The sequence below is a fragment of the Salmo salar genome, chromosome ssa17, assembly GCF_905237065.1.
Source record: "Salmo salar chromosome ssa17, Ssal_v3.1, whole genome shotgun sequence".
Lineage (NCBI taxonomy): Eukaryota > Metazoa > Chordata > Actinopteri > Salmoniformes > Salmonidae > Salmo > Salmo salar.
In genome coordinates this window covers 20,838,332-20,982,510 of record NC_059458.1, presented here as the reverse complement: position 1 = coordinate 20,982,510, position 144,179 = coordinate 20,838,332, and the positions used below count along the sequence as shown (strand labels likewise).

Here is a 144,179-nt window from a genome sequence, read left to right as displayed (position 1 = left end):
GTGTGTTCTAATTGCTGTCAGTATTCTGAGATCTAGATGATTTGTGATACTGCGGACTGCACCAAGGCCTGTTACTATAGCAACAGGTTGGGTGAGGCAAGCAAGTGTTTTTGTGAACGTGTGTGTATATGTGTGTGTGTGTGTGTGTATGTGTGCATGTATGTGTGTGTGTGCGTGCGTGCGTGCGTGCGTGTGTGTGTGTGTGTGTGTGTGTGCCAGTACACAAGTGCAGCATGGAGTGATTTTGGAGATGGTGGAGCATTTAAGGAGGTTATCAACGTTAATGAACATTTTAAGAAGTAATGATGGTGATCACTGAACTCAACTCGTTATAAAAAAGATTGGACTTCAATGAAAAGTTACATTAACACTTAAACATGCAATATGCAGAAATTGCTCCGCCATTTCCTGGTTGCAAAAATTCTAATAGTCACATAGATTTCAGTTTATGTGACCAAACAAGCAGTCATTGTGTAGAGAATCATTGTGCCATCTAAACCACTATGAAATATATTTTGTATAATCCAAAATATGTTGTGTATTGTATTTTCAGCTCTTTGAAGTGAGTGTACAAAACCGAAAGTAAAAGATGCAAAAATGCAACTTCAGAAGGGGATGCATAGAAATAGGGCACATAGAACAGATCTACTACTTTTTAGACTTGATTTCAATGAGAATGACAGGTCTATAAATCACATTTCTATGGGAATTTGGTCGGGTCGCCAAGAAAAGTGACATATTGTAGCTTTAAATAGCTTATTGATGTAATAGCATGCTTTAAAGAGGGAGAGAGAGAGATAAAGGGCAGGGAAAGGGAAAGGGATTGAGAGTGAACGATATACAGAAACAAGATAAAGAGAGAGAGAGAGAGATCACCATGGAGATGAGGAGAGATGCTTCCTGCTTTAGAGGAATATATCATCACCTCTCCACCCCCCCCCTCCTCCTCTCATCCCCCATCTCTCTCTTATCTTTCTACCATCTCTACTGTATGTCTCTATTTACCCATCTCTCCTTCATCACATCGCTTTACCACTATTTCTACATCTATCCCCCCATTCTGTAACATGGGTCGTCCAAAGGAGACCAAGGCGTAGCATGTATAGTGCTCATATTTGACTTTTAATGAAGACACTTGAACAAAACAACAAAACGACCGACAACAGTTCCGTAAGGTACACGTTGACAAAACGGAAAACAACTACCCACACCCACACATGAAAAACAGGCTACCTAAGTATGGCTTCCAATCAGAGACAACGATAAACAGCTGCCTCTGATTGGAAACCATACCTGGCCAAACATAGAAAACAAAAACATAGAAATAGAAATCTAGAAAACCCCACATAGAAACAAAAAACCAAAACCACCCAAAACACCCACCTGTCACACCCTGACCACTCTACTATGGAAAATGTCCTCTTACAAGGGTCAGGACGTGACACATTCACCCTTATCTTTATATACTGTGGGTTATTTTCCTATCTTTATGTACTGTCAGGCTGTTCTGTGGGCTGGGTAGGGTAGGGGGCTCACGCCCTCCGCTTCCCGCCTTCCCTCTGCGTGGGGTTCTGGGGCGGGAGGGTGGCTTCGGCTCTCGCCCGACCTCGGTTCCCCGCATCTCCATGTTCTGTCTGTCTGTCCTCCCCCTCCCCACTCCTCATACACAGTCTAGTCAGGCTGTTCTGTCTGTCTGTCCTCCCCCCACCTCACTCCTCATACACAGTCTAGTCAGGCTGTTCTGTCTGTCTGTCTGTCTGTCCTCCCCCCACCTCGCTCCTCATACACTGTCTAGTCAGGCTGTTCTATCTGTCTGTCCTCCCCCCTCCCCCAGCACTCATACTTACTCTATCTCTCTCCCTCTCTCTCTCTCTCCCTCTCTCTCTCTCTCAATTCAATTCATTTCAAGGTGATTTATTGGCATGGGAAACATATGTTTACATTTCCAAAGCAAGTGAAATGGATAAACAAAAATGAAATAAACAATAAAAAGTGAACAGTAAATATTACTCACACAAGTTCCAAAATAATAAAGACATTTCAAATGTCATGTTATGTCTATATACAGTGCTGTAACAATGTGCAAATAGTTAAAGTACAAAAGGGCAAATAAATAAACATAAATATGGGTTGTATTTACAATGGTGTTTGTTCTTCTTGAATAACTCAGCACAGGTTAATGAGAATGGTGGGCCTGAAAGAATGCACACAACTCTGCAATGTTGGGTTGTATTGGAGAGAGTCTCAGTCATAAATCATTTTCCACACACAGTCTGTGCCTGTATTTAGTTTTCATGCTAGTAAGGGCCGAGAATCCACTCTCACATAGGTACGTGGTTGCAAAGGGCATCAGTGTCTTAACAGCGCGATATGCCAAGGCAGGATACTCTGAGCGCAGCCCAATCCAGAAATATGGCAGTGGCTTCTGATTAAATACAATTTTCACAGCAATTTCGGTGAGGCTCTCTTGTTCAGATATCGTTAAGTGGATTGGAGGCAGGGCATGAAAGGGATAACGAATCCAGTTGTTTGTGTCATCCATTTCGGGAAAGTACCTGCGTAATTGCGTACCCAACTCACTCAGGTGCTTCGCTGTATCACATTTGACATTGTCCGTAAGCTTGAGTTCATTTTCACACAAAAAAATCATACAATGATGGAAAGACCTGTGTGTTGTCCTTGTTAATGCAGACAGAGAAGAGCTCCAACCTCTTAATCGTAGCCTCAATTTTGCGCTGCACATTGAACATAATTGCGCAGAGTCCCTGTAATCCTAGATTCAGATCATTCAGGCAAGAAAAAACATCACCCAGATAGGCCAGTCGTGCGAGAAACTCGTCATCATGCAAGCGGTCAGACAAGTGAAAATTATGGTCAGTAAAGAAAACTTTAAGCTCGTCTCTCAATAAAAAAAAAAACGTGTCAATACTTTGCCCCTTGATAACCAGCGCACTTCTGTATGTTGTAAAAGCGTTACATGGTCGCTGCCCATATCATTGCACAGTGCAGAAAATACATGAGTTCAGGGGCCTTGCTTTAACAAAGTTAACCATTTTCACTGTAGTGTCCAAAATGTCTTTCAAGCTGTCAGGCATTCCCTTGGCAGCAAGAGCTACAGTGTACCCAAGTGGCGTCGGGAGCAACTCCACTACCACTCCACTATGTCTCCCTGTCATGGCTTTTGCACCATCAGTACAGATACCAACACGAGCAGCAGCTACGTTTGGCTACAAACAGACCGTTAGTGGAATTCCCGCAAGAGAGTAACGGTTAATGTGACTGGATGTCATTATTTGACTAGGCTACCTGTGTTTGACATTGTGTTGTTATTTCACTGAACACTAGATGGTTTAAATATATTTTTGGCAGTGAAAAGAGGCTACTCAGGCGAGAAAAAAAACCTCACCCAACTCCAACTCACCCCGTTGGTAAATCTAAATGGACTGTTTAAAAATGGGAAGATTTTTATAAAAATTTTTGAATTAAAAAAAAAAGATTAAAAAAAATAATATATATATATATATATTATTTGGCGTACCCCCGAAGGCATTGCGTACCCCAGTTTGGGAATACCTGCTCTAGGGTAAAGGTGTCTAGATGGAATTTGAATTTGTGGTCCTGACAACTGGACTTTTTTTGGAACACCATTATTTCTGTCTTACTGAGATTTACTCTCATGGCCCAGGTCTGACAGAATCTGTGCAGAAGATCTGGGTGCTGCTGTAGGCCCTCCTTGGTTGGGGAAAGTAGAACCAGATCATCAGCAAACAGTAGACATTTGACCCTCTCTGTCTCTCTCTCCTGGTGTATGGTCTGTCTGTAATGGTCTGTAAACAGTCAATTGTTAGTCTGCTGCACCTGGCTAGAGGGTTAGATGGCTAACAGACAGATGAGGGAGTGATCTCGCTCTCTCTCTTCTCTATACTCGCTCTCTCACCCTTCCTTCCTTCCTTCCTCCCTGCCTCCCTCCCTCCCTCTCATCCTCTCATCCTGCCACCCTTCCACCCTCTCTCCTTTCTCTCTTTCTCTCCCTCTTTCACATCCTCAGTGTCTCCATCTGTCTATTTTTACTGCATATTTAGTCCCGAATGCCGAGCCTTGCTGCCAGAAAACAGCTGGTGGGAGTGTGTGTGTGTGTATGTGTGTTCACGCGTGTGGGCAGCAGGCATATAACTCACGTGTGTGTGTGTCCCACTCCTACTGCTATATAAACTAAATGGTTCTTGAAACTGATATGTAGACTGCTGTAAAAACAGAACGGGACTGTTATATGAACAAAATTGGACAGTGACTTAAAGGTCCAATGCAGACGTTTTTATTTCAATATCAAATCAATTCTGGGTAACAATTAATTACCTTACTGTGATTGTTTTCAAAGCCACTGCTGGCTTGCTTCTGAAGCTAATCAGGGTTGGTCTTGGTCAGTCCCTGGATGGGAGAACAGATGTTGCTGAAAGTGGTGTTGGAGGGCCTGTAGGAGGCACCCTTTCCTCTGGTCTAAAATAAAATATCCCAATGCCCCAGGGCAGTGATTGGGGACATTGCCCTGTGCAGGGTGCCGTCTTTCAGAAGGGATTTTATTAAACGGGTGTCCTGACTCTCTGTGGTCACTAAAGATGCCATGGCACTTATTCTAAGAGTAGTGGTGTTAACCCCTGGTGTCCAGGCTAAATTCCCACTCTGGCCTTCATACCATCATGGCCACCTAATCTTCTACAGTTTAGAATTGGCTCATTCATCCCCCTCCTCTCCCATGTAACTATTTCCCAGGCCGTTGCTGTAAATGAGAATGTGTTCTCAGTCAACTTACCTGGTCCAATAAAAAAACAGGTAAAAAATTGCTTCTTAGCAAATAGCAATTTATCAAGCAAAAATGTAGCTAGGACTGTCTTGGAGTGGGCTGAGTGGGGAGGGGGAAACTAGCTGTTATTGGCAGAGAGGTTTGGAACTCTATTGTTGGTCTATCAGCTAATGTACTGACCTGGCAGATCACCCGACTGGTCAAACTCCATACCATCAAAACAGACTGAGATTTCAGGTGGTATTTTCAAACAGCTCTTACACTAAAAGGGCATTATCATCATTTTCACAATTTCACAGCATTTTTCCAACTTCAAAGTGTGGAAATATGTATAAAACACAGGAAAATCACATTTCTGACTGCACTGAATTTGACTGCTGTCGACTCTAAGGTCTGTGAAATTTGATCTCTTTTGACACAGGAGCTTTGGAGTAAGCCAATCACAATGCAGATAGTATCTACTTTCGTCAGTGCACACACATACTTACGCACGGCACGCACACACACACACACACACACACACACACACACACACACACACACACACACACACACACACACACACACACACACACACACACACACACACACACACCATCTACATTCTTCTCCTAATAAGTGTAACTGAGCTGCCAAATCTCTCACTGTTCTTTCTGTTCTTTATCAGTGTTCTTTCTGTTCTTTCAACAAAAACCCTCTGCAGTACATCCATGAGTGTCTGTCTGCCTGTGTGTGTGTGTGTGTGTGTGTGTGTGTGTGTGTGTGTGTGTGTGTGTGTGTGTGTGTGTGTGTGTGTGTGTGTGTGTGTGTGTGTGTGTGTGTGTGTGTGTGTGTGTGTGTGTGTGTGTGTGTGTGTGTGTGTGTGTGTGTGTGTGTGTGTGTGTGTGTGTGTGTGTGTGTGTGTGCATGTGTGTGTGTGTGCGTGTGTGTGTGTGTAAACCCCATGCAATAACAGTATAGAAGGAATACAATGTTTCTCTCAATTAATTGCTTCTTGGTCTTTAAAAACGGAATGTTCACTGAGCCAGATTTTTCACGACGTTAGGTGTGTTGTTTGGCTGTTCCGCCTAGGACAAGTGTGTGTGTGTGTGTGTGTGTGTGTGTGTGTGTGTGTGTGTGTGTGTGTGTGTGTGTGTGTGTGTGTGTGTGTGTGTGTGTGTGTGTGTGTGTGTGTGTGTAAACCCCATGCAATAACAGTATAGAAGGAATACAATGTTTCTCTCAATTAATTGCTTCTTGGTCTTTAAAGAACGGAATGTTCAACTGAGCCAGGAATATTTGATATTTTCACAGGAATCAAGGGACGTGTAGGTGTGTTGATTTGTGACTGTTCCGCCTAGGACAAGTGTGTGTGTGTGTGTGTGTGTGTGTGTGTGTGTGTGTGTGTGTGTGTGTGTGTGTGTGTGTGTGTGTGTGTGTGAAACCCCATGCAATAACAGTATAGAAGGAATACAATTTTCTCTCAATTAATTGCTTCTTGGTCTTTAAAGAACGGATGTTCAACTGAGCCAGGAATATTTGATATTTTCACAGGAATCAAGGGACGTGTAGGTGTGTTGATTTGTGACTGTTCTGCCTAGGACAAGTGTGTGTGTGTGTGTGTGTGTGTGTGTGTGTGTTGAACTAATAACCCCTAACAATGATAATATCTCTGTAATAACTAGCTAATAGTGTAACTCTCCATTATGATTGACAGAAAATAAATACAATCTCAATGTGTAGTGTGTGTGTGTAGTGTAGTGTGTGTGTGTGTGTGTGTGTGTGTGTGTGTGTGTGTGTGTGTGTGTGTGTGCATGTGTGTGTGTGTGCGTGTGTGTGTGTAAACCCCATGCAATAACAGTATAGAAGGAATACAATGTTTCTCTCAATTAATTGCTTCTTGGTCTTTAAAGAACGGAATGTTCAACTGAGCCAGGAATATTTGATATTTTCACAGGAATCAAGGGACGTGTAGGTGTGTTGATTTGTGACTGTTCTGCCTAGGACAAGTGTGTGTGTGTGTGTGTGTGTGTGTGTGTGTGTGTGTGTGTGTGTGTGTGTGTGTGTGTGTGTGTGTTGAACTAATAACCCCTAACAATGATAATATCTCTGTAATAACTAGCTAATAGTGTAACTCTCCATTATGATTGACAGAAAACAAATACAATCTCAATGTGTAGTGTGTGTGTGTAGTGTAGTGTGTGTGTGTGTGTGTGTGTGTGTGTGTGTGTGTGTGTGTGTGTGTGTGTGTGTGTGTGTGTGTGTGTGTGTGTGTGTGTGTGTGTGTGTGTGTGTGTGTGTGTGTGTGTGTGTGTGTGTGTGTGTGTGTGTTGGACAATACATCACATTGTACTCTGTTCTCTGTAGGAGTGATGGAGTCCATCTGAGACAGACAAGCATTCTTGATAAGATCACTTCCTCATAACACTTTTCTTGGAGGGGGTATAGGCCTTCATAGACATTCATAGAGTAGAATAAATAAAATATTAAATAGTACCATGGTTTGATATGAAATAGCATCTTGGCTAGTGAAGGAGAGGTTTCGGCATGTATCTGTTGTCCTCTGTGCTTCAAGACTTCAGTCTGTCTGTATACAACTAATACTTACTTAAGCAGGATTAATTTCCTCTGTGTGCGTGTGTGTGTTTATGATGGGTAGGGAAGGACAGACAGAACAGCCTGACTAGACTGTGTATGAGGAGTGGGGGAGGGGGAGGACAGACAGACAGAACAGCCTGACTAGACTGTGTATGAGGAGTGGGGGAGGGGGAGGACAGACAGACAGAACAGCCTGACTAGACTGTGTATGAGGAGTGGGGGAGGGGGGAGGACAGACAGACAGAACAGCCTGACTAGACTGTGTATGAGGAGTGGGGGAGGGGGGAGGACAAACAGACAGAACAGCCTGACTAAACTGTGTATGAGGAGTGGGGGGAGGGGAGGACAGACAGACAGAACAGCCTGACTAGACAGAGAGAGAGATAGGGAGGGTGAGTATAGGGAGGGTGAGTGAGTCAGAGAGAACGGGACTTATACAGGATACTAACCTTAACATCAAAACCTTAAATGCAATTCAAAATTCCATACCTAAAACCTTGACTTTGGCCAAAATTACCTGAATGGACTATTACTACATTTACCAAGAACTATCAAGAAAAAACCTCTAACAAACCCAAACCAGCAGAAGAAACACAGCGGAACCTGGAAATACCATCCAACACAAAACTGAGTGAGTAATGAACCTACTTCTGAAGCCAAAAAGTAAAAGACAATAATCTCTAGGTCATTTTGTTATATAAAGCTTAATAAATAAGGCTACTAAGCTTCCCAGGTGGTAGGACAGAACTGACCTGGCTGCCACTTCAATTAGCATTGGACTTCCATGGATATTAATAATGACACTGCACAGAATAAGTACAACAAAAAAGCTCCTCAAGGACAATCCAGAGACACTATTTGCTGACTGCTACAAAGAGGGGAATGTAAGCAACTTAATTTCCCACACAGACCATCCCCTGGCATGGCACAGTGCTATAAGAGCACACTACCCCTATGTCAAGAGAGAGTGTATTGGCCCAGGGTGGAAACTCAGAACACTAGACATTAAGGAAATTGAAACAACCTCTATCGATGTGTACAAGTCTGGGACAGTAATGGTGCAGGGCATTCTCAAGCAGGAACAGCGGGAAAAGCTCTCTCTCTGTGACGACTCCCCCATCCTGAGTGAGTCTGATCACACCTCTTCAAACTGTCCTGTAGACGAGGGTAGTCACCCACCCCCAGCACTGAACACACCCAGGTCCCACAACTGCACTGCTCCTCCATCATTGAGAGGGATAAATTCACAGAGCTGGAGAGCGACATGGTGGAGCTCAGAGAACTAGTCCACACAATCCAGACAGAACAAACTTCGATGGGACTCCTTTGGTAGGTACACCTATAACTCATATCTTGGCAGTAGTACTGTAGACTACTTTATCACTGACCTCAATCCAGAGTCTCTTTGAGCGTTCACAGTCAGTGCACTGACACCCCTATCAGATCACAGCAAAATCACAATCTACTTGAACCCGGCTTTGATCAATCATGAGGCATCAAAGCCAAAGGAACTGCACAATATTAAGAAATGCTATAGATGGAAGGAAAGTAGTGTGGAAATCTACCAAAAAACAATTAGGCTACAACAAATGAAATCCCTTCTAGACAATTGCAAAGGTGTAAACTTGGCAGCAGAAAACCTAAACAGTATATTTGACCTCTCAGCTTCCCTATCAAATACATTTTGTTTAAGTAGACAACCTGAGAAAATGAACAACAATGAAAAATTCTTTGATGAAGAATGCAAAAACCTAAGAAAGAAATTGAGAAACCTATCCACACAAAAACATTGAGACCCAGAAAACCTGAGCCTACACCTTCAGTATGGTGAATTACTAAAACAATACAGAAATACACCACGGAAAAAGAAGGAACAGCATGTCAGAAATCAGCTAAATGTTATGGAAAAATCCATAGAATCTAACCACTTCTGGGAAAATCTAAACAAACAACAACACAGAGTTATCTATCCAAAAACGTATGGATAGATGTATGGATAAACCACTTGTCCAATATTTTTGCTCTATAACAAAGAACAAACAGCAAAAACATATACATGATAAAATACAAATCTTACAATCAACTATTAAAGACTACCAGAACCCACTGGATTCTTCAATTACATTGAAATAACTACAGGACAAAATATAAACCATCCAACCCAAAAAGGCCTGTGGGGTTGATGGTATCCTAAATTAAATGATAAAATATATAGACCACAAATTCCAATTGGCTATACTTAAACTCTTTAACATCATCCTCAGCTCTGGCATATTCCCCAATATTTGGAACCAGATACTGATCACCCCAATCCACAAAAGTGGAGACAAATTTGACCCCAATAACTACAGTGGGATATCAAATCAAATCAAATTGTATTTGTCACATACACATGGTTAGCAGATGTTAATGCGAGTGTAGCGTAAACAGCAACCGTAGGAAAATCTTTTGCATTATCATTATCAGCAGACTTGTGCATTTCCTCAGAGAAAACAATGTACTGAGCAAATGTCAAATTGGATTTTACAGAATTACCGTACGACAGAGCACGTATTCAAACAAAACAAAACAAAGTTTTCTCATGCTTTGTTGATTTAAAAAAAGCTTTCCACCTCAATTTGGCATGAGGGCCTGCAATACAAATTGATGGAAAGTGGTGTTGGGGGAAAAATATAATACGAAATATAATACGATGATATCAAATAAAATACGATGTTATACAATCCATGTACACAAACAAGTGTGTAGTGAAAATTGGCAAAAAACACACACATTTCTTTCCAAAGTGCCGGGGGTGAGACAGGGATGCAGCTTAAGCCCCACCCTCCTCAACATATATATCATCGAATTGGCGAGGGCACTAGAACAGTCTGCGGCACCCAGCCTCACCCTACTAGAAGTAAAATGTCTACTGTTTGCTGATGATCTGGTGCTTCTGTCCCTAACCAAGGAGTGCTTACAGCAGCACCTAGATCTTCTGCACAGATTCTGTCAGACCTGGGCCCTGACAGTACATTTCAGTAAAACAAAAATAATGGTGTTCCAAAAAAAGTCCAGTTGTCAGGACCAATAATACAAATTCCATCTAGACACCGTTGCTTTAAAGCACACAGAAAACTATACATACCTTGGCCTAAACATCAGCGCCGCAGGTAACTTCCACAAAGCTATGAACGATCTGAGACAAGGCAAGAAGGGCATTCTATGCCATCAAAAGGAACATACAATTCAACATACCAATTAGGATCTAGCTAAAAAGAATCAGTTATAGAACCCATTGCCCTTTATGGTTGTGAGGTCTGGGGTCCGCTCACCAACCAAGAATTCACAAAATATGTCAAACACCAAATTGAGACTGCATGCAGTATTCTGCAAAAATATCCTCTGTGTACAACGTAAAACACCAAATAATGCATGCAGAGCAGAATTAGGCCGATACCCACTAATTATCAAAATCCAGAAAAAATTATACAACCACCTAAAAGGAAGCGATTCCCAAACCTTCCATTAACAGATAAATTAACCTGGAGAAGAGCCCCTAAGCAAGCTGGTCATGGGGCTCTGTTCACAAACACAAACAGAACCCACGGAGTCGCAGGAAAGCAACACAATTAGACCCAACCAAATCATGAGAAAACAAAAATATAATTAATTGACACATTGGAAAGATTTTACAAAAAACTGAGCAAACTAGAATGCTATTTGGTCCTTACACTTCTACTGACCCTAAATGTAAAAAATTGTACAGACTCAGTGAGCATAGTCTTGCTATTGAGAAAGGCCACCGTAGGCAGACCTGGCTCTCAAGAGAAGACAGGCTATCTGCACACTTCCCACAAAATGAGGTGGAAGCTGAGCTGCACTTCCTAACCTCCTGCCAAATGTATGACCATATTAGAGACACATACTTCCCTCAGATTACACAGATCCACAAAGAATTCGAAAAAAAATCAAATTTTGATAGACTCCCATATCTATTGGGTGAAATACCACAGTGTGCCATCACAGCAGCAAGATTTGTAACATGTTGCCACAAGAAAAGGGCAACCAGTGAAGAACAAACACCATTGTAAATACAACCCATATTTATGTTTATTTATTTTCCCTTTTGTACTTTAAATTAACTGTTTGCACATCGTAACAACACTGTATATAGACATAACATGACATTTGAAATGTCTTTATTATTATGGAACTTGTGTGAGTAATATTTACTGTTCACTTTTTATTGTTTATTTAATTTTTGTTTATTATCTACTTCACTTGCTTTGGCAATGTAAACATGTGTTTCCCATGCCAATAAATCACATTGAATTGAGAGAGAGAGAGAGAGAGAGAGAGAGAGAGAGAACGGGGGGGCAGGAGGGAGGACCCAGTTTTTCAATAAAAACATACGAACACAAACCCCGTCAACTCCAGCACACACAGCAAATAAAAATGTGTTGAGTAATGGTTATGGAGCCCTTAAGGTGCACACATACACTCAGAGGCATACACACACAAAACACACACACACATACTCATGGATGATAAATGGTTGTGGGGACCTAAAGGACTGAATGAACTGGACTCCATCACCCACGGTGACCTAACAAACCATTCACAGCCTTCATGTACAAACAATGCTGTCTAATAGAGCTAGTGGAGGAGAGAAGAAGCACTCTATAACACTCTATACACTATAACACTCTATAACACTCTATACACTATAACACTCTATACACTATAACACTCTATAACACTCTATACACTATAACACTCTATAACACTCTATACACTATAACACTCTATACACTATAACACTCTATACACTATAACACTCTATAACACTCTATACACTATAACACTCTATACTCTATAACACTCTATACACTATAACACTCTATAACACTCTATACACTATAACACTCTATACACTATAACACTCTATACACTATAACACTCTATAACACTGTATACACTATAACACTCTATACTCTATAACACTCTATACACTATAACACTCTATACACTATAACACCCTATACTCTATAACACTCTATACACTATAACACTCTATACACTATAACACTCTATAAGACTCTATACACTATAACACTCTATAACACTCTATACTCTATAACACTCTATACTCTATAACACTCTATACACTATAACACTCTATACACTATAACACTCTATAACACTCTATACACTATAACACTCTATACTCTATAACACTCTATACACTATAACACTCTATACACTATAACACTCTATACTCTATAACACTCTATACACTATAACACTCTATAACACTCTATACACTATAACACTCTATACACTATAACACTCTATACACTATAACACTCTATAACACTGTATACACTATAACACTCTATACTCTATAACACTCTATACACTATAACACTCTATACACTATAACACCCTATACTCTATAACACTCTATACACTATAACACTCTATAACACTCTATACACTATAACACTCTATACTCTATAACAGTCTATACACTATAACACTCTATACACTATAACACTCTATACACTATAACACTCTATACACTATAACACTCTATACACTATAACACTCTATAACACTGTATACACTATAACACTCTATACTCTATAACACTCTATACACTATAACACTCTATACACTATAACACTCTATAACACTCTATACACTATAACACTCTATACACTATAACACTCTATAACACTCTATACACTATAACACTCTATACAGTATAACACTATAACATTCTATACACTATAACACTCTATACAGTATAACACTATAACACTCTATACACTATAACACTCTATACTCTATAACACTCTATACACTATAACACTCTATACACTATAACATTCTATAACACTCTATACACTATAACACTCTATACACTATAACACTCTATATACTATAACATTCTATACACTATAACACTCTATAACACTCTATACAGTATAACACGCTATACTTTATAACACTCTATAACATTCTATACATTATAACACTCTATAACATTCTATACACTATAACACTCTATACTCTATAACACTCTATAACATTCTATACTCTATAACACTCTATACTCTATAACACTCTATACACTATAACACTCTATAACACTCTATACACTATAACACACTATAACATTCTATACACTATAACACTCTATACACTATAACACTCTATACACTATAACACTCTATAACATTCTATACACTATAACACTCTATACACTCTAACACTCTATAACACTCTATACCCAATAACACTCTATAACATTCTATACACTATAACACACTATACACTATAATACTCTATGACACTCAATACACTGTAATACTCTATAACATTCTATACACTATAACACTCTATAACACTCTATACACTATAACACTCTATAACACTCTATACACTATAACACTCTATACTCTATAACACTCTATACTCTATAACACTCTATACACTATAACACTCTATACACTATAAAACTCTATACACTATAACACTCTATACACTATAACACTCTATAACACTCTATACACTATAACACTCTATACACTATAACATTCTATAACACTCTATACACTATAACACTCTATACACTATAACACTCTATATACTATAACATTCTATACACTATAACACTCTATAACACTCTATACAGTATAACACGCTATACTTTATAACACTCTATAACATTCTATACATTATAACACTCTATAACATTCTATACACTATAACACTCTATACTCTATAACACTCTATAACATTCTATACTCTATAACACTCTATACTCTATAACACTCTATACACTATAACACTCTATAACACTCTATACACTATAACACACTATAACATTCTATACACTATAACACTCTATACACTATAACACTCTATACACTATAACACTCTATAACATTCTATACACTATAACACTCTATACACTCTAACACTCTATAACACTCTATACCCAATAACACTCTATAACATTCTATACACTATAACACACTATACACTATAATACTCTATGACACTCAATACACTGTAATACTCTATAACATTCTATACACTATAACACTCTATAACACTCTATACACTATAACACTCTATAACACTCTATACACTATAACACTCTATACTCTATAACACTCTATACTCTATAACACTCTATACACTATAACACTCTATACACTATAAAACTCTATACACTATAACACTCTATACACTATAACACTCTATAACACTCTATACACTATAACACTCTATACTCTATAACACTCTATACACTATAACACTCTATACACTATAACACTCTATAACACTCTATACACTATAACACTCTATACACTATAACACTCTATAACACTCTATACACTATAACACTCTATACACTATAACACTCTATAACACTCTATACACTATAACACTCTATACACTATAACACTATAACATTCTATACTCTATAACACTCTATAACACTCTATACACTATAACATGCTATACTTTATAACACTCTATAACATTCTATACACTATAACACTCTATAACATTCTATACACTATAACACTCTATACTCTATAACACTCTATAACATTCTATACTCTATAACACTCTATACTCTATAACACTCTATACACTATAACACTCTATAACACTCTATACACTATAACACACTATAACATTCTATACACTATAACACTCTATAACACTCTATACACTATAACATTCTATACACTATAACACTCTATACACTATAACACTCTATAACATTCTATACACTATAACACTCTATAACATTCTATACACTATAACACTCTATACTCTATAACACTCTATAACATTCTATACGCTATAACACTCTATACTCTATAACACTCTATACACTATAACACTATATAACACTCTATACACTATAACACTCTATAACACTCTATACACTATAACACTCTATACTCTATAACACTCTATACACTATAACACTCTATACACTATAACACTCTATACACTATAACACTCTATAACACTCTATACACTATAACACTCTATACTCTATAACACTCTATACACTATAACACTCTATACACTATAACACTCTATACTCTATAACACTCTATACACTATAACACTCTATAACACTCTATACACTATAACACTCTATACTCTATAACACTCTATACACTATAACACTCTATACACTATAACACTCTATAACACTCTATACACTATAACACTCTATACACTATAACACTCTATAACACTCTATACACTATAACACTCTATAACACTCTATACACTATAACACTCTATACACTATAACACTATAACATTCTATACACTATAACACTCTATAACATTCTATACACTATAACACACTATACTCTATAACACTCTATACACTATAACACTCTATACACTATAACACTCTATATACTATAACATTCTATACACTATAACACTCTATAACACTCTATACACTATAACACGCTATACTTTATAACACTCTATAACATTCTATACACTATAACACTCTATTACATTCTATACACTATAACACTCTATACTCTATAACACTCTATAACATTCTATACTCTATAACACTCTATACTCTATAACACTCTATACACTATAACACTCTATAACACTCTATACACTATAACACACTATAACATTCTATACACTATAACACTCTATACACTATAACACTATATAACACTCTATACACTATAACACTCTATAACATTCTATACACTATAACACTCTATAACACTCTATACACTATAACATTCTATACACTATAACACTCTATATACTATAACACTCTATAACATTCTATACACTATAACACTCTATACACTCTAACACTCTATAACACTCTATACCCTATAACACTCTATAACATTCTATACACTATAACACACTATACACTATAATACTCTATAACACTCAATACACTGTAATACTCTATAACATTCTATACACTATAACACTCTATAACACTCTATACACTATAACACTCTATACACTATAACACTATAACATTCTATACACTATAACACTCTATAACACTCTATACACTATAACACTCTATAACACTCTATACACTATAACACTCAATACACTGTAACACTCTATACACTATAAGACTCCATAACACTCTATAACACTCTATACTCTATAACACTCTCTACACTATAACACTCTATAACACCCTATACTCTATAACACTATACACACTATAACACTAGATACACTATAGCACTCTATACACTATAACACTCTATACTCTATAACACTCTATACACTATAACATGCTATACTTTATAACACTCTATAACATTCTATACACTATAACACTCTATAACATTCTATACACTATAACACTCTATACTCTATAACACTCTATAACATTCTATACTCTATAACACTCTATACTCTATAACACTCTATACACTATAACACTCTATAACACTCTATACACTATAACACACTATAACATTCTATACACTATAACACTCTATAACACTCTATACACTATAACATTCTATACACTATAACACTCTATACACTATAACACTCTATAACATTCTATACACTATAACACTCTATAACATTCTATACACTATAACACTCTATACTCTATAACACTCTATAACATTCTATACGCTATAACACTCTATACTCTATAACACTCTATACACTATAACACTATATAACACTCTATACACTATAACACTCTATACACTATAACACTCTATACTCTATAACACTCTATACACTATATCACTCTATACACTATAACACTCTATACACTATAACACTCTATAACACTCTATACACTATAACACTCTATACTCTATAACACTCTATACACTATAACACTCTATACACTATAACACTCTATACTCTATAACACTCTATACACTTTAAGACTCTATACACTATAACACTCTATACACTATAACACTCTATAACACTCTATACACTATAACACTCTATACTCTATAACACTCTATACACTATAACACTCTATACACTATAACACTCTATAACACTCTATACACTATAACACTCTATAACCTATAACACTCTATAACACTCTATACACTATAACACTCTATAACACTCTATACACTATAACACTCTATACACTATAACACTATAACATTCTATACACTATAACACTCTATAACATTCTATACACTATAACACACTATACTCTATAACACTCTATACACTATAACACTCTATACACTATAACACTCTATATACTATAACATTCTATACACTATAACACTCTATAACACTCTATACACTATAACACGCTATACTTTATAACACTCTATAACATTCTATACACTATAACACTCTATTACATTCTATACACTATAACACTCTATACTCTATAACACTCTATAACATTCTATACTCTATAACACTCTATACTCTATAACACTCTATACACTATAACACTCTATAACACTCTATACACTATAACACACTATAACATTCTATACACTATAACACTCTATACACTTTAACACTATATAACACTCTATACACTATAACACTCTATAACATTCTATACACTATAACACTCTATAACACTCTATACACTATAACATTCTATACACTATAACACTCTATATACTATAACACTCTATAACATTCTATACACTATAACACTCTATACACTCTAACACTCTATAACACTCTATACCCTATAACACTCTATAACATTCTATACACTATAACACACTATACACTATAATACTCTATAACACTCAATACACTGTAACACTCTATAACATTCTATACACTATAACACTCTATAACACTCTATACACTATAACACTCTATACACTATAACACTATAACATTCTATACACTATAACACTCTATAACACTCTATACACTATAACACTCTATAACACTCTATACACTATAACACTCAATACACTGTAACACTCTATACACTATAAGACTCCATAACACTCTATAACACTCTATACTCTATAACACTCTCTACACTATAACACTCTATAACACCCTATACTCTATAACACTATACACACTATAACACTAGATACACTATAGCACTCTATACACTATAACACTCTATACTCTATAACACTCTATACTCTATAACACTCTATACACTATAGCACTCTATAACACCCTATACTCTATAACACTATAACACTATATACACTATAACACTCTATACACTATAGCACTCTGTAACACCCTATACTCTATATCACTATAACAGTATATACACTATTACACTCTATATCGCTCTATACTCTATAACACTATATACACTATAACACTCTATACACTATAACACTCTATATACTATAACACTCTATACACTATAACACTCTATAACATTCTATACACTATAACACTCTATACACTATAACACTCTATAACATTCTATACACTATAACACTCTATACACTATAACACTCTATGACACTCTATACACTATAACACTCTATGACATTCTATACACTATAACACTCTTTACACTATAACACTCTATTCACTATAACACTCTATTCACTATAACACTCTATACACTATAACACTCTACACTCTATAACACTCTATACACTATAACACTCTATACACTATAACACTCTATAACACTCTATACACTATAACACTCTATACACTATAACACTCTATGACATTCTATACACTATAACACTCTTTACACTATAACACTCTATTCACTATAACACTCTTACACTATAACACTCTATACACTATAACACTCTATACTCTATAACACTCTATACACTATAACACTCTATACACTATAACACTCTATAACACTCTATACACTATAACACTCTATAACACTCTATACACTATAACACTCTATACACTATAACACTATAACATTCTATACACTGTAACACTCTATAACACTCTATACACTATAACACTCTATACACTATAACACACTATAACATTCTATACACTATAACAATCTATACACTATAACACTATATAACACTCTATACACTATAACACTCTATAACATTCTATACACTATAACACTCTATACACTCTAACACTCTATAACACTCTATACCCTATAACACTCTATAACATTCTATACACTATAACACACTATACACTATAATACTCTATAACACTCAATACACTGTAACACTCTATAACATTCTATACACTATAACACTCTATAACACTCTATACACTATAACACTATAACATTCTATACACTATAACAGTCTATAACACTCTATACACTATAACACTATAACACTCTATAACACTCTATACACTATAACACTCAATACACTGTAACACTCTATACACTATAACACTCCATAACACTCAATAACACTCTATACTCTATAACACTCTCTACACTATAACACTCTCTACACTATAACACTCTATAACACCCTATACTCTATAACACTATACACACTATAACACTAGATACACTATAGCACTCTATACACTATAACACTGTATACTCTATAACACCCTATACTCTATAACACTATAACACTATATACACTATAACACTCTATACACTATAGCACTCTGTAACACCCTATACTCTATATCACTATAACAGTCTATACACTATTACACTCTATATCACCCTATACTCTATAACACTATATACACTATAACACTCTATACACTATAACACTCTATATACTATAACACTCTATACACTATAACACTCTATAACATTCTATACACTATAACACTCTATACACTATAACACTCTATAACATTCTATACACTATAACACTCTATACACTATAACACTCTATGACACTCTATACACTATAACACTCTATGACATTCTATACACTATAACACTCTTTACACTATAACACTCTATTCACTATAACACTCTATTCACTATAACACTCTATACACTATAACACTCTACACTCTATAACACTCTATACACTATAACACTCTATACACTATAACACTCTATAACACTCTATACACTATAACACTCTATACACTATAACACTCTATGACATTCTATACACTATAACACTCTTTACACTATAACACTCTATTCACTATAACACTCTTACACTATAACACTCTATACACTATAACACTCTATACTCTATAACACTCTATACACTATAACACTCTATACACTATAACACTCTATAACACTCTATACACTATAACACTCTATAACACTCTATACACTATAACACTCTATACACTATAACACTATAACATTCTATACACTGTAACACTCTATAACACTCTATACACTATAACACTCTATACACTATAACACTATAACATTCTATACACTGTAACACTCTATACTCTAACACTCTATACACTATAACACTCTATACACTATAACACACTATAACATTCTATACACTATAACAATCTATACACTATAACACTATATAACACTCTATACACTATAACACTCTATAACATTCTATACACTATAACACTCTATACACTCTAACACTCTATAACACTCTATACCCTATAACACTCTATAACATTCTATACACTATAACACACTATACACTATAATACTCTATAACACTCAATACACTGTAACACTCTATAACATTCTATACACTATAACACTCTATAACACTCTATACACTATAACACTATAACATTCTATACACTATAACAGTCTATAACACTCTATACACTATAACACTCTATAACACTCTATACACTATAACACTCAATACACTGTAACACTCTATACACTATAACACTCCATAACACTCAATAACACTCTATACTCTATAACACTCTCTACACTATAACACTCTATAACACCCTATACTCTATAACACTATACACACTATAACACTAGATACACTATAGCACTCTATACACTATAACACTGTATACTCTATAACACCCTATACTCTATAACACTATAACACTATATACACTATAACACTCTATACACTATAGCACTCTGTAACACCCTATACTCTATATCACTATAACAGTCTATACACTATTACACTCTATATCGCCCTATACTCTATAACACTATATACACTATAACACTCTATACACTATAACACTCTATATACTATAACACTCTATACACTATAACACTCTATAACATTCTATACACTATAACACTCTATACACTATAACACTCTATAACATTCTATACACTATAACACTCTATACACTATAACACTCTATGACACTCTATACACTATAACACTCTATGACATTCTATACACTATAACTCTCTTTACACTATAACACTCTATTCACTATAACACTCTTACACTATAACACTCTTACACTATAACACTCTATGCACTATAACACTCTATGCACTATAACACTCTAGACTCTATAACACTCTATTCACTATAGCACTCTCTACACTATAACACTCTTACACTATAAAACTCTATAACACTATAACACTCTATATACTATAACACTCTATTCACTATAACACTCTTACACTATACCACTCTATACACTATAACACTCTATTCACAATAACACTCTTACACTATAACACTCTATAACACTATAACACTCTTACACTATAACACTCTATAACACTATAACACTCTATACACTATGACGCTCTTACACTATAACACTCTATAACACTATAACACTATACACTATAACACTATATACACTATAACACTGTATACGCTATAACACTATATACACTATATCACTCTATACACTATAACACTCTATACACTATAACACCCTATACTCTATATCACTATAACAGTCTATACACTATTACACTCTATATCGCCCTATACTCTATAACACTATATACACTATAACACTCTATACACTATAACACTCTATATACTATAACACTCTATAACACTATAACATTCTATACTCTATAACACTCTATACACTATATAGACTTTAGCACTCTATACACTAAAACACTCTATACTCTTTAACACTCCATACACTATAACACTATATACTCTATAACACTCTGTACACTAAAACACTCTATAATACTCTAGACTCTATAACACTCAATACACTATAACACTCTATACACTATAACACTCTATTCACTATAACACTCTTACACTATAACACTCTATACACTATAACACTCCATAACACTCTACAACACTCTATACTCTATAGCACTCTCTACACTATAACACTCTATAACACCCTATACTCTATAACACTATATACACTATAACACTATAGCACTCTATACTTTATAACACTCTATACTTTATAACACTCTATACACTCTAACACTCTATAACACTCTATACCCTATAACACTCTATAACATTCTATACACTATAACACACTATACACTATAATACTCTATAACACTCAATACACTGTAACACTCTATAACATTCTATACACTATAACACTCTATAACACTCTATACACTATAACACTATAACATTCTATACACTATAACAGTCTATAACACTCTATACACTATAACACTATAACACTCTATAACACTCTATACACTATAACACTCAATACACTGTAACACTCTATACACTATAACACTCCATAACACTCAATAACACTCTATACTCTATAACACTCTCTACACTATAACACTCTATAACACCCTATACTCTATAACACTATACACACTATAACACTAGATACACTATAGCACTCTATACACTATAACACTGTATACTCTATAACACCCTATACTCTATAACACTATAACACTATATACACTATAACACTCTATACACTATAGCACTCTGTAACACCCTATACTCTATATCACTATAACAGTCTATACACTATTACACTCTATATCGCCCTATACTCTATAACACTATATACACTATAACACTCTATACACTATAACACTCTATATACTATAACACTCTATACACTATAACACTCTATAACATTCTATACACTATAACACTCTATACACTATAACACTCTATAACATTCTATACACTATAACACTCTATACACTATAACACTCTATGACACTCTATACACTATAACACTCTATGACATTCTATACACTATAACACTCTTTACACTATAACACTCTATTCACTATAACACTCTATACACTATAACACTCTTACACTATAACACTCTATCACTCTATAACACTCTATACACTATAACACTCTAGACACTATAACACTCTATTCACTATAACACTCTATACACTATAACACTCTATACACTATAACACTCTATAACACTATAACACTCTATACACTATAACACTCTATTCACTATAACACTCTTACACTATACCACTCTATACACTATAACACTCTATACTCTATAACACTCTATACACTATAACACTCTATACACTATAACACTCTATATAACACTCTATACACTATAACACTCTATAACACTCTATACACTATAACACTCTATACACTATAACACTATAACATTCTATACACTGTAACACTCTATAACACTCTATACACTATAACACTCTATACACTATAACACTATAACATTCTATACACTGTAACACTCTATACTCTAACACTCTATACACTATAACACTCTATACACTATAACACACTATAACATTCTATACACTATAACAATCTATACACTATAACACTATATAACACTCTATACACTATAACACTCTATAACATTCTATACACTATAACACTCTATACACTCTAACACTCTATAACACTCTATACCCTATAACACTCTATAACATTCTATACACTATAACACACTATACACTATAATACTCTATAACACTCAATACACTGTAACACTCTATAACATTCTATACACTATAACACTCTATAACACTCTATACACTATAACACTATAACATTCTATACACTATAACAGTCTATAACACTCTATACACTATAACACTATAACACTCTATAACACTCTATACACTATAACACTCAATACACTGTAACACTCTATACACTATAACACTCCATAACACTCAATAACACTCTATACTCTATAACACTCTCTACACTATAACACTCTATAACACCCTATACTCTATAACACTATACACACTATAACACTAGATACACTATAGCACTCTATACACTATAACACTGTATACTCTATAACACCCTATACTCTATAACACTATAACACTATATACACTATAACACTCTATACACTATAGCACTCTGTAACACCCTATACTCTATATCACTATAACAGTCTATACACTATTACACTCTATATCGCCCTATACTCTATAACACTATATACACTATAACACTCTATACACTATAACACTCTATATACTATAACACTCTATACACTATAACACTCTATACACTATAACACTCTATAACATTCTATACACTATAACACTCTATACACTATAACACTCTATAACATTCTATACACTATAACACTCTATACACTATAACACTCTATGACACTCTATACACTATAACACTCTATGACATTCTATACACTATAACACTCTTTACACTATAACACTCTATTCACTATAACACTCTTACACTATAACACTCTTACACTATAACACTCTATGCACTATAACACTCTATGCACTATAACACTCTAGACTCTATAACACTCTATTCACTATAGCACTCTCTACACTATAACACTCTTACACTATAAAACTCTATAACACTATAACACTCTATATACTATAACACTCTATTCACTATAACACTCTTACACTATACCACTCTATAACACTATAACACTCTTACACTATAACACTCTATAACACTATAACACTCTATACACTATGACGCTCTTACACTATAACACTCTATAACACTATAACACTATACGCTATAACACTATATACACTATAACACTGTATACGCTATAACACTATATACACTATATCACTCTATACACTATAACACTCTATACACTATAACACCCTATACTCTATATCACTATAACAGTCTATACACTATTACACTCTATATCGCCCTATACTCTATAACACTATATACACTATAACACTCTATACACTATAACACTCTATATACTATAACACTCTATAACACTATAACATTCTATACTCTATAACACTCTATACACTATATAGACTTTAGCACTCTATACACTAAAACACTCTATACTCTTTAACACTCCATACACTATAACACTATATACTCTATAACACTCTGTACACTAAAACACTCTATAATACTCTAGACTCTATAACACTCAATACACTATAACACTCTATACACTATAACACTCTATTCACTATAACACTCTTACACTATAACACTCTATACACTATAACACTCCATAACACTCTACAACACTCTATACTCTATAGCACTCTCTACACTATAACACTCTATAACACCCTATACTCTATAACACTATATACACTATAACACTATAGCACTCTATACTTTATAACACTCTATACTTTATAACACTCTATACACTATAGCACTCTGTAACACCCTATACTCTATAACACTATAACACTCTATACACTATAACACTCTATACACTATAGCACTCTGTAACACCCTATACTCTATATCACTATAACAATCTATACACTATTAGACTCTATATCACCCTATACTCTATAACACTATATAAACTATAACACTCTATACACTATAACACTCTATATACTATAACACTCTATAACACTATAACACTCTATAACATTCTATACACTATAACACTCTATACACTATAACACTATAACATTCTATAACACTATAACACTCTATACCCTTTAACACGCTATACACTATATAAACTACAACACTCTACACACTATAATACTCCATAACACCATTTACTATATTACACTCTATATACTATAACACTCTATACACTATACCACTCTATACACTATAACACTCTATACACTATTCCACTCTATACTTTATAACACTCTATACTCTATAACACTCTATACACTATATACACTTTAGCACTCTATACACTAAAACACTCTATACTCTTTAACACTCTATACTCTATAACACTCTATACACTATATACACTTTAGCACTCTATACACTAAAACACTCTATACTCTTTAACACTCTATACACTATAACACTCTATACACTTGTCATGACGTTGGCCTCTTTTGGTACAGGGAGAACAGTTTACCCCCTCCCTTTTGCACCACCACCCAACCTACCTTCCCCCCAATCCACCCGGTGTGTAAAGGGTTGTAAAAACTCTAAAATTCCAGGAGAGTCTCTGGCCACATGGCCCATAGAGAGACAAAGGAAATTCTTCCAACTCTTAGAATTGGAGAACCGAGCGACATGTGTGTGCTGGAGAAGGTATGGAAGATTGGTGAAGAATCCAGCTACGAACTGATCCGCTTGGTACAATTTTGTGATACTCAGAAGAGACAATATAGCCATATTACCATAAAACTGTTTATATAATAGCATCAGCTTGAGACTTGCAACATAATGGTTGTATAGAATGTATTAATAAGGATAAAGCTTTTATAATACACATGAGATGCTATTGTACTGATGTTAATGTGATAGAATTGTATTTCTGTAACCAAGTCTAGCTCAGTCATAGGCACGCCCCAGGGACACATACAGGACCAGGCGTCATTTGACAAGCCTGTTCGATGGGCACTATAAAACACCCCCTGATTTATATTTCACCAGACCAGGCCTACACTCTATGGCCAATAGGTTTTACCATCCAATTCCTCTACTGAAAGTGAACCATACCACGTAGTTAACTTTTAGACTATTGATACCGACAGAATAAGAACAAGTCTTTGATATTAATTATTAGTCTGCAGCTAAGTAAATTATATCATTGAACGCGAAGACCAACGAAACAACCATTCGATGACGACATTAATGAATGTCGCTTTGAAAGATCCATTCTAACCGAGAGAGAGACTCTCCATCAGAACTACTCTCCAACAAGAATCAGAACGACACACTGAGCGTAAATATATATTGATTGCAATTGTTCCCGAATGAGTGAGCCTTCAATTGTCAATTGTTAATATTAATGAACTCTGTGTGCCACAGCTGACCTTTTATGATCCATTGTTCAACAGGCCGACCTGCCTGTTTAGCCCACGAGGGCACATTCCTCTACCAAACCTTTGTGACGATAATTACTGTTTGTATGTTTTCTGTTAATTACTTAGTGTAGTAAATAAATGATTTTAAGACAATTGATGTATGGATGATTTTAGTAAAGACTGGGTTCGTGCAGATACAACAATTTACGACGTTTGGAATGAGACTGGACTAAAGGTAAAATACACCATTTAAACCAGAAGATAATCGGCCTATACTATAATAGAATATAATATTATAGTACAGGAAAGTTATATTAGGAAAATTATAGCTTTGTAATCTGAATATTCTCCTTGGTGCCCCGATCTCCTAGTTAATTACAATTAAACTATTAATCAGTTTAATCGCGTGATAATAATTACAGGGAGCTAATTGATAAACATATCTTCAGTTTAATGGTACCCCCCAAAGACACGACACACTATAACACTATATTCCCTATAACACTCTTACACTATAACACTCTATTCACTATAACACTCTTACACTAAACACTCTATGCACTATAACACTCTATACACTATAACACTCTATACACTATACCACTATACACTATAACACTCTATACACTATACCACTCTAGACTATATAACACTCTAGACTCTATAACACTCTATTCACTATAGCACTCTCTACACTATAACACTCTCACACTATAACACTCTATACACTATAACACTCTATTCACTATAACACTCTATTCACTATAACACTCTTACACTATAACACTCTATGCACTATAACACTCTATACACTATAACACTCTATACACTATAACACTCTATACTCTATACCACTATACACTATAACACTCTATACACTATACCACTCTATACACTATAACACTCTAGACTCTATAACACTCTATTCACTATAGCACTCTCTACACTATAACACTCTTACACCATAACACTCTATACACTATAACACTCTATACACTATAACACTCTATTCACTATAACACTCTTACACTATAACACTCTATACACTATAGCACTCTATACACTATAATACTCTATACACTATAACACTCTATAACACTCTATTCACAATAACACTCTATTCACTATGACACTCTATAACACTATAACACTGTATACACTATAACACTCTATACACTATAACACTCTATACACTATAGCACTCTAACACTATAACACTCTATAACACTATAACACTCTATACGCTATAACACTCTTACACTATAACACTCTATACACTATAACACTCTATTCACAATAACACTCTTACACTATAACACTCTATAACACTATAACACTCTATACACTATAACACTCTTACACTATAACACTCTATTCACTATAACACTCTTACTCTATAACACTCTATTCACTATAACACTCTATACACTATAGCACTCTATACACTATAACACTCTATACACTATAACACTCTATACACTATAACACTATATTCACTATAACACTCTATTCACTATAACACTCTATAACACTATAACACTCTATACACTATAACACTCTATACACTATGACACTCTATACACTATAGCACTCTTACACTATAACACTCTATAACACTATAACACTCTATACGCTATAACACTCTTACACTATAACACTCTATACACTATAACACTCTATTCACAATAACACTCCTACACTATAACACTCTATTCACTATAGCACTCTCTACACTCTAACACTCTATTCACTATAACACTCTTACTCTATAACACTCTATGCACTATAACACTCTATACACTATAACACTCTATACACTATAACACTCTATACTCTATACCACTATACACTATAACACTCTATACACTATACCACTCTAGACTCTATAACACTCTAGACTCTATAACACTCTATTCACTATAGCACTCTCTACACTATAACACTCTTACACCATAACACTCTATACACTATAACACTCTATACACTATAACACTCTATTCACTATAACACTCTTACACTATAACACTCTATACACTATAGCACTCTATACACTATAATACTCTATACACTATAACACTCTATAACACTCTATTCACAATAACACTCTATTCACTATGACACTCTATAACACTATAACACTGTATACACTATAACACTCTATACACTATAACACTCTATACACTATAGCACTCTAACACTATAACACTCTATAACACTATAACACTCTATACGCTATAACACTCTTACACTATAACACTCTATACACTATAACACTCTATTCACAATAACACTCTTACACTATAACACTCTATAACACTATAACACTCTATACACTATAACACTCTTACACTATAACACTCTATTCACTATAACACTCTTACTCTATAACACTCTATTCACTATAACACTCTATACACTATAGCACTCTATACACTATAACACTCTATACACTATAACACTCTATACACTATAACACTATATTCACTATAACACTCTATTCACTATAACATTCTATAACACTATAACACTCTATACACTATAACACTCTATACACTATGACACTCTATACACTATAGCACTCTTACACTATAACACTCTATAACACTATAACACTCTATACGCTATAACACTCTTACACTATAACACTCTATACACTATAACACTCTATTCACAATAACACTCCTACACTATAACACTCTATTCACTATAGCACTCTCTACACTCTAACACTCTATTCACTATAACACTCTTACTCTATAACACTCTATGCACTATAACACTCTATACACTATAACACTCTATACACTATAACACTCTATACTCTATACCACTATACACTATAACACTCTATACACTATACCACTCTATACACTATAACACTCTAGACTCTATAACACTCTATTCACTATAGCACTCTCTACACTATAACACTCTTACACCATAACACTCTATACACTATAACACTCTATACACTATAACACTCTATTCACTATAACACTCTTACACTATAACACTCTATACACTATAGCACTCTATACACTATAATACTCTATACACTATAACACTCTATAACACTCTATTCACAATAACACTCTATTCACAATAACACTCTTACACTATAACACTCTATAACACTATAACACTCTATACACTATAACACTCTTACACTATAACACTCTATTCACTATAACACTCTTACTCTATAACACTCTATTCACTATAACACTCTATACACTATAGCACTCTATACACTATAACACTCTATACACTATAACACTCTATACACTATAACACTATATTCACTATAACACTCTATTCACTATAACATTCTATAACACTATAACACTCTATACACTATAACACTCTATACACTATGACACTCTATACACTATAGCACTCTTACACTATAACACTCTATAACACTATAACACTCTATACGCTATAACACTCTTACACTATAACACTCTATACACTATAACACTCTCTACACTATAACACTCTATACACTATAACACTCTCAGACTCTATAACACTCTATACACTATAACACTCTATACACTATAACACTCTTCCCTATACACTATAACACTCTATACACTATACCACTCTATACACTATAACACTCTAGACTCTATAACACTCTCTATAGCACTCTACACTATAACACTCTATACACTATAACACTCTATACACTATAACACTCTATTCACTATAACACTCTTACACTATAACACTCTATACACTATAGCACTCTATACACTATAATACTCTATACACTATAACACTCTATAACACTCTATTCACAATAACACTCTATTCACTATGACACTCTATAACACTATAACACTGTATACACTATAACACTCTATACACTATAACACTCTATACACTATAGCACTCTAACACTATAACACTCTATAACACTATAACACTCTATACGCTATAACACTCTTACACTATAACACCCTATACACTATAACACTCTATTCACTATACCACTCTATACACTATAACACTCTAGACTCTATAACACTCTATTCACTATAGCACTCTCTACACTATAACACTCTTACACCATAACACTCTATACACTATAACACTCTATACACTATAACACTCTATTCACTATAACACTCTTACACTATAACACTCTATACACTATAGCACTCTATACACTATAATACTCTATACACTATAACACTCTATAACACTCTATTCACAATAACACTCTATTCACTATGACACTCTATAACACTATAACACTGTATACACTATAACACTCTATACACTATAACACTCTATACACTATAGCACTCTAACACTATAACACTCTATACGCTATAACACTCTTACACTATAACACTCTATACACTATAACACTCTATTCACAATAACACTCTTACACTATAACACTCTATAACACTATAACACTCTATACACTATAACACTCTTACACTATAACACTCTATTCACTATAACACTCTTACTTCATATACACTCTTACACTATAACACTCTATTCACTATAACACTCTATACACTATAACACTCTATACACTATAACACTCTATACACTATACACTCTATACACTATAACACTCTATACACTATAACACTCTATACACTATACACTCTCATACACAATAACACTCCTACACTATAACACTCTATTCACTATAGCACTCTCTACACTCTAACACTCTATTCACTATAACACTCTTACTCTATAACACTCTATTCACTATAACACTCTATACACTATAGCACTCTATACACTATAACACTCTATACACTATAACACTCTATACACTATAACACTCTATTCACAATAACACTCTATTCACTATAACACTCTATAACACTATAACACTCTATACACTATAACACTCTATACACTATGACACTCTATACACTATAGCACTCTTACACTATAACACTCTATAACACTATAACACTCTATACGCTATAACACTCTTACACTATAACACTCTATACACTATAACACTCTATTCACTATAGCACTCTACACTCTAACACTCTATTCACTATAACACTCTTACACTATAACACTCTATACACTATAGCACTCTATACACTATAACACTCTATACACTATAACACTCTATAACACTATAACACTCTATACACTATAACACTCTTACAGTATAACACCCTATTCACTATAGCACTCTCTACACTCTAACACTCTATTCACTATAACACTCTTACACTATAACACTCTATACACTTTAGCACTCTATTCACTATAACACTCTATACACTATAACACTCTATACACTATAACACTCTTACACTATAACACTCTATTCACTATAGCACTCTCTACACTATAACACTCTATACATTTTGATATCCAACTAATGGCGATTATAGACCGAATAACCGATCACTGTTTGTATTATTCTTTCATGATTTATGATAAATAGTTACGAGCCTAAATTGCTCACCGATGATTCCTATTGACTTAATGAACTGGATTGTTGAATTCCCTAAATGATGTTAATAATGAATGATTGTTATGATTAGATCTTTGTGATGATGGATTTGATTGGATACACATTATTCTGTTTCCTTTGTTATGCAGCACAGACTACTCAGTAAATATACCACTTTATGGTTAAAGGAATTCCTGCCTCAGTCTCATCCATTCATCTGTCACCTGACCCGTGACCACCTGTTCACCCTCACTGTCAGTCATCCTACCTGTCCAGCTACCCACACAGATTCCACTAATCTTTCAATAACACTCTATACACTATAACACTCTATACACTAAAACACTCTATAACACTCTAGACTCTATAACAATCTATTCACTATAGCACTCTCTACACTATAACACTCTATACACTATAACACCCTATACACTATAACACTCTAGACTCTATAACTCAACTAGTGAAAGAAGGGGATTAAAGAGGGAAAGAGAGAATAGTAGTAATTTGATTTCCCCAAGGTGTGGTATTGATGTAACCTAGAATTGATCTATAATCTCTCTCTCTCTCTCTCTCTCTCTCTCTCTCTCTCTCTCTCTCTTGTCTGGAGAGGAGGTGACCTGTGATGTAGTGACATTTCTAGAGGTCAGACGGGCAGGAGGGAGGGGTCACAGCTGAAAAATGAAATGACTGACTGGGAATCTATCAAAGATGTACTGTCAAACAGAAGTACAATTCACATCAAATTCACTAGCGAAAGTGACCCAGGTTCAATAGGTAGGACACACGCACACACAGGCACACGCACGCACGCACGCACACACACACACACACACACACACACACACACACACACACACACACACACACACACACACACACACACACACACACACACACACACACACACACAACGTGTCTCTGAAGCCTAGTAAGCTGCACACACACACACACACACACACACACACACACACACACACACACACACACACACACACACACACACACACACACACACACACACACACACACACACAACGTGTCTCTGAAGCCTAGTAAGCTGCGTAGTATCGCTGGTGGTCTTACTGAGTTACTTTCTCTCACACACACAGCGGCTGTTTCAACAGAGGTTCTAGGTCTGTAATCAAATTATGAGGGATTGGATTATACACCAGGAAATGATTAACATATTAGGCCACAGGGGTCAATTGCAGGAGCTCTGAGAATGTGTTTTTGTGTGTGTGTGTGTGTGTGTGTGTGTGAGAGCACTGAAAGTCTGTGAGTCATAGAAGTCAGAAGGCCAGGAGCAGTAGGGGGTTAACACACACACACACACACACACACACACACACACACACACACACACACACACACACACACACACACACACACACACACACACACACACACACACACACACACACACACACACACACACACAGAGATTATATCAGATCAGACAGTGGTCCGTCTGAAGCAAAACCAGATGACGGGAATCTAGTTACACTGATTGATACATGAGGTAGTCCGGTCCCAGTGTGTGTGTGTGTGTGTGTGTGTGTGTGTGTGTGTGTGTGTGTATTAACATTATGCCACAATAACAGTTCTTTCTCTTGTTGTTGGACAGAGGACACCAATCATAAAACTACTGGGTTAGGTCTAGTGTAACACACACACTGCCAACACACACACACACACACACACACACACACACACACACACATACGGACTTGACTACCACAACATCCAGCTTGCCAAGGTCTGATTGTATCAATGCTGCTGAGCACCACATTCCACACACCATATTATTAATGTTATATTACTGACAGACACCATATTATTCATGTTATATTACTGACAGACACCATATTATTCATGTTATATTACCGACAAACACCATATTATTAATGTTATATTAGTGACAGACACCATATTATTAATGTTATATTACTGACAGACACCATATTATTAATGTTATATTACTGACAAACACCATATTATTAATGTTATATTACCGACAAACACCATATTATTAATGTTATATTACTGACAGACACCATATTATTAATGTTATATTACTTACAGACACCATATTATTCATGTTATATTACCGACAGACACCATATTATTAATGTTATATTACTGACAAACACCATATTATTCATGTTATATTACTGACAGACACCATACTATTCATGTTATATTACTGACAGACACCATACTATTAATGTTATATTACTGACAGACACCATACTATTAATGTTATATTACCGACAAACACCATATTATTAATGTTATATTACTGACAGACACCATATTATTAATGTTATGTTACTGACAGACACCATATTATTAATGTTATATTACTGACAGACACCATACTATTAATGTTATATTACTTACAGACACCATATTATTCATGTTATATTACTGACAGACACCATACTATTAATGTTATATTACTGACAGACACCATATTATTAATGTTATGTTACTGACAGACACCATATTATTAATGTTATATTACTGACAGACACCATATTATTCATGTTATATTACTGACAGACACCATACTATTAATGTTATATTACTGACAGACACCATATTATTAATGTTATATTACTGACAGACACCATATTATTAATGTTATATTACTTACAGACACCATACTATTAATGTTATATTACCGACAAACACCAAATTATTAATGTTATATTACTGACAGACACCATATTATTAATGTTATATTACTGACAGACACCATACTATTAATGTTATATTACTGACAGACACCATACTATTAATGTTATATTACTGACAGACACCATATTATTAATGTTATATTAGTGACAGACACCATATTATTAATGTTATATTACCGACAAACACCATATTATTAATGTTATATTAGTGACAGACACCATATTATTAATGTTATATTACTGACAGACACCATATTATTCATGTTATATTACTGACAGACACCATATTATTCATGTTATATTACCGACAAACACCATATTATTAATGTTATATTACTGACAGACACCATATTATTAATGTTATATTACTGACAGACACCATATTATTCATGTTATATTACTGACAGACACCATACTATTCATGTTATATTACTGACAGACAGACAGCATACTATTAATGTTATATTACAGACAGACAGGCTGTTTAAACCTCAACATAATGTCAATGTGTTTTGGACTCAAATACCCCCTGGGCCAGCATACCCCCTTAAATAAAGGCAGGTGGCTTTGAGGCTAGAGAGTCTGGCCAGGAACCATAAGGTAGGGAAAATAGGGAAACAGCCCTATTGGATAAAGTCTGAATATGGGCAAGATAATGGTGTGTGGGTGGGCACCCCTGTGTAGGTGTGTGTGTAGTGCTGACCGACTGAATACCTCTCTCTCTGTTCTGATAGACTTGTCAGATTAGGAGGCTGCTGTTGATTTAGACTACCAAAGGATATATTTATCACAGGATAACGCACACACACAGGAGTGTTACTCTTTGACCTGGATAAATAGACAGAGAGAGAGAGAGAAAGAGAGAGAGAGAACAAGAGAAAGAGATAGAGAGCGAGATAGAGAGAGAGAGGGAGAGAGAGAGAAAGAGAAAGAGGGAGAGAGAGGGAGACAGCGAGATAGAGAGAGAGAGGGAGAGAGAGAGAAAGAGAAAGAGGGAGAGAGGGAGAGAAAGAGAAAGAGAGAGAGAGGGAGAGAGAGAGAAAGAGAAAGAGGGAGAGAGAGGGAGAGAAAGAGAGAGAGAGAGGGAGCGAGAGAGAGACGGAGAGAGAGAGAGAGAGAAAGAGAGAGAGAGGGAGCGAGAGAGAGAGAGAGAAAGAGAGAGAGAGGGAGCGAGAGAGAGAGAGAGAGAGAGAGAGAGAGAGAGAGAGAGAGAGAGAGAGAGAGAGAGAGAGAGAGAGAGAAAGTGAGAGACACACACACACCTAGGTGTTCCTCCTATAGTTCTGTATCCCAGCATTATACAACCAGCCTACATACCTTCCATTCTTCACTAAGCCCAGTGTGTATTTACTACAGTATATGAGAACAGATCAGGCAGCCTGAGGAAAATACAATGGAAGCATTTATTAATATTATCATTAGAAACATTATTATCATTTTATACAGGCAGTGTATATTTAACCGGCAGAAAATGAATTGCGGCGGACGGCGGTACGCTAACCCAATACTACCTTTTATGCCTCTCCCTGACTAACCCTTGCCTTAACCTCACTGAAATAATACCAGGAATCTATTATGAAACTATACCTAACCTTAACTTAACCTTTATTCATGTCCTATGCCTAATTACATTTGTTTGCTTCCTATGATATAAACTTTTCTATTGGGGTGGGTATTATGGCAATGTCTCTCAGTAAAGTCCTTCTGAATGAGTAGATTGGGATTTCCAAAGGAAACCAAATATGTGTGTGGACCTACATTCTTCAGACAGAGAGAGTAGAGAAAGGCCAATACCCGTTAATTATCAAAATCCAGAAAAGAGCCATTAAATTCTATAATCACCTAAAAGGAATCAATTCCCAAACCTTCCATAACAAAGCCATAACCTACACGCCAAGGAATGGCGCCGCAGGAGATGGCTGCCGTTTTATGGTCCCCTAACCAATTGTGCTATTGCGTGTGTTTTTTTGCGTTATTTGTAACTTATTTTGCACATAATGTTTCTGCCACCGTGTCTTATGAGCGAATATAGCTTCTAGATATCAGGACAGCGATTACTCACCCCGTACTGGAAGAACATTCTTTCTTTAAAAAGTTGGATGCAAAGGATTTACTTCAGACACCCGACAAGAACCTCATCCCTGTCATTTTCTGGAGAAAGAGACGGAGATATCGGGGACGTAGGTCTGGGTACCTTGTAAGGATCCGATGGCGAGTGGATCATCTGCCTTCCCCATCTGTCCTATTAGCCAACGTATAATCATTGGATAATGAAATAAATGAACTACAAGCACGTATATCCAACCAACGGGACATTAAAAACAATAATATCTTATGTTTCACCGAGTCGTGGCTGAACAATGACATGAATAACATACAGCTGGCGGGTTTTACGCTTTTTTTGGCAGGATAGAACAGCAGCCTCTGGTAAGACAAGGGGTGTCGATCTATGTATATTTGTAAACAACAGCTGGTGCACGAAATCTAAGTAAGTCTCGAGGTTTTGCTCGCCTGAGGTAGAGTATCTCATGATAAGCTGTAGACCACACTATTTACCAAGAGTTTTCATCTATATTCTTCGTAGCTGTCTATTTACCACCACAAACCGATGCTGGCACTAAGACCGGACTCAATGAGCTGTATATGACCATAAGCAAACAGGAAGATGCTCATCCAGAGGTGGCGCTCCTAGTGGCCAGGAGACTTTAATGCAGGGAAACTTAAATTCATTTTACCTAATTTCTACCAGCAACTAGATGAAAAAAACTCTAGACCACCTTTACTCCACACACAGAGATGTGTACAAAGCTCTCCTTTACACTCCATTTGGCAAATCTGACCATAATTCTATCCTCCTGATTTCTGCTTACAAGCAAAAGTCTAAAGTAGGAAGCACCAGTAACTTGGTAAATAAAAAAGTGGTCAGATGAAGCAGCTGCTAAGTTACAGGACTGTGTTGTTAGCACAGACTGGAATATGTTCCGGGATTCTTCCGATGGCATTGAGGAGTACATCACATCAGTCACTGGCTTCATCAATAAGTGTATCGATGATGTCGTACCCACTGTGACCGTACGTACATACTTCAACCATAAGCCATGGATTAAAGGCAACATCCGCACAGAGCTAAAGGGTAGAGCTGCTGTTTTCAAAGAGCCAGACTCTAACCCGGAAGCTTATAAGAAATCTCACTATGTCCTCCGACGAACCATCAAACAGGCTTGCTCTTTGAATGTGGCAAGGCTTGCAATCTATTACAGACTATAAAGGGAAGCACAACCGCGAGCTGCCCAGTGACCCGAGCATAGCAGACAAGCTAAATTACTTCTATGGTTGCTTCGAAGCAAGTAACACTGAAGCATGCATGAGAGCATCAGCTGTTCCGGATGACTGTGTGATCACACTCTCCGTAGCCGATGTGAGTAAGACCTTTAAACAGGTCAACATTCACAAGGCCTCAGGGCCAGACGGATTACCAGGACGTGTACTCCGAGCATGCACTGACCAACTAGCAAGTGTTTTCACTGACATTTTCAACCTGTCCCTGACTGAGTTTGTAATACCAACATGTTTCAAGCAGACCACCATGGTCCCTGTGCCCAAGAACACTAAGGTAACCTGCCTAAATGACTACCAACCCATAGCACTCACGTCTGTAGCCATGAAGTTCTTTAAAAGGCTGGTCATGGCTCACATCAACACCACTATCCCAGAGACCCTAGACCCACTCCAATTTGCAAACTGCCCCAACAGATCCACAGATGATGCAATCTCTATTGCACTCCACACTGCCCTTTCCCACCTGGACAAAAGGAACACCTATGAGAGAATGCTATTCATTGACTACAGCTCAGCGTTCAACCCCACAGTGCCATCAAAGCTCATCACTAAGCTAAGGGCCCTGAGACTAAATACCTCTCTCTGCAACTGGATCCGGGACTTCCTGACGGGGCGCCTCCAGGTGGTAAGGGTAGGTAACAACACATCCGCCACGCTGATCCTCAACACTGGGGCCCCTCAGGGGTGCGTGCTAAGTCCCCTCCTGTACTCCCTGTTCACTCATGACTGCATGGCCAGGTACGACTCCCACACCATCATTGAGTTTGCCAATGACACAGCAGTGATAGGCCTGATCACCGACAACAATGAGACAGCCTATAGGGAGGAGGTCAGAGACCTGGCAGTGTGGTGCCAGGACAACAACCTCTCTCTCAATGTGATCAAGACAAAGGAGATGATTGTGGACTACAGGAAAGGGAGGACCGAGCACGCCCCCATTCTCATCGACAGGGCTGTAGTGGAGCAGGTTGAGAGCTTCATGTTCCTTGGTGTCCACATCGCCAACAAACTATCATGGTCCAAACACACCAAGACAGTTGTGAAGAGGGTACAACAAAACCTATTACCCCTCAGGAGACTGAAAAGATTTGGCATGGCTCCTCAGATCCTCAAAAAGTTCTACAGCTGCACCATCGAGAGCATACTGACTGATTGGATCACTGCCAAGTATGGCAACTGCTCGGCCTCCAACCGCAAGGCACTACAGGGGGTAGTGTGTACGGCCCAGTACATCACTGGGGCCAAGCTTCTGCCATCCAGGACCTCTATACCTGGCGGTGTCAGGTATAGACACCGCCAATTGTCAAAGACGCCACTTGTCAAAGACTCCAGCCACTCTAATCATAGACTGTTCTCTCTGATACCGCACAGCAAGCGGTACCAGAGCTCCATGTGTAGGTCCAAAATACTTATTTTCAGCTTCTACCCCCAAGCCATAAGACTCCTGAACAGCTAATCAAATGGCTACCCAGATTTGCATTGTCCCCCCCATTTACACTGCTGCTACTCTCTGTTAATTATCTATGAATAGTCACTTTAACCTGTTAGGGCTAGGGGGCAGTATTGACACAGCTGGATAAAAAACGTACCCGATTTAATATGGTTACTACTCCTGCCCAGTAACTAGAATATGCATATAATTATTGGCTTTGGATAGAAAACACCCTAAAGTTTCTAAAACTGTTTGAATGGTGTCTGTGAGTATAACAGAACTCATATGGCAGGCAAAAACCTGAGAAGATTTCATGCAGGAAGTGGCCTGTCTGACAAGGTGTCGTTCTTCTTGTCTCTGTTTATTGAAGAGTGAGGATCTTAGCTGTACCGTGACACTTCCTACGGCTGCCATAGGCTCTCAGAAGGCGGCAAAATGCTGAATCGTGGCTTTGCAGGCTCTGGCTGAAACAAAGTAGCGCGTTTGGGTAGTGGCTGGTTACAGTACTGTGAGACTCAGGCGCATGCCCGCGTCGACCGAAAGCTTTGTTTTCTTTCCTCTGTTTAGCTAAATGGAGATTCCCGGTCGGAATATTATCGCTTTTTTACGAGAAAGATGGCATAAAAATGGATTTTAAACAGCGGTTGACATGCTTCGAAGTACGGTAATGGAATATTTAGATTTTTTTTGTCACGAATTACGCCATGCGCACGACCCTGATTTACCATTTCGGATAGTTTCTGGAACGCACGAACAAAACGCCGCTATTCGGATATAACGATGGATTATTTTGGACCAAACCAACATTTGTTATTGAAGTAGCAGTCCTGGGAGTGCATTCTGACGAAGACAACAAAAGGTAATCAAACTTTTGTAATAGTAAATCTGATATTGGTGAGTGCTAAACTTGCCGGGTGTCTAAATAGCTAGCCCGTGATGGCTGGGCTATGTACTTAGAATATTGCAAAATGTGCTTTCACCAAAAAGCTATTTTAAAATCGGACATATCGAGTGCATAGAGGGGTTCTGTATCTATAATTCTTAAAATAATTGTTATGCTTTTTGTGAATGTTTATCGTGAGTAATTTAGTAAATTGTTAGTAAATTCCTCGGAAGTTTGCGGGGGGTATGCTAGTTCTGAACGTCACATGCCAACGTAAAAAGCTAGTTTTTGATATAAATATGAACTTGATTGAACAAAACATGCATGTATTGTATAACATAATGTCCTAGGGTTGTCATCTGATGAAGATCATCAAAGGTTAGTGCTGCATTTAGCTGTGGTTTGGGTTTATGTGACATTATATGCTAGCTTGAAAAATGGGTGTCTGATTATTTCTGGCTGGGTACTCTGCTGACATAATCTAATGTTTTGCTTTCGTTGTAAAGCCTTTTTGAAATCGGACAGTGTGGTTAGATTAACGAGAGTCTTGTCTTTAAAATGGTGTAAAATAGTCATGTGTTTGAAAAATTGAAGTTTTTGCATTTTTGAGGTTTTTGCATTACGCGCCACGGGATTATACTGGCTGTTCGAATTCGTCCCGCCTGCCCTAGAGAGGTTAACTCTACCTACATGTACATATTACCACAATTACCTCGACTAACGGGTGACTCTGTACCGGTACCGCATGTATATAGCCTCGCTATTGTTATTTTACTGTTGCTCTTTAATTATTGTTACTTTTCTTTATTATTTTTTGCTTATACATTTATACTTTACAATTATTTTCTTAAAACTACATTGTTGGTTAATTAAAACTTCTTCGGGATTGGTGTCCCTTCCACGGGACAGTTGAGCTAACGTAGGCTAATGTGATTAGTATGAGGTTGTAAGTAAGAAGAACATTTCCCAGGACATTGTAACGCCCTGGCCATAGAGAGGGGTTTTGTTCTTTATTTTGGTTAGGCCAACATAGAACGCCCACATTGGGTGGGCGTTCTATGTTCATTTTTCTATGTTTTTGTATTTCTTTGTTTTGGGCCGTGTGTGGCTCCCAATCAGGCACAGCTGTAGTTCGTTGTTGCTGATTGGGAGTCACACATAAGGAGCCTGTTTTTCCTTTGGGTTTTGTGGGGGATTGTTTCTGTTTAGTGTCTTGCACCTGACAGTACTGTTTGGCTGTCGGTTTTCTTGTTTTGGTGTATCGTGTTCGTTCGTAAATTAAAACTCAAGATGAACACTTACTCCGCTGCACCTTGGTCTACTTCCACAGACAGCCGTTACAGACATAAACATATCTGATATTGGCAGAAAGCTTAAATTCTTGTTAATCTAACTGCACTGTCCAATTTACAGTAGTTATTACAGTGAAAGAATACCATGCTATTGTTTGAGGAGAGTGCACAATTTTGAACATATTAGGCACATTTGGGCAGTCTTGATACATAATTTTGAACAGAAATACAATGGTTCATTGGATCAGTCTAAAACTTTGCACATACACTGATGCCATCTAGTGGCCAAAGTCTAAATTCCTGGGCTGGAATAATACATTATGGCCTTTCTCTTGCATTTCAAAGATGATGGTTCAAAAAAATACAAAAGAAAGGTTTTTTTTTTCTTTGTATTATCTTTTACCAGATCTATTGTGTTATATTCTACTACATTCCTTTCACATTTCCATAAACTTCAAAGTGTTTCCTTTCAAATGGTACCAAGAATATGCATATCCTTGCTTCAGGGCCTGAGCTACATACAGTTAGATTAAGGTATGTCATTTTAAGCAAAAATTTAAAACGGGGCTAATCCTTAATGATGAGCTTGGAAGTTACTATGTTGTTGAAGGCTGAGCTATAGTCAATGAACAGCATTCTTACATAGGTATTCCTCTTGTCCAGATGGGATTGGGATGTGAACAGTGCAATGGCGATTGCATCGTCAGTTGACCTATTGGGGCGGTAAGCAAATTGGAGTGGGTCTAGGGTATCAGGTAGGGTGGAGGTGATATGATCCTTAATAACTAGCCTCTCAAAGCACTTCATGATGACAGATGTGAGTGCTATGGGGCGACAGTAATTTAGTTCAGTTACCTTAGCTTTCATGGGTACAGGAACTATGATAGACAGCTTGAAGCAAGTGGTGACAGCAGACTGGGTTTGGGAGAGATTGAATATGTTCTTAAACACTCCAGCCAGCTGGTCTGCGCAGGGATACTGTCTGGGCAGGCAGCCTTGCGAGGGTTAACACGTTTAAATGTCTTACTCACGTCGGCCATGGAGAACGAGAGCCCACAGTCCTTGGGAGAGAACTGCATCCGTGGCACTGTGTTATCCTCACAGCGGGCGAAGAAAGTATTTAGCTTGTCCGGAAGCAAGACGTCGGTGTCCGCGACGTGGCTGGTTTTCCCTTTGTAATCCGTGATTGTCTGTAGACCCTGCCACATACAGTTGAAGTCGGAAGTTTACATATACCTTAGCCAAATACATTTAACTCAGTTTTTCACAATTCCTGACATTTAATCAGAGTAAAATTTCCCTGTCTTAGGTCAGTTAGGATCACCACTTTATTTAAAAAATGTGAAATGTCAGAATAATAGTAGAGAGAATGATTTATTTCAGATTTTATTTATTTCATCACATCACAGAACGCATCTCCTTCCTGAGCGGTATGACGGCTGCATGGTCTACTTGTGTACTATTGTTTGTACAGATGAACGTGGTACCTTCAGGAGTTTGGCGTTTGGAAATTGCTCCCAAGGATGAACCAGACTTGTGGAGGTCTTGGCTGATTTCTTTTGACTTTCCCATGATGTCAAGCAAAGAGGCACTAAGTTTGAAGGTAGGTCTTGAAATATATCCACAGGTACACCCCCAATTGACTCAAATAATGTCAATTAGCCTACCAGAAGCTGGAATTTTCTGGAATTTTCCAAGCTGTTTAAAGGCACAGTCAACTTAGTGTATGTAAACTTCTGACCCACTGGAATTGTGATACAGTGAATTATAAGTGAAATAATCAGTCTGTAAACAATTGATGGAAAAATTACTTGTGTCAAGAACAAAGTAGATGTCCTAAACAACTTGCCAAAACTATAGTTTGTTAACAAGAAATTTGTGGAGTGGTTGAAAAATGAGTTTTAATGACTCCAACCTAAGTGTATGTAAACTTCCGACTTCAACTTTATGTCTTGTGTTGTTCAACACAGTAACAACCATCAGAGGAGTGTGTGTGTGTTTGTGCTTTTGTGTGTGTGTGTGTGTGTTTGTGCTTTTGTGTGTGTGTTGAACTCTATTCCAGTTAGTAACAAGTTTCCACAGAGTTACACAACAGCTGTTGGAAAGCCCCAAACAGGACTACACACACCCTAACCTGTTGTGGGAACGAAGACACCAGCTCTTGAGAGAGAGAGCGAGAGAGAGCGAGAGAGAGAGGAGTGGGAATGCAACAGTTAATTGAGTTAGGGGATGCCAGGCTCCTTTTACTGAGTTACATCTGACTATGTGGAGAGGAATGTCCACACGCAAGTATTGCCAGAGTAACGAGAGTTGAAGAGGAAATCCACTAGTCCAAATAACACTTCACTGTTGACTATATAATCACCGGAGCTTGCTTCTGCGGTGGCTCATGCTAATATCCATTGTTGCGAAATGTTCAAACTACTTTTGATGTCCTTCAGCAAAACCTCTATCAGTTTAGTCTTTTAAATGCTGATAAGACAAAGGTCAAGACTTTTACTAATTCTATACTTCAAGTGTCCAACAGGTAAAACTTTACTTCTGACAGCGATCCCACTGAACATTGTACAAGTACCTTGGTTTCTTGATTCATAAAGATATTCTTTGAAGAGGTAGGGTTTCTGATATTTTCGGAAGGCGGGCAGGGACTCTGCTGTCCTAGCTTCAGGGGGTAGATGGTTCCACCATTGGGCTGCCAGAACAGAGAAGAGCTTGGAGGGCCAAGAGACCAGAGATGGCAGAACGGAGTGCTCAGGTTAGGGTGTAGGGTTTGTGCATAGCCTGAAGGTAGGGAGGGACAGTTCCTCTGTTCCGTAGGCAAGAACCATGGTCTTGTAGTGGATGCGAGCTTTGACTGGAAGCCAGTGGAGTGTGCGGAGGAGCGGGGTGACATAAGACAACTTGGGAAGGTCAAACACCAGGCAGGCTGCAGCGTTCTGGATAAGTTGCAGGGGTTTAAGGTTCACATTAACAAATTGGCACTTTCCGCTAAGAAAAGACTAGTGTCTTCCACCTTCCACCCCGTCCCTGATTTTGGTGATTAAGCATCAGAGTCAACTGCACCTGTTGAACACCTTGTGTTATGGAGCGATGAGATTTGTTGTAGGTTGCAAACCCTTCCCACATCACTGCTTATTGGATCATAAGTTCGGGTGGCCCTTCCTAGGTTCCTACTGGCTGAACATTCTCTCTTTCTAAGGCTATGGTAAACATCCGCTGTACCTCTGTTCCTTGACCACGTCCAAGGTTCTAAAAACCAGTCAGCGACTGACTTTCAGTTGCGTTTCTGTCAAGTTGTTTAAGCTGTTCTCCTCCTTAGAACAGGGGTGGAAACCAGTGAAATACTGATTTAATACTGCTGGGGTATTGACCAGGGTTTTTGGAGTGGTATGTGTGTGTGGAATGGGGGTGTGTTCCTTAACTCCCCGCTCTCATGGAGAACAGAATTTCCCATTTAAAAACATGCCTTCCCCACCACACTCACTCGCATCGGATCAGAGAAAGCCTGCTAGTGGTCTTGCATTTTCTGGCCACATCCCTCCCTTCTCTGTTATCCCTCTCTCCATACCTCTTTTTATTCCTACTTCAGTCTCTCTCTCTCTTTCTCTCTCAACCCCTTCATCCACCCCTCTCCTCTGTGTCATCCCTCTCTCTATCCCTCCTCCGCTAGACCTCTACCCCTCTGCTGGAAGAATTGACTCTAATTCTCCCCCCTCTCTCTCTCTACTCGCTCTCTCTCTCTACTCTCTCTCTCTCTACTCTCTCTACTCTCTTTCTCACTCTCTACTCAATTACAATTCAATTTAAATTTAAGGGCTTTATAGGCATTGGATACATATGTTAACATTGCCAAAGCAAATGAAGTAGACAATAAACCAAGTGAAATAAACAATACAAATTTGCAGTGAACATTACACTCACAAAAGTTCCAAAAGAATAAAGACATTTCAAATGTCATATTATGTCTATATACATTGTTGTAACGATGTGCAAATAGTTAAAGCACAACAAGGAAAATAAATAAACATAAATATGGGTTGTATTTACAATGGTGTTTGTTCTTCACTGGTTGCCCTTTTCTTGTGGCAACAGGTCACAAATCTGAAATGGCAGCGCAACAATGGTGGGGGCAGAGAGGGGCCTTCAAATCAGTGTGCAACAGCATCCACACACACACACACACACACACACACACACACACACACACACACACACACACACACACACACACACACACACACACACACACACACACACACACACACACAGCGTTATCAGACTAGTATAATTAGATTGGATCCTCATCAGTGACACACACACACATATGTGTTTTGGTGTTGTGTCTGGGAACTCTGAAGAGACAGAGACAGAGATACCTTAGAAACACGTATTATGGAAGAAAGCAGGGAGACGGACTAGGACGAGAAATCTCTGGCCCATTATTTTTCTTGAAATAAATAACGATCATGGTTAATTGATCAGCCTATCTGACATTTGGCCAAACTGCCCTCTGGCTAGCCCGTTTCTGGATGAAAGGTTCTCATGCTCCTTTTTTCCCCAGACAAGGCCCCTTCAAGTCCCCTAATCCAACCAGACCCAGTTAACATGGTCTGGGTCTATGAGGAAATGAACACAATGTACACATTGACCTAACTAACTCAGTTCCAGCCTCAGTCACAGTTAGACTAGCCTACTCCTGTTCTATTTCCGTCTCGTTGATTTTAAGGGTGTAATTATTCTATATCTTTATTAAATCTATTGTACTGGCTGTGTGGGAGAGTGAGGATGGAGGATGGAGGCTGGAGGTCAGCACATCTTTGTCTCTCTCTTTTTCTTCCCTATCTCTCGCTCTGTCTTTCTCACATGTGGTATTAGCGCAGAGGCAAACAAGAATGGGAAGATCGTGCACACACACGGTCGTCCTTTGAAGGGCAGATTTATGCGAAAGTGTTTTGGTCAGCCTCCCTTGTCCTACTGCTACCACGGCAACAGCCTTTGGAAACAATGATGCAGAGGGCTCTCAGATCTCTCTCCGTCTCTCCGTCTCTCTCTCTCACACACACACACACACACACACACACACACACACACACACACACACACACACACACACACACACACACACACACACACACACACACACACACACACACACACACACACACACACACACACACACACACACACACACACACACGCAGGTGCTTACTGCTTTGGGAATGTACTGGCACCACACCCGAACAGGTGGATCCCAGATGTGAAGCTCATATAAAACTTTTATGTAACTTCCCAAAGTGTTTGATGTGTGTGATACATAGAGGAGGAAGGAGAGGGAGGATGACAGAGGAAGAGGAGGGAAGGGTGTGACAGTATACAGAAGCAGTAATATAGCAGCGTTATGACACATCGTAGCCCTGAAGTAACCTGCTCCCCCTCATCATCAGGAGAGATGGTAGAAGGTGCAGTAGTGTTTTTGTTGTACTGTCAGTAACTCAGTGAGTATGTGTTCTCATGTCTCCTCAGAGAGATAGAGAACAGCGCCATCTGCTGCCTGGTGGCAGTACAGCATCGGCCACCACTGGGGACCGTAGAACAGCACATAACATCTCAGACAGACAGACAGACAGACAGACAGACAGACAGACAGACAGACAGACAGACAGACAGACAGACAGACAGACAGACAGACAGACAGACAGACAGACAGACAGACAGACAGACAGACAGACAGACAGACAGACCTGGATGTAACATGTATGTCTGATAGGTTCAGGAATGGCTGAAGAATTGCAACATTTACCTAGAGCTAACTCTAACAAAGTCATAGTCAGTTGATCAATAATATAATAATACTGTTAGCAGAAATGTTTATCTTTAATTTGCAATCTGTAGAAACTATGAAAGTAGAAAGATTCTGAACTTTTGTGAAACATCACATCACAGCACAGTTTAAAAATATATGGCAGCTAGAAATCAAAACTGGATGGTCTTTAGCGATAGATGGGAGGGATTGAGGGGAAAAAATATACAGTACCAGTCAAAAGTTTGGACACACCTACTCAGAAAGAAAGAAAGTCCACAAATGAACTTTTAACAAGGCAGACCTGTAAATTGAAATGCATTCCAGGTGACTACCTCATGAAGCTGGTTGAGAGAATACCAAGAGTGTGCAAAGCATCAAGGCAAAGAGTGGCTACTTTGAAGAATCTCAAATGTAAAATCTATTTTGATTTGTTTAACACTTTTTTGGTTACTACATGATTCCTTATGTGTTATTTCATAGTTTTGATATCTTCACAATTATTCACAACAAAATCACACAAAAATAATCAATGGAAATCCAATTTATCAACCCATGGTCTGGATTTGGAGTCACACTCAAAATTAAAGTGGAAAACCACACTACAGGCTCATCCTACTTTGATGTAATGTCCTTAAAACAAGTCAAAATGAGGCTCAGTAGTGTGTGTGGCCTCCACGTGCCTGTATGACCTACCTACAATGCCTGGGCATGCTCCTGATGAGGTGGCGGATGGTCTCCTGAGGGATCTCCTCCCAGACCTGGACTAAAGCATCCGCCAACTCCTGGACAGTCTGTGGTGCAATGTGGCGTTGGTGGATGGAGCGAGACATGATGTCCCAGATGTGCTCAATTGGATTCAGGTCAGGGGAACGGGCGGGCCAGTCCATAGCATCAATGCCTTCCTCTTGCAGGAACTGCTGACACACTCCAGCCACATGAGGTCTAGCATTGTCTTGCATTAGGAGGAACCCAGGGCCAACCGCACCAGCATATGGTCTCACAAGAGGTCTGAGGATCTCATCTCGGTACCTAATGGCAGTCAGGCTACCTCTGGCGAGCACATGGAGGGCTGTGCGGCCCCCCAAAGAAATGCCAGCCCACACCATGACTGACCCACCGTCAAACCGGTCATACTGGAAGATGTTGCAGGCAGCAGAATGTTCTCCACGGCGTCTTTAGATTCTATCACGTCTGTCACGTGCTCAGTGTGAACCTGCTTTCATCTGTGAAGAGTACAGGGCGCCAGTGGCAAATTTGCCAATCTTGGTGTTCTCTGGCAAATGCCAAACGTCCTGCACGGTGTTGGGCTGTAAGCACAACCCCCACCTGTGGACGTCGGGCCCTCATACCACCCTCATGGAGTCTGTTTCTGACCGTTTGAGCAGACACATGCACATTTGTGGCTTGCTGGAGGTGATTTTGCAGGGCTCTGGCAGTGCTCCTCCTGCTCCTCCTTGCACAAAGGCGGAGGTAGCGGTCCTGCTGCTGGATTGTTGCCCTCCTACGACCTCCTCCATGTCTCCTGATGTACTGGCCTGTCTCCTGGTAGCGCCTACATGCTCTGGACACTACGCTGACAGACACAGCAAACCTTCTTGCCACAGCTCGCATTGATGTGCCATCCTGGATGAGCTGCACTACCTGAGCCACTTGTGTGGGTTGTAGACTCCGTCTCATGCTACCACTAGAGTGAAAGCACCGCCAGCATTCAAAAGTGACCAAAACATCAGCCAGGAAGCATAGGAACTGAGAAGTGGTCTGTGGTCCCCACCTGCAGAACCACTCCTTTATTGGGGGTGTCTTGCTAATTGCCTATAATTTCCACCTGTTGTCTATTCCATTTGCACAACAGCATGTGAAATTTATTGTCAATCAGTGTTGCTTCCTAAGTGGACAGTTTGATTTCACAGAAGTGTGATTGACTTGGAGTTACATTGTGTTGTTTAAGTGTTCCCTTTATTTTTTTGAGCAGTGTATATATATATATAAATACAGTTGAAGTCAGAAGTTTACATACACCTTAGCCAAATACATTTAAACTCAGTGTTTCACAATTCCTGACATTTAATCAGAGTTAAACTTCCCTGTCTTAGGTCAGTTAGGATCAGCACTTTATTTTAAGAATGTGAAATGCTAGAATAATAGTAAAAAGAGCTTTTATTTCTTTCATCACAATCCCAGTGGGTCAGAAGTTTACATACACTCAATTAGTATTTGGTAGCATTGCCTTCAAATTGTTTAACTAGAGTCAAATGTTTCAGGTAGCCTTCCACAAGCTTCCCACAATAAGTTGGGTGAATGTTGGCCCATTCCTCCCGACAGAGCTGGTGTAACTGAGTCAGGTTTGTAGGCCTCCTTGCTCGCACATGCTTTTTCAGTTCTGCTCACAAATATTCTATAGGATTGAGGTCAGGGCTTTGTGGCCACTCCAATACCTTGACTTTCTTGTCCTTAAGCCATTTTGCCACAACTTTGGACGTATGCTTGGGGTCATTGTCCATTTGTAAGACCCATTTGCAGCCAAGCTTTAACTTCCTGACTGATGTCTTGAGATGTTGCTTCAATATATCCACATCATTTTCCTGCCTCATGATGCCATCTATTTTGTGAAGTGCACCAGTCCCTCCTGCAGCAAAGCACCCCCACAACATGATGCTGCCACTCCCATGCTTCACGGTTGGGATGGTGTTCTTCGGCTTGCAAGCCTCCCCCTTTTCCCCCCAAACATAACGATGGTCATTATGACCAAACAGTTCTATTTTTGTTTCATCAGAGCAGAGGACATTTCTCCAAAAAGTATGATCTTTGGCCCCATGTGCAGTTGCAAACCGTAGTCTGGCTTTTTTATAGCGGTTTTGGAGCAGTGGCCTCTTCCTTGCTGAGTGGCCTTTAGGTTATGTCGATATAGGACTCATTTTACTGTGGATATAGAGAGAGAAAGAGAGAGAGGGAAGGAGCAAGGGAGGGTGGTAACTCCAGAGCTTAGAGGTCAGTGTTAAGGGTTGAAAGGTCATCTCTGACACAGCTCCTTTGACTGCAGGTGGCTCAGCTCCCCCACTAGCTCTCTCTCTCTCTATCGCTCTTTCTCACACACACACAGAATGATCTGACTGCTACTGAGCTTAGCTGTAGAGAGAGACATATCATCATCAGTGGCGCATTCCATTATTCATATCAGTTAGATGTGATGTTAGACCTGTAGTGACCAAACATACACACTGCAGCACCTTCCATCACTTCAGTTAACAGTAAAGATGCATTACTTTACACCGTCCATCACTTCAGTTAACAGTAATGACGCATTACTTTACACCTTCTATCATTTCAGTTAATAGTAATGATGCATTACTTTACACCGTCCATCACTTCAGTTAACAGTAATGATGCATTAATTTACATCGTCCATCATTTCAGCTAACAGTAATGACGCATTCCATCACTTCAATGACTTCAGTTTTGTTGTACACACGCGTGTGTTATTATAAACTTTTCTCATGTACAGTATAGACATTTTAAGTGATACCAAGACAATTTCCTAGAACCTTGTACGTGGCTAATAAAATGATTCTAATTACCTTCAAATGTTGCAGTCCTGTCTGTTGGCTATCAGCGGAGGCTGGTGGGAGGAGCTATAGGAGGACGGGCTCATTATAATGGATGGAATGGAATTAAAGGAACAGAGTCAAACGTGGTTTCCATATGCTTGATACCGTTCAATTTATTCCATTCCAGCCATTACAATGAGCCCGTCCTCCTATCATCATGGCTATATAGTGGCAGACATGTTGCCACGGTTCTGATGTGCCATCTCTGAACACGGTGAAGTATCAACAAAATAGAAGTTGTCAGTTGGAAATTAATACTATAGATGAAAACAGAACAAAAACGTTCTTCCATTACAGAGAGTGATGTAACAGAGGACATGGTACACTCACGTAAGGCCGTCATTCACCAATAAGGATTGACAGATGTGGCACTCCACAAGCACATTTTGACACTTCTGTCCAGACTGTACCATATTTGGCCCCCTCGTTGAGGCTGATCTCCAAGTTGAGTTATCTGTCACTCAGATGCTGATACTTCCCAACCCTGTGGGAAATCCCCATTATCATCAACGCCTGGTCGCCAAACTTCAACTTTGGGAGTCTTTCCATAACGATTTGCCACGTGGGTCTTGTGGCCCCTGAAAAATTGTACATAAGGGAAACATCTACTACAAATACGAATTGACAAATGTAGGAATTGTGAACAACACATTCCAGGGACCTCCAAGTCTAGCTTGGCCAGATGTGCATGTATGTGCATTTGTTTTTGAGTAAAGGTTTCTGATAAAAACATAGCCCAACCATGGGCTTTATCACTGCCCTCTATAGGCTGGACACAACAGAACCTTTTGTTGATTCAGGTTCACAGTTCTGGTCATGTTGGTCATCTTCAACATACTGGGTCCTGAGGCCATAGTATACCAGCAATAGTGAAAATGGCAACAACTCCTAGCTGTGAAAAGGTCAACCATACAGAATATAAACACAGCCTTGCTGGTATTATCCCATCAGTGTGAATGAGAAGGTAGTAAATGGGTCTGGAAGTGGAGGTCAACTTGACTCAGACACCTAACAAACATCTTAACTCATCCTTTATTTATTTACACCGAGGCAACGACAACGGCTAGCGTTGTCGCCAGGCCAGATGTTCTTCTTTAGCAAATGTTGGTTGGTCTCACTGGTTGTGTGTTCTATCAATAATGAAGTTGAGGTGAGTGACGGCCTTAGCCTAATTAATAACTTACAGTTCCAATCTGATAATGTAGGCATGCAAAGTCCTCCTTCCTAGTATGGACACAGTAATATTATTTCACTAGGTCACATGATCAGGAAAAACTCTAGCTTTCGTAGAGAGCAGCCATCTGAGATGACAATTGACACAACCAGCCATGAGAGTTAATTCTGCTCTAGTGGGGTTTGCTTTGTGTGTGTGTGTGTGTGTGTGTGTGTGTGTGTGTGTGTGTGTGTGTGTATTTGTCTGAGTCTGTTGATAAAAGTGCTTGCATTTAATTTCCTCTGAGTTTAACATTAACAGCCATCTGTCAGGAGCGAGAGAGAGAGAGAGAAAGACAGAGACAGAGAGAAATAGATTGAGAGAGAGATCATGTAAACATGTGTGTGCGTGCTAGTGTGTGTGTGTGTGTGTCATTTCAGCTGTCATTTCACATGCATTGTCTTTGTAGTAATTTATTAATAGTAATCCTAAAGTCCCATTTGTTGACATTCAACTTGTGTGAATACATTCAGTCAGTTACACATTGAACATGGTAGAACAGAATAATGTAACCTCTAGAAACAAAACCACCTGCTGTCTTTCTCGCTATTGTACTGTGCATGAATGATACAGTAGAGACAGGAGTTTTTCTGGCGGTTTTATCCTGAGCAGGAAACAGTCTGGGCTCTGTGTATGAGTTATGTAAAGTTAGTCATGTCAGGAGTTTTTCTGGCTGTTTTATCCTGAGCAGGAAACAGTCTGGGCTCTGTGTATGAGTTATGTAAAGTTAGTCATGTCAGGAGTTTTTCTGGCTGTTTTATCCTGAGCAGGAAACAGTCTGGGCTCTGTGTATGAGTTATGTAAAGTTAGTCATGTCAGGAGTTTTTCAGGCTGTTTTATACTGAGCAGGAAACAGTCTGGGCCCTGTGTATGAGTTATGTAAAGTTAGTCATGTCAGGAGTTGTTCCTGGAAGTAAACGAATATCTAGATGGCGATCAGGATTCAGGACTATCATCACTTACATTCTGTCACAATGCTAATTATCCCAGCCCTGCAGTAACACACCAGATTAAGCTAATCAGACATGTTAGTGCAGGGCTGGAACTAAAGCTTGCACACCCTGTAACTCTCCAGGGTTGGATCCCCCTGGACTAGTGAGCATGTCAGGCATGGGAGTCTGATTTGAGCTGCTCCAGCTCGGTGGAGGTACCAGTACCAGTACCAGTTCCAATTCCAGTCTTTCTGGTTCCTGGTGTCTGGTTTCTTCCCTTTTTAAACACAGCTGCTATCTCCTCAAATGTCTTCCCTTTGGTCTCCGGCACACGCAGGTAAGTGAACACAGTGAAGCCAAACAACAGCACCGCAAACAGGATGAACACATAGCTACCACACAGAGCCTGGAAGGAGGGGTGGAGGGTGGAGGGAGAGAGAAAGAAAGAAAGAAAGAAAGAGAGAAAGAGAGAGTTAATGGGAATGTCGATCTGTCTGTCCGTCTGTCCATGTATCTTACCTCTATGTAAGGGAAGGTCATGCCTATGATGAAGTTGCTGGTCCAGTTGGTGCAGCCAGCCAGAGCTATAGCAGCAGGCCTGGGGCCCTGACTGAATAACTCAGCCACGATGAACCAGGGGATGGGACCAGGGCCGATCTCAAAGAAACACACAAACAGGAAGATGGCCGACATGCTGACATAGGACATCCAGGAGTAGACACTCTGGGAAGGAGAAGAGAGGAGAGAAGAGAAGAGAAGAGGAGAAGAGAAGAGAAGAGGAGAAGAGAGGAGAGGAGAACCTCTGTTTTACTCTGGAGGGACAAGAGATGGTTAAAAAACACAGGAAACAGTCATATACAGACAGGAAACCCTATTGGTAGAGAGATAGAGACAATGATTTTCGATTGGTCATACCAGGTACACAAGGCCGACTGTCATGGCGACGGCACAGATACACATCCCACCTAAACCAATCAGAGTCAATGTTCGTCTGCCGGCCCTGTCCACTAGAGCCACCTGCAATACACACACATTTCAGTGTGACTGTTTGCATCACTGACCTACGAATGGTTAGTCTACGTGTGCACGTGTTAGTTTGTCAGTGTGTGTGTGTGTCTTTCCGTACCGACACCATAGTAAAGACGGTATTGATAACTCCTACTCCAATGGTTGCATAGACAGGCTGAGTGACTCCTGCTCTCTCAAAGATGGCTGTTGAGTAATAAAAGATCTGAAGAGATTAAAACAAACATTATGTTTCCATTCAGTAAAGCAGAGTGATAAAAACCGCAATCTGGCACATCCAGGCTGTTAAAACGATGTAAAACAATATAAAACAATATAAAAAATATACAATAAACTCACTGGTGACTCAACACACACACAAACACACACACACACTCACAATTCTCTCTCACTCATTAACACTCCCTCCCATTTCTTCCTGTATTCCCTCTCCAAGACAGTTGTTACTTCTCTCCTCTCTCTCTCTCTCATAAACTCACAGCGTTGATTCCAGACAGTTGTTCCCTCTCTCTCTCATAAACTCACAGCGTTGATTCCAGACAGTTGTTCCCTCTCTCCCAGTAACTCACAGCGTTGATTCCACACAGTTGTTCCCTCTCTCTCAGTAACTCACAGTATTGATTCCACACAGTTGTTCCCTCTCTCTCAGTAACTCACAGTATTGATTCCAGACAGTTGTTCTCTCTCTCTCAGTAACTCACAGCGTTGATTCCAGACAGTTGTTCCCTCTCTCTAAGTAACTCACAGCGTTGATTCCAGACAGTTGTTCCCTCTCTCTCAGTAACTCACAGCGTTGATTCCAGACAGCTGTTCCCTCTCTCTCAGTAACTCACAGTGTTGATTCCAGACAGCTGTTCCCTCTCTCTCATAAACTCACAGTATTGATTCCACACAGTTGTTCCCTCTCTCTCATAAACTCACAGCGTTGATTCCAGACAGTTTTTCCCTCTCTCTCATAAACTCACAGCGTTGATTCCAGACAGTTGTTCCCTCTCTCTCTCAGTAACTCACAGTGTTGATTCCAGACAGTTGTTCCCTTTCTCCCCCTCTCTCTCATAAACTCACAGCGTTGATTCCAGACAGTTGTTCCCTCTCTCTCAGTAACTCACAGCGTTGGATCCAGACAGTTGTTCCCTCTCTCTCTCATAAACTCACAGTGTTGATTCCAGACAGCTGTTCCCTCTCTCTCAGTAACTTACAGCGTTGATTCCAGACAGCTGTTCCCTCTCTCTCAGTAACTCACAGTGTTGATTCCAGACAGTTGTTCCCTCTCTCTCAGTAACTCACAGCGTTGATTCCAGACAGTTGTTCCCTCTCTCTCTCATAAACTCACAGTGTTGATTCCAGACAGCTGTTCCCTCTCTCTCAGTAACTTACAGCGTTGGATCCAGACAGTTGTTTCCTCTCTCTCAGTAACTCACAGTGTTGATTCCAGACAGTTGTTCCCTCTCTCTCAGTAACTCACAGTGTTGATTCCAGACAGTTGTTCCCTCTCTCTCTCATAAACTCACAGTGTTGATTCCAGACAGCTGTTCCCTCTCTCTCAGTAACTTACAGCGTTGATTCCAGACAGCTGTTCCCTCTCTCTCAGTAACTCAGTGTTGATTCCAGACAGTTGTTCCCTCTCTCTCAGTAACTCACAGCGTTGATTCCAGACAGTTGTTCCCTCTCTCTCTCATAAACTCACAGTGTTGATTCCAGACAGCTGTTCCCTCTCTCTCAGTAACTTACAGCGTTGATTCCAGACAGCTGTTCCCTCTCTCTCAGTAACTCACAGTGTTGATTCCAGACAGTTGTTCCCTCTCTCTCAGTAACTCACAGCGTTGATTCCAGACAGTTGTTCCGTCTCTCCCCCTCTCTCTCATAAACTCACAGCGTTGATTCCAGACAGTTGTTCCTTCTCTCCCCCTCTCTCTCAGTAACTCACAGCATTGATTCCTGACAGTTGTTCCCTCTCTCTCAGTAACTCACAGCGTTGATTCCACACAGTTGTTCCCTCTCTCTCAATTAATCACAGCGTTGGATCCAGAAAGTTGTTCCCTCTCTCTCAGTAACTCACAGCGTTTATTCCAGACAGTTGATCCCTCTTTCTCAGTAACTCACAGCATTGATTCCAGACAGTTGTTCCCTCTCTCCCCCTCTCTCAGTAACTCACAGCATTGATTCCACACAGTTGATCCCTCTTTCTCAGTAACTCACAGCATTGATTCCAGACAGTTGTTCCCTCTCCCCCCCTCTCTCTCAGTTACTAACAGTGTTGATTCCAGACAGTTGTTCCCTCTCTCCCCCTCTCTCTCATAAACTCACAGTGTTGATTCCAGAGTTTTTCCCTCTTTCTCAGCAACTCACAGTGTTGATTCCACACAGTTGTTCCCTCTTTCTCAGTAACTCACAGCGTCAATTCCAGACAGTTGTTCCCTCTCTACCCCGCTTTCTCAGTAACTCACAGCGTTGATTCCACACAGTTGTTTCCTCTTTCTCAGTAACTCACAGCGTTAATTCCAGACAGTTGTTGTGAGAGATGCATCATCAAGGCTACAAACAGCTGCTGCCTGTAGAGAGATGACCGCACCTAAAAAAAACACAGATATATTATAGCATTAATACAGGACTACAGACGAATATCACTTTTTTACTACAGGACTACAGAAACAAATCACATTATTAATACAGGACTATAGAAACAGATCACATTATTAATACAGGACTACAGAAACAGATCACATTATGAACACAGGACTACAGAAACAGATCACATTATGAACACAGGACGACAGAAACATATCACATTATTAATACAGGTCTACAGACACATATCACATGTTAATACAGGACTACAGACACATATCACATTATTCACAGGACTACAGAAACATATCACATTATTAATACAGGACTACAGAAACATATCACATTATTAATACAGGACTACAGACACATATCACATGTTAATACAGGACTACAGAAACATATCACATTATTAATACAGGACTACAGACACATATCACATTATTAATACAGGACTACAGAAACATATCACATTATTAATACAGGACTACAGACACATATCACAGTATTAATACAGGACTACAGAAACATATAACATTATTAATACAGGACTACAGACACATATCACATTATTAATACAGGACTACAGAAACATATCACATTATTAATACAGGACTACAGACACATATCACATGTTAATACAGGACTACAGAAACATATCACATTATTAATACAGGACTACAGACACATATCACATTATTAATACAGGACTACAGACACATATCACATTATTAATACAGGACTACAGACACATATCACATTATTAATACAGGACTACAGAAACATATCACATTATTAATACAGGACTACAGACACATATCACATTATTAATACAGGACTACAGACACATATCACATTATTAATACAGGACTACAGAAACATATCACATTATTAATACAGGACTACAGACACATATCACATGTTAATACAGGACTACAGAAACATATCACATTATTAATACAGGACTACAGACACATATCACATTATTAATACAGGACTACAGACACATATCACATTATTAATACAGGACTACAGACACATATCACATTATTAATACAGGACTACAGAAACATATCACATTATTAATACAGGACTACAGACACATATCACATTATTAATACAGGACTACAGAAACATACCACATCATTAATACAGGACTACAGACACATATCACATGTTAATACAGGACTACAGACACATATCACATTATTAATACTGGACTACAGAAACATATCACATTATTAATACAGGACTACAGAAACATACAACATTATTAATACAGGACTACAGACACATATCACATGTTATTACAGGACTACAGACACATATCACATTATTCATACAGGACTACAGAAACATATCACATTATTAATACAGGACTACAGAAACATATCACATTATTAATACAGGACTACAGACACATATCACATTATTCACAGGACTACAGACACATATCACATTATTAATACAGGACTACAGACACATATCACATTATTAATACAGGACTACTGACACATATCACATGTTAATACAGGACTACAGACACATATCACATGTTTTATACAGGACTACAGACACATATCACATTATTAATACAGGTCTACAGACACATGTCACATGTTTAATACAGGACTACAGACACATATCACATTATTAATACAGGACTACTGACACATATCACATGTTAATACAGGACTACAGACACATATCACATGTTTTATACAGGACTACAGACACATATCACATTATTAATACAGGTCTACAGACACATGTCACATGTTTAATACAGGACTACAGACACAAATATTATGAATACAGGACTACAGGCACATATCACATTATTAATACAGGACTACAGACACATATCACATTATTAATACAGGACTACAGAAACATATCACATTATGAACACAGGACTACAGGCACATATCACATTATTAATACAGGACTACAGGCACATATCACATTATTAATACAGGACTACAGACACATATCACATTATTAATACAGGTCTACAGACACATGTCACATGTTTAATACAGGACTACAGACACATATCACATTATTAATACAGGACTACAGACATATATCACATTATTAATACAGGACTACAGACACATATCATATTATTAATACAGGACTACAGACACATATCATATTATTAATACAGGACTACAGACACATATCACATTATTAATACAGGACTACAGACACATATCACATTATTAATACAGGTCTACAGACACATGTCACATGTTTAATACAGGACTACAGACACATCACATTATTAATACAGGACTACAGACATATATCACATTATTAATACAGGACTACAGACACATATCATATTATTAATACAGGACTACAGAAACATATCATATTATTAATACAGGACTACAGACACATATCACATTATTAATACAGGACTACAGACACATATCACATTATTAATACAGGACTACAGACACATATCATATTATTAATACCAGACTACAGACACACATCATATTATTAATACAGGACCACAGACACAAATCACATTATTAATACTGGACCAGACCGACATGGATTAGACAGCTATAGACCAGATGTTCAGTAGATTAGATATTGAACGTACCAGTACAGCGATAGAGACTTGCGCCTCCTTCTCTACCTCCTCCTTCTCCCTCCTCATCTCCTCCAGGTCAGCTGATGGGTCATACTCTCCCTTCAGACGACGCAGACCTACAAACGTACGCACACACATCAAGTGTGTATTTTGGATACAGCTACTCATTCAAGGCTTTTTATTTATTGATACTATTTTCTACATTGTAGAATAATAGTGAAGACATCAAAACTATGAAATAACATGTAGTAACCACAAAAGTTTTAAACAAATCTAAATATATTTTTGATTCTTCAAAGTAGCCACCTTTTGCCTTGATGACAGCTTTGCACACTCTTGGCATTTTCTCAACCAGCTTCACCTGGAATGCTTTTCCAACAGTCTTTTCCAACAGGAGTTCCCACATATGCTGTGCACTGCATTTTCTTCACTCTGCGGTCCAACTCATCCCAAACCATCTCAATTGGGTTGAGGTCGGGTGATTGTGGAGGCCAGGTCATCTGATGCAGCACTCCCTCACTCTGGTTCTTGGTCAAATATCCCTTACACAGCCTGGAGGTGTGTTCGGTCATTGTCCTGTTGAAAAACAAATGATAGTCCCACTAAGCACAAACCAGATGGGATGCCGTATCACTGCAGAATAATGTGGTAGCCATGCTGGTTAAGTGTGCCTTGAATGAATTCTAAATAAATCACAGACAGTGTCACCAGCAAAGCACCTCCACCTCCATGCTTCACGGTGGGAACTACACATGCGGAGATCGTCCGTTCATCTACTCTGCGTCTCACAAAGACACGGCAGTTGGAAACTAAAATCGCAAATTTGGACTCATCAGACCAAAGGACAGATTTCCACCGGTCTAATGTCCATTGCTCGTGTTTCTTGGCCCAAGCAAGTCTCTCCTTCTTATTGGTGTCCTTTAGTAGTAGTTTCTTTGCAGCAATTTGACCACGAAGACCTAATTCACGCAGTCTCCTCGGAACATTTGATGTTGAGATGTGTGTGAACTCCGTAAGGCATTTATTTGGGCTGCAATTTCTGAGGCTGGTAACACTAATGAACTTATCCTCTGCAGCAGAGGTAACTCTGGGTCTTCCTTTCCAGTGGTGGTGCTCATGAGAGCCAGTTTCATCATAGCACTTGATGGTTTTTGCGACTGCACTTGAAGAAATGTTCCGTACTGACTGACCTCCATGTCTTAAAGTAATGATGGACTGTTGTTTCTCTTTGCTTGTTTGAGCTGTTCTTGCCATAATATGGACTTATTATTTTACCAAATATGGCTATCTTCTGTATACCACCCCTACCTTGTCACAACACAACTGATTGGCTCAAATGCATTAAGAAGGAAAGAAATTCCACAAATGAACTTTTAACAAGGCACACTTGTTAATTGAAATGCCTTCCAGGTGACTACCTCATGAAGCTGGTTGAGGGAATGCCAAGTGTGGAAAGCTGTCATGAAGGCAAAGGGTGGCTACTTTGAAGAATCTCAAATATACAATATATTTTGATTTGTTTAACCCTTTTTTGATTACTACATGATTCAATATGTGTTATTTCATAGTTTTGATGTCTTCACTATTATTCTACAATGTAGCAAATAGAACAAATAAAGAAAAACCCTTGAATGAGTATGTGTGTCCAAACTTTTGACTGGTAATGTATTTTCTAAGAGAGAGCTGAGATTTCTACAGTACATACTCTTCTTGGCCTCCTCCACCATGTCTCTCTTGATGTAGAGGTATCTGGGACTTTCAGGACACAGTGGCAGCAGTAGAGACTGTAACACAGCAGGAGCTCCAGACAGACCCAGCAGCAGTGGCCAGTAGTAGTCATTACCCAGGAGGAACTCTAGACCTAGCACCTGGGGGACAGGGGGACAGAGATTAGGGACAGACACAGAGAGACAGGGGGACAGAGATTAGGGGACGGAGACAGGGGGACAGAGATTAGGAACGAACACAGAGAGAGACAGGGGGACAGAGATTAGGGACGAACACAGAGAGAGACAGAGATTAGGGATGAACACAGACAGTGACAGGGGGATAGAGATTAGAGGACAGACAGAGAGATAGAGATTAGAGGACAGACAGTGACAGGGGGATAGAGATTAAAGGCTGTGTGTGTGTGTGTGTGTGTGTGTGTGTGTGTGTGTGTGTGTGTGTGTGTGTGTGTGTGTGTGTGTGTGTGTGTGTGTGTGTGTGTGTGTGTGTGTGTGTGTGTGGTGTGTGTGGTGTGTGTGTGTGTGTGTGTGTGTGTGTGTGTGTGTGTGTTTTTTTTTTACCTGACTCAGTAGTATACCAGTAACAGTAGCCAGTTGATGTAAGGTTCCCAGAGCTCCTCTGTAGGCCATGGGAGCTATCTCCCCTATATACATAGGAACTAACCCTGAGGACAGACCTGAGAGAGAGAAGGGAGAGAGATACAAACGTAAAAGACCAAAATGCAGTGCAGAATTAGGCCGATAGGCCGATACCAGTTGATTATCAAAATCCAGGAAAGAGCCATTCAATTCTACAACCACCTAAAAGGAAGTGATTACCAAACCTTACAAAACAAAGCCATCACCTACAGAGAGATGAACCTGGAGTCCCCTAAGCAAGCTGGGCCTGGGGATCAGGGCTCCGGGCAGCCGAGCGGAAATGGAGGAAAACTCGCCTCCCTGCGGACCTGGCATCCTTTCACTCCCTCCTCTCTACATTTTCCTCTTCTGTCTCTGCTGCTAAAGCCACTTTCTACCACTCTAAACTCCAAGCATCTGCCTCTAACCCTAGGAAGCTCTTTGCTACCTTCTCCTCCCTCCTGAATCCTCCTCCCCCTCCCCCCCCCTCCTCCCTCTCTGCGGATGACTTCGGCAACCATTTTGAAAAGAAGGTTGACGACATCCGATCCTCGTTTGCTAAGTCAAACGACACTGCCCTACCCTGTGCTTTGACCTCTTTCTCCCCTCTCTCTCCAGATGAAATCTCGCGTCTTGTGACGGCCGGCCGCCCAACAACCTGCCCACTTGACCCTATCCCCTCCTCTCTTCTCCAGACCATTTCCGGAGACCTTCTCCCCTACCTCACCTCGCTCATCAACTCATCCTTGACCGCTGGCTACGTCCCTTCCGTCTTCAAGACAGCGAGAGTTGCACCCCTTCTGAAAAAACCTACACTCGATCCCTCCGATGTCAACAACTACAGACCAGTATCCCTTCTTTCTTTTCTCTCCAAAACTCTTGAACGTGCCGTCCTTGGCCAGCTCTCTTGCTATCTCTCTCAGAATGACCTTCTTGATCCTAATCAGTCAGGTTTCAAGACTGGGCATTCAACTGAGACTGCTCTTCTCTGTGTCACGGAGGCTCTCCGCACTGCTAAAGCTAACTCTCTCTCCTCTGCTCTCATCCTTCTAGACCTATCTGCTGCCTTTGATACCGTGAACCATCAGATCCTCCTCTCCACCCTCTCCGAGCTGGGCATCTCCGGCGCCGCCCACGCTTGGATTGCGTCCTACCTGACAGGTCGCTCCTACCAGGTGGCGTGGCGAGAATCTGTCTCCGCACCACGTGCTCTCACCACTGGTGTCCCCCAGGGCTCTGTTCTTGGCCCACTCCTATTCTCGCTATACACCAAGTCACTTGGCTCTGTCATATCCTCACATGGTCTCTCATATCATTGCTATGCAGATGACACACAATTAATCTTCTCCTTTCCCCCTTCTGACAACCAGGTGGCGAATCGCATCTCTGCATGTCTGGCAGACATATCAGTGTGGATGACGGATCACCACCTCAAGCTGAACCTCGGCAAGACGGAGCTGCTCTTCCTCCCGGGGAAGGACTGCCCGTTCCATGATCTCGCCATCACGGTTGACAACTCCCTTGTGTCCTCCTCCCAGAGTGCTAAGAGCCTTGGCGTGACCCTGGACAACACCCTGTCGTTCTCCACCAACATCAAGGCGGTGACCCGATCCTGTAGGTTCATGCTCTACAACATTCGCAGAGTACGACCCTGCCTCACACAGGAAGCGGCGCAGGTCCTAATCCAGGCACTTGTCATCTCCCGTCTGGATTACTGCAACTCGCTGTTGGCTGGGCTCCCTGCCTGTGCCATTAAACCCCTACAACTCATCCAGAACGCCGCAGCCCGTCTGGTGTTCAACCTTCCCAAGTTCTCTCACGTCACCCCGCTCCTCCGCTCTCTCCACTGGCTTCCAGTCGAAGCTCGCATCCGCTACAAGACCATGGTGCTTGCCTACGGAGCTGTGAGGGGAACGGCACCTCCGTACCTTCAGGCTCTGATCAGGCCCTACACCCAAACAAGGGCACTCCGTTCATCCACCTCTGGCCTGCTCGCCTCCCTACCTCTGAGGAAGCACAGTTCCCGCTCAGCCCAGTCAAAACTGTTCGCTGCTCTGGCACCCCAATGGTGGAACAAGCTCCCTCACGACGCCAGGACAGCGGAGTCAATCACCACCTTCCGGAGACACCTGAAACCCCACCTCTTCAAGGAATACCTGGGATAGGATAAAGTAATCCTTCTAACCCCCCCCTTAAAAGATTTAGATGCACTATTGTAAAGTGGTTGTTCCACTGGATATTATAAGGTGAATGCACCAATTTGTAAGTCGCTCTGGATAAGAGCGTCTGCTAAATGACTTAAATCTTTTCACAAACACAAACAGACCCCAACGAGTCCCAGGACAGCTACACAGTTAGACTCAACCAAATCATGAGAAAACAAAAAGATAATTACTTGACACATTGGAAAGAATTAACAAAAAAACTGAGCAAACTAGAATGCTATTTGGCCCTAAACAGAGAGTACACAGTGACAGAATACCTGACCACTGTGACTGACACAAATGTAAGGAAAGCCATGACTATATACAGTACAGACTCAGTGAACATAGCCTTGCTATTGAGAAAGGTCGCTGTAGGCAGACCTGGCTCTCAAGAGAAGACAGGCTATGTGCACACTGCCCATAAAATGAGGTGGAAGCTGAGCTGCACTTCCTAACCTCCTACCAAATGTGTGCCATCACAGCAGCAACATTTGTGACCTGTTGCCACAAGAAAAGGGCAACCAGTGAAGAACAACCCATATTTATGTTTATTTATAAAAAATTTTGTACTTTAACTATTTACACATAGTATGACATTTGAAATGTCTTTATTATTTTGGAACTTTTGTGAGTGTAATGTTGCCTGTTCATTTTAATTGTTTATTTCGCTTTTGTTTATTATCTACTTCACTTGCTTTGGCAATGTTATCGTATGTTTCCCATGCCAATAAAGCCCCTTGAATTGAAATTGAATTGAGAAAGAGAGAGACAGAGGATAAGGGGGTGAGAAGAGAGAGTCAGTACCAGCCTTGTTCACACTTGTAGTGATAAGGATGTACATAGTGGACAGAGCCTGGCCGAATACTTCCTTCCTGATGTACTGTAGTATGTGACTCAATGTATTGATAACTCACCACAGTAGAATCCCATGACACATCGTCCAGCGATGACCATGACGTGAGGTTTCCACATCTTAGCCATCACCATCAGTAGTCCTGCTATTACTGCTAACACATTCACCATCAACATGCCCTTCACCCTGCACAGACAGCGTAGGCATTAGCTCAGTGGGCTAACACAGTCTTGTGGCATACAGACAACCCGAGTTCAAACCCAGTCAGTCACACAAGCGCGTTCAGTTTCATCTTGAGACAGATAGAGGAAGAGGGAGGTTCGGATGCTCACACACACCTTCCTCTCAGGTCTCCAATGAAGCCCACCAGGAAGGACGACACCACGCCCCCGATGGAGAAGATCGACACAGACAGAGACCAATACATGACCACAGAGGGATGCACTTCCCGCTTCTCTGTCTCAGTACCGTTCTCTGATAGGAGGAGAGGCTCCTCAGGGAGCACCCCCAGGGACTGCCCATAATGCTGCTCTATCACCTAGGAAACAAAGTAAAGGTTTATAATAGTACTTGCTGTTTACTCATTACTAAAATAAACAGTGTGTGTGTGTACCTTCTGTGGCGCATTGATGACTCCCAAGCTGTATCCGAACTGTAGAGAACCCAAGACTGCTGAAAACACTGCTAGGGCTAGAGTGCCTGTCAGCTGCTGTAAGACACACAGATATTAAAAGGTGCCTGTAATGCGCAGACCTAGAGTGCAGGGAACCAGTTCAACGCACCATGCAGTCCCACCTGCTGTAAAATACTGCTTATAACAGAGCAACAAAACATCTTCACATTACTGTGTTACTGTTTCCTGATTCAACTAATCAAGGGCTTGATATTTAGTTGACTAGTTTAATTAGGTGTGTGACACATGCTGTTAATAAAAATATATGGACATTTCTGCTCTGCCCAAAATGACAACCGACTGATTGCAGCATTACCGCAAAAATGGAGGAGGCAAGTGGAAAGGTAGGGAGAAGGTAGGGAAGTTGTTTATTGGCCCTGCATTCAAAACCAAAATTGGCAACAAAAAAACCCTGTAATAAATACAAAAATATAATAATACTCTTAGCAAAGGTGTTGATCTTTCATTTACAATCTGTAGAAACTACGAGAATAGAAAGGTTCAGAACTTTTGTGAAACCTCACACAGTGGAAAATCTACGGCAGCTAGAAATCAAAACTGGTTGGTCTTCAGAGATAGATGGGATGGATTGAGGGTAGCTGAAGGATGGGACTAAAAACAAACAAAAGATAACTTAGGTAAAATATACTGTCCATGAAATGTATGTAGAACGTATAAACTGGAAGTAGAAGCCTAAGCGTTGTCCACTTGTTTACTCCAATTAAGGGGTAGGGTTAGGAGAAAATAACAAAGAAGGAAAATGTATAAAAAAATATATATATTTACAATAATATATATTTACTAAAAAAATATATATGCGGGGTTGGAGATGATGCAGACAATTACAATGATAGAAGCTACAATCTGTCTGTAATATTAAAGCTGATCTGCCCCCTAACAAAGTAATAAAGGTGGGTCAATGATGGAATAAAGCACATACTGCTTGCTGCTGTTCCTGTTTACAGATGTGTTTCACTCAGAACTAAAAAACAGACGTCTAATATGATGAATCACTGATACAGTGGGGGAAAAAAGTATTTCATCCCCTGCTGATTTTGTACGTTTGCCCACTGACAAAGAAATGATCAGTCTATAATTTTAATGGTAGGTTTATTTGAAAAATGAGAGACAGAATAACAACAAAAAAATCCAGAGAAACGCATGTCAAAAATGTTATTAAATGATTTGCATTTTAATGAGGGAAATAAGTATTTGACCCCTCTGCAAAACATGACTTAGTACTTGGTGGCAAAACCCTTGTTGGCAATCACAGAGTTCAGACGTTTCTTGTAGTTGGCCACCAGGTTTGCACACATCTCAGGAGGGATTTTGTCCCACTCCTCTTTGCAGATCTTCTCCAAGTCATTAAGGTTTCGAGGCTGACGTTTAGCAACTCGAATGTTCAGCTCCCTCCACAGATTTTCTATGGGATTAAGGTCTGGAGACTGGCTAGGCCACTCCAGGACCTTAATGTGCTTCTTCTTGAGCCACTCCTTTGTTGCCTTGGCCATGTGTTTTGGGTCATTGTCATGCTGGAATACCCATCCACGACCCATTTTCAATGCCCTGGCTGAGGGAAGGAGGTTCTCACCAAAGATTTGATGGTACATGGCCCCGTCCATTGTTCCTTTGATGCGGTGAAGTTGTCCTGTCCCCTTAGCAGAAAAACACCCCCAAAGCATGTTTCCACCTCCATGTTTGATGGTGGGGATGGTGTTCTTGGGGTCATAGGCGACATTCCTCCTCCTCCAAACACGGCGAGTTGAGTTGATGCCAAAGAGCTCCATTTTGGTCTCATTTGACCACAACACTTTCACCCAGTTGTCCTCTGAATCATTCAGATGATCATTGGCAAACTTCCGACGGGCATACATATGTGCTTTCTTGAGCAGGGGGACCTTGCGGGCGCTGCAGGATTTCAGTCCTTCACGGCGTAGTGTGTTACCAATTATTTTCTTGGTGACTATGTTCCCAGCTGCCTTGAGATCATTGACAAGATCCTCCCGTGTAGTTCTGGGCTGATTCCTCACCATTCTCATGATCATTGCAACTCCACGAGGTGAAATCTTGCATGGAGCCCCAGGCCAAGGGATATTGAAAGTTATTTTGTGTTTCTTCCATTTGCAAATAATCGCACCAACTGTTGTCACCTTCTCACAAAGCTGCTTGGCGATGGTCTTGTAGCCCATTCCAGCCTTTTGTAGGTCTACAATCTTGTCCCTGACATCCTTGGAGAGCTCTTTGGTCTTGGTCTTGGCCATGGTGGAGAGTTTGGAATCTGATTGATTGATTGCTTCTGTGGACAGGTGTCTTTTATACAGGTAACAAACTGAGATTAGGAGCACTCCCTTTAAGAGTGTGCTCCTAATCTCAGCTCGTTACCTGTATAAAAGACACCTGGGAGCCAGAATTCTTTCTGATTGAGACGGGGTCAAATACTTATTTCCCTCATTAAAATGAAATTCAATTTATAACATGCGTTTTTCTGGATTTTTGTTGTTGTTATTCTGTCTCTCACTGTTCAAATAAACCTACCATTAAAATTATAGACTGATCATTTCTTTGTCAGTGGGCAAACGTACAAAATCAGCAGGGGATCAAATACTTTTTTCCGTCACTGTATAACCAGCTCTCTCATGCCATCAACAAATGAACTGTCAAATCAATGGTACTCTCCCTCTGTTTAATCACGACACACGATGCACACGTTCAGGGGCAGCAGGGAGCCTAGTGGTTAGCCTAGTGGTTAGAGCGGTGGGCCAATAACTGGAAATGTGGCTGGATCAAATCCCCGAGCTGACAAGGTACAAATCTGTCGTTCCACCCCTGAACAAGGCAGTTAACCCACCGTTCCCTGGCATGCAGTTAACCCACCGTTCCCTGGCATGCAGTTAACCCACCGTTCCCTGGCATGCAGTTAACCCACCGTTCCCTGGCATGCAGTTAACCCACCGTTCCCTGGCATGCAGTTAACCCACCGTTCCCTGGCTTTCATTGTAAATAAGAATGTGTTCTTAATGCCTAGTTAAATAAAATATAAACAAACTCTCACTCCTGTACTTGTGTGTAGCTACAGAGTGTCAGTCAGGATTGAACAGTAGGAGCTTTTACTACATTATAAAACCCACAACTTGGCTTTCAATATTTGTTTAGTAAATGGATTAGATACCTCAAAAAGAGCGTGTGTGTGTGAGAGCTAGAGTGTGTAGAAGTGTACGGCGATCTTACCTTTCCCGACTCCATGATGGGTTCAGAGTCTCGACACCAGCTCCAACAACACGAACTGATCACACACACACACTTCCAGGGTAATCATCAATCGCTGGGATCACGCTGTGTCCATGCACTCATCTCGACATACACACAGCACTAGATAGAAAGACACACCTGAGCACAGCACCTCTCTATCTGTACACCTTACTGTTGGGCGTTTAGCAATCATGTCATTAACATCATTACATCACACATGGTGCCTTATACACTGTCTTAGGCTGTGTTTGTCACCCTGTTTTCATGGTGGTTAAACTCCGTGTCGTGATTAGTGAACACACACACACAGTGTCTGGGCTGGTGTCCACTGTTCACACACACACATAGGTCATCCTGAGCTCAGCACATTGGCTCTAAATGAGGGGGAAGGTCTGACACTGACACACACACACACACACACACACACACAGGGAGGGACAGTATTAGGTAGGGTTAATGATATACCTTCAACAGGGACAAAGTCTGAGGGTCGGTGGCCTCAGCTGATAACTTACACTGCAACCCCCACACACACACACAAACAAACACGCAAACACACAAAAATACGTAAAAAAAAGGAATAATGTTGTAGTATCATTTATTTTTCTGTTTTACAAAACATAGAAACCAAAACATTAGTGATGAGTTTGTCGTTCAGAAACAAAGAGGTCTAGAGTTTTTCTTTTAAAGACAGAGTCCAACAGTAGTGATCAGCAGTCTGTTCACCAGATAGAGGTGTATCACTCTCTCTCTCACACACACACACACACACACACGTTCAATCAGCACAGCTCATTATTGCTAACATTCTAAAAAGCAACCTGTCTCCATAACAGTAACTTAAGCATGGCATTTAAAGGAGCAGTCTGGAAGTTTAATTTCCGGACAAAAGTGTTTCCCCTGCACTTGTTTGTAATTTGAGGGAGTGGGTCTCGGTGATTGTAATGTTTCTTGGATGAATGTGTTTGCAGTCACTAAATATACATACATGACCCACACACACACACCTTACAGAACTGTTGCATTCTGGGTAATGGAGCTCTACAGCATGGCTTAAACAGCATTAAGGACAACAGCTTCAGATGTTCTCGTCTTTGTTTTCAGAAATGCAAATTATTTAATAAAATGTCTTAAAGATGTTTTTTAAATTTTTATAAATTAAGTTTTGTTTAAGATGAAATGATCATGTTCAATCTAAGGACATAAGATGCTATCAAAGTGTTAAAATAAAATGGTAAACCAACAGAAAAGAGTGAACAAAACAACGGTAGATAAATCAGTTGGCCTCTGTGATGTTTGCTTCATCATGCTAGGCACTGTACAAACAGGAAAGAGTCACAATCAGATCAATCAAATCAGACTCAGGTGGGAGACAGCTTTACACAATAATTCTTTACACACAGAGACAGATAAGACAGACAGACAGACAGACAGACAGACAGACAGACAGACAGACAGACAGACAGACACAGAGTGGTTCATTCTCAGACAATTCTCAAATGATTCTCAGTTGAATCAGGTTTTACTCTGGCATTTCAGCATAAAATAAAACACACAAAATGAACGACAGAAACTAGCAATCTGCTGTGCAAGTTATCAAGCTCTTAACATTACAATTCAAAAGTAATTTTAAAGTACCTAAATAAACAAGAAACAAAACTTGAACAATATGTTATTTAAAAGACAGAATGAAAGCATATTTCTAGTAAACAGCAGAATGTTGTTATTCTTTTTTTTTGTTATAACATTACAGTTTATCTGATGCAGCACCTTGAGAATTGAAAGACTTTAGAGTGGAGAAAGGGGTAGGAGGAGAAGAGGAAAGACTTTAGAGTGGAGAGAGGGATAGGAGGAGAAGAGGAAAGACTTTAGAGTGGAGAGAGGGGTAGGAGGAGAAGAGGAAAGACTTTAGAGTGGAGAGAGGGGTAGGAGGAGAAGAGGAAAGACTTTAGAGTGGAGAAAGGGGTAGGAGGAGAAGAGGAAAGACTTTAGAGTGGAGAGAGGGATAGGAGGAGAAGAGGAAAGACAGCAGAATGTTGTTATTCTTTTTTTTGTTATAACATTACAGTTTATCTGATGCAGCACCTTGAGAATTGAAAGACTTTAGAGTGGAGAAAGGGGTAGGAGGAGAAGAGGAAAGACTTTAGAGTGGAGAGAGGGATAGGAGGAGAAGAGGAAAGACTTTAGAGTGGAGAGAGGGGTAGGAGGAGAAGAGGAAAGACTTTAGAGTGGAGAGAGGGGTAGGAGGAGAAGAGGAAAGACTTTAGAGTGGAGAGAGGGGTAGGAGGAGAAGAGGAAAGACTTTAGAGTGGAGAGAGGGGTAGGAGGAGAAGAGGAAAGACTTTAGAGTGGATAGAGGGATAGGAGGAGAAGAGGAAAGACTTTAGAGAAGGGTAGGAGGAGAAGAGGAAAGACTTTAGAGTGGAGAGAGGGGTAGGAGGAGAAGAGGAAAGACTTTAGAGTGGAGAGAGGGGTAGGAGGAGAAGAGGAAAGACTTTAGAGTGGAGAGAGGGGTAGGAGGAGAAGAGGAAAGACTTTAGAGTGGAGAGAGGGGTAGGAGGAGAAGAGGAAAGACTTTAGAGTGGAGAGAGGGGTAGGAGGAGAAGAGGAAAGAATTTAGAGTGGAGAGAGGGGTAGGAGGAGAAGAGGAAAGACTTTAGAGTGGAGAGAGGGGTAGGAGGAGAAGAGGAAAGACTTTAGAGTGGAGAGAGGGGTAGGAGGAGAAGAGGAAAGGAGGAATGGAAAAGAGGAGGGAGACAGAGGCTGTGATTTTGTTTTAAAGGGACATAGCCGATATTTTAGAGAAGAGGGGTGGAGTGGTGGAGAGAGGGGAAGTGAAAAGTGAAGTGGAGGAGAGAAAGAAAGATTAGGATCCAGAAGTACCGGTTCGTCTCCACAGACAGTAGTCGAGATCTTGGAAAACTGGAAAACCAGCGCCCCCGTTGATCCAAACACTCCTCTACCTTCAGACTCCTCGTCTTAATAGTCATGTATCTTTTTATTATTTCATTCTTTATAGTCCTTTAAGTCTGTTACAGTGTTGTAGTCTCTCAGTGTTTCACTGTCTTCAAGTTTGATTTTCTCAGAGCTTGATTCATTTACAATTCAATTCTTTCACACTGATTTGATATTTGATTCTCTCAGTGTTTGATTCTCTCAGTTAGATTCAGTGTTGGACTCTCCCATTATTCAATTCACTTGTTTGGTTCAGGGTGCGATTTGATTCTCTTGGTCCATTGTTTTAATTGGCTTATGAAATTAGCCTTGGCCCGTGATGGACAGCTGAGCAGGCCAATGGGAAGACGGTGGGAGGAGTTAGTTTCACCAGTTCATCATGGAGCTACGGTTGAGGGTCATGAAGAAGACCTGACTGCTGCCTCCAGACCTCACCGACGCAAAGAACACCTAGACACACACACACACAGCATGAGAAGACATGATTGATGCAGGCAATAGAGAATATGAATGTGAGTGTGTGTGTGTGTGTGTGTGTGTGTGTGTGTGTGTGTACGCGCATGTTGTTTACCTTGTCATTCCTCTCACACAGGAACTTGAGTCTCTGGGCTCTCTTGTGCATGAAGACCCCGTCCAGGTGTCCTGTCTCCACAGACCTGATCTCTATGGCCTTTTCCCCCCAGCCCATGATCTGGCTAGAGTGGATATAGGCTGGAGGATTAAGGATAGAAAGAGAGAGACAAAGAGACAGACAGCGAGCGAGCGAGCGAGAGCGAGAGCGAGAGCGAGAGCGAGAGAGAGAAATAACGAGAAAGAGAGAGCATGAGACAGAAAGAGAGAGCATGAGACAGAAAGAGAGAGATATAAAGAGAGAGAGAGAGGGAGAGGAGAGTAGAGAGAGAGGAGAGTAGAGAGAGAGAGGAGAGTAGAGAGAGAGAGGAGAGTAGAGAGAGAGAGGAGAGTAGAGAGAGAGAGAGGAGAGTAGAGAGAGAGAGGAGAGTAGAGAGAGAGAGGAGAGTAGAGAGAGAGAGAGAGGAGAGTAGAGAGAGAGAGAGAGGAGAGTAGAGAGAGAGAGAGAGGAGAGTAGAGAGAGAGGGAGAGTAGAGAGACAGGGAGAGGAGAGTAGAGAGAGGAGAGTAGAGAGAGAGAGGAGAGTAGAGAGAGAGAGGAGAGGAGAGGAGAGAGAGAGAGAGAGGAGAGTAGAGAGAGAGAGGAGAGTAGAGAGAGAGAGGAGAGAGAGAGAGAGAGGAGAGTAGAGAGAGAGAGAGAGGAGAGTAGAGAGAGAGAGAGAGGAGAGTAGAGAGAGAGAGAGAGGAGAGTAGAGAGAGAGAGAGGAGAGTAGAGAGAGAGAGAGAGGAGAGTAGAGAGAGAGGGAGAGTAGAGAGAGAGGGAGAGTAGAGAGACAGGGAGAGGAGAGTAGAGAGAGAGGAGAGTAGAGAGAGAGAGGAGAGTAGAGAGAGAGAGGAGAGGAGAGAGAGAGAGAGAGAGAGGAGAGTAGAGAGAGAGAGGAGAGTAGAGAGAGAGAGAGGAGAGTAGAGTAGAGAGAGAGAGAGGAGAGTAGAGAGAGAGAGGAGAGTAGAGAGAGAGAGGAGAGTAGAGAGAGAGAGGAGAGTAGAGAGAGAGAGGAGAGTAGAGAGAGAGAGAGGAGAGTAGAGAGAGAGAGAGGAGAGTAGAGAGAGAGAGGAGAGTAGAGAGAGAGAGGAGAGTAGAGAGAGAGAGAGGAGAGTAGAGAGAGAGAGAGGAGAGTAGAGAGAGAGAGAGGAGAGTAGAGAGAGAGAGGAGAGTAGAGAGAGAGAGAGGAGAGTAGAGAGAGAGAGGAGAGTAGAGAGAGAGAGAGAGGACGAAGGAGAGAGAGAAGTTAAAACAGACAGTATTAGTTTCACTGTAGACAACACTGTTCTATTATGGAACACAACAGTGTTGAGATTGAATCTGATTAAACTTTACACGAACCTAAACAAGCTCCCACAGGCCTAAAACAAAGCTGAGCTCACACAAACACACGCACACACCCACCACACTCACCAACAGAAGTAGGCATCTCTCCCCACTGCAGCACGACGTCTTTAGTGATGCGTCCGTAGGTATTGACGTACACTCCCTCATCTTCATAACACAACAACATCTCCATCCCGTCTGTCTTAGGAAGAATCACGATGGCATGGGGAGTCACCTGGGTCTGAATCTATAGGGAGACAGACAGAGATAATGGTTTTCTACTGGCTATCTCCCTGCCAGTCAGGAAGCATAACTACATATCACACCACACACAGACTTACGTGTGAGGGGACGTAGATGTCGTAAGGGTTGCCAGAGTCGACGTCGATGACATGGAAGCCCAGGCTGGAGCCGTAGATGACCTTTAACCTCTGCCCCTCCTCCACCGTCAGGTCAACCAGCTGGGGGCGGTGCTGCAGGTCAGTGAACGACTGGGAGGTGGGGGAGAGAGAGAGAGAGAGAGAGAGAAGTGTTACTATTGACCCCAGAGTAACCAGTATCAAACAACGTGACAAACCCCATAGTATTGTCACAGACAACAGTGCAACATTTTCTCTCAAGGAGTCCCTGTACTTCCAAGATGTCTACCTAACTACAACATCACATCTCGACCCGGTGTGCGAGTTACCTTGAAGGCCATGAACTTGTGGTAGGGTTTGGGGGCCCAGGCATAGATCTCCACTGCGTTCTTCTGAGCGATCACCAAGAACTTGATCCTCTCGTACTTTACTGGAAACAACACACACACAAGAGATTCAATAACACACACAGAAGAGACGGCAACACACACACAAAGGTGGGTCCGTCTCGCACACACACACACACACACACACACACACACACACACACACACACACACACACACACACACACACACACACACACACACACACACACAGAGAGAGAGAGAGAGAGAGAGAGTTCCGTACCGACTTTGTAGTGTACACAGCCCTCGAGCTCTCCTACAGTGACCCAGCCCTGCTTCTTCTCCACCTCTGGGTCATTGTGGAGTATCCTGTTCCTCAGCCAGGACAGGTAGTACACACGCAACTTATTCTTCTTCCCTGGGAGGGGGAGAGGGAGGGAGGGAGGGAGGGGACAGGAGGAAGGGAGGAAGAGAGAGAGCGAAAACAGAGATGTCTCTTTATCAGAACAGAGATGTTCTACAGGCCTCCAGTTCTTTAACTAACAGAGCAACGTTCTCCCTCTGTGGTCATGTTGCGGTTATGTAATGGTCCTACTGCGGTCAGTCGGTAATACCTGATATAGTAACCAGGACATTAAGTCCCTCCAGGACATCCATCTGTAGGAAGCGTCTCCTGGTTATCAGGTTATAGACCTTCCCCTGACCGCTACGGTCAAGCAACATCAAACCATTCTCTGTCCCCACCAGCAGGTTCACACCTAGAGAGACAGAGAGAGAGGGAGAGGAGAGAGAGAGAGTTTCCAAAGAGACACAGAGAGAGGAGAGAGACAGAGAGAGGAGAGAGAGTTTCCAAAGAGACACAGAGAGAGGAGAGAGACAGAGAGAGAGAGAGAGAGTTTCCAAAGAGACACAGAGAGAGGAGAGAGACAGAGAGAGAGAGAGGAGAGAGAGAGTTTCCAAAGAGACACAGAGAGAGGAGAGAGACAGAGAGAGAGAGAGGAGAGAGAGAGTTTCCAAAGAGACACAGAGAGAGGAGAGAGACAGAGAGAGGAGAGAGACAGAGAGAGGAGAGAGACAGAGAGAGGAGAGAGAGGAGAGAGAGAGAGAGAGAGTTTCAAAGAGACAGAGAGACAGAGAGAGAGGGTGGAAGAGAGAGAGAGAAGAGAGAGGGGAGAGAAAAGAGAGAGTTTCAAAGAGACAGAGAGAGGGGAGAGAGCAAGACAGAGAGGGATTATTCATTGTCAGTGTGCATGAGTGTATTCATGCGTGTGAGAGACTTTGCATGTGTGTATGTGTTCACATTTGTGTGAGAATATCTGGGGTTTCTTACCCCAGAGAGCAGCACACAGTATCTCAGAGTTGAAGCGCTTCTTGTATTTGCGTATCTCAGGGGTGTCACTGTGAGGTCGTATGTTGGTTGGGTTCACGTTGACCACGCTGATCTTTCTGGCCTCGGCTAGTCTGGCCTGCTCCTGCTCCTGATGCAGCAACTCACTGGTGAACAGACCTGAAACCACAGAACAACATTATAGTATAGTGGAGGCAGGTAGCCCAGTGGGTAGAGCCTTGGGCCATTAACAGAACGGTTGCTTGTTTGAATCCCTGAGCCGACAAGGTGAAAAATCTGCTGCTGTGCCCTTGAGCAAGGCACTTAACCCTAATTGCTCTAAGGTCGCGGTTGACCCTGGCCGTGACCCCGCTCTCCAAGGCTGTCTCTGGGAGCGTTGGGATATTCAAAAACACATTTCCATTTCACACATGTATTAATACACACTTGTACAGGTGGAAAATAGGACAAATATAAGCACAGTTTTTTTTTTTTTTTACGTTTACACTACATTACTACCTTACAATAACATAAACACAACATTACAGCAACCAAAGAATAACCTTAGAATAAAGATTAACACAACATTACCAGCTGAGCTCTCTTCCTCATCTTCAGTAGGGGAGGTCTGATAGGACCGTGGGTCACCGAATGGGGAGAAGGAGGCTTTAGATCCAAATTGCTGGAACGAAAACAAGCATTGAGCACAACTGTAGAAAAAAACTAAACAAGCAGTGTGTGTGTGTGTGTGTGTGTGTGTGTGTGAGTGTGTTACCTCTTTCAGTGCATCCAGGGTTGAGGGTGAAGGGGAAGAGCTCTGCTGGACCAGGTCAGGGAGATTGCCTTGGTTACCGCTGCCGTGATGGTTGCTGTGGAACCCGTTACTCTCACCATGGCCTGCTGCCCTCCTCCTCTCCTCTGCCTGAGAGAGACACAGAGAGAGAGAGAAAGCTAAGTTGTATGTCCGTGTGTGTGTGTGTGTGCGTGCGTGCGTGCTTGCATGCGTGTGTCTCACCTCTGTCATGATCAGAGTGCTGTCCTGTGTTGTGTTGAAGGAGCCTGCCAGAGGTTCTTCAGTCAAACCTCCATATGCTTCACCCTGCTGTGGCCTGCAACACACACACACACACACACACACACACACACACACCAGACCTATTAGCCCTTATCCCTCCAGACCCCCTATCCCTCCAGACCCCCTATCCCTCCAGACCTCCAGACCCCCTACATACAACTCACCACAACTGTAAATTGATGGCCTAGTATACACACACACACTTACATAACAGCCACAGTCCCATCTTGCCCCGTCTCTCCGTCCTCGTCGCTGCTCTCTGATCGCTCCTCACTCGAGGATGAGTAGTCTGTCACCTTGGAAACAGGGATAATAGAATCCCATCTATCACCTTTATTTGGAAGGTATACTGTCTGAAAGTGTACACTATTAAGGTATACTGTCTGAAAGTGTACATTATGAAGGTATACTGTCAAAGTGTACACTATGAAGGTATACTGTCTGAAAGTGTATACTATGAAGGTATACTGTCTGAAAGTGTACACTATGAAGGTATACTGTCTGAAAGTGTACACTATGAAGGTATACTGTCTGAAAGTGTACACTATTAAGGTATACTGTCTGAAAGTGTACATTATGAAGGTATACTGTCAAAGTGTACACTATGAAGGTATACTGGAATCCTCATCTCTCCCAAGTGGACATTCTCTCTTTCTCCCCTGACCCATCTGTCTATCTCCTCATTTGAATTCCATGCTGTCACAGTTACCAGCCCTTTCAAGCTTAACATCCTTATCATTTATCGCCCTCCAGGTTCCCTTGGAGAGTTCATCAATGAGCTTGACGCCTTGATAAGTTCCTTTCCTGAAGATGGCTCACCTCTCACAGTTCTGGGTGACTTTAACCTCCCCACGTCTACCTTTGACTCATTCCTCTCTGCCTCCTTCTTTCCACTCCTCTCCTCTTTTGACCTCACCCTCTCACCTTCCCCCCCTACTCACAAGGCAGGCAATACGCTTGACCTCATCTTTACTAGATGCTGTTCTTCCACTAATCTCATTGCAACTCCCCTCCAAATCTCCGACCACTACCTTGTGTCCTTTTCCCTCTTGCTCTCATCCAACACTTCTCACTCTGCCCCTACTCGGATGGTATTGCGCCGTCCCAACCTTCGCTCTCTCTCTCCCGCTACTCTCTCCTCTTCCATCCTATCATCTCTTCCCTCTGCTCAAACCTTCTCCAACCTATCTCCTGATTCTGCCTCCTCAACCCTCATCTCCTCCCTTTCTGCATCCTTTGATTTTCTCTGTCCCCTATCCTCCAGGCCGGCTCGGTCTCACAGAACAGGGCTCCGGGCAGCCGAGCGGAAATGGAGGAAAACTCGCCTCCCTGCGGACCTGGCATCCTTTCACTCCCTCCTCTCTACATTCTCCTCTTCTGTCTCTGCTGCTAAAGCCACTTTCTACCACTCTAAACTCCAAGCATCTGCCTCTAACCCTAGGAAGCTCTTTGCTACCTTCTCCTCCCTCCTGAATCCTCCTCCCCCTCCCCCCCCTCCTCCCTCTCTGCGGATGACTTCGTCAACCATTTTGAAAAGAAGGTTGACGATATCCGATCCTCGTTTGCTAAGTCAAACGACACCGCTGGTCCTGCTCACACTGCACTACCCTGTGCTTTGACCTCTTTCTCCCCTCTCTCTCCAGATGAAATCTCGCGTCTTGTGACGGCCGGCCACCCAACAACCTGCCCACTTGACCCTATCCCCTCCTCTCTTCTCCAGACCATTTCCGTAGACCTTCTCCCCTACCTCACCTCGCTCATCAACTCATCCTTGACCGCTGGCTACGTCCCTTCCGTCTTCAAGACAGCGAGAGTTGCACCCCTTCTGAAAAAACCTACACTCGATCCCTCCGATGTCAACAACTACAGACCAGTATCCCTTCTTTCTTTTCTCTCCAAAACTTTTGAACGTGCCGTCCTTGGCCAGCTCTCCTGCTATCTCTCTCAGAATGACCTTCTTGATCCTAATCAGTCAGGTTTCAAGACTGGGCATTCAACTGAGACTGCTCTTCTCTGTGTCACGGAGGCTCTCCGCACTGCTAAAGCTAACTCTCTCTCCTCTGCTCTCATCCTTCTAGACCTATCTGCTGCCTTTGATACTGTGAACCATCAGATCCTCCTCTCCACCCTCTCCGGGTTGGGCATCTCCGGCGCGGCCCACGCTTGGATTGCGTCCTACCTGACAGGTCGCTCCTACCAGGTGGCGTGGCGAGAATCTGTCTCCGCACCATGCGCTCTCATCACTGGTGTCCCCCAGGGCTCTGTTCTAGGCCCTCTCCTATTCTCGCTATACACCAAGTCACTTGGCTCTGTCATATCCTCACATGGTCTCTCCTATCATTGCTATGCAGACGACACACAATTCATCTTCTCCTTTCCCACTTCTGATAACCAGGCGGCGAATCGCATCTCTGCATGTCTGTCAGACATATCAGTGTGGATGACGGATCACCACCTCAAGCTGAACCTCGGCAAGACGGAGCTGCTCTTCCTCCCGGGGAAGGACTGCCCGTTCCATGATCTCGCCATCACGGTTGACAACTCCCTTGTGTCCTCCTCCCAGAGTGCTAAGAACCTTGGCGTGATCCTGGACAACACCCTGTCGTTCTCCACTAACATCAAGGCGGTGACCCGATCCTGTAGGTTCATGCTCTACAACATTCGCAGAGTACGACCCTGCCTCACACAGGAAGCGGCGCAGGTCCTAATCCAGGCACTTGTCATCTCCCGTCTGGATTACTGCAACTCGCTGTTGGCTGGGCTCCCTGCCTGTGCCATTAAACCCCTACAACTCATCCAGAACGCCGCAGCCCGTCTGGTGTTCAACCTTCCCAAGTTCTCTCACGTCACCCCGCTCCTCCGCTCTCTCCACTGGCTTCCAGTTGAAGCTCGCATCCGCTACAAGACCATGGTGATTGCCTACGGAGCTGTGAAGGAACGGCACCTCCATACCTTCAGGCTCTGATCAGGCCCTACACCCAAACAAGGGCACTGCGTTCATCCACCTCTGGCCTGCTGGCCCCCCTACCTCTGAGGAAGCACAGTTCCCGCTCAGCCCAGTCAAAACTGTTCGCTGCCCTGGCACCCCAATGGTGGAACAAGCTCCCTCACGAAGCCAGGACAGCGGAGTCAATCACCACCTTCCGGAGACACCTGAAACCCCACCTCTTTAAGGAATACCTAGGATAGGATAAAGTAATCCTTCTAACCCCCCCCCTTAAAAGATTTAGATGCACTATTGTAAAGTGGTTGTTCCACTGGATATCATAAGGTGAATGCACCAATTTGTAAGTCGCTCTGGATAAGAGCGTCTGCTAAATGACTTAAATGTAATGTAACTGTAATGTAATACTGTCTGAAAGTGTACATTATGAAGGTATACTGTCAAAGTGTACATTATGAAGGTATACTGTCAAAGTGTACACTATGAAGGTATACTGTCTGAAAGTGTATACTATGAAGGTATACTGTCTGAAAGTGTACACTATGAAGGTATACTGTCTGAAAGTGTACACTATGAAGGTATACTGTCTGAAAGTGTACACTATTAAGGTATACTGTCTGAAAGTGTACATTATGAAGGTATACTGTCAAAGTGTACACTATGAAGGTATACTGTCAAAGTGTACACTATGAAGGTATACTGTCTGAAAGTGTACATTATGAAGGTATACTGTCAAAGTGTACACTATGAAGGTATACTGTCTGAAAGTGTACATTATGAAGGTATACTGTCAAAGTGTACATTATGAAGGTATACTGTCAAAGTGTACACTATGAAGGTATACTGTCAAAGTGTACACTATGAAGGTATACTGTCAAAGTGTACACTATGAAAGTATACTGTCAAAGTGTACACTATGAAGGTATACTGTCTGAAAGTGTACATTATGAAGGTATACTGTCAAAGTGTACACTATGAAGGTATACTGTCAAAGTGTACACTATGAAGGTATACTGTCAAAGTGTACACTATGAAGGTATACTGTCTGAAAGTGTATACTATGAAGGTATACTGTCTGAAAGTTTACATTATGAAGGTATACTGTCAAAGTCTACACTATGAAGGTATACTGTCTGAAAGTGTATACTATGAAGGTATACTGTCTGGAAGTTTACACTATGAAGGTATACTGTCTGAAAGTGTACACTATGAAGGTATACTGTCTGAAAGTGTATACTATGAAGGTATACTGTCTGAAAGTTTACATTATGAAGGTATACTGTCAAAGTGTACACTATGAAGGTATACTGTCTGAAAGTGTATACTATGAAGGTATACTGTCTGAAAGTGTATACTATGAAGGTATACTGTCTGAAAGTGTATACTATGAAGGTATACTGTCTGAAAGTGTACACTATGAAGGTATACTGTCTGAAAGAATACACTGTGAAGGTATACTGTCTGAAAGAATACACTGTGAAAGTATACTGTCTGAAAGTGTACACTATGAAGGTATACTGTCTGAAAGTGTACACTATGAAGGTATACTGTCTGAAAGTGGACATGCTTTGTCAAACATTACCTTTCTCACCTTCACTGGAGGTCTACTGCCCTCCTCTACCCTCAACTCTCTCAGCTCCTTAGCCAGCGCACTTAGGTCCTAAAGAGAGAGAGAGAGCGAGAGAGGGCGACAGAGAGAGAGAAAAAAAGAGAAAGTAAATACAAATTTGTTCCCGAATATTCATTAATGCAGTGATTCCACTTCATACTCTCTAACAGTCAAGAGGGTTGGGAGAGTCCAATTAACAGAGACATAGGGGGAACTGAGAGAAGGACAGAACGAGATAAACTATCAGCATCAATGACTTCACGTCAAATAAACATTTGTGAACTCTGGAGAAAGATGTCCTAGTAAAAGACCAGCTAAAACAATAAATCAAAAAACAAGCTTCTAAAAAATAAAGGGGGTCACATCCATGTCTGTATCCATCTAGTAAACACCCCCATGCTACCAGATGGCCCAGTCCCACAGCCCCATTCCCCCCAACCACTGGATCAAACCAATTCATGCAGACAGGCTGGACCTCCACAAGCTCTTCCTAAACACACACACACACACACACACACACACACACACACACACACACACACACACACACACACACACACACACACACACACACACACACACACACACACACACACACAAGTTCCTCCTAAAATAACCAATGTGCACAGAGTAATGAAGAGAAAGAGATATTTTTTGTGTGTATTTAACCAGGCAAGTCAGTTAAGAACAGATTCTTATTTACAATGACAGTCTACCGGGGAACAGTGGGTTAACTGCCTTGTTCAGGGGCAGAACGACAGATTTTTACCTTGTCAGCTAAGGGATTCAATCCAGCAACCTTTCGGTTACTGGCCCAACACTCTAACCACTAGGCTAACCACTAGGCTAACCACTAGGCTAACCACTAGGCTAACCACTAGGCTAACCACTAGGCTAACCACTAGGCTAGATGCGTTCAGCTCCCTGACACATACTTCAGAATTTCAAAAGTCTGACTTGGTCAGACCTTCAAAGTGATGTTAAGTTGAGTTTACACACATCCCACTAAAACCCTGAATGAATGGGCCATACTGGTTATACAGAGAACAGAGAGAGAGAAGAGAGAGAGAGAGAGAGGTAGAAACAGAGATATAAAAGGGGGAGGTCACTAACCTCATCTATGGCTTTCTTATAGCTCTGATAGAAGGGGATGAACAGCAGAAGAGATTGAGGAGGAGAGAAGGAAGGAGAAAGATAAAGAGAGGGAGAAAAAGAGAGAAACATAAGCAGCAGAAGAAGAGAAAGCCTGACTCCCAGAAAGAATCGAGGAGTGTGTTTGCGTGTGAGTGTGTGTTACTCACGGCAGGTCTGCTGGGTCTGCTTGAGTCTCGCCCCTCCTCCGGTCTGATCCTGACCTCCTGATTGGCTTCTGCTGGGGGGGAGGTCTCCTGGACTGGTGGACCTATCACAGCGTAAGGGAGGAGTCAGCATCAACATTCACAAAGCGTATCAATAGACAAATACATGTATTCATCAGTCACATATATGTCTGTGTGTGTGTGTGTGTGTGTGTGTGTGTGTGTGTGTGTGTGTGTGTGTGTGTGTGTGTGTGTGCGGGCGTGTGTGTACCTCTCTGTGATGAAGGTGAGGATGAGGAGGAGGAGTGAGAGGACCTCTGTGGAGCAGTATCGAGACACAACTCTGATGCTCTCAGGTCTGGGTTACTGAAAGAACACACACACTGTTAATACACACTGTTAGTACATACACAGTACACACACACACTGTTAATACACACTGTTAGTACACACACACCAGGGTTGGGGTCAATGCCATTTCATTTCAGAAAGTAAACCTAATTCCAATTCCCCATTGAAAAGCATTGAAGTGAAAAGCAATTTCAGTGCACTTCCTGAATTGACTGGAATTTAAATAGAATTGAGCCCGACCCTGACACACACACACACACACACACACACACACACACACACACACACACACACACACACACACACACACACACACACACACACACACACACACACACACACACACACACACACACACACACACACACACACACACACACCTGGCTCGTATGAGTCCCTGTCCGTTGGAGGAGTTTTTCCTCATCAGGGCTGGGGAGATGGAGGTGGTTCTCTGAGGGACCTTAGGAGGAAGCTCATCGTCCTCTCGGCTAGTGGTACGAGGTGGAGGGGCGGGGTTAGAGTCAGAGGTGGGGTCAGAGTTCTGACGGGGGGGCATTCCGCCCCCTCCTCCCCTCTCCTCCCCATCCCCCCCGCCTCTCTTCCTGTGCTCTCCTGCAGAGACTGAGAGCCTGTCATGGTCTTCACTGGAATCAGGTGGGCCATCTAGAGAGAAAGAATGAGATAAAACACTGAATTATGGGAATGTCCGTTCTCATTTTCTAATTCCATCAGATAGACATACTGCTTGTTCACTGTACTATAGGCTACAGCATACTAGTGGGCAATATCAAATACAATTATAGGTTGTGTGTATATTGTATATTTGTAATTGTCAACATACACACACACACACACACAGACAACAGGAGGGACAGACACACACCTGTGGTTCAACTGGGCGGTGTGTTGGTGGGGTGCGGGCCAGCTGCATCCCTGCAGTGCTGAAGGACTCGGAGCGAGGAGGCAGGGAGGCCTCAGAGACCCGGCTGGAGACGGCCTTATGCTGCAGCGCCGGAGAACTCTGTCTGTTCAGCTTGGAGCGCTCCTCCACCTGACACACATCATCATTATTATTAGAATAACTGGACATTAACTGGACATTGTCTACAGTGTTCTAGAGGCACTGAGGGCAGGCTCATCATTGCATGTTGATCCGAGCAATCAATCATGCAATTAATGGTTAGAATCAACTGGTACTCCTCTACAAGCTGGAACAGAGAGAAGGGGATGATAGAGAGAGCGCGTGCGAGTGAGAGAGAAAGGTTAATTGCGCCAGCAGCTGCGTCTGAACAACGTTTTCTAAATTCAACTGATAGACAGACAGACGGACAAAGAGAGGATGGAGAGGGGGATGGAGGAGAGGGGGATGGAGGAGAGGCGGAGAGGGGGATGGAGGAGAGGCGGAGAGGGGGATGGAGGAGAGGCGGAGTTGGAGGGTACCATTCTAGCAGAAAAGAGAATCTGAAATGTTGAGAATCCATGTTGGTCTGTGATCCCAGAGAAAATATAGTCCACCACCGATTGGCCAGCACTAAAGAGAGTCCTGATTGGCCTCCACCCAGCACCAAGCTGAGACCTGATTGGCATTCACCCGGCTGAGACCTGATTGGCCAGCACCCATCACCAAGCTGAACTACAATTGACTAACTGACCGTAAACAGGATGTGACACCACGTATGGAGTCCTTGCGGGCTGTGACATCATCAACCTCCAGATCGAGGGGCGGTTGGGGGGGGGTGTTAGGGGAGGCACTCTGACAGGGAAGGAGTGGGGGGGCCTGGTTCTTCTTGATATCTGGTTTGATTGGATTGGGGACTATCGGAGTTAGGTGGGTAAGGATGAACCAACTGAGCTATATGAAGTTGAAACAATGTTGTAGTACAAAATAGTATAAACTATAGAAAATGTATAATTTTTTGTTTTATCTACAAATATAATAAAGAATGTCTGTCTGTCTGTGTGTGTGTGTGTGTGTGTGTGTGTGTGTGTGTGTGTGTGTGTGTGTGTGTGTGTGTGTGTGGCTAATGGCTAGCAGCTAGTGGTCTGATAGTGAGCTGGGACTGGGAGCCGAAGGGGGAGCCGCCGGGAGAGGGGTGAGGAGAACACATAGGGGTGAGGTGGGGGGAGGAGCAGGGTGTGAGATACTGGGAGTGGGAGAATGGAGCTGGAGGGGAATTGAGGGAGAGATGACATGGGGACTCAGGTCGGGAGTGTGAGGGGGAGATTCCGGCTGAGGTTTGGGGTGAGGTTCTAGGTGACCCTCGGGGCGAGAGGCCCATCCAAGTTAAGGCTAAAACTAACTGTTTCAGAGGACCTGAGCTCTTACCAGGAGAACGTAGGGGGGGGGAAGAGAGGGCAGACCGAGAGAGGTATGACTGCTTGGATCTAATGGGCATGGCCTGGGCCAGGTGTGATCTGAGCATGTTAGCTGGCGCAGAGGAAGTCAGGTCCAGGTTAGAGGTCGTGACCTCATCATCATCAGTGCCCTCTGACCTCCCTCTGTTCAGAGGGGGAGGTGCCCAGCCAGGGACTTGGAGGAACGGACTCTGCTTGGAGGATTCAGGAGCCAGGAAGTGATTTTGATTGGAGGAGAGGAAAGGGCGTAGCCGGCCTGCCGGTGCAGAGGCTGAGAGGTCAGGGGTTAGGGGTTGGGGGTTGAGGTCAGAGTTCGTATGACCCCCATAGGATCCCAACAGACTCTCATGGCTGGAAGCCATCCTCAACCCCCCCACACCTCCCTCTCTACCCCTTTTCCTACATTCCCTCTCCTCCTCTCTATACCTCCAACAATCCAACTCCCTCTTTTCTAGTTCCTCCATTTCTATATCTAGTTCATCTATTTCTACATCTAGTATGCGACAGGGAAACAGATCACGATCAGGAGAGGGGTAGAGGAAAGAAGAATTAGAATGAGAGGAAGAAGAGGAGTCTATTTCTACATCTATGTCATCTACTTCTATGTCTATTCTACGACAGGGGGAGATGGAGCTGCTACTACGGCCACTGACCCATATCTTCCCCTGGTCTTTTACCCCCAGGTCATGTCCCTGGTTGGGGCTGGAGCTGGGCGCCCAGACTGGCCCATTGAGGGCCTCTTGGTTAGGGGCTTGGGGATTAGAGATGGGGCTCTCTTTTGGGGCTTGGTTGGGGTTAGGGCTGGGGCCTCGGTTAAAGCCAGTCTGTTGCCCCTTCCCATTATGCTGTGGCCCCTGGTTGGGGTTGTGTTGTGGCCCTTGGTGTTTAGGTCTGGGACTGCGTCCTCGGTCTTGCTGACCAGCCTTCTGACCGGCTCGGCTAGGCCCTTTTGGCCCCCTGTTGTTGTGTTGTACTACCCCCTGGTGGTTGGCTCCGGTATTGCGTCCTCTTTCATTTTGTCTGACCACCCTTTGACCGGCTTTCTGAGCTCTCATCTCTCTAACCTGCTGGTTGATCTCCTGTTTCAGAACGGGATCTACTAGATCCCTGGTCTCCAGGGAGATACGGATGTGAGGGGGGAGGGGTGGGGTTGGAGGGGGCTCGGCGAGGGAGGTTGGCGTGGGAGGGAATGGAGGATGAAGGTTGGTTGAAGGAGTGGCTTTGTCTGAGGACTGGGCGGGGTGAGTGGCTCTGGGGGTGTGGCTGCTGCTTCAGGACCTGCAGACAAGGTGGGGCAGAAGTTAAACAAACACACACACACACACACACACACACACACACACACACACACACACGAACAGACAGACCAATTCACACATGCACACTCTTCAAAACCACACATCAAATATAAAACACACACGAGAACTGTAACAGAAGAACACAATATCTTGTTCTGATCCACACTGTATGCACCACTACACAGACAATGTTGACTGAGACTGTACTCATGAACTTCATGAATGTCCAGAGACCAGTCTCTCCAACATCTTCTCTCGAAACCCTTCGCTTCTGTCTGTAGAAACGATCAGTGTAGACACCAGGCCAGTGTGTGTGTGTGTGTACCTCTTTAGCCCATGCAGGTTTGTCAGTAGGACTAGCTGAGTCTTTATAGTGATACAGAGGTTTCTTCTCGCCTGGTCGGCCATCTTGGTTTTGTTGTTGTTGTTGCAGAGACACCAGGTAGGCTCTCTACAAAACAAATAGACAACAGTTTACCATCTCTTCAATTATTCAACAACATTGTTATATGACATCATCATAAGGACCAAGTGTTACCTCCTGTTGCAACTGTCTCTGTAGTCTCTCGGCTTGACGTTGTTCCTCAATCTGCTTACGCTTATACTCCTATGGACGGACACACACACACACACACACACACACACACACACACACACACACACACACACACACACACACACACACACACACACACACACACACACACACACACACAAGGCTGTTATTATCCGATCTTAACCAAATCACTATCATGACAGCACAGAGCCAAGCAACAGAGATACATGACACACATGACCAATAGCATCACTCCATACAGGACAGGTTGACCAATGGGATCCATACAGGACAGGTTGACCAATAGGATCCATACAGGACAGGTTGACCAATAGGATCCATACAGGACAGGATGACCAATAGGATCCATACAGGACAGGTTGACCAATAGGATCCATACAGGACAGGTTGAGCAATAGGATCCATACAGGACAGGTTGACCAATAGGATCCATACAGGACAGGATGACCAATAGGATCCATACAGGACAGGATGACCAATAGGATCCATACAGGACAGGATGACCAATAGGATCCATACAGGACAGGATGACCAATAGGATCCATACAGGACAGGTTGACCAATAGGATCCATACAGGACAGGTTGACCAATAGGATCCATACAGGACAGGATGACCAATAGGATCCATACAGGACAGGATGACCAATAGGATCCATACAGGACAGGATGACCAATAGGATCCATACAGGACAGGATGACCAATAGGATCCATACAGGACAGGTTGACCAATAGGATCCATACAGGACAGGATGACCAATAGGATCCATACAGGACAGGATGACCAATAGGATCCATACAGGACAGGATGACCAATAGGATCCATACAGGACAGGATGACCAATAGGATCCATACAGGACAGGATGACCAATAGGATCCATACAGGACAGGATGACCAATAGGATCCATACAGGACAGGGCTCACAGGGACGTTCCATGATCCATGTACAAATGACCTGGACTAACCTGTACCCCGCACATCGACTCGGTGTTACTTTTTATTTCATTTTTTACTTTAGTTTATTTAGTAAATATTTTATTAACTCTATTTCTTGAACTGTATTGTTGGTTAAGGGCTTGTAAGTAAGCATTTCACGGTAAGGTCTACACCTGTTGTATTCGGCGAATGTGACAAATAAAATGTGATGTGATTTGATGGGGCTGGGGAGGAGGGTTCCTTGCAGGGTAAGGACTTGCAGAGAGGAACGAGGAACAACAAACACTGGACACAGGGACAAGGTACAGGTTTAGATCACAGGCTCTGCAGCTGTAGTTTCACAGGGTAGAGGGGTCAGACTTGAGAGGATTGGGATAGGTAGCTGTATACATGCAGGTATACAATGGGCCTGCTCCTGTAGAAGTTATTGAGGGGTCAGGGGTGAGAGGTCAGGGGTATATATACATAGACATGCAGGGGTAACAGTGTTATCAGCAGTAGGGCCTGCTCCTGTAGAAGTTATTGAGGGGTCAGGGGTGAGAGGTCAGGGGTATATATACATAGACATGCAGGGGTAACAGTGTTACCAGCAGTAGGGCCTGCTCCTGTAGAAGTTGTTGCTGTAGAATCTCTAACTGTCTCTGTTCCTCCTCCAGCTGTCTACGGATATACTCCTATCACAACGCAGCGTGGAGGGAAGGAGAGAACAGGAAACAGAAAGAGAGAGTCAGACAGAGATGTACTCCTAATGCAGCGTAGAGGGAAGGAGAGAACAGGAAACAGAAAGAGAGAGTCAGACAGAGATGTACTCCTAATGCAGCGTGGAGGGAAGGAGAGAACAGGAAACAGAAAGAGAGAGTCAGACAGAGATGTACTCCTAATGCAGTGTAGAGGGAAGGAGAGAACAGGAAACAGTAAGAGAGAGTCAGACAGAGATGTACTCCTAATGCAGCGTGGAGGGAAGGAGAGAACAGGAAACAGAAAGAGAGAGTCAGACAGAGATGTACTCCTAATGCAGTGTAGAGGGAAGGAGAGAACAGGAAACAGTAAGAGAGAGTCAGACAGAGATGTACTCCTAATGCAGTGTGGAGGGAAGGATAGAACAGGAAACAGAAAGAGAGAGTCAGACAGAGATGTACTCCTAATGCAGCGTGGAGGGAAGGAGAGAACAGGAAACAGAAAGAGAGAGTCAGTCAGAGATGTACTCCTAATGCAGCGTAGAGGGAAGGAGAGAACAGGAAACAGAAAGAGAGTCAGACAGAGATGTACTCCTAATGCAGCGTGGAGGGAAGGAGAGAACAGGAAACAGAAAGAGAGTCAGACAGAGATGTACTCCTAATGCAGCGTGGAGGGAAGGAGAGAACAGGAAACAGAAAGAGAGTCAGACAGAGATGTACTCCTAATGCAGTGTAGAGGGAAGGAGAGAACAGGAAACAGAAAGAGAGTCAGACAGAGATGTACTCCTAATGCAGCGTGGAGGGAAGGAGAGAACAGGAAACAGAAAGAGAGTCAGACAGAGATGTACTCCTAATGCAGCGTGGAGGGAAGGAGAGAACAGGAAACAGAAAGAGAGAGTCAGACAGAGATGTACTCCTAATGCAGCGTGGAGGGAAGGAGAGAACAGGAAACAGAAAGAGAGAGTCGCACAGAGGGAAGGAGAGAGCGAGGCACAGAGAGAACAAGAGACAGATATACTCCTATACACTGTAGCAGCAGGAAGAGAAAGAACAAGATAACTTCAGGAGGAAGTCAAAGTGTGTACCTGTTCTCTCTCCGTGTGCCTCCTCTCCTCATCTCTCCGTAGTTGTTCCATCTCTTCATAGCGTCTTCTCTGTTCTCTCTCCTGCTGCTTCCTCAACTCACGCTCCCTACGCTGTTGCTGTTGGACAGAAAAAGAGAGGTAAACATGTGTGTGTGTGTGTGTGTGTGTGTGTGTGTGTGTGTGTGTGTGTGTGTGTGTGTGTGTGTGTGTGTGTGTGTGTGTGTGTGTGTGTTACGCATGAGTGTGTCCTACCTCATCCAGTCTCCTCCTCTGTTCTTTCTGCTCCTCTATGCGTTTCTGTCGTTCGGCCAGTAGGAGGCGCTTGTGTTCCTCGTTCTGCTGTTGTTCCAACTGCTGCCGCCTCAGAGCCTCAGAGCGTTCCTTATTGGCCAGCTGCAGACGCAGGAAGTCCCGCCTTAACGTCGACTCACCGGGGATGTTAATGATGGAGCTGGGGAAGGACCAATCAGAAGAGTGTGTGAGTGGAAAATGGGCCAATGAGAGACTGTGTTTGTTGTGTGTGTGTGTGTGTGTGTGTGTGTGTGTGTTACCTTGGCTCCCCCACGTCTCGCTCCTCTTCCTCCTCTTCACTCCCGCTGTACTCATATTCTGTCTCATCTGCAGAAGAACACACACACCAGTTGGTTATAGTGGCCTAACACATCAGATCTCTCAGGAGGAGAAGTGACCTAGCACATCAGATCTCTCAGGAGGAGAAGTGGCCTAACACATCAGATCTCTCAGGAGGAGAAGTGGCCTAGCACATCAGATCTCTCAGGAGGAGAAGTGACCTAGCACATCAGATCTCTCAGGAGGAGAAGTGGCCTAGCATATCAGATCTCTCAGGAGGAGAAGTGGCCTAACACATCAGATCTCTCAGGAGGAGAAGTGGCCTAGCACATTAGATCTCTCAGGAGGAGAAGTGGCCTAGCACATCAGATCTCTCAGGAGGAGAAGTGACCTAGCATATCAGATCTCTCAGGAGGAGAAGTGGCCTAGCACATTAGATCTCTCAGGAGGAGAAGTGGCCTAGCACATCAGATCTCTCAGGAGGAGAAGTGGCCTAGCACATCAGATCTATCAGGAGAAGAAGTGGCCTAACACATCAGATCTCTCAGGAGAAGAAGTGGCCTAGCATATCAGATCTCTCAGGAGGAGAAGTGGCCTAGCACATCAGATCTATCAGGAGAAGAAGTGGCCTAGCACATCAGATCTCTCAGGAGGAGAAGTGGCCTAGCACATCAGATCTCTCAGGAGAAGAAGTGGCCTAGCATATCAGATCTCTCAGGAGGAGAAGTGGCCTAGCACATCAGATCTCTCAGGAGAAGAAGTGGCCTAGCACATCAGATCTCTCAGGAGGAAAAGTGGCCTAGCACATCAGATCTCTCAGGAGGAAAAGTGGCCTAGCACATCAGATCTCTCAGGAGGAGAAGTGGCATAGCACATCAGATCTCTCAGGAGGAGAAGTGACCTAGCACATCAGATCTCTCAGGAGGAGAAGTGGCCTAGCACATCAGATCTCTCAGGAGGAGAAGTGGCCTAGCACATCAGATCTCTCAGGAGGAGAAGTGACCTAGCACATCAGATCTCTCAGGAGGAGAAGTGGCCTAGCACATCAGATCTCTCAGGAGGAGAAGTGACCTAGCATATCAGATCTCTCAGGAGGAGAAGTGGCCTAGCACATTAGATCTCTCAGGAGGAGAAGTGGCCTAGCACATCAGATCTCTCAGGAGGAGAAGTGGCCTAACACATCAGATCTCTCAGGAGGAGAAGTGGCCAAGCACATCAGATCTCTCAGGAGGAGAAGTGGGCTAACACATCAGATCTCTCAGGAGGAGAAGTGGCCTAGCACATCAGATCTCTCAGGAGGAGAAGTGACCTAGCACATCAGATCTCTCAGGAGGAGAAGTGGCCTAGCACATCAGATCTCTCAGGAGGAGAAGTGACCTAGCATATCAGATCTCTCAGGAGGAGAAGTGGCCTAGCACATTAGATCTCTCAGGAGGAGAAGTGGCCTAGCACATCAGATCTCTCAGGAGGAGAAGTGGCCTAACACATCAGATCTCTCAGGAGGAGAAGTGGCCAAGCACATCAGATCTCTCAGGAGGAGAAGTGGGCTAACACATCAGATCTCTCAGGAGGAGAAGTGACCTAACACATCAGATCTCTCAGGAGGAGAAGTGACCTAGCATATCAGATCTCTCAGGAGGAGAAGTGGCCTAGCATATCAGATCTCTCAGGAGGAGAAGTGGCCTAGCACATCAGATCTCTCAGGAGGAGAAGTGGCCTAGCATATCAGATCTCTCAGGAGGAGAAGTGGCCTAGCATATCAGATCTCTCAGGAGGAGAAGTGGCCTAACACATCAGATCTCTCAGGAGGAGAAGTGGGCTAACACATCAGATCTCTCAGGAGGAGAAGTGGCCTAACACATCAGATCTCTCAGGAGGAGAAGTGGGCTAACACATCAGATCTCTCAGGAGGAGAAGTGGCCTAGCACATTAGATCTCTCAGGAGGAGAAGTGGCCTAGCACATTAGATCTCTCAGGAGGAGAAGTGGCCTAGCACAGGAACAGGACCATCTATTTGTGTTCCAGACTACTGATATCTGTCTCACCCCTCTCTCCACGTTTCTTCTTGGTTCTGTCGATGTGGTCCTTCAGCTGGATGCGGATCTGGCGTTCGTTGGGCAGCTCTCTGATGAAGGGGTGCTTCAACAGCTGCTCTGTGCTGGGTCTCTGACCATGACTCTTCACCAAGCAACTCTCAATGAAGGACTGGAACTTCTTAGACCTGAAAGTTATTATTATTATTAGTTCATAATAATCAGGATATTAGTGTGTGTGTGTGTGTGTGTGTGTGTGTGTGTGTGTGTGTGTGTGTGTGTGTGTGTGTGTGTGTGTGTGTGTGTGATGCAGACTCACCACTTCTTGGACTTGAGTCTGGGGGCGGGGTTTCGTGGGATGAGGAAGAGAGCTCTCATTGGGTGCATGTCACACAGCGCTGCAGACGTACAGAAAAGGGTTAATACCAGTGTGTGTGTGTGTGTGTCTGTGTGTGTGTGTGTGTGTGTCCATACTTACGAGGGGCTCCTTCTGCCATTTCTATAGCTGTTATACCCAGAGACCACAGGTCACTCTAAGAGAGAGAGAGAGAGAGAGAGAGAGAGAGAGAGAGAGAGAGAGAGAGAGAGAGAGAGAGAGAGAGAGCACTGAGTTAGGAGGAAATAAATACATGCAGGGCCAAAACACATACTGTGTGAAGCAGAGTATTCTGGGTACCTTAAAGTCGTAGGTGGCCTCAGGGTTCTCGTCGCAGGCGATGACCTCGGGAGCCATCCAATAGGGAGTCCCGATGAAGGTGTTCCTCTTCCCCACCGTCCGGTCCAGCTGGGCACTCACACCAAAGTCCACTGACCAGAGACCAATCAACATATCAATCAATTACTCAGTCAGTCAATTATTTGACATATCTGTCTGCCTGTCTGGTGCATGATCAATGTAGAAACCGAAGAAGGTGACATATTCAGCAATTCTGGGTAGGACAATGGAATTTGTCTTCAAAAATAAATATTTTATTATTAAAACCAACAAATGCCTTTGTGTCAGTCTGTCTGTCTCACCCAGTTTGACCTCTGCGTTCTCCGTCAGCAGGACGTTCTGACCCTTGATGTCTCTGTGGATGACCTTGTGCTGGTGGAGATGGGTCAGACCCTGGAGAGAGAGAGGTAGAGAAAGAGAAAGAGAAAGAAAGAGAGAGAGAGAGAGATGGGTAGAGAATGAGGTAGAGAGAGGGAGAGAAGGAAGGAGGGACAGAGAATGGGATGAAGAGAAAGAGAGAGATATGGTTGGTAATTTCAGATCACTCTGAATGTGTTGTTTGTATTGTTCTATAGTAGAATACCAGGAATAATATGATGTAGTATTAAAAGTACTTCACTACTGTAATAGTATAATCGTAGTAGTGCTGAGCGATGTGCTTTTTGAGGTAGATTTTTTTTTTTTAAATGATCACGGTTTTTGATTTCAATTATTTATTTTTACATTAAATGCACTATGCTTATCACTTATTAACCATCATTTACTGACATGACTTTACTTTAATAAAATATTATTTCATTCCAAGTCTCATCTCTATACAGCTGCAGCCTACACTTTCTGACAAAAATCACTATTTTAGTAGTTCTTCAAAGTAAATAAGGCATACTTTTATGACTGCTGAATACCAACTATCAATCACTTAGATCATGTAATTTCAGGTAGAGATACCTAGAAATGTAATTTAAATAACTGAATGTTATTAACCGATTAGTCAACTAGTTGTTGAAAAAACTAAAAATAACCGAAATGTTGGTTAATCTCTCAGCACTAAATACTAAATAATATATAGCAATACTTACCCTGAGGATCTCTCTGCAGATGTAGGCAGTCCACTCCTCCTTCAGTGAGTTCCCCTTGGTGTTCTTAATCAGATCTGTTATTGAGCCCGCCCCACAGAACTCCATCACCAACTACAGAGAGACCGAGAGAGAGACCGAGAGAGAGACAGAGAGACCGAGAGAGAGACAGACAGAGCGAGACAGAGACAGACAGAGCGAGACAGAGACAGACAGACAGAGCGAGACAGAGACAGACAGAGCGAGACAGAGACAGACAGAGCGAGACAGACAGAGCGAGACAGACAGAGCGAGACAGACAGAGCGAGACAGACAGAGTGAGACAGACAGAGCAAGACAGACAGAGCGAGACAGACAGACAGACAGAGCGAGACAGACAGACAGACAGACAGAGCGACAGACAGACAGACAGAGCGAGAGACAGACAGACAGAGCGAGAGACAGACAGACAGAGCGAGAGACAGACAGACAGAGCGAGAGACAGACAGACAGAGCGAGAGACAGACAGACAGACAGACAGACAGACAGACAGACAGACAGACAGACAGACAGACAGAGAGACAGAGAGACAGAGAGACAGACAGAGACAGAGAGAGAGAGAGAGAGAGGGGTTACCACACACACACAGACACACACACACACACACCTGTGCACATACGCATGCAGGCGCACATGGATGCAAACACACACACACCCATAGCTGGTCGTCGATGCCAGGAGGGTTCTTCTTGACGAAGGCACCGTAGTAGGTAGCGATGTTCCGATGGTGGCTGTACTTCTTCAACATGTTGATCTCTCCTTTAATCTCCTCTTCCTCATCCTGGAACACACACACAATACAATGATGCTCACACACACATATTACAATTCTACACACACATATGCACCTTAGAATGTGTGTGTGTGTGTGTGTGTGTGTGTGTGTGTGTGTGTGTGTGTGTGTATGTGTGTATGTATGTATGTATGTATGTATGCATTTATGTATGTATGTATGCATGTATGTATGTATGTATGCATGCATGCATGCGTGTCACTTACCCCGGTGACATCCATGACCTTAATGGCCGCAAGTTGCCCTGTCTTGACATGACGACCCTGAGACAGATAGAAGATAATTAGGTCATTAAGATTAAAGGAAAGCTCCACCCTAAAACTATCTTTGGTATTTGTTTCATTAGTTTGTTTCATTAGTTTGTTTCATTAGTTTGTTTCATTAGTTTGTTTCATTAGTCCATTGTTGACATAGTCACAAAATGTTTTGCTGTGTCAGAAATCATGTTTTCAAGATATGTAACTTTCAAAATGCATATGATGCATCATACGGGGATTACTTTTTATTTTGAAAGTTACATATCTTGAAAACATGATTTCTGACACAGCAAAACATTTTGTGACTATGTCAACAATGGACTAATGAAACAAATACCAAAGATAGTTTTAGGGTGGAGCTTTCCTTTAATCTTAATGACCTAATGTTGATCATTAATCCAGAATAGCAGCAGGAAACAGACAAGGGGGAAATGTTTATATTTGAATGATCCTAGTTCTAGGAGAGAACAGAATCAGAATAGAAGAGACATTAATGAAGAGAAGAGGGGAGGAGTGAAGGGAAAGAGAGGAGGAGAGGATGTGGGGAATTAAGCAATGACTAGTCACAGGCCAATGAGCTACCACTTTGACTCTTCACCACACACACACACGCGCACACACACACACGTGCGCACACACACACACACGTGCGCACACACACGAGCACACACGTTCTTGGAGACATTTTTTTCTTTTAGGATCAGTCTGCCCCAATTCCACAACTACAAAAGACTCTTTGTTTGAGAACAACAATAGAATTACTACCAGAATACAACAGTCTATGGACCTCAAAGTCCACACCAACACACACACGTTGGTGGGTTGTGTGTGTGTCAGCTCTCATAGCAAGGAAAGCCCTTCTCTTCCCTAAGCCGACTCATTCAGGATGTAAACCGTCGTTCCTTTTTTCATTCGTTAATTCGTTATTCTCGCATGCCTTCCTGACCTAGATCTGCTGTCTCAAGCCTCATAGCACCAACCAGCTGACGAGTGTGTGTGTGCGCAATTGCTTGTGTGTGTGGGTTTGTGTGTGTGTGTGCACGTCCACTGCCAACTCCATTACACAGATCCCCTCAGACACATTTACTATGCAGGACACTTCCTGTCCGTAGCCTAGCAACAGGCCTGGCTGTCCAACGTACAGTGGCCAACGCACGCACGCACGCACGCACGCACGCACGCACACACACACACACACACACACACACACACACACACACACACACACACACACACACACACACACACACACACACACACACACACACACACACACACACACACACACACACACACACACACACACACACACACACACACACACACACACACCGGGAGAGGAGAAGAAGTGAGCATTGTCCTGCTAGGGGTGAGGGGGTAAGTGGGTGAGGGTGATGGGATGGACAGAATGACTGAAGGTTGGAGGCTATTTTTCCCCATTTCCATGACCACAGCAACCTCTTCCCCAGAGGAGGGAAAGATGAGAAGAAACCACTTTCTCCCTCCCTCCCTCCCTCCCTAAGAAATGCATACTGTTTGCATATTGTGCCACACACACACACACAAACAACCCTGCATAGAAGGAGTAGCATGAGGTCAAACGGCGGTTGGGGAGTAAATGTGTTACACCCTAATCCATGGCACAGTAATCCACACACACACACACACACACACACACACACACACACACACACACACACACACACACACACACACACACACACACACACACACACACACACACACACACACACACACACACACACACACACACACCTCTCTACATCCCAATGTAAAATCGCAGGTTGTCACATCTGACACATTCCAAAATGTAAACATCCTCCCCTCCCCAGCTACACACACCAAGCCCCCCACCCTCCTCATAGAACCCACACATCCTCCCCTCCCCAGCTACACACACCAAGCCCCCCACCCTCCTCATAGAACCCACACATCCTCCCCTCCCCAGCTACACACACCAAGCCCCCCACCCTCCTCATAGAACCCACACATCCTCCCCTCCCCAGCTACACACACCAAGCCCCCCACCCTCCTCATAGAACCCACACATCCTCCCCTCCCCAGCTACACACACCAAGCCCCCCACCCTCCTCATAGAACCCACACATCCTCCCCTCCCCTCTCTATCCTACATGATTCCCCAGGCATCAAAAGAGCCACTCTCTCTCCATATACAGTTGAAGTGGGAAGTTTACATACACTTAGGTTGGAGTCATTAAAACTCGTTTTTCAACCACTCCACAAATTTCTTGTTAACAAACTATAGTTTTGGCAAGTTGATTAGGACATTTCCTTTGTGCATGACACAGATAATTTTTCCAACGATTGATTACAGACAGTTTATTTCAATTATAATTCACTGTATTCCAGTGGGTCAGAGGTTTACATACACTAAGTTGACTGTGCCTTTAAACAGCTTGGAAATGTACAGAAAATTATGTCATGGCTTTAGAAGCTTCTGATAGGCTAATTGACATAATTTGAGTCAATTGGAGGGGTATCTGTGGATGTATTTCAAGGCCGACCTTCAAACTCAGCGCCTCTTCGCTTGACATCATGCGAAAATCAAAAGAAATCAGCCAAGACCTCAGAAAAAAAATGTAGACCTCCACAAGTCTGGTTCATCCTTGGGAGCAATTTCCAAACGCCTGAAGGTACCACGTTCATCTGTACAAACAATAGTACGAAAGTATAAACACCATGGGACCACACAGCCGTCATACCGCTCAGGAAGGAGACGCTTTCTGTCTGTCTGGGCCTGAAGCCTGGGATTATCCTAGCAGCCCTACCCAGCCATGGTGAGCCCTGAGCGGGCAGAGCAGCAGGCAGAGCAGCATAATCCAGGCCCGTGCTCTGGAGCTACACAGGCGGTGTATAGTATATACTCTAAAGATGAGACGTGCACAAATATGCATACGTAAACACAAGGAGGCACAGGCACACACACACACACACACACACACACACACACACACACACACACACACACACACACACACACAGTCCGCAGTGTGAGCTGAAGAGCCAGGTTCAGCAAATCAGTGTTTCACTCCAGCGGTTCTGGAGGTCAAATTAACAACAGAGGAGATTTACAGAGAAAGAGAGACAGAGAGGGACAGAGATGGACAAAGAAAGAGGGACAGAGAGAGAGAGACAGAGAGAGAGTGAAAAATAAATTAGGCAAAATGACAAAATTAATCAAATGCAGTCGGAAGGAATAAGAGAGAATAACGATGGAGAGAAGGATACAGAGAGGAGAGAAGAGGAGAGAAGGATACAGAGAGGAGAGAAGGCTATAGAGAGGAGAGGAGAGGAGAGGAGAGGAGAGGAGAGGAGAGGAGAGGAGAGGAGGGAAGGAGAGGAGAGGAGAGGAGAGGAGGAGAGGAGAGAAGGCTACAGAGAGGAGAGAAGATAAGGCTACAGAGAGGAGAGAAGACTACAGAGAGGAGAGGAGAGAAGAGAAGGCTACAGAGAGGAGAGGAGAGAAGAGAAGGCTACAGAGAGGAGAGAAGAGAAGGCTACAGAGAGGAGAGAAGAGAAGGCTACAGAGAGGAGAGGAGAGAAGACTACAGAGAGGAGAGGAGAGGAGAGGAGAGGAGAGGAGAGAAGGCTACAGAGAGGAGAGAAGAGAAGGCTACAGAGAGGAGAGGAGAGAAGACTACAGAGAGGAGAGGAGAGAAGAGAAGGCTACAGAGAGGAGAGAAGAGAAGGCTACAGAGAGGAGAGGAGAGAAGACTACAGAGAGGAGAGGAGAGAAGAGAAGGCTACAGAGAGAAGAGGAGATAAGGCTACAGAGAGGAGAGAAGAGAAGGAGAGGAGAGGAGAGGAGAGAAGGCTACAGAGAGGAGAGGAGAGAAGGCTACAGAGAGGAGAGGAGAGGAGAGAAGAGAAGGCTACAGAGAGGAGAGGAGAGAAGGCTACAGAGAGAAGAGGAGAGAAGGCTACAGAGAGAAGAGGAGAGAAGGCTACAGAGAGAAGAGGAGAGGAGAGGAGAGAAGGCTACAGAGAGAAGAGGAGAGAAGGCTACAGAGAGGAGAGGAGAGGAGAGGAGAGAAGGCTACAGAGAGAAGAGGAGAGAAGGCTACAGAGAGGAGAGGAGAGGAGAGGAGAGGAGAGGAGAGGAGAGGAGAGAAGGCTACAGAGAGGAGAGGAGAGGAGAGAAGAGAAGGCTACAGAGAGAAGAGGAGAGAAGGCTACAGAGAGGAGAGGAGAGGAGAGGAGAGGAGAGAAGGCTACAGAGAGGAGAGGAGAGGAGAGAAGAGAAGGCTACAGAGAGGAGAGGAGAGGAGAGGAGAGAAGGCTACAGAGAGAAGAGGAGAGAAGGCTACAGAGAGGAGAGGAGAGGAGAGGAGAGAAGGCTACAGAGAGAAGAGGAGAGAAGGCTACAGAGAGGAGAGGAGAGAAGGCTACAGAGAGGAGAGGAGAGAAGGCTACAGAGAGGAGAGGAGAGAAGAGAAGGCTACAGAGAGAAGAGGAGAGAAGGCTACAGAGAGGAGAGGAGAGAAGGAGAGGAGAGGAGAGAATAAAAGGCTAAGGAAAGGAGAGAAGAGGAGAGGAGGCTAAGGAGACGAGAAGGCTAAGGAGACAAGAGGAAGCTAAGGAGACGCGAGGAGGCTAAGGAGACGAGAGGAAGCTAAGGAGACGAGAGGAAGCTAAGGAGACGAGAGGAAGCTAAGGAGACGAGAGGAAGCTAAGGAGACGAGAGGAGGCTAAGGAGAGGAGAGGAGGCTAAGGAGACGAGAGGAGACGAGACGAGAGGAGTGGAGAGGAGGCTACAGAGGGGAGTGGAGAGAAGGCTAAGGAGAGGAGAGGAGGCTAAGGAGAGGAGGTTAAGGAGAGAAGGCTAAGGAGAAAAGGCTAAGGAGAAAAGGCTAAGGAGAAAAGGCTAAGGAGAAAAGGCTAAGGAGAAAAGGCTAAGGAGAAAAGGCTAAGGACAAAAGGCTAAGGAGAAAAGGCTAAGGAGAAAAGGCTAAGGAGAAAAGGCTAAGGAGAAAAGGCTAAGGAGAAAAGGCTAAGGAGAAAAGGCTAAGGAGAAAAGGCTAAGGAGAAAAGGCTAAGGAGAAAAGGCTAATGAGAGGAGGCTAATGAGAGGAGGCTAATGAGAGGAGGTTAAGGAAAGGAGGTTAAGGAAAGGAGAGGGGAGCGGAGCAGAGAGGATGCTAATGAGAGGAGGCTAAGGAGAGACATCACTAATCCTGTTTCTCTCTCTCACACTGAAGTCATTATTGATATCAGGCTAATTGACCCAGTGAGGTCTGGGTGAGGGGTGCATTGTGGGTAAGTGGAGCGTGTAGCCTCGGGGGAGGAGTGGCCTAATGAACACACTGCCAGGTGTGTGTGTGTGCAAGATTGTGGGTTTGTGTGTCCTTAGCATCATAACTCATGGCAGGTGAAGAGATAACTATCTTTAAAGTTTTTCCACAGAAAAGGAAGGGGGAGGGAGAGAGAGAGGGGAGGGTGGGGGAGAGAGGGGAAAGAATAGCAAGGAGAGAGAAAAGAGCCATAGAGGACAGGTGAGATTAGGTAAAGGAGTGGTGTTCTTTCCACGGCTCATAATCCCAATCTAATCTATGGTTGATTAAGACCCGCCCCTTTCCCTAATAACACAGTTTCCACTCCAGTTCTGTTTTAAATTGACCAATAATCGTCAGAGATGCACAAACCACAAGCACGTCATGTACACACTGTACCACACACACACTGTACCACACACACACACTGTACCACACACACACACACACACACACTGTACCACACACACACACACACACACACACACACACACACACACACGTTATTAAGGCTTTTCATATAGTACAGAGAAATGTAGGGAAAGATTTACACACACACAAAATACATAACAGAAAAATGTTATTATATATTGATAAGAACTGCATGCAGAGTGGAGGACAGAGAGAGAGAGAGAGAGAGAGAGAGAGAGAGGTAGAGTGAGAGAGAGAGACACATAGATGGATGGATTCCCAAAATAACCTTAGTTTGCGAGGTAGAGAGAGAGAATAACAGAGAGAGAGGTGGAAAGAGGGAGCGTTGATGGCTGTTGGATACCAAGGGAGAAGAAGAAACAAGAGATGAACTACACTACATTACAGTTAGCAGGTTCAGTTAGAAAGAGATGAACTACACTACATTACAGTTAGCAGGTTCAGTTAGAAAGAGATGAACTACACTACATTACAGTTAACAGGTTCAGTTAGAAAGAGATGAACTACACTACATTACAGTTAGCAGGTTCAGTTAGAAAGAGATGAACTACACTACATTACAGTTAGCAGGTTCAGTTAGAAAGAGATGAACTACACTACATTACAGTTAGCAGGTTCAGTTAGAATGAGATGAACTACACTACATTACAGTTAGCAGGTTCAGTTAGAAAGAGATGAACTACACTACATTACAGTTAGCAGGTTCAGTTAGAAAGAGATGAACTACACTACATTACAGTTAGCAGGTTCAGTTAGAAAGAAATGAACTACACTACATTACAGTTAGCAGGTTCAGTTAGAAAGAGATGAACTACACTACATTACAGTTAGCAGGTTCAGTTAGAAAGAGATGAACTACACTACATTACAGTTAGCAGGTTCAGTTAGAAAGAGATGAACTACACTACATTACAGTTAGCAGGTTCAGTTAGAAAGAGATGAACTACACTACATTACAGTTAGCAGGTTCAGTTAGAAAGAGATGAACTACACTACATTACAGTTAGCAGGTTCAGTTAGAATGAGATGAACTACACTACATTACAGTTAGCAGGTTCAGTTAGAAAGAGATGAACTACACTACCTTACAGTTAGCAGGTTCAATTCAACTGTGCTGTGCCCTGTGCTTTTAGTGTAGGCCTACATGTCTAGCACCAACCAGTTGACGTTAGCTAGGCTAGGTGCTAAGGGTTAAGGGTTAAGGTTAGGGTTAGCTAACATGCTAAGTAGTTGCAAAGTAACAAAAAAATTGTAAGTAGTTGCAAGTTTGTTAATTAGCTAAAATGCTAAAGGTGTCCGTGATGAAATTTGAACAAACAACCTTTGGGTTGCTAGATGTTAGCGTTATCCATCATCCACCCCAACCAACCACCCCACTTTTGTTTTTGCCTTAACCTTTTGTCTTATGTAACCATGGCACATGGAAGCAACACAAGGCTCCACGAAAGAAAAGAAACGATGTTGGAGAGGCAAGCGGTCGAAGAGGAGACCAGGAACACAGGCCATGGACACGGAGCTACAGCAGGACGCGGTAATGAACCTCTCCAACAAAGACCTTACTGACGCTCAAGTCTCAGTCTTATCTAAGGGCCTCTCTTTTGTACCTACATGTACAGATAAACCATTCGATACGAAAGTAGATCTGTTTAAATTCTTTCGCAAGATTAAACTTAAGCCTGTGTTTTCGCAAAACACTGTTTCCGGCCTAGAAACACATCAAAGAACTGGTACCCATTTTAAGTCCAAAAGCATAGTCTGTCCCTTAACAACTCCTCGATTAATACCTATTGTAGGTTAGTCGAACAAGAAGCCATGTCAGTGTATACGAGACAAACAAACCACATTCACTAGAACAGAAGAACAGGCACTTAATGAATTAATGAAAGATTCATCTTTGGTTATTAAACCTGCAGACAAGGGGGGTGCTGTGGTTGTTTTAGACTATGAAAAACATAAAGAAGAAATACAGAGACAACTCAGTAATGAACGTTTCTATAGAAAACTGAGTGTTGATCCCACACAGGTGTTCCAAAGGGATATATGCTCTAATCTGGAGCCCTATTAAATAACCTTATCTCAAAACCTGAATATGAATATCTTTGCTGTAAATGTGCCATACGTCCATGCCTGTACAGGTTACCGAAATTACACCAACCTAAAACACAACAAGGCAATTATCCAGGCAGACCAGTGGTTGCAGGAATAGGCTCAATGCTAGAGCCGTTGTCGAACTTTATAGACTCTTTCATTAAAACTCATGTGCAAGCATTGCCATCTTTATGTAAAAGACTCTATAGACTTCATAAACAAGATCTCACCAATAACGGGTTTAACAGAAGACTGTATTCTGGTCACATTAGATGTGGAGAGTCTATATACCAGCATTCCCCACGTGGGGGGGCTGGCAGCCCTAGCTCACTATTTGGGAGACAGAGATAGTAACGAATATCCACCAACAAACTTCATTCTAGAGCTGAATATGTTTTGACGTATAACTATTTCAGGTTTGATGATGAATACTACCTCCAAACGAATGGAACATCGATGGGCTCCACATTCGCTCCGAGCTATGCTAACCTTTATGTGGGTCTTTTTGAAGAACGTTTTGTTAATAATGAAAACGAAAATCCATTTTTGAATAAAGTCCTGAAGTGGTATCGATATATTGATGACACTGAAAAAGAGCTGTTAGATTTTATGGCACTACTCAATGACATTGACCCCAATCTCAAATTCACTATTGAATGTGACACTTAACATGTTCATTACCTCGATATGTGGATTGAGAAATCAAATGGAACCCTGGTTACAACTCTGTATAGAAAAGAAACGGACAGAAATACTCTATTACAGGGGGACAGCGTCCACCCTGAGCCATTAAAAAGAGGACTTCCAAGAAGCCAGTTTTTCAGACTGCGCCGTATATGCCACTCCACAGAGGATTATCTAGCAAAAGCAGCGGAGATGCGCATTAGGTTTCTAAGAAGAGGCTATTCTCCACAATGTGTGGATGAAGCTCTTAATTTGGCATTGGGAAAAACCCGAGATGAACTGCTACAAAAAATACCCTCTAAAGAACACTCTGTAATGTTCATAACCACATATACTTTGAACTCGCAAAAAGTGGGAGGTGTGGTCAAGAAACACTGGCATATTTTATCATCGGACCCAGCTTGGCCGGCTGAATTTAAAAATCGACCACTTATTGTGTATAGGAGAGGTCGCACTTTACACGATAAATTGGTTCATGCCAACGGCCAGCCACAAAAGAAAATCAGCCAAGCTCTTTTACGCCCTCTACCAAATGGTAGCTATAAATGCAGAGGATGCGCACAGTGCAACAATATGATGAAGTGCGAATATTTCTGCCACCCACATACAGGAAAACGGTTCCAAATAAATGACATTATTACGTGTTCCACCACCCATTTTATTTACATTATTAAATGTCCATGTGGACTCTGCTATGTTGGTAAGACCTCCCGCTCTCTCAAACAGAGAATTAGTGAACATAAAAGCTCAATCAGGAGAAACGACAGGGATTATCCAGTCGCAGTACATTTTAATGACCTGAAGCATGACATTTCTACCTTTACATTTTATGGCATAGAGAAAGTCAAGATATCAGACAGGGGAGGTGATATTAATAATACTCTGAGTAAAAGAGAATATTTTTGGATTTTCACCCTCCAGACATTATTTCCTAAAGGACTTAATGATGAAATGCCTATGTTTGTTATGTTGTGAATTTGAACATGATTTCTGTGCCTATTGAAGATGACTCTGTTTTTTGTACGATGTACCCAAAGATTAATGAAAACTTGCTATGTCCTCATTGTGGTTTTACAGACGTGTTTAATACGTCTTATTTATCCACTTCTGTAATATTTATAAAATTAATATTGTTATATTTGGTAGCACTTATTTGTTTTTCCTTTGCCTCCAACCCCTTTCAATGCGTGGAACGGATGTGGGTGGGGCTAGGTCTACATAAGGGTGCTAATTGAAAAAAAAGGCCGTGAGGCCGATACGTAAGCTTATTAAATATCAGTGATACTATCAAGAGCAGTGTGCGGTTTCCTTTTTCTTTCATCTTGTTCAACTGTTACCATGCACCTACAAAAAGATTGCTCAGATGTGCGAGTGCCTTTTGATGTAACCATACCAAACATATCATACTAATTTCAGTAGTCCAGATTTACATTTAATATGCTATGTTTAGTCTATGAGACCAGACTGCAATTTCACATGTTAAGGCAGAAACACAAAGGAACTAAACAAACCAGCACTTTGTTTTTGGTTCAAACCAGTAAAGAACTTTATTGGTGGTTCTCTTGGGACTAAGCATGTCAGTTGTAATCCCTGGTTAGTACAGTAGCTACAGTATATTGCAGTATATAGTGAGCCTATATGGCGATAGTGTATTACAGTAAACAAGGTCAGTATATCAAATCTAATGTTGTTGTTTATGTACACATATTTCCTGGTGTTATCACAGGTGCAGCAAAATGCTGGTGTTTCTGGCTCCAACAGTGCAATGTAATATATAGCAATGAAGGAAAACAAAATGCAGAAATATCAGAACGAGCAATGTCAGAGACCAGAAATATATATATATATATATATATATATATATATATATATATAAAAAATAGTGTGTATAGACAGTATATCAATAGAAAAGGTGTGTACAGCAGTAGTTATATTGGATGAGTCTTGACTAGAATACAGTATATACATATGAAGTGGGTAAAACAGTAGGTAAACATCATTAAAGTGACTAGTGTTCCATGTCTATGTACATTGGGCAACAGCCTATAAGGTGCAGGGTAAAGTACCGGGTGGTAGCTGGCTAGAGACAGTGACTAAGTTCAGGGCAGGGTACTGGGCGGAGGCCGGCTAGTGGTGACTGTTTAACAGTCTCATGGCCTGGAGATAGAAGCCGTTTCTCAGTCTCTCTGTCCCAGCTTTGATGCACCTGTACTGTCTCTGCCTTCTAGATGGTAGCGGGGTGAACAGGCCGTGACTCAGGTGGTTGAGGTCTTTGATGATCTTCTAGGCCTTCCTGTGACACCCGGTACTGTAGATGTCCTGGAGGGCAGGAAATGTACCTTTGAATGTTCAAAGGACATTTAAAGTTCCTTGATAGAAGAAACTCTCCTCCGTAGGTATAATTCTCTGGGCCTAATCCAGTATACTGCAGTAGACAGGGTTAGTATATACTACAGTATATTGCAGTAGAGCAGTGGGCCTATATGGCTATAGTGTATTACAGTAGACAGGGTTAGTATATACTACAGTATACTGCAGTAGAGCAGTGGGCCTATATGGCTATAGTGTATTACAGTAGACAGGGTTAGTATATACTACAGTATACTGCAGTAAAGCAGTGGGCCTATATGACTATAGTGTATTACAGCAGACAGGCTGAATGTCATCCAGCAAATGAGGCGTGACTTTCAGTCAGAGAGCATCGTTAGCAATAACTGAACTCACATAACTCTCACACACCCCACACACACGCACAAGATGCAACAGTCTCACAGAAACACCTCTCTTGCGCATTTTCTCTCACAAATGCACAGAAACACACACGGAAGAGGCTGTCAAACGTTATCTGTGGCTAACAGTGTTGACCTCTAGCTGACCTCTTTTGTTTATCCAATCAGAGCACACTCTACTCCCCATTCCAACATGACCTTCACACACACACACACACACACTAGTCCATTATACACAAACATGAACACTAGTGACGGGGGAAGAATATCGATACAGTTACATAATCAGGATATTATTTTTGATCGTAACGTTTGGACAATATCGCAACATTATTTTTGTGCTAGTTGGCTGTACCTGCACCAAAAATCCAGGATATTACCTTCATAGCTTGTTCTCCATCTTATATTTACATTGGGAGCCAATTTATTTCCATGACTTTTATTTGGTTTTCTCATGGCTCTCTCTCCCTTGTCTCCCTGTAGCAGACATATGGTGAGCAATATGTCCGGAACATCGAATCGCAATAAAATCACAGTATCGAATCACAATACATATAGAATCGTAATACATATCGTATCGGCACCTAAGTATGGTGATAATATCATATCGTCAGGTCCCTGGCAATTCCCACCCCTAATGAACACGGTTGAAACAACATATTCAAATGTGCAACTATAAAGGAATGAATTCACGGGAGAGGAGAGGAAAGCTAAAGAAAGGAGAGGAAACGAAAGGAAAGGAAAGGAGGTTTGGACACAGACAGTGACACTTGGGCACACACTGGAGCAACTGAGACCCCAAGCCACCATTACGCCAATCAAACATAAACCACTGGCAGAGACGAGAAATCGCTCAGTCATATCCTGTGTCCTGAAATATACATCCCTCTGCATCTTGTCAGATACAAATGACTGTTTCCTACTGATAGAGATAGGGGGAGAGAGGGAGACCAGGGGGGAGAGAGGGAGACCAGGAGAGAGAGAAAGAAGTGTGCGTCTTACCTTGTACACCTGTCCGTAGGTTCCATTGCCCACCAACTCCACCAGCTCAAAGATGCCTGCTGGGTCCTAAAGAGAGACAGATTCGGAGTCACAGAGTGTACAGACATTTAGCTTGAAGCTGGCAGTTATAGAGGTGACCGTTAGCTTGATGCTAGTCCCCACCCCAGACATATAGACTGTTAACTTGATGCTAGCACAGATAGACAGTTTGATGCCAGCCCCAAAACATATAGACCGTTAGCTTGATGCTAGCCCCCAGAGATAGGCTAGAGACAGTTAGCTTGAAGCTAGCTGATGCTAATAGACTGCTACTGTCGATAGCTAGCTAAAGTGGCTGCATAATGATTAGCTTACTAGACAGTAGAGTTAGAAGAGGAAGCACTAGACCACAGCAGAGAACCCAGTGACCTTACACACACACACCTCCCTCTTTTCTGTGTTGCTAAGGCATTCCAACAATAGCTGGAATTCAACTCCCCCCTCTGTAGCCCTCACTCTTTCTTTCTTTCACTCGCTTTCTCTCACTCCAACTCTCTCTCTCTTTCTCTCTCTCCATTCATCTGCAGCCAGCCTGAGTAGACATATGTAGCTCTCACAGTTTCGTTCTCTCATTCTCTCTCATTCCAGCCCGTCTCTGAGAAATGCTATGGCATTGTCATACTCTCTTTTATTCTCTCTATCGCTCTCTCATTCCAACAGACTTGAGCTTTTGGCTGTGGTGGTTTTACTCTCTTTCCATCTGTCTCTCCCTCCAGCTCTCATTCCAGCAGTATCTAAGCACCACTGTGGCACTTCTACTCTCTTTTATGTTCTCTCTCTAGTCTTCTCCTCATCTCTTCTTCCCTTCTGTGGTACCATGAGAAACACAGAAACACTTACTCTTCTAAACAAGCCCACACAAGGGTTAGTGATCAAGTGTGTCTAAGTGTGTGTGTGTGTGTGTGTGTGTGTGTGACAGAGTCAAACAGAGTGTTTCTGCTGCTCCAGTTCATTCATATCCTCAGGCTAACTGATAGAAAAGTGTCCGTTATCATGACTATTTAATACAACAGAATGGGCTCTCAGGGGGTGTGTGTGTGAGATGATTAGATTACAGTAGGTTAGTGGATGATGGGAGTCACGTTGTAACTGGTCGTATCTAAACAACCACTGTCATGAGAGAAGGACTCTACTATACCGGATGACTCACACAAATGTTTTCTCTCTGCTGATGAATCTTATTCTCTGTTCAGCTCCTCACGACAACTTGTGTGTGTGTGTGTGTGTGTGTGTGTGTGTGTGTGTGTGTGTGTGTGTGTGTGTGTGTGTGTGTGTGTGTGTGTGTGTGTGTGTGAGGCTACGGAAAGAGTGTGTATAAGGGGGTCTTGTGGCTCAGCGGGAAATTAGGTCACCCAGACACATTCAGGGGGAGACATTTGAGTGCGACACGCCCAGATAGTTCATGAATAATATGTATGTTGGTCAGTTCTGGGGTGTAGGTGGGTTTAGGTTGAGAGTGTCGTCTATAACGGCTAGTGCTCTGGCCGAAAGTAGTGGAGGATAGGGTGTCATCTGTGACATAACTGGCACTCAATCTCTCTCTTTCTCTCGCTCTCCTTTCCTTGTTCCCTCTTTTTCTTTGTCTCTCTCATTCATCAGCTCCTCACCCAACACCTAAATGTGTGTGTGTGTGTGTGTGTGTGTGTGTGTGTGTGTGTGTGTGTGTGTGTGTGTGTGTGTGTGTGTGTGTGTGTGTGTGGTCAGTGCTGTCCTGCTGATCTGTTGATGTCATCAGCTGACTGCCTGGCTTCTGACTGTGCGTGTGTGTGTGTGCTGTATCACCAATTCTCTGACCACTCCTCAGTCAGGATTTCCCAACACACACACACACACACACTCTCGTCTGTCCAGCGGTTCCTAGCCCAGTCTAGCCAGTGACCCACTAACCAGTGGATTAATGTCTGCGACTGACTGGTGGAGAACTGTAATCCACACAGGCCACGGTACAACTCAGCTAGACTGGCTCTGCACAACTTGAACAGGCCACTGCACAGCTCAGCTCTAGACTGGCTCTGCCCAACCTGGCAACCTAATCATGCTACTGTACAGCTCAGTTCTAGACTGGCTCTGCCCAACCTGGCAACCTAATCATGCTACTGTACAGCTCAGTTCTAGACTGGCTCTGCCCAACCTGGCAACCTAATCATGCTACTGTACAGCTCAGTTCTAGACTGGCTCTGCCCAACCTGGTAACCTAATCATGCTACTGTACAGCTCAGTTCTAGACTGCCTCTGCCCAACCTGGCAACCTAATCATGCTACTGTACAGCTCAGTTCTAGACTGGCTCTCCCCAACCTGGCAACCTAATCATTCTACTATACAGCTCAGTTCTAGACTTGCTCTGTCCAACCTGGCAACCTCAACATGCTACTGTAGAGTTCAGCTATAGACTGGCTCTGCCCTCTACCAATATGTCAACCCTGGCTCTGCCCTCATCCTTACCATGACACCTACCCAATCTGCAACCCGGGAGGTCAAATGGCTCCCTATATGTACAGTACTATCGTGAGTTCTGTTACGTAATGGAAATTCTAGAATGACATAAATAAACTGTCTAACATCCTTTACACTAGTCTGTGTACCTGTCTGTGGGTCATAGCTTATACACAGTACCTGACCACACACCCACACAAACAAATGCAAACGCACACACAGCATCTTGCAGAGTAGGTGTATCCATCATGCAGTGTGTGTGTGTGTGTGCGTGTGTCTTTTCTCAGGGTTCACAAAATAACCAGAGGGTGCAGTAACAGTAGCCTACACTCTTAGAAAAACCATAAAGGGTTCTTTGGCTGTCCCCATAGGAGAACCCTCTGGAGAACCACTTTTGGTTCCAGGTACAACCCTTTTGGGTTCCATGTAGAACCCTTTCCACACATGGTTCTACATGGAAACCAACATAGTTATACCTGGAACCAAAAAGGGTTCTACCTGGAAACAAAAAGGGTTCTCCTATGGGGATAGCCGCAGAACCCATTTGGAACCATTTTTTCTAAGAGTGTACAGACAACACAGTCTACAGGTAGCCTAGCCACTAGCATTACTAGCTTAGCATAGTTTAGCATCTACACTGATGGTTATAGCAACATATAACCATATTGGCATATGCAATATATCAATGTAATGTAATATAGACAATGTATGACATATAAATAGATACATAGTGATTATTTAATAGTATCCTTTGTAGAGGAATCCCTCTACCCATGTTTAACAGTGAGTGACATTTGTTGCACACACACACACACACACACACACACACACACACACACACACACACACACACACACACACACAGCACACATGAATGCCTTAATGTATAATGTATACATACAGTAAATGCCCATGAAGGCTATCAGGCTGTTTTGGTAGACCCACATTAACATTCTGTGTGTGTGTGTGTGTGTGTGTGTGTGTGTTGTGTGTGTGTGTGTGTGTAGGCTACATTCCACAGCAGACTGGCTCAATGAAAGCGACATATTCAGACCTAAAAGCCAGACCAGCCAGAACAACCCATGACATCAGATTACATGGCTATGCTGTCATGCCATTGCATACCTAACCATTGTTTATCTTGGTCAGTCGTTAGTAAATCAGCAGAAAGAGAAACACTTTGTTGACGTTTTTCCACTGAGTATGTTCATCTGTTGTGTTACATTGTATAACCACCTGCTATTAGGCTGTGAACAGTGCTATATAGGCCTGCACAATTCGATATCTGGATATGTTTTGCTCATGCCCAAACATCGGTAGGCCAGTCTGCCATGTTGGTGGCTGTAGGGAGGGATGGGGAATTTGACCCATTTTAGAAGCGTTGTATCTCTCTCTCTCACACACACACACACACACACACACACACACACACACACACACACACACACACACAGAGAGAGAGAGAGAGAGAGTAGTAGCCATCTCTGATAATGAACCAGATACATGATGTAGACCCGGCTTTATCTTACCCGTAGAGCAGACAGATCGATCTCATCCAGACTCCGGGCAGGGGAATCAGTCGCCATGATCCAAATGAAATGTTATAAAAATCACTAGAATCAGAAACCATCCAGACAACGAGACCACGGAGTAAATGCCCTTGGCCCCCGCTACAGGCTGCCCTCTTCCGCGGGGAAACGAGCCTGCCTACCTCTTTCTCACCGATAAGCGATGGAGAGATTGCGACTGAGAACGAAAGACAGAGAATATAAAAAAGAGCAAATACAATATATCCCCGTTTGTCACTGGGCTTAGAGGTGACCGACGTTAAACAACGCTGGTAGAGCAGAACATGAACACGATCAGCAGCAGCACCGAATCCATATCTGTAGGTTCAACCGAGAGAGCGAGAACTCACGGTTTGCTGGCTGCAGATGCTCTTGAGCTATGTCAATCAAAGACACCGCGGGCGGGGCAAATCTGTAAACCACGCCCACTCCAGAGGATTGCCCAATCTGATATTTTGAATAATTTCAATCTCAGTAGAGACCAAAGGAGTTTCCAGAGTAAGCCATCTCTGACACCGGGGTGTGGTAACTGGTTTGTCTAAAGTTTAGTAATGATGTTAGGTAAAGTGGGACTTTTTGTAAAAGGGACTTGTAAATAGAAACACAGCGATGTATCAAACTACAAGAGTTCAACAAGGGCCAATCAACTTTGTTGTACATACATAACATCCATGTAGATGGCATACACTTGGTCACAAGGCTTTCATATTGAAATGTTTTAGAACTTATCATTTTTATGAATATATTATGTATGTATTATGAACATAGTGCTGTGTATAGGAACTAATCAGACGTTCAGAATAGAAAAGTTTCATTCAATGCGGCCCATTTAGTCCTTTTTTGTTTGGTTTTATTTGTCCTTTATCCCATTGAGAATAACCATGTGTTTTATAACAGAGAGCTCAAGGCAATATAATATAGATTATTCCTGAGAACAGAACAGAGTAGAGATGTTGTCATTAGAATATAACAGAATGGACATGTTTCAGTAGAATAGAATATACATTATTCCTGAGAATAGAACAGAGTAGAGTTGTTGTCATTAGAATATAACAGAATTGGCATGTTTCAATAGAACAGAATATAAATGACTCAATAGGGTAGAAATGATTAAATCGAACAGAGTAGAAATGATTCCTAAGAATATAACAAAACAAAGATGATTCATGACAATAGAACAGAGTAGAAATGTTTCCTGAGAATAGAACAGAGTAGAAATGTTTCCTGAGAATAGAACAGAGTAGAAATGTTTCCTGAGAATAGAACAGAGTAGAAATGTTTCCTGAGAATAGAACAGAGTAGAGGTGTGTTGTCGTGTCCTGTCACTATAACAGAGAAATACTCTGGAACTGTTTTGGTCGGAGATCAGGATTATAAGGATTAAGCCAAAACAACACATGCAGAGAAACTAAAGAATTGTGCTCTTTCGGTATCACTATACCAAAATAAGACATGTTAATTGAACATTAATCAAATCAAACATTTATATAAAAAAAATATATAAATTAAGTTATCACATTAAAATGATTACAGACAAATACTCTGGAACTGTCTGTTAAACTGTCATGAATCAAAGTGCCCAAAGGATTACACAGATAAGATAAACCCAGAATGGAATCCCCTGGAATTGTGGCCGGTTGGAAGATTGGCTAATCTTGAATTCATCCAGAGAAGCCTCCAGTCATCCAGGTGAGAAATCTACAGACAGGTTTATCATGTCTTCCCAATAACTTCTTAGGAACTATTAGTCATGCATACCATTTAATCAAATCAAATCAAAAACAATTGTCACATGTGCTGAATACAACAGCTGTAGACCTTACAGTGAAATGCTTACTGACAAGCCCTTAACCAACGATGCAGTTTAAGAAACTCCCTAGAAAGTAAGAGATAAGAACAACAAATAATTAAAGAGCAGCAGTAAATAACAATAGCGGGGCTATATACAGGGGGTACCGGTACAGAGTCAACGTGTCACTGTGTCAATGTGTGGGGGGCACCGGTGTCGAGGTAATCGAGGTAAATATGTACATGTAGGTAAAGTTATTAAAGTGGTATCAAAGCCAATATGTTGTACAGGCACGGCTATTATCACATCTTGCCTTCCAACAACAACAAGTTTGTGTGTGTATGTGTGTGGGTGTGGTGTTGAGATATGTCTGCAGGCATGTGTGCGTGTGTGTTTTCCTGTGATATAATTGTTGTTTTCTTCATCTAGTCTCTTCCATGGAATCACCTGAGCATGTCACGCCCTGTTTCCCCTAGAGTGCAACGACAACATACATAGAAAGAGAGAGAGAAAGTGGATGAGACAGAGACATGGGAGAGAGAGAGGGAGACTGTCATAGACTGTTCTCTCTGCTACCACACGGCAAGCGGTACCGGTGCGCTAAGTCTAGATCCAAAAGGTTCCTTAACAGCTTCTACCCCCAAGCCATAAGACTGCTGAACAATTAATCAAATATCCACCTGGACTACTTACATTGACCCCAACCTACTTGTACAATTTACCTCAACAAACCTGTACCCTCGCACATTGACTCAGTACTGGTACCCCCTGTATATAGCCTCGTTATTGTTATTTTATTGTGTTACTTTTTATTTTACATTTTACTTGAGTTTATTTCGATTTTTTTCCCTTAACTCTATTTCTTGAAATGCATTGTTGGTTAAAGGCTTGTAAGTAAGCATTTCACGGTAAGGTCTACACGAGACAGCCTACAGGGAGGAGGTGAGGGCCCTGGGAGTGTGGTGCCAGGAAAATAACCTCTCACTCAACATCAACAAAACAAAGGAGCTGATCGTGGACTTCAGGAAACCGCAGAGGGAGCACCCCCATATCCACATAGACGGGACTGCAGTGAAGAAGAAGGAAAGCTTCAAGTTCCTCGGCGTACACATCACTGATTAACTGAAATGGTCCACCCAACTGCGCCTCTTCAACCTCTTGAGGCTGAAGAAATTTGGCTTGGCACCTAAAACCCTCCCAAACTTTTACAGATGCACAATGGAGAGCATCCTGTCGGGCTGTATCACCGCTTGGTACGACAACTGCACTGCCCGCAATCGCAGGGCTCTCCAGAGGGTGGTGCGGTCTGCCCAACGCATCACCGGGGGGAAACTACCTGCCCTCCAGGACTCCTACAGCACACGATGTCACAGGAAGTCCAACAAGATAATTAAGGACGACAACCACCAGAGCCACTACCTGTTCACCCCGCTATCATCCAGAAGGCAAGGTCAGTGCAGGTGTATCAAAGCTGGGACTGAGAGACTGAAAAACAGCTTCTATCTCAAGGCCATCAGACTGTTAAACAGCCATCACTAGCACCTTAGAGGCTGCTGCCCTATATACATAGACTTGTAACCACTGGCCACTTTAATAATAGAACACTAGTCACTTTATAATGTGTACATATTTTGCATTACTGATATCTCCTGGGGCAGCAGGTAGCCTACTGGTTAGAGCATTGGACTAGTAACCGAAAGGTTGCAAGATCAAATCCCCGATATAACAACCCGAGCTGACAAAGTACAAATCTGTCGTTGTGCCCCTGAACAAGGCAGTTGACCCACTGTTCCTAGGCCCTCATTGAAAACAATATTTTTTTCTCAACTGACTTGCCTAGTTAAATAAAAGTTTAAAAAAATACTCATATGTATATACTGTATTCTGTTGTAGTCTATGCCACTCAGACATTGTGTGTATTGTTGCGAAATTGTTAGATATTACGTCTTAGATATCACTGCACTGTTGGAGCAAGAAACACAATCATTGCGCAACACCCGCAATAACATCTGCTAAACATGTGTATGTGACCAATACATTTGATTTGATTTGACCTGTTATATGTGGCACATGTGACAAATAAAATGTGATTTGAGAGGGAGAGAGAGAGACAGAGAGAGAGAGAGAGAGGGAGGGGGAGAGAGAGGGAAAGAGAGAGAAAGTATCATGACACAAGGCGAGACCCAGGAGGCAGATGGTTGGAGTCTTACAATGTTTATTAATCCAAAAGGAGTAAACAAGAGAATGGTCATGGCAAAAGGTCAAAACCAGATCAGAGTCCAGGAGGTACAGAGTGGCAGAAACGCTCGTGGTCAAGGCAGGCAGAATGGTCAGGCAGGCGGGTACAGAGTCCAGAACAGGTAAGGGTCAAAACCAGGAAGACTAGAAAAAGGAGAATAGCAATGGCAGGAGTTCGGGAAAAAACGCTGGTTGACTTTGGAACATACAAGACGAACTGGCACATAGAGACAGGAAACACAGGGATAAATACACTGGGGGAATTCAGCGACACCTGGAGGGAGTGGAGACAATCACAAGGACAGGTGAAACAGATCAGGGCGTGACAGGAAGAGTAAGAGAACACATTACTATCCCAGTTGAAATATTTAATAAGCGATTCTGGACTAAATTTCCTCTATGTGTGTACTGTAGAATATGCTACTGTACATGATATCTTCTCCAATTAATGCCTACTCTTTAATTCAAATGTGAAGATGAAAAGAAGAAGCCATAACACATCTACACACACAAATTATTATTCTGTACCTATGGGTGACATAATATTTCCCCAATATCAACCGTCATATTACCAAATCACATACTATGCCTTTAAATCAATACATTTTGAAGCCAAATGAATCTGATTTGAGAATGGGCTATGCCTTGAACCTTTCACTGGCATAGAGTTACTCAAATGAATACAGGTGATACCTCACATATACCACACCAGAGACATAAAGAGTGTACAAAATATTAAGGACGGCAGCTCTTTTCATGACATAGACTGTCCAGGTGAATCCAGGGGAAAGCTATGATCCCTTATTGATGTCACTGGTTAAATCCATTTCAATCAGTGTAGATGAAGGAGAGGAGACAGGTTTAAAGATGGATTTTTAAGCATTGAGACATGGATTGTTTATGTGTGCCATTCAGAGGGTGAATGGGCAAGACAGATTTAAGTGCCTTTGAACGGGGTATGGTAGTAGGTGCCAGGAGCACCGGTTTGTGTCAAGAACTGCAACGCTGCAGTGTTTTTCACACATCAGTTTCCTGTGTGTATCAAGAATGGCCCACTACTCAAAGGACATCCAGCCAACTTGACGCAACTGTGGCAAGCATTGTAGTCAACAAGGGCCAGCATCCTTCTGGAATGCTTTCGACAACTTGTAGTCCGTGCCCTGACTAATTGAGGCTGTTCTGAGTCCAGTCTCAACTCAATATTCGGAAGGTGTTCATAAAGCCCAATGGTTTTCTAGTCCATCACCTTAACTACTCAGCCACGCAACTACTGTGCTAATGATATGCTTGTCCTCCATCTAGACTACAGTAGTATTAACTTTTGGCTAATTCAACTATTTGAATAACTTCTCATTTAGACTATGATACATTTTTTAATTTATACTATAATAAAGTGTTTAATTCATTTAATTAACCATTTTTTAAAATGTTATTTAGGTATTTGCCATACTATCAAGTGCAATATGAAGTTCACTACATTACATTGATCGATTTAGCGAACAATTTTATCAACATGTGATGTATTACACTGTCGTGTCTTTGGCTATGCCGGATTAAGTGATATGACATGCTAACCTATAAAATCCTTTCTCTGTAATTAATATTACCTGATTAAGCTAATCATGTAAATGTAATTAACTAGAAAGTCGGGGCACCACGGAAGAACGTTTTTATAGAGCCGTTATCTTCCGAATAAACTCTTAAAATACTTAGTAATATTTTACATCGATAGCAGTCAATATTAACCCTTGTCTTATTTTCAGTCTCATAATGAAAGTTGTAAATTCTTGGCTATCTTCACGAACCCTGGCTAACAAGTTGAATCAGCAATACAAAATTGGGTTTAATTATTTATTTACTAAATACCTAAACTAATCACACAGAATTACAAATACACCGAATACAAATTATGTCATACATGATGGCTGGTTACACAAAGGAAAGGGGGTTGGGCTTGAATGAAAGAGCGGGAAGACTTAGGAACAAAGAAACAGCAGCTATGCTATTGTAAATACATTATCTTATGCATTCTAAATTACCGCCCATTTGGAAAAGGAAAATGCAATAAATATTTACTCTGAGCTGCGCTTCGGTAGATTGGTCCTTTCCTAGCCCCCGTCTACAGCGGCCGCTGCTAACTCAACGGCTAGGAAGTATCACTTCTGTAGTGAATAAGCTCAAAGTTCATACCATTCGCCACCAAAGCTCACGCCGAGGTTGGCTTAGTTCTGTACTTGACGTGTGTCCTTCTAACGTAGAGGCTGCAGACCTCACGTACTGGAACATGTAGTTATCTTTTCGTCAAAGGCTTATATAGTGGAGAGGGGGAAGGATGTGTTTCATCGTTTATAACCCCTGTCTCTTCACAGGGGTGGGCCACCGATCAAGCAGGGCACTTTTCTTATGAAAACCCAATTCTCTCATTTGGAAGATTAAATTACATTTAATCTCCTAACAAACAATTTCAATATCAAACATTTCAATTGCATAACAATTCCATGTGACTCTGATAACTAGAGGGTGTATACTTTCCCAGGTACAGTTTATGTCGTCCTGTCATCAGTCATAATGTCTCAGATGACAACCGAACTGACATCCATACTCATTACGTTCCAAAGCATATTTCCAACTGGTTTTATTACCAAAATATGGTTCCTTTCCCCATTTGTTTGATGTTCCCAGACTCTCTATATTTAACAGGACAGCAGTCCTTCAGTAGGGTCAGTAAGAGAGGGGAAGGGAGAAAGGTATTTATGGGGGGGGTCATAAACCTTACCCACAGGCCAACGTCATGACAACACAAAAACAGCATAATTCGTAATGACTTCCCTGTGACAGATGGGCGCTAAATATTGTCAGACGTTGGATTTGAACCCACACCCCCAGGGGAGACTACAACTTTAACGCAGCACCTTAGATCGCTCGGCCATCCTGACTCCGTAGGAAAAACACAAGGTCTAAATCTGTAAGGACTACATGAGGTCTAAACTTCTATATTGTGACTTCCCTGACCACCAAATGTGTCTATTATAACATACTCGAATTTTCATTGTAATGACTTGCTGTAGAAAGTGTATCGGTAAAAGTAGAAATAGGAATATTATATTATTTATTTAACTTCACTCAGCCAGCACAAAATAAAGAAAGAAAGATAGAAGCCTAGGGTCAATATACATCGTCTCACCACTAAGGGTCCCTAAAGGAACATGACAACTGGAATTCATATCATGTACATATATTGTATTTTAGCTATATTTCCATGTTTGTGAACAGGGCTGAGCTTTATTCCTGAAATCAGACATCGGTTAAAAAAACAGTTGTCTAATAAAACAGTAATAACGTTTAATAGCTAAAACTGCCTTACGTTTATATTCCAAAGTTTGAGTGTGTGTGTGTGTGTCTTGCCAGCATACCTCTCGTAAGTAAAAAAGGGCCTAAAAGCATAACATTAATTAATCCATTCACTCATCACCTAACCTGTTATCCAATCAGGATCAAGGCTATAGAGAGTAAGACAATGTGTGTGTGTGTGTGTGTGTGTGTGTGTGTGTGTGTGTGTGTGTGTGTGTGTGTGTGTGTGTGTGTGTGTGTGTGTGTGTGCCACAAAACACTGATTTCCTGCAACATGTCCAGTTGCTCAATTGGTCATTAAACACTATGTTGTTATTCATGTTTGAAGACAGGGGAGAGATCCTGGTGGTTGATGTTGTAGTTGAAATTATTTGAATGCATACTGTATCATTACACATTTTGACAGAGAGAGAGATAGATAGATCATGATATGAGGATGGTCTGACATGTCTGCAGATTGAGTTTGATCTCTAGGTGTGGTCACTCTGATCTGTCTGTATCTGTGGTGCTACAGAGACTCTCTCCTCTGTAACCTGATTGGCTTTGTCCCCAGCGTACCTCTCGTAAGTAAAGAGGACCTAAACATGTAACTAACAAGTATATTTTATCCATTCATTAATAATTCATCACCTGTCCTGTTATCTACTCAGAACCAAGGCCACAGAGAGTAAGAAGAAAGAGGATGACACTCAGTGGTTGACCTACTGGGTGGTCTACGGATTCTTCAGTATCGCCGAAGCTTTCTCTGACATCTTCTTCTCCTGGTTCCCCCTTTTCTCCGGTTCCCCCTACTAAGCTGGCATGGTACCAAAGCGTGTGTCTGTGTGTCTGTGCAGGTGTCTGAGGATTTGGACTTATTAAGGAAGCAGGTGACACTAACGGTACAAACATGCCAACAATGTTCGCATTGATACCACCAAAACATTTGGATTTCTTGCATTGTGTCCTCTTACTCAAGTGGTTATTCAACACTATGTTGTTATTCCTGTTTGAAGAGAGGGGTGAGATGCTGGAGATTGAACTGGTCTTTATTTTAAACTTCATTGGGATAGGGGGCAGTATTTTCACGTTCGGATGAAAAGCGTGCCCAGAGTAAACTGCCTGCTACTCAGGCCCAGAAGCTAATATATGCATATTATTAGTAGATTCGGATAGAATACACTCTTAAGTTTCTAAAACTGTTTGAATGATGTCTGTGAGTATAACAGAACTCATATGGCAGGCAAAAACCTGAGAAAAATCCAACCAGGAAATGGGAAATCTGAGGTTGTAGTTTTTTCAAATGATTGCCTTTACAGTGTACAGTGACTAAGGGTTCATTTTGCACTTCCTAAAGCTTCCACTAGATGTCAACAGTCTTTAGAACCTTGTTTGAGGATTCTATGGTGAATTTGATGGGAATAACAGCCCAAGGAAGTAGGTGTCCCATTATAAGGCATGGGTACAGTCACGCACAAGGACTTGGGAGCGAGCTGAGTTCATATTCACTCCTAAAGAGAACGGATAGGTCCGGTTGGAATTTTATTGAAGATATATGTTAAAAACAACCTAAAGATTGATTCTATACATCGTTTGACATGTTTCTACAAACTGTAGTATAACTTTTTAGACTTTTTGTCTGGACTAAGTAAGCACGCGCGTTGTGGGTTTGATGGTGAACCTAACGCCCGAACAAAATGGATGTATTTGGACATAAATATGAACTTTATCGAACATTTATTGTGGAGCTGGGGTTCCTGGGGTCCCTGGGAGTGCCTTCACTTACCTAATCAAAGGTAAGTGAATATTTATAATGTAATTTCTTAGTTTTACTGACTCCAAGATGGCGGGTTTCTGTTTGCTAGTTGTTGGGTCTTCTGGGCTGTACTCAGATTATTGCAAATTGTGCTTTCGCCGTGAACCTTTTTTGATATCTGACAAAGCGGTAGCATTTAGGAGAAGTATATCTATAATTCTGTGCATAACACTTGTATATTGATCAAAGTTTATGATGAGTATTTCTGTAATATGTGTGCTCATTGCTCATTCACAACTAGGTTTGGAGGGAAAACATTTCTGAACATTACGCGCCAATGTAAAATGGTGTTTTTGGATATAAATATGAACTTTATCGAGCAAAACATACATGTATTGTGTAACATGAAGTCCTATGAGTGCCATCTGATGAAGATCATCAAAGGTTAGTGAATATTTTAGCTGTATTTTTGGTTTTTGTGATGCATCTAGTTGCTTGGAAGATGGCTGTGTTTTTTTTTGTGAAGTTTATTTCCTAACATAATCTAATTTTATGCTTTCGCCGTAAAGCCTTTTTTGAAATCGGACAATGTGGTTGGATTAACGAGAGTCTTATCTTTAAAATGGTGTAAAATAGTTGATTGTTTGAGAAAATGGAATTATGAGATTTTAGCTGTTTTGAATTTGGCGCTCTGATTTTCCACTGGCTGTTTTCAAAATCAATCCCGTTAACGGGATCCTGTCTCGAAGGGGTCTTCAACCTATTAAGGATCTCTACAGATCGGTGTCCCACCCGCGGGACGGTTGAGCTAATGTGTGCTAATGTGATTAGCATCAGGTTGTAAGTAACAAGAAAATTTCCCAGGACATAGACATATCTGATATTGGCAGAAAGCTTAAAATCTTGTTAATCTAACTGCACTGTCCAATTTACAGTAGCTATTACAGTGAAATAATATCATGCTATTGTTTGAGGAGAGCGCACAATTTTGAACATGAAAAGTTATTAATAAACAAATTAGGCACATTTGGGCAGTCTTGACACAAAATTTTGAACAGAAATGCAATAGTTTATTGAATCAGTCTAAAACTTTGCACATACACTAATGTCATCTAGTGGCCGGAATCTAAATTGCACCTGGGCTGGAATAATACATTATGGCCTTTCTCTTGCATTTTCAAAGATGACGGTACAAAAAATAATACAAAAGAACGGTTGTTTTTTTCTTTGTACAATTGGCCCAGCGTTGTCCTGGTTTGGCTGGTGTAGGCTGTCATTGTAAATAAGAATTTATTCTTAACGGAATTGTCTAGTTAGACTTATTTTAAATTGCTTAATCTTAAGGCTAAGAAATGTACAGAGCAATGCAGTTAACCCCCAACAACTGCTCCCTGGGTGGCAAAAATCCATCTTCATTATTCCCCATGTTGCTCCACCTCCACTTCCTGGAGGTGCCAGGTGGGGCCACAGAGCAGGTAGGTGCAGATTCTTCTCCACTGACATCAACGCTACAATGTGATACTGCACCTCAGTTACACTGAATGCAGATCTAGAGGAACTTGTTAAAAAGAGCAGAATGTTCTGTGGGTGTTATAATTGGGGTGATCTGTGCGCCAGCTTCCACTGCCAACAAGGAACACAACTGCTTTACACATTGCATTGTTGTGAACCACACTTATCTTCAGTCTAATCCAGCTGTACAGTTTTACCTGATGTAAATCCTTTTTATCATAACAAGCTGTCAAAAGGTTCCTGACATATATCTTAGACTTTAACAGTTGGTAATTTTTTATCATTTTTTATTCATTATGTTTTAACCTCCAGGCTCCTCCATCTTCTCCTGCCAACTCTGTCAGTCCACCAGACCCAACAATGCAGTCTCCACACCACTGCAGTAACAGCCATATCTTCACGTCACAAAGCTTCAGTACTATCTGAATGTGTTGTAAGTCCTGTACAGCACTCGGTATACAGTACATCACTTTTCAGACAATGTGTTCAGCTGCATTGCTAACCTAACCAACCCCCTCTGAATCTTCTCATTCAGGAAGTACCATCCAGCATCCTGTGGCAACCGCAATGTGAATCAAATCAAATAAATTAGAATATACATCCGCACTGACCCGTGAATCCGCACTGACCCATGATCACCACCGACCCGGGCTCTACAGAGGCAGCCTTGGATGCCCAGGCTTTGCACACGTTCAAGAACACATGATTTTGAAGAATCCCAGTGAGCAAAATGAACGTATTTAAAACCTCTTAAGGATCTCTACAGATCGGTGTCCCACCCGCGGGTCGGTTGAGTTAAGGTTGTAAGTAACAAGAACACATTTCCCAGGACATAGATATATCTGATATTGGCAGAAAGCTTTAATTCTTGTTACTCTAACTGCACTGTTCAATTTACAGTAGCTATTACAGTGAAAGAATACCATGCTATTGTTTGAGGAGAGTGCACAGTTATGAACTTGAAAAGTTATTAATAATCCAATTCGGCACATTTGGTCAGTCTTGGCACATTTTTTAATCAGAAATGCAATGTTTCATTGGATCAGTCTAAAACTTTGCACATACACTACTGCCATCTAGTGGCCAAAATCTAAATTGCGCCTGGGCAAGAATAATACATTATGGCCTTCCTCTTGCATTTCAAATATGATGGTACAAAAAAAATACAAAAAAAGGTTGGTTTTTTTCTTTGTATTGTCTTTTATTAGATCTAATGTGTTATATTCTCCTACATTAATTTCACATTTCCACAACCTACAAAGTGTTTCCTTTGAAATGGTATCAAGAATATGCAGTTTAATTTGGGTATGTCATTTTCGGTGAAAAGGGGCGGATTCTTAAGCTATTTTAAACGTCTTTTCAACCAAAATATGTATTTTCGACATCTTTTACTCACAGTAATGGCCTCCCGAGACCACCACACAGATGACTCTCAGCACACCAGTCCATATGACCAGGTGTGATGTTTTCTTGTGAGCTCAAGAAGAGGCTGTGTGGTTGTTGCAAAGTCTGGTATGAACCATGAGCAGTATTGTATCATGCCAAGTAGACTGATAACTTCCTAGGCATTTTGAGGTGCTGGCAGATTCTGTATGGCTTTGATTTTCTTTGGATCCGCCGAAATACCTTCCTCTGAGAAAACATAGCCGTAAAACTCAAGTGTTGTTTTGCTGTATTCACATTTTTCTTTGTTCAGCGTAAGATTTTTCTCTCTCAATCTCTGAAACTTAGCTTTGAGACTTGCGTTGTGTTCATCCTGAGATCTACCGTAGACTAGGATGTCATTGCTCATGTTTCTCACGTTGGGAATACCATGCAGCATTTGCTGTATTGCATCTTGAAACACCTCGGCAGCTGAATTTATGCCAGAGTTCAGTCTGGTGTATCTCAATAGGCCAGTATGTGTAGTGAAGGTTGTGATGTACCTTGAGTCTGGATGTAACTCAAGCTGGTGGTATCCAGCATTAAGATCTAGCTTGGAAAACACCACTTCTTCATTCAGATCATGGATGAGGTTGTCAACCGTTGGTGTGATGTGTTGTTCATGTTGAATTGCTGTGTTAGGAAGGCGCATGTCGACACAGACAAACTTTATCAGGCGTCTTGGGTTTTGGTGTGACCACTATTGGGGTCTCATGGCATTGGCCCGCCGATTTTTTCCGATGATGTCTTGGTTTTTTAGTGTGTCAAGCTCCTGTTGAACTTTTTCTCTCATGTGAAAAGGAATCCTGCTCTGTGGTCGTACTGTTGGTTGCACTGTGTCATCAATGTGCAGCTTCACTTGAAAGTCTGAGTTCTCCGTTACCTTGGAAGAGGTCCTGGTATTCATTGGTAAGCTGGCCTATGAATGCACCATCAGCTGGTATCCCTCCCACCATCTGGCTACTGTAAAACATGGAACGTGAATCCCACAGTATGACTCCACAGACTGGATTATGGCATAATGTTACTGCATTACAACTGGTTAAATCCACTTCAAGCAGTGTAGATGAAGGGGAGGAGACAGGTTAAATAAGTATTTTTAAGCCATGAGACAATTGAGACATGGATTGTGTATGTGTGATATTAAGAGGGTGAATGGGCAAGACAAAATATATTTAAGTGCCTTTGAACGAGGTATGGTAGCAGGTGCCAGGCGCACTGGTTTGTGTCAAGAACTGCAACGCTGCTGGGTTTTTCACACTCAGCAGATTCCCCTGTGTATCAAGAATGGTCCACCACCCAAAGGACATCCAGCCAACTTGAGGCAACTGTGGGAAGCATTGTAGTCAACATGGGCCAGCATCCCTCTGGAATGCTTTCGACACCTTGTAGAGTCCATGCCCTGACTAATTGAGGCTGTTCTGAAGGCAAAAAAGGGAGGTACAACTCAATATTAGGAAGGTGTTCATAATGTTTTGTACATAACTGATACGTGAAAGTGGAGGGCGCCCTCATGTGGTAAAAGTGATTCACATGCAATCTGAGGTGCCTTTGACAGGAGCTGACAAAAAACTAAACCGTTGGCTGCAGGATTCGAACATGCGCGCATGGCAGGAGCCTGATATAATGAAACTTAACTCCTTAACTTTTCCTATTGATTCTCTATGGTAAGTCTTATCACTATGGGTGTAATATATTTCTGGCCGCTGGTTGGTTCTGTCTCGGTTTCGTGGCTCTGTTAGACACCCCATAGGCCAATCTAGAAAGGACACTTTCAGTCTGTCTCTATACTATAACAGGAGCTACCTCACGGAGCAAGGAAGGGCATGAAGCGAGACGGTGGATGGTGGTTGGAAGAGCGCGCTTGTTTGAAATGGAAAAGCGTCATGTAAGCTTTTGATAAAGAAGAGCATCAAGACGAAGCAGCTGCTTTATAAGTGGGATGCACTGTTCAAATCAAATTGTATTGGCCACATACGCATGGTTAGCAGATGTTATTGTGAGTGTAGCGAAATGCTTATGCTTGTAGACCAGACAGTGCAGCAGTATCTAACAGGTAATATCTAACAATTCCACAACAAAACCTAATATACACAATCTAGTAAAGGAATGGAATAAGAATGTATAAGTATCAAATATATGGTTGAGCAGTGACAGAGCGGCTAAGATGCAATAGATAGTAAAGAATAGATAGTGAATGATACATGATATACATATGAGATGAGTAATGCGACTTATTTAAGTGACTAGTGTTACATTTATTAAATTGTCCAATGGTATCAAGTCTGTAGGTAGGCAGCTTCCTCTCTGTGCTAGTGGTGTCTGAATAGAAGCTGATAGAAGCTGTTTTTCAATCTCTCTGTCCCAGCTTTAATGCACCTGTACTGATCTCGCCTTCTGGATGGACGTTGGGTGAACATACAGTGGCTCGTGGTTGTTGTCCTTGATGATCTTTTTTGCCTTCCTGTGACATCGGGTGTTGTAGGTGTCCTGGAGGGCAGGTAGTTTGCCCCCGGTGATGCGTTATGCAGACTGCACCACCGTCTGGAGAGCCTTGCGGTTGTGGGTGATGCAGTTGCCGTACCAGGTGGTGATACAGCACGACAGGATGTACTTGATTATGCATCTGTAAAGGTTAGTGAGGGTTTTAGGTGTTAAGCCAAATTTCTTTGGCCTCCTGAGATTGAAGAGGCGCTGTTGCGCCTTCTTCACCACACTGTCTGTGTGGGTGGACCATTTCAGTTTGTCAGTGATGTGTACACCGAGGAACTTGAAGCTTCCAACTTCTCCACTGCGGTCTCATCAATGTGGATAGGGGGGTGCTCCCTCTGCTGTTGCCTGAAGTCCACGATCATCTCCTTAGTTTTGATGACGTTGAGTGAGAGGTTATTTCCCTGGCACCACACTCCCAGAGCCCTCACCTACTCCCTCTGGGCCGTCTCATCATTGTTGGTAATCAAGCCTACTACTGTTGTGTCGTCTGCAAACTTGATGCTTGAGTTGGAGGCGTGCTTGGCCATGCAGTCATGGGTGAAAAGGGAGTACAGGAGGGGGCTGAGCACGCACCCTTGTGGGACCCCAGTGTTGAGGATCGGCGAAATAGGTGTTGTTTCCTACCTTCACCACCTGGGGGCGACACGTCAGGAAGTCCAGGACCCAATTGCACAGGGAGGGGTTCAGACTCAGGGCCTCAAGCTTGATGATGAGCTTGGAGGGTACTATGGTGTTAAATGCTGAACAGCATTCTAACATAGGTATTCCTTTTGTCCAGATGGGACAGGGCAGTGTGGTGGCGATTGCATCTTCTGCGGATCTATTGGCGCGGTAAGCAAATTGAAGTTGGTCTAGGGTGGCAGGTAAGGTGGAAGTGATATGATCCTTGACTAGTCTCTCAAAGCACTTCATGATGACAGATGTGAGTGCTACGGGGCGATAGTCATTTAGTTAATTTACCTTTGCTTTCTTAGGTACAGGGACAATGGTGGCTATCTTGAAGCATGTGGGGACAACAGACTGGGATAGGGAGAGATTGAATATATCTGTAAACACACCAGCCAGCTAGTCTGCGCATGCTCTGAGGACGCGGCTAGGGATGCCATCTGTACCGGCAGCCTTGCGAGGGTTAACAACCTTAAATGTCTTACTCACGTCGGCCACGGAGGAGGAGAGCCTATAGTCGTTGATTGCGGGCCGTGTTGGTGGCACTGTACTATCCTCAAAACGAGCGAAGAAGGTGTTCATCCTGTCTGGAAGCAACAGCGACATCCCAACTATAAATACAGTAAAGTACACACAACTGAAGGGTCATTTTTCTTCAACAAAATACTGTTTTTTAGACAACTTTTTAGGCATTCAAGGTGTTGGTCTGATGGGAATCTGTGATGTCATATTTCTTGAGAACCAATAAGAGGAAGAATTGAGCACAAAAGAGTAAGGCCCTCACTTGTGCCTTGTCATGACATATCTGGACCACCTGTTGAGATGTGCCTCTTGTTAAGTAAATCAGGTGTTACATCAGGTGAAAAGGAGACGAGTGACTTTTTAAGTAAATAAAAAGCTATTTATTTACATTCACATATGAAACTGTTTACACTAAACAGATCTTTAACCACTTTTAGGTTTGTTGCATGAAGAAATTAATGAATAGGTGTTGATAATGAAGCATGTAACTGCCGAGGCAGAATATTGAAAGTGGAACATTCCATTTTATGTGTTTATCTTCAGATTTAGCCTTTATTGACTATACATCTCACAGGATATAGATGCCTTGCTCTGAAGAGGCACTTAGTTAATCGCAGTGGATTCCCCTCCTCTCCTGTAAAACTAGTCAATATCAGTGGATCCCTTCCTATCCTGAAAAACGAGTTAATCACAGTGGATCCCCTCTTCTCTTGTAAAACTAGTTAATCACAGTGGATCCCCTCCTCTCCTCTAAAGCTTGTTAATAACAGTGGATCCCCTCCTCTCCTGTAAAACTGGTAAATATCAGTGGATCCCGTCCTCTCCTGTAAAACTAGTTAATCACACTGGGTTTCCTCCTCTCCTGTAAAACTCCTGTAAAACTGGTGGTGGTCCGAACAAAGGATCCGCTTCGGGAAAGTCGTATTCCTGGTCGTAATGTTGGTAAGTTGACGTCGCTCTTATAGCCAACAGTTCTTCCCGGCTGTGTGTAATAACACTTAAGATTTTCTGGGCTAACAATGTAAGAAATAATACATAAAAAATGAAATACTGCATAGTTTCCTAAGGACTCGAAGCGAGGCGACCATCTCTGTCGTCGCCATCTTGCTGTGGCGACCACCAAAGGCGTCTAATATAACATGCTTTATTTTTCGTTTTAATGACTTGCTGTAGAAAGTGTATCGGTAAAAGTAGAAATAGGAATATTATATTATTCATTTTTCCTCACTCAGCCAGAACAAAAGAAAGAAAGAGGCCCAGGGTGCAGTTCAGGGTGCAGATACATCATCTCACCAATAAGGGTCGCTAAAGGAACATTGGAACTGGTATTCATATCATGTACATAATATTTATTTTAGCTGTATTTCCATGTTTGTGAACAGGACTGATCATTATCCCGGAAATCAGACATATGTTAAAAAAACAGTAGTCTAATAAAACAGTAATAACATTTAATAGCTAAAACTGCCTTACATTTATATTCGAATGTGTGTGTGTGTGTGTGTGTGTGTGTGTCTAACCAGCAAACCTCTCTAAGTAAAAGGGGCCTTTGGTAGTAGTAGGTGCCTTTGGTGGTAGTAGGTGCCAAGCGCACCAGTTTGTGTCAAGAACTGCAAAGCTGCTGGGTTTTTCAAATTCATCAGTTTCCTGTGTGTATCAAGAATTGTCCACGACTCAAAGGGCATCCAGCCAACTTGACACAACTGTGGGAAGCATTGGAGTCAACATGGGCCAGCATCCATCTGGAATGCTTTCGACACCTTGTAGAGTCCATGCCCTGACTAATTGAGGCTGTTCTGAGGGCAAAAAAGGGGGGTGCAACTCAATATTAGGAAGGTGTTCATAATGTTTTGTACATAGCTGAGACGTGAAAGTGGAGGGCGCCCTCATGTTGTAAAATGGGCTTCACATGTTTGGTAATAGAGGAGGTGCCCTTGACATGAACTGACAAAAAAACTCTGCCGTTGTCAGCAGGATTCAAACCTGCGTGGGAAGATCCCAATGGATATCTAGTCCATTGCCTTAACCACTCGGCCACGACAGATATTGAGACAATAATGTGTCTCCTCTATCTAGACTATAGTAGTAGTAACTTCTGGCTAATTTAACTTATTTACTACAACAACACAGCATGATTCATAATGACTTCCCAGTGACAGACGGGCGCTAAAGATTTGACAGAAGTGTGATTCAAACCCACTCCTCCAGGGGAGACTGCGACCTGAAAGCAGCACCTTAGACCGCTCGTCCATCCTGACTCAGTAAGGATCACACAAGGTGTAAACCCATAAGGACTATACGAGGTCTAAACTTTTACATTCTGACGTACTCCGACCACCAAATGTGTCTATTATAACACACTTCATTTGTCATTGTAATGACTTGCTGTAGAAAGTGTATCAGTAAAAGTTGAAATAGGAATATTATATTATTTATTTTTCTTCACTCAGCCAGAACAAAAGAAAGAAACAGAGGCCCAGGGTGTAGATACATCTTCTCACCGCTAAACAAACATGGGAAGTTGTATTCAAATCATTTTTTTAAACATTTATTTAACTTGGTAAATCAATTAAACAAATTCTTATTTTCAATGACAGCCTTGTTCAGGGGGAGAACAACAGATTTTTACCTTGGGGATTCAATCTTGCAAACTTTCAGTTACAAGTCCAACACTCTAACCACTAGGCTAGCTGCCGCCTCATGTACATATACTGTATTTTAGCTGTATTTCCATGTTTGTGAACAGGGCTGATCATTATTAATGACTTCATTCATCACCTGTTCTGTCATCCAGTCAGAACCAAGGCCATAGAGAGTAAAAAGAAAGGTAATGACACTCAGTAGTTGACCTACTGGGTGGTCTACAGATTCAAATCAAATCAAACTTTATTTGTCACATGAGCAGAATACCTTGAGTCTTCTTTGGTATGACGCTATAAGCTTGGTACACCTGTTATTGTTTCTCCCATTCTTCTCTGCAGTTCCTCTCAAGCTCTGTGATCTCTCTGTACTTTGCTCCGTTCATCGTTCCCTAGATCCTTCCTAGTCTTCCAGTCCCTGCCTCTGAAAAACATCCCCACAGCATGGTGCCATCGTAAGGATGGTGCCGGGCTTTTGATGGGGTCATGATAGGGTCTGCACCAAATGATTGATGTATTATAATAATTGATTATAATATGTTGTATTAATAGAAGGGGAAGGGTTATAAGACCCCTCCCCCTCCACATTTATAGGGTCCTAGACTACAGATTAACAATATATATATTCATTATAAGGTTTTAAAATTGTTCCACAGTCTTTTCTAAGTCTCTACCTCTTATAAAGAAACAATCTGAGAAATGTGTGAATTATTGCATGGGGTCTGTGAGAAAGCACCTCAAAGATAAACACAGAACCCTGCAGGGGAGTAAAAGAGATAAGAGACTAGTCAGACATACCTCTATACATCATCTTGGGGGAGTGGACATTTACTGCTGAGCCTTAGAAAACACTGGAACTATTGTAACTCTTGCAAGTTTGTATAGCTGTTTATGCATGGGCTTGTCTGATGAGTAGAAGGTAATGACGTATGCAGTGACATCACTAGGGCTGGACTTCGGGCTTAATAAAATATCTTGGGACTTTTCCTATGGGGTAGAACTCAGGAGAAACATTGGTTGTATGTGTGATGTTTGATCTTTGACTTCTGTCTACAGCTATATTTTGATTGAAATTGTTATGATTTATAAGTGCACATTTCGAGTGTCCTTATTTGTTAAGTATAAAAATGGAGCACAGCAAAAACAGAACCAACACTTTCTCTACAAGTGACGCTTGGCATTCAGTCCAAAGAGTTCAATCTTGGTTTTATCAGACCAGAGAATCTTGTTTGTCATGGTCTGAGAGTCCTTTAGGTGCCTTTTGGCAAACTCTGAGTGGGCTGTCATGCCTTTTACTGACGAGTGGCTTCCGTCTGGCCACTCTACCATAAAGGCCTGATTGGTGGAGTGCTGCAGAGATGGTTCTGCTTCTGGAAGGTTCTCCCATCTCCACAGAGGAACTCTGGAGCTATGTCAAAGTGACCATCGGGTTCCTTGTCACCTCCCTGACCAAGGCCCTTCACCCCTGATTGCTCAGTTTGGCCGGGCAGCCATCTCTAGGAATAGTCTTGGTGGTTCCAAACTTCTTCCATTTAAGAATGATGGAGGCCACTGTGTTCTTGGGGACCTTCAATGCTGCAGAACTTTTTTGGTACCCTTCCCCAGATCTGTGCCTTGACACAATCCTGTCTCGGAGCTCTACGGACAATTCCTTCGGCCTCATGGCTTGTTTTTTTCTCTTGACATGCACTGTCATCTGTGGGACCGTATATAGACAGGTGTGTGCCTTTCCAAATCATGTCCAATCAATTGAATATACCACAGGTGTACTCGTCAAATTGTAAAAACATCTCAAGGATGATCAATGGAAACAGGTTGCACCAGAGCTCACTTTAGAAAATGTGAAGGTGTCTGAATACTTTCTGAATGCACTGTATATACAGTACTGGTCAAAAGTTTGGACACACCTACTCATTGCATGGTTTTTCTTTATTTTTACTATTTACTACATTGTAGAATAATAGTGAAGACATCAAAACTATGAAATAACACATTTGGAATCATGTAGTAACCAAAAAAGCATTAAACAAATAAAAATATATTTTATGTTTGAGATTCTTCAAAGTAGCCACCGTTTGCCTTGATGACAGCTTTGCACACTCTTGGCACTCTCTCAACCAGCTTCATGAGGTAATCACCTGGAATGCATTTCAGTTTTAATACTTGGCTGCAAATCCTTTGCAGTCAATGACTGCCTGAAGTCTGGAACCCATAGACATCACCAGATGCTGGGTTTCTGCCCTGGTGATGCTCTCTCAGGCCTTTATTGCAGCTGTCTTCAGTTCCTGCTTGTTCTTGGGCTGTTTTGTCTTCAGTTTTGCCTTCAGCAAGTGAAATGCATGCTCAATTGGATTCAGGTCAGGTGATTGCCTTGGCCATTGCAGAACATTCCACTTGTTTGTCTTAAAAAAGTATTGGGTTGCTTTCGCAATATGCTTCAGGTCATTGTCCATCTGCACTGTGAAGCACCGTCCAATGGGTTTTGAAGCATTTGGCTGAATCTGAGCAGATAATATAGTCCTAAACCCTTCAGAATTCATCCTGCTGCTTTTGTCAGCAGTCACATCATCAATAAATACAAGGGAACCAGTTCCATTGGCAGCCATACAAGCCCACGCAATAACACTACCTCCACCATGCTTCACAGATGAGGTGGTATGCTTCGGATTATGAGCAGTTCCTTTCCATCTCCATACTCTTCTTTTCCCATCATTCTGGTACAAGTTGATCTTTGTCTCATCTGTCCATAGGATGTTGTTCCAGAACTGTACAGGCTTTTTTAGATTTAATCTGGTCTTCCTGTTTTTGAGGCTTACTAATGGTTTACATCTTGTGGTTAACACTCTGGTGAAGTCTTCTCTTGAATGTTGACTTTGACACATACGTCTAGGGTGTTCTTGATCTGGACAACTGTTGTGAAGGGGTTTTTCTTCACCAGGGAAAGAATTCTTCTGTCATCCACCACAGTTGTTTTCCATGGTCTTACGGGCCTTTTGGTGTTCCTGAGCTCACCAGTGTGTTATTTCTTTTTAAGAATGTACCAAATAATTGATTTGGCCACACCTAATGTTTTTGCTATCTCTCTGGGTTTGTTTAGATTTTTCATCCTAATGATGGCTTGCTTCACTGGCAGTGACAGCTCTTTGGACTTCATATTGAGGGTTAACAGCAACAGATTCTAATTGCAAATGCCACATTTGAAATCAATTCTAGACCTTTTATCTGCTTACTTGTAAATGAACTAATGAGGGAATAACACACACCTGGCCATGGAACAGCTGAGCAGCCAATTGTTCAATTACTTTTGGTACCTTAAAAAGGGAGGGACCAGATACAAAAAGTGCTGTAATTCCTACACCGTTCCCTGCGATTTGGATGTAAATACCCTTAAATTAAAGTCTGCACTTTCAGCTCATATTTATATTCATGATTTAATATTTATGGGCCTGACTGTAAATGCTTCACAGAGTTCAAGTAACAGACACATCTCAACATCAACTGTTCAGAGGAGTGAATCAGGCCTTCATGGTCGAATTGCTGCAAAGAAACTACTACTAAAGGACACCAATAAGAAGAAGAGACTTCCTTGGGCCAAGAAACACGAGCAATGGACATTAAACTGGTTGAAATCTGTCCTTTGGTCTGATGAGTCCAAATATGAGATTTTTGGTTCCAACCGCCGTGTCTTTGTGAGACACAGAGTAGGTGAACGGATGATCTCCACATATGTAGTTCCCAGCCTGAATCATGGAGGAGGAGGTGTGATGGTATGGGGGTGCTTTGCTGGTGAAACAGTCTGTGATTTACTTAGAATTCAAGGCACATTTAACCAGCATGGCTACCACAGCATTCTGCAGCGATATGCCATCCCATCTAGATTGGGCTTAGTGGGACTATCATTTGTTTTTCAACAGGACAAGGACCCAACACACCTCCAGGCTGTGTAAGTGCTATTTGACCAAGAAGGAGAGTGATGGAGTGCTGCTTCAGATGATCTGGCATCCACAATCCCCCGACCTTAACCAAATTGAGATGGTTTGGGATGAGTCATACCGCAGAGTGAAGGAAAATCAGCCAACAAGTGCTCTGCATATGTGGGAACTCCTTCAAGACTGTTGGAAAAGCATTCCAGGTGAAGCTGGTTAAGAGAATGCCAAGAGAATGCAAAGCTGACATCAAGGCAAAGGGTGGCTATTTGAAGAATCTCAAATATAAAATTTGTTTAACACTTTTTTGGTTGCTACATAATTCCATGTGTTATTTCATAGTTTTGATGTCTTCACTGTTATTCTACAGTGTAGAAAATAATAAAAATTAAGAAAAACCTCTGAATGAGTAGGTGTTCTAAATCTTTTGACCGGTAGTATATATTTGACACATATTTAAACCCTTTTTTTGTTGCATCAAAAAGTTACTAAGTTTGTATGGGTTATATTCAGACGAGTCCCGTGACACTTATGGTGTTCGTGAGAGTCTCCCCTTTTCATATTAGTTTGCAGCTTGAAAGGTTCAGAGATTGGCTGACCTTCTATTCATTCAGACAAGCCTCCACTCATCCAGGTGAGAAATCTACAATCAGGTTTATCTTGTTTTCCCAGAAATTTGTTAGGAACTATTAGTCATTCATGCAGTTGAATTAAAATGGTATCAAAGCCAGTGCCAAACTCAGCTAAACTAATGCCAAAGACAAGACGTTGAGAGGGGGAGAGGGAGTGGGAGAGAAGGGGGAGGAGAGAGGGGGAGAGAAGGGGTAGGAGAGAGGAGGAGAGAGAGTGGGAGGAGAGAGGGGGAGAGAGCTGGAGAGAAGGGGAGGCAAAAAATCCTCAATAAATCAAGTCAATTTGATTTCCCAGAGTAAAACTACATGCACTTGTATGACTCTTTGATGACAGTACAGCGAGTTCATTCAAAATTCCAGAAACAGGCATAAAATCACCAGCTAAATCAATTAATGCAATAAATCAAAAATCACAAAACCAATTACGATAAGCAAACAAATCATTGATATGATACATTTGTCTAGCTCCCCGGAACTCATCATGAGGGGTTGCAGTGGCTTGTGTGTCTGCGTGCCCACATCGATCCCCCCCACTTGTGAGCAAAACATTTTAGCAGCACCGACCCCTCCCCCCCACATTGTGACAGTGAAGAGAAAACAAAAGTTGGAATGTTCGTTTCTTGCCATTATACACATTTTGCCATGCGGCGGAGAGAAGATTTTGCTATTTTATAACTGATTTCATGCAATTCTACTTATTTTGCCATAGGGCAGAGAAATTAATGAGCAGTTTTACACATCATTTTCTGTAATTCTACACATTTTGTCATAGGATGGAGGCAAATGTTTTGCCGTTTTTTTATATGATAACTGATGATCAATGTGCTCCACCCCAGTCGGTAATTTGATCATGCTTACTACAAATTTAGATTGGTAAATTAATCTAGCGGCCAGCAATCTAAAAAATGTTTTGCTGACATGGGCTTATTGAGTGACTGCTGATGCACAACCAAATTTCGAAATTGTATTATATTATTCTAACTCTCAACAGTAAGCTAAGACATTGACTGAGTTCCTAATATGTATATTTTTTAATTGGTCCGTGGGCCTACAAAACTTGCCCATCCCTGCCCTAGGCTTTCTAAACCACAAATGCATTCTCATCTCAGGCTTGAGAAAGTAGAAATGCAAATGGTCCCCAACCCACTCAAGTGAGGTGCAGATGTTAGTTCAAATAGTAACAGGTGCAGGCTATTGATTTTCCCCTAGAGGCCCAAAGGCCTTATCTTTCAAACCCAATAAACCTTGTTCTAATTAACCTCAAAACAGACTAACTTCAACCATTTCACTATATTACTTCAGTCACATATTAACATTCACATCTAACATTTCATTATTAATTTTATCAATTTCAGTACCAATTCATTTCTTGTTTTTTTTCTCCTCTTTTAAAATCAATATCCATTGTTCATATCAATGTTCATTGTCCTCCATATTCTTAGTGTGAGTAAAACTTCTTCGTGTGTGTGTGAGTGGATACAGATCTTCCAGCAAGTGCTCTCTACTACTAGAACGTCCCAGAAAACTAAAGCTCACTATGCAGCCACGCCCAGTTTGATCACCTGATAAATAACCAACACCACTCCTTTTCCAATTCTCGAAGTGAGCAAGGAGGAGCAGCATGGAGGTAAGAGTAGTACTTTTTGCATTTTTTATTAATGTTTTCTAAACAGGTAAAGAAAATGACGTTAACCTACATGTACAGTATATGTTAATTACAATAGTCTGTTAATCAAAATATTACAAACATCCTTTACTGTTGTCTGGCCCATTAGAAATAGTGATGTTAAAGATACTGCTTGTGTTTTTCATTATATGACCGTATGGGAAGATGAAAAAAAACATGTGACTTTCTCTTCATGTTAGTTTAATGTGAAAACAAGGTTAATCTAAATCTGTTCTTTATTCCCCCCAGAATAATGGATATGAAAATGAGAAAATTGGCATAGAAGTATGGTAAAATAAATAAACATTATCCTGATAAATCTTCAAATTCTAATGAATATTCTACCTTCAAGAACTTCTCAACAAAAGAATGCTCTAAGTTAATCGAACAAATTATACCACCATCAGTTGATGATACTTTTAAAACTTTAACTTTTTATCAAGAGTTTGATTCTAGCGAAGTACAAGATCACACAGAGCTATATAAGCAAAATACTACTAATAAAACAATACGTTTATAGTTGGAATAATCTTGTTATAAAATTACATTTTAAAATGCACAGTATGGCTATATTTAAAATTTTTGAGAATTCTAACAGGATAGCAAAAGCAAACCTCATTGAATACGTACCTTTGAAGTCATCTGAAGACCAGACCAAATATCTCTATTACAAGTATGGTAGGGACCCAAAAATGAAGCAGACGATACTGTCGAAGGTTGATAAATTCATTCTTGAAGAAATTTGTAAATTTCCAATTTACCCCAAAAGGAAATATTCTTATTATGTAGCATTGCTTCACACTATGAAAGATATAACCATTCACAAAAATGGAGCAAATCATACATACATTATAGCAGGACTGTTTAATGGACAGGAATGACCTCTATTGTACACCTGTGTTCAGAATGAATCACTTTATTGAGGACGGCAATGTTATTAAAGTGACTGACATTTCAATTCCTGAAGAAAAAATGTCATATAGTACATTATGTAATAAGTTTCCAACATCACTAGACTTCCGACGGTTTCTCATTTACTTCATCAATGGAGATCAAGAAAGCCTTTTTTATTATATGCATAATGCATTTCTTGCAACTGCTTTAGTGGCGATGTTAATCTCAGAGGTAATCAGAAATCCAATTAGGATATTTAATAACAGAATTGCAATTCAAATGAATACATTAAAAATGTAATGACTTCCGCCAGATCCTGCCATCTCTAGCTGGGGGAACCTGGAAAGCTCAAAAACCCTATGGTCCTAAATTTTTTTAAAGAAACCAAGAATTTCTCAAAAATGTGGAATTCAATGATTTACCGTTAATTGATTGACCTTCTGCTGTCGGAGATCACATACACTGACTTAAAGTGGTTGAGATGGAAATGGAAGCAGAACCATTTCCATTATTTTTTTGTTTCATAATAGATTCTCTTTTAATTCAACATTTTTAGAGATGCTTAATAGGTCGATTCTGGATGGTTGCGCTAACGTAGGCTAATGCAATTAGCATGAGGTTGTAAGTAACAAGAACATTTCCCAGGACATAGACATATCAGATATTGGCAGAAAGCCAAACAGGTTCAATTCTTGTTCATCCAACTGCACTATCCAATTTATAGTAGCTATTACAATGAAAGAATACGATGCTATTGTTTGAGGAGAGCGCACAATTTTGAACATGAAAACGTATTAATAAACAAACTAGGCAGTCTTGAAACAACATTTTGAACTGAAATCCAATGGTTCATTGGATCAGTCTTAAATGTTTCATACACTGATGCCATCTAGTGGCCAAAATCTAAATTGCACCTGGGCTGGAATAATACATTATGGCCTTTCTCTTGCATTTTCAAAGATGATGGTACAAAAAACACAAAAGAATGGTTGTTTTTTTCTTTGTACAATTGGCCCAGTGTTGTCCTTGTTTGGCTGGTGTAGGCTGTCATTGTAAATAAGAACTGAATGGTCTAGTTAAAATTTAGCAATTTAAAATAAATCTAAGCCTAAGAAATTTACAGAGCAAGGCAGTTAACCCCCAACAGCTGCTCCCTGGGTGGCAAAAATTCATCTTCATTATTCCCCATGTTGCTCCACCTCCACTTCCTGGAGGAGCCACAGAGCAGGTAGGTGCAGATTCTTCTCCACTGACGTCAATGCTACAATACAGTACTGTACCTCAGTTACACTGAATGCAAATCTAGAGGAAGTTGTTATATAGAGCAGAATGTTCTGTGGGTGTTATGATTGGGGTGATCTGTGCGCCAGCTTCCACTTCCAACAAGTAACACAAGTGCTTTACACATTGCATTGTTTTCAACCATACACATCTTCAGTCTAATCCAGCTGTCCAGTTTTACCTGATGTAAATATTTTTTGTCATAACAAGCTGTCAACAGGTTCCTGACAAACAGTGAGGGAAAAAAGTATTTGATCCCCTGCTGATTTTGTACGTTTGCCCACTGACAAAGAAATGATCAGTGTATAATTTTAATGGTAGGTTTATTTGAACAGTGAGAGACAGAATAACAAAAAATCCACAAAAACGCATGTCAAAAATGTTATAAATTGATTGGAATTTTAATGAGGGAAATAAGTACTTGACCTCTCTGCAAAACATGACTTAGTACTTGGTGGCAAAACCCTTGTTGGCAATCACAGAGGTCAGACGTTTGTAGTTGGCCACCAGGTTTGCACACATCTCAGGAGGGATTTTGTCCCACTCCTCTTTGCAGATCTTCTCCAAGTCATTTAGGCTTCGAGGCTGACGTTTGGCAACTCGAACCTTCAGCTCCCTCCACAGATTTTATATGGGATTATGGTCTGGAGATTGGCTAGGCCACTCCAGGAACTTAATGTGCTTCTTCTTGAGCCACTCCTTTGTTGCCTTGGCCGTGTGTTTTGGGTCATTGTCATGCTGGAATACTCATCCACGACCCATTTTCAATTACCTGGCTGAGGGAAGGAGGTTCACACCCAAGATTTGACGGTACATTGCCCCGTCCATCGTCCCTTTGATGCGGTGAAGTTGTCCTGTCCCCTTAGCAGAAAAACACCCCCAAAGCATAATGTTTCCACCTCCATGTTTGACGGTGGGGATGGGGTTCTTGGTGTCATGGGCAGCATTCCTCCTCGCAAATAATCACACTAACTGTTGTCACCTTCTCACCAAGCTGCTTGGCGATGGTCTTGTAGCCCATTCCAGCCTTGTGTAGGTCTACAATCTTGTCCCTGACATCCTTGGAGAGCGCTTTGGTCTTGGCCATGGTGGAGAGTTTGGAATCTGATTGATTGATTGCTTCTGTGGACAGGTGTCTTTTATACAGGTAACAAACTGAGATTAGGAGCACTCCCTTTAAGAGTGTGCTCCTAATCTCAGCTCGTTACCTGTATAAAAGACACCTGGGAGCCAGAAATCTTTCTGATTGAGAGGGGGTCAAATACTTATTTCCCTCATTAAAATGCCAATCAATTTATAACATTTTTGACATGCGTTTTTCATGATTTTTTGTTGTTGTTATTCTGTCTCTCACTCTTGAAATAAACCTACCATTAAAATTATAGACTGATCATTTCTTTGTCAGTGGGCAAACGTACAAAATCAGCAGGGGGTCAAATACTTTTTTCCCTCACTGTATATCTTAGACTTTAACTGTTGGTATTTTATTTTTCTGAATTTTTATTCATCATGTTTTGACCTCCAGGCTCCTCCATCTTCTCCTGCCAACTCTGTCAGTCCACCAGACCCTACAATGCAGCCTCCACACCACTGCAGTAACAGCCATATCTTCACGTCACAAAGCTTCAGTACTATCTGAATGTGTTTTAAGTCCTGTACAGCACTCGGTATACAGTACATCACTTTTGAGACAATGTGTTCAGCTGCATTGCTAACCTAATCAACCCCCTCTGAATCTTCTAATTCAGGAAGTATCATCCAGCATCCTGTGGCAACCGCAATGTGAATCAAATCAAATAAACTAGAATATACATCCGCACTGACCCGTGAATCCGCACTGACCCATGGTCACCACCGACCCGGGCTCTACAGAGGCAGCCTTGGACGCCCAGGCTTTGCACACGTTCAAGGACACAAGATTGAAGGATCCCAGTGAGCAAATTACTTATTTTTAATCCTCTTAAGGATCTCTACAGATTGGTGTCCCACCCGTGGGATGGTTGAGCTAATGTGTGCTAATGCGATTAGCATGAGGTTGTAAGTAACAAGAACATTTCCCAGGACATAGACATATCTGATAGTGGCAATAAGCTTTAACCTCTTACATCTAGACGTTCCGCTAGCGGAACACCTGCTCCAATATCCAATGATGGGCGTGGCGCGAAATACAAACTCCTCTAAAATCCGAAAACTTCAATTTTTCAAACATATGACTATTTTACACCATTTTAAAGACAAGACTCTCGTTAATCTAACCACACTGTCCGATTTCAAAAAGGCTTTACAGCGAAAGCAAAACATTAGATTATGTCAGCAGAGTACCCAGCCAGAAATAATCAGACACCCATTTTTCAAGCTAGCATATAATGTCACAAAAACCAAAACCACAGCTAAATGCAGCACTAACCTTTGATGATCTTCATCAGATGACACTCCTAGGACATTATGGTATACAATACATGCATTTTTTGTTCAATTAAGTTCATATTTATATCAAAAACCAGCTTTTACATTAGCATGTGACGTTCAGAACTAGCATTCCCACCGAACACTTCCGGTGAATTTACTAAATTACTCACGATAAACGTTCATAAAAAATATAACAATTATTTTAAGAATTATAGATACAGAACTCCTTTATGCAATCGCGGTGTCCGATTTTAAAATAGCTTTTCGGTGAAAGCACATTTTGCAATATTCTGAGTAGATAGCCCGGCCATCACAGGCTTTTTTCATAGGTTGGAGGCTAATGTTTTGCAGTTTTTTTATATGATAACTGATGATCAATGTGCCCCACCCATCGGTAATGTCACGGTTGTCGTATGGATTAGACCAAAACGCAGCGGGAATATGTATACTCATCTTTTTATTTTGAAGAAGGAAAAACAACTAAATACATATACAAAAAAAGAACAAAACGAAACAGTCCTGTCAGGTGCAACAAACACTAAAACAAGGAACAACTACCCACAAAAAATCCCATAGAAAAACACCCCTCTTAAATAGGACCTTCAATTAGAAGCAACTAGGAGCAGCTGCTTCCAATTGAAGGTCAACCCCATTAACTAAACATAGAACTAGACATACTAGATAAACATAGAAATATACTAACATAGAACATAGCCCAACAAACCCCGAAACACTCTAAACAAACACACCCCTGCCACGTCCTGACCAAACTACAATAACAAATAACCCCTTATACTGGACGTGACAGTACTCTCCTCTCTCCCCCCCCCCCCCCCTGAAGGTGCAGACCCTGGATGCACCTTACACAAAAATAAACACACACAAAAAAAATCTTAACTAAAGGGAGGGGAGGGAGGGTGGCCACCGTCACCGACGGTTCTTGTGCTACACCCCCCCCCTCCCCAACCTCCTACTACGGAGGTGGGTCAGGCTCCGGCCTTACTCCAACCTAACCTGTCCACCCCCGCTAAATACTTATTAAATTTTACCCCTCCCGAAGTCTCTGGGCTATGGCGCATCGCTGGAGACATCGGGCTGAAGGACGACTCTGGCTGCGCCGGCTCCGGACTGTGGGCCGTCTCCCTCTCGGCTCCGGACTGTGGGCCGTCTCCCTCTCGGCTCCGGACTGTGGGCCGTCTCCCTCTCGGCTCCGGACTGTGGGCCGTCTCCCTCTCGGCTCCGGACTGTGGGCCGTCTCACAGTTAGTTTTCAACACTGGAGAATTTGTACAAACGTTGCTGTCTGTCTCTGACATTTGCAACATTATTTCAACATTCAAATTCGATCTCCAGCTGTCGGGATGAGATAGACATGCAGGCAGCTTTTCTCAACCAGTCGAAATCATGAATCAGCATCATTTTTATGGATATATACACAAATAATTATCAATCGAAAACGTAAAATATTTATGAAGTGCACCTAGTTTGCTGTCTTTCCAGCTTCAGTTTGAAGTGATTGTGTTAGTTGTGTTGTTGGCTAGCTCTTCTGAACAACAGTGTCCTGTCGAGAGAGCACATTTTCTATGCCAGTTAAAATCGTGCATCATTAGCTCATTGTTATAGATGTATCCAAATAAATGTAAATAGAAAACATCTTAAACAAATGCAAATACTTTGCTGTTATTCTGGCTGCACTTTTTGACATGACTGTAAGTTAGCCACAGTTGGCTAGCTAGCAAGCAAGGGATAAGAACGTTTCCAGCCAGTATGGCAATGGAACATTTAAAAAGAACGACTGGGTCACATCGTAAACTTCTGACTTCAACTGTATATCCTCCAAACACTCACTTCTTTGGCGTCATCACTTAACTATGTTGTTATTCCTGTTTGAAGAGAGGGGAGAGATCCTGGAGATTGAAGTTGTTGTTTAACTTATTTTAATGCCTAATGTTTGCCATCTTTCATTGTGAAGTGTGTTGCGATTTTACAAATGCACATGAAATAAAGTTTAATCTATAAAGTTTCATAGGGAACTGAACAGAAAGGCGAGCGGACAAGAAGGAATATGCATCCGTGTACTGTAGACTTAGAAACACCCACACATGACACACCCAATTTGACCACCCAATAAAGCTGATGAATAACCAACACCTAACCAACACCAGTCCATTTCCAATACCTGAAGTGGAACAACATGGGGGTAAGATTCTTTTAAAACGTATTCTGAGCATTTAGATGACAGTTAATTAAACTGGTAAAGCTATGTTAACCTACATGTAGAGTATGTTGTAATTACAATAGTCTGTTTATCAAAAGAGTTTGTTTATCTGTTTATCAAAAGATCACATATAGTGTTTGTCAACATATGACTGTATGGAAAGCTTGAAAAACATGCCACTCCCTTTATCTTCAAGTTAGTTTAATGTAACAAGGTTAATCTAATTCTGTTCCATTTATTTTTTGTGTTTCAGTACAAAGAAAAT

General features: G+C 41.5%; 2 protein-coding genes, 4 long non-coding RNA genes and 1 other non-coding gene across 16 annotated transcripts in view; 3 read left to right on the top strand and 4 right to left on the bottom strand.

Moving 5' to 3' along the window:
* Positions 1–53,558: 53,558 nt before the first annotated feature.
* Positions 53,559–69,913, bottom strand: LOC106575464 (solute carrier family 2, facilitated glucose transporter member 2). 3 transcript variants are annotated; one of them, XM_014151972.2, is made up of 12 exons: positions 69,599–69,911; positions 66,311–66,403; positions 66,036–66,235; positions 65,759–65,883; positions 62,584–62,699; positions 62,001–62,163; positions 60,305–60,411; positions 57,611–57,691; positions 55,220–55,324; positions 55,009–55,110; positions 54,613–54,816; positions 53,559–54,499 (listed from the first exon to the last, which is right to left on the bottom strand). In XM_014151972.2, the coding sequence occupies exons 1-12, from the start codon at positions 69,611–69,613 to the stop codon at positions 54,266–54,268; spliced, it is 1,545 nt and encodes a 514-aa protein (XP_014007447.2). In that variant the 5' UTR covers positions 69,614–69,911; the 3' UTR covers positions 53,559–54,265. The 3 variants fall into 3 exon arrangements, with proteins under 3 accessions (XP_014007447.2, XP_014007446.2, XP_045554936.1); XM_014151971.2 differs by having other exon boundaries at positions 66,311–66,406; positions 69,599–69,910; XM_045698980.1 differs by lacking the exons at positions 55,009–55,110; positions 55,220–55,324 and having other exon boundaries at positions 66,311–66,406; positions 69,599–69,913.
* A 2,319-nt stretch (positions 69,914–72,232) lies between these two features.
* On the bottom strand, positions 72,233–112,887 carry LOC106575466 (TRAF2 and NCK-interacting protein kinase). Its single transcript, XM_045698979.1, is given in 35 exon segments — positions 72,233–73,024; positions 73,146–73,285; positions 74,600–74,759; positions 74,854–75,003; positions 75,201–75,301; positions 75,502–75,636; positions 75,833–75,976; positions 76,549–76,725; positions 77,137–77,227; positions 77,321–77,467; positions 77,561–77,654; positions 77,828–77,916; positions 82,156–82,224; positions 83,287–83,310; positions 83,475–83,575; positions 83,743–83,837; positions 84,203–84,417; positions 84,420–84,485; positions 84,706–84,873; positions 87,801–87,926; positions 88,014–88,082; positions 89,577–89,663; positions 90,752–90,868; positions 91,004–91,202; positions 91,303–91,369; positions 93,367–93,542; positions 93,674–93,752; positions 93,833–93,887; positions 94,031–94,161; positions 94,372–94,462; positions 95,149–95,259; positions 95,840–95,965; positions 96,184–96,240; positions 108,482–108,547; positions 112,484–112,887. Coding segments are annotated over 35 exon segments (3,864 nt in total). The 5' UTR covers positions 112,541–112,887; the 3' UTR covers positions 72,233–72,940.
* Positions 112,888–123,063: 10,176 nt separating this feature from the next.
* LOC106591112 (uncharacterized) overlaps positions 123,064–144,179 on the top strand; it is a 55,598-nt gene continuing 34,482 nt past the window's right edge. For 6 of the 7 annotated variants that reach the window (XR_006760004.1, XR_006760005.1, XR_006760006.1 and 3 more), the window contains exons 1-2: positions 143,882–143,896; positions 144,168–144,179. The exon at positions 144,168–144,179 is cut by the window's right edge and continues 1,962 nt beyond it. This is a non-coding gene — a long non-coding RNA (uncharacterized lncRNA). Of the gene's footprint in view, positions 123,111–143,881; positions 143,897–144,167 lie in introns of those variants that run through there. The other variant, XR_006760008.1, reaches the window with a different exon arrangement.
* Positions 123,446–123,848, top strand: LOC106575465 (uncharacterized). Its single transcript, XR_001321785.2, has 2 exons — positions 123,446–123,580; positions 123,683–123,848. It is a non-coding gene; the product is annotated as an uncharacterized lncRNA (long non-coding RNA).
* On the bottom strand, positions 130,207–130,294 carry trnas-aga (transfer RNA serine (anticodon AGA)). The gene has a single exon. It is a non-coding gene; the product is annotated as a tRNA-Ser (tRNA).
* Positions 137,052–141,357, top strand: LOC123728168 (uncharacterized). Of its 2 annotated transcripts, none has more exons than XR_006760015.1 (3): positions 137,052–137,074; positions 137,363–139,235; positions 140,814–140,933. It is a non-coding gene; the product is annotated as an uncharacterized lncRNA (long non-coding RNA). The 2 variants fall into 2 exon arrangements; XR_006760014.1 differs by adding an exon at positions 141,037–141,357 and having other exon boundaries at positions 137,063–139,235; positions 140,814–140,883.
* On the bottom strand, positions 142,606–143,768 carry LOC123728166 (uncharacterized). Its single transcript, XR_006760011.1, has 3 exons — positions 143,545–143,768; positions 143,177–143,257; positions 142,606–143,049 (listed from the first exon to the last, which is right to left on the bottom strand). It is a non-coding gene; the product is annotated as an uncharacterized lncRNA (long non-coding RNA).

Bases quoted from the DNA above. Each gene is read 5' to 3' on its own strand.
- LOC106575464 (XM_014151971.2), bottom strand. The intron at 60,412-62,000 runs GTATGTACTGTA...GTACGTTTGTAG, and splicing joins GGTGGAGGAGGCCAAGAAGA to GTCTGCGTCGTCTGAAGGGA. The intron at 55,325-57,610 runs GTGAGTTACTGA...TAATCTCTTCAG, and splicing joins AACTGTCTGGAATTAACGCT to ATCTTTTATTACTCAACAGC.